General features: G+C 41.0%; 2 protein-coding genes, 2 long non-coding RNA genes and 1 pseudogene across 5 annotated transcripts; 1 reads left to right on the top strand and 4 right to left on the bottom strand.

Annotated features, from left to right (window-relative positions):
- Nucleotides 1-2391: 2391 nt before the first annotated feature.
- Nucleotides 2392-4872, bottom strand: LOC121474823. Its single transcript, XR_005983541.1, has 3 exons — nt 4478-4872; nt 3604-3756; nt 2392-2574 (listed from the first exon to the last, which is right to left on the bottom strand). It is a non-coding gene; the product is annotated as an uncharacterized LOC121474823 (long non-coding RNA).
- A 22650-nt stretch (nt 4873-27522) lies between these two features.
- Nucleotides 27523-46157, bottom strand: LOC121474744. 2 transcript variants are annotated; one of them, XR_005983502.1, is made up of 3 exons: nt 46053-46157; nt 40034-40243; nt 27523-27581 (listed from the first exon to the last, which is right to left on the bottom strand). It is a non-coding gene; the product is annotated as an uncharacterized LOC121474744 (long non-coding RNA). The 2 variants fall into 2 exon arrangements; XR_005983503.1 differs by having other exon boundaries at nt 45904-46085.
- Nucleotides 46048-81160, top strand: HERPUD2 (HERPUD family member 2). The gene is made up of 8 exons (XM_041727840.1): nt 46048-47316; nt 57480-57557; nt 60882-60995; nt 63115-63269; nt 75796-75918; nt 78470-78793; nt 79486-79603; nt 80295-81160. The coding sequence occupies exons 1-8, from the start codon at nt 47170-47172 to the stop codon at nt 80454-80456; spliced, it is 1221 nt and encodes a 406-aa protein (XP_041583774.1). The 5' UTR covers nt 46048-47169; the 3' UTR covers nt 80457-81160.
- On the bottom strand, nt 71321-72167 carry LOC121474743 (60S ribosomal protein L7-like). Its single transcript, XM_041727841.1, has one exon. The coding sequence runs from the start codon at nt 72150-72152 to the stop codon at nt 71415-71417; it is 738 nt and encodes a 245-aa protein (XP_041583775.1). The 5' UTR covers nt 72153-72167; the 3' UTR covers nt 71321-71414.
- A 10126-nt stretch (nt 81161-91286) lies between the features above and the next one.
- Nucleotides 91287-92384, bottom strand: LOC121475112 (annotated as a pseudogene).
- Between the last annotated feature and the right edge of the window lie 51795 nt (nt 92385-144179).

Here is a 144179-nt window from a genome sequence, read left to right as displayed (position 1 = left end):
TTTTACATTTAGATCTGTGAATTCTCTTGAATTAACTGTGTATAGTGTAAGATGGGAGCCAAAGTTCATTGTCTTTCTGTTTGGGTAACCATTTCCAGTATCTAAACTATTTTTCCTGTTTTTCATTTTATTTTGACTTAATTTAATTTCAGTATAGTTAACATATTTTTTTGTATTATGTACATCTTTGTAAGACCATCAAATATTTTTTGGAAAAAGCAATAAATAGATTCTGCCTAAAGATCAGAGAAGGCCCTCATGAGTCCCTTGCAGCACTGTGATGGGTAATGTTCTCCCAGTATAGTCATACTTAAATATGATCCTCTATCCTTCCAATAAAAGATGGCCTGTGCTCCCTCTAGTTCTGGCCTCGTTATTCACTTTCCTGTGTCTCTCAAAGTGGTAAAAGGGCTGCAGTACTCTCACTTGCCCATGATGGTTAGCTTGTTTCTCCCTGGTCTTTAGAGATGCACAGGATTGTCTGCTAGGTCTGAAGTGATCTCAGTGGGTTTTTATTGGCCTCTGGTGCTCACGTTCACCACTTTGGAAGGGCATTTGTGCTAGGGAACTTTTTGAAGGTGAAGATGTTCGAATGTGGCGAGATGTAGAGACAGAGCAAACCTGTGCTCTGGTCTTTTGGTAAAGTTGATTCTGGTTCCTCAGTTCTGAACAGGTGCCTATGGCCTAAAGGTACCTTTCCTTTCTTTCCTTCTAAATCATTTTCCCTGTCTTCCCTCCTTTGCTCAGCAAAGAGGATAGGCTTTGGAATCAGGTCTTGTATATAGTATATATTTATATATTTATTTAAAAAGTATTTTTTCTGGTTATAAAAGTAGCATAAGCTCATTGTCAAAAACTTTGATGATGCAAACAATGTATAAGAAAGTACAAATCAGCTCTAACCTAACACCTAGAGATAAACCATGATGACTTTTTTTTTTAAGATTTTATTTATTTATTCATGAGAGACACAAAGAAAGAGGCATGGGAGAAATAGGCAGGGGGAGAAGCAGGCTCCTCGAAGGGAGCTTGATGTGGGACTTGATCCCAGGACTCAGGGTCATGCCCTGAGCTGAAGGCAGACGCTCAACCGCTGAGCCACCCGGGCATCCCAATCATGGTGACATTTTTCGTCAACTCTGATTTGGAATCTCTTACCAGCTTGACACTTCTTTGAGTGTCATCTTCCATCTGGGAAATGGGGATAACAAACTTCCTTCCTGGACAAGCTATAAAACTGAAAGATGATGTACTTAAAATCTTCAGCAAATAATAGAGCCTCAATAAATCTAAGTTTGCTAAATGATACTATTGAAGGGTATAGGAAGTGAGTGGGTGGTAGGGGGAAAAATCAGTTCCTTTACTCCCCCATTTTAAGTCCTGTTACTAAATTCTTGTAAAGCAGGCAGAACTAGAGGGACAGAAGAATAGAACAGTGGCTGCCAGGCACTAAGGGTGAGGGAGGGATTGACTATAAAGGGGCAAGTGGGAATTTGGGGATGATGAAACTATTCTAGATCTTGACTGTGGTGGTAACTACACGGCCTTATGTGATGTTTAAAACTCCCAGAACTTTACACTAAGAAGGTAAATCTTACAGTATGTAAATTATACTTCAATAAACACGACTCATAAAAATATTGCTTTAAAACAAAGTCTTAAATTTCATCGATTTTAAATTGGTCCTTCCAGCTCTTCTCAGCCTTGTCCCTCCAGTTTATCTTTTTTTTTTTCTAGACTCTTGAGGCTTTTTACCTTCCTGATGGTACTCTGAATGCTGGTTTAGCGCTCCTTTCAATTGTCATACTGGATTCTTTGTTCCCTGTCCCCAACTTCGCTGCATATTTTATTTCCCTCCTTTGAATCGACACTCTGTTGAGCTAGGCTCAGCTGTGCTTCACAAACAAAATGTATGGCTGTTTCACTTGCTCTTTTTGTGCCAGTAAAGGTCTCATCGGGGCAGCTAATTAATTACACAGTGAGTGAGATAAGAGAAAAGCCGATCCTGAGTCCTTGTGTCAACAGTCAAACAGAAATCCTTTACATCTTCTAGACTGTTCCCTCTACTATGAACAAAGGACTTGGAGCAATTTTTATGCTGCAAAATAAATATAACACAAGCTCACAGTGGGACATGCTATAGCTCTTTTCAAACTGATTCAGCTGTTTGAAGTATATGCAGATCGTATATCCTGAATTTTCCAGGGCCATGTGGTGTCAAAAAATTCCTTGCTCAGTTCTCTCCAAGACATTCATATTCTGTGGAAGAGACGATGTGTCTTGATTTTGGTTCCTAAAATACAGTTGCCAGACTCTTAAGTTAAATTTTTTCTTTTCTTTTCTTTTTTTCTTTTTTTACCTACTTTTCTGTTCTAGAAGTATTTACTGCACATCTACTACTGAGTGCCAGGATCTCCAGCAGGCTCTGCAGAACCAGAAATAAATAACATCGTTGTCGAGAAGCTCATGTTGTTCAGTCTGGGGGATGTGCTGGCTAACAAATGAGTTTGGCTTTTCATTCGTTGTCACAGGTCAACCGCAAACAGGAAAAGGCCAGAGATAAGGCAAGTAAGTCTTGCAAAATATAAATTATTGAGAAAACTTTTAGACTTTATTGTATATGTGTATATACCTTAATTGCATAGATACAATAGACTTGCTTCCCAACACTGCTGTTTAGGAAGATTTCATTAGCCATCTATAAAAATGTACTATTTGCATAAATATAGAATATTGCCTACACTTATATATATTTTTAAGTGGAGAGATTGCACTCTGTTCCCAGTGCTTTTGCTAGTATTCCTTTCGGTTGGAAATCTTCCTCTGACTAGCTTGCCTCCATGGCAATCACTTCCAGTAGCAGCTGGCGTGTCCGCAGTTCTGGCAAATGCCAGGGGATCTGCACACACCCGGCCCATGGCTCATGAACCCCGTGCTGGAGGCATTGTCCTCCCCAGGTTACGGAGTGGGTGGAAAGTGGGTTGTAGAGAGGGCGTGTGACTGGCCGGAGCCACCAGTTGACTGGAGGCGGAGGGGAGATCTAATCTGGGCCTGCCTGACTTGAAGGCACTGTGCTCTTCTGCAAGCCACACAGCCCTTCATTGTCGGGTGCTTTGAACAGTGTCTGGCGTGCATTTATTTAAATTTCTGTGGCCACCGGAAAGGAAAGTGAGAAAGGGGGAAGCAATTAGGATGCAGCTACTGCCAAAGCAACCCTCGTAATCCAATACTCTCGCTGCAGCCAGGGCCACCCGTTTAATCCGTTTAATGCCAATGTCTCTCCACTCCTCAGAAACTTCTGGGGCTCCTGTTGGTTTTAGGCACGTCAGCCCATCCCTGTTTTTCCAGCTTCATGTATCCTGAGCCCCCCACCCCACCTGAGCTGCCCCAGCCATGCTGGCTTCTTTTTGTCTTTTTCTCCCCTCTGCATCTCCCCTCCACCCTCCCAGGGCTCTTTGTTCCTTTAGCTCCTCTTGCCTAGGATATTCCCACAAGCCCTGCCACCCACTCACTCATCTGTTAATTCGGCCTGCGGTTCTCAGCACACCGTGGCCCCTCCTGGAAGTCTGTCCTGCTGCACCAACCTTCTTCAAACATGCTCACCGGTACACCTGCCTCGCTCCTTCATGGAAGCCAACAAGTTGTCAGTATGGATGGATGCAGTCCGATCCTGTGAGAATGTTTTCTCCAGGAGATGGTTCTAGAAAGGCAGGGATGCTGCAGCTTTTTTGCTCACCCTTATCCTGGCTCTTAGCACTGTGTGGGCAAAGAGTAGGTGGCCCTCAGAATTATTGAAAGAATGCATCTTCTGGTCTTTCCTTTTAGAGCACTAGGTGAGGATCACTCGTCCACACTCTCAGTGGAACCCCTCTAGTCCTTGACTTGACTATTTGTCTCTGTCCCTTGAAGGCCCCTTATGATCAGAGTTGGTGGTTACTTTCTTCCCCATTGTGAGCTTAGCACAGGACCCGCATGGAGTAGGTCTTCAACACATTTTTGTTGAATAGACAAGTTTGGGTCCTCTTGACTTAAAGGGGAGTGACTCAGAAATCTGAGAGACACAGTGGCTCCTTTTCTACTAATTCAAGTTTGTATTAAGTTAATAAATCATCTAGTAGTGTTATTAGCAATCTCCAAGCGGAGTAAAACATTACTGCTGCAAACAATTCCCAAGGAAACTTCACACTGGCCCAAAGCCCCTTCCTATGGTGGAAAATCAGCTCTCTGGCCAGTGAGGGTAAATTGCCTCTGCACCAGGTAGAGGCAGATTTTCCTCGAGGAGCCAAAGCTTCCAGAGCCCTCACTCATAGCACATTCTCGAGGGCCCTTGTAGGGGTCCTAGCAACATGCATATGCACGGGGCTAGATGTTTTGTAAAATCAGCAAAAGGGAGATATGTCTAGTTGTGTCACGGCCAGTGGTCCCACCGTTAGAGTGACTTCTGGGAATACCCCTATCACCTACTGTTTGAATCTACCTGCTATTGTGGCCCTAAAGTGCTGGCTGGTATCAGTGAGGTTCCTTCCGAGAATCACCCCCTTTGGTGCTGAAGGCGTTGGGGTTATTCGTGGTGGTTTCCCAAAAGTCCCTTTACTTCTTGATTTCCTGAGAATGGCCTTTTGCTTTTTGCTCGCCTGGTCCAGCTGTGGTGGTGTCCGCTTCCAACTCCCTGCATGTGCAGCCTTTTAGGGATTGCCTGAAACACAGAGAGGGACTTCTCTTTTCACGGCTGACCTCGGACCAGGCCACAAAGTTCTGCCTGTGGCCTCAGATGCATGGTACAGCTCTCTCTCTGAGCATGATCTGTGCCTGTCACCCCCTCCATCCCTTCTGTCCCTGATGTGCCCTGTGGAACTGCCAGGCAAGAGGTGCCCTGCTCTCCCCCCAAGACGCAAAACCACTGCCCGAAACTGTGCCCTGGAGACCAGACCACCCATAAGAGAAAGTCAGGCAGAAAGCAGAGTGAGCAGGAAGCAGAGAGAGAAGACGAGGGGAAGAAGGTGACAAGCAGGGTGATTAGGGATGACGCAGGCAGTAGATGGATGGCTGAGGGAGAGGCAGAGAAGAGAACAAGGCTGAGGTCTTCTCTCTCCAGATACGACGCGTGTGTGGCGGCAGGCCAGTGGGCACTCTTACCCCGAGCTGGCTCAGGCCAGGTGCCAAGGGAAGGGCGCCCTGTGCTTCCTCTCTCACCTGGATCACTGTGGTGGCTTCCTAACCGGTTCAGGGACTGATCCTATTCAAATGCAAGTCGGAGCCTGCCACACCTCTGCTCTGGAAAGTTCTGACCTCATTTCCCTCCACACTGCTTGCACCCTCCGTAGGTTTCAGCCAGACTCACTCACTCTTCTCCAGACACACTAGACCTGCCTCTGCCTCCGGGCCTCTGCTCGGGCTGTTCCCTCGGCCTGGAAGGCTGGACTCCCACGTCCTCTCGCTGCTCGTAGCCCTTCTGGTCCTTCCAGCTAAAACTGCATCTCTCCCAAGGCTTCCTAGGCCCTTCCCTTTCTAACATGATATGGATTCGATTTATTTTTGCTGTCTATCTTCTTCCACAAGAATGTAAGCTCGAGGGCAGGCATTTTTGTGTGTTCACTGTTGTGTCTCCTTCTTTAAGAACGGTGCCTGGCACACAGTGGGAACATTCGAGGTGTGTGCGGAAAGAGTGACCTCCCGAGGCAGGTGCTCTGATTAAGTGCATTTGTAGAAGGTAAGACTTGGGCTCACCAGGGAAAAGCAACTTGCCCAGATCACATGGTGAAGTGAAGGAGCAAGTGTTAAACTCAGACATGTCTGCTTCAAAAGCCTGTGCCCTGGCGCCTGGGTGGCTCAGTGGCTGAGCGTCTGCCTTTGGCCCAGGTCATGATCCCAGGGTCCTGGGATCGAGTCCTGCATGGACTCCCCTTGTGGAACCTGCTCCTTCCTCTGCCTGTGTCTCTGCCCCTCTCTCTCTGTCCCTCTGTCTCTCTTTAAATAAATAAAATTTAAAAACAAAAAAACAACAAAAGCCTGTGCTCATAAACGCTTCACTGCGACACAGTCTTCTTCCCCTTCCTACAAGCTGCTGAGCTCGGTGTGAGGACATAGCTTCTCATATCAGCCTTTCTTTAGGCTTAACCAGACCACAAGGTCTTCAGGTGGCTTTCCTGAGTCCTGAGGTATTCTTTTTTTCATTCAAATCTAATATTCTTTTATTGACTATATATGCACTCTTGGACAAATATTTTCAGTCACTTTTATTTTTTATTTTTTTATTTTTTATAATAATAAATTTATTTTTTATTGGTGTTCAATTTGCCAACATACAGAATAACACCCCAGTGCTCGTCCCGTCAAGTGCCCCCCTCAGTGCCCATCACCCAGTCACGCCCACCCCCCACCCTCCTCCCCTTCCACCACCCCTAGTTTGTTTCCCACAGTTAGGAGTCTTCATGTTCTGTCTCCCTTTCTGATATTTCCTACCCATTTCTTCTCCCTTCCCTTCTATTCCCTTTCACTATTATTTATATTCCCCAAGTGAATGAGAACATACAATGTTAGTCCTGAGGTATTGAACAAAGGGCTAAAGAAGAAAACCCTCACGCGGGGCTCTGTGGGAACTGAAAGAACAGCTTTGCCTCCATTTGGTTAAGAATAGGAACGTGACCTTGCTGAGGTTGACCTTGCTGAGGTTGACCACGTCGGGGTGGACAGGGGCTGCCTCCTCCGGACAGGGGCTTGGGGCACCAGCAAAGCGGGGGCACAACGATAATGACAAGAGCATCATATGGGTAACGGTGGCTCTCTGATATTTTCAAGAATGTTCGAAGGGTGTTATGGTCGGAAAAGACAGACCGTTGCAGGACTTGCTTAGAGGCACGTGATGGGGATCCCTGGGTGGCTCAGTGGTGAAGCACCTGCCTTTGGCCCAGGGTGTGATCCCGGGGTCCCAGGATCGAGTCCCACATGGGGCTGCCTACATGGAGCCTGCTTCTCCCTCTGCCTGTGTCTCTGCCTCTCTTTGTCTCTCATGAATAAAAAAATAAAATCTTAAAAAAAAAAAAAGAAACATATGATGGATGGCAACATTGCGATAGTAAATGACACATGGGGATGCCTGGGTGGCTCAGCGGTTAAGCACCTGCCTTCAGCTCAGAGCCTGACCCTGAGGTCCCGGGATTGAGTCCCCCATCGGGCTCCCTGCGTGGAGCCTGCTTCTCCTTCTGCCTGTGTCTCTGCCTCTTTCCCTGTGTTTCTCATGAATAAATAAAATCTTAAAAAAAAACAACAAGTAAATGATACATGAAGAGCATCATTAACCTTTCGGTGCACGGTCTCTGAAGGTCAGCCTGGGCCTGCTGATCGCTGTGATGGGGCCAGTGGACTCATTTTATCTATCACTTACTTTCAAGAACGTTCCATGTACCATGCTTTCCATTACATAAGGAGAAGCGAAGGGAGCGAGAACGGTTGCTTGGTACATCCTCCAGGAAGAACAGTGGTGTTTCAGGGAAGTTTGGCTTAATGCTGTTATTTTGGAACTGAACTGGGAGGTCTGAAGAGCTCCTATCCTTCCTTCTTCACCCTCCGTCATGCAGCCCCGGGAGGCTTTCTCAGTCCACCTCCCCAGCACCTGCCACCAACCACCGCCCCCCACACCTGCCATTAGCCCCTCCCTCTCTGTGCCACGGACGTTGTTATATTTACCTGGTTGTATCATAGTCATTTGCTTCACTTCTCGCCCCCTTAGGACGCCTGCAGGTACAGGGCTACTGTATCTTGTGCATCTTTGCATCCAGCTCAGCTCCTGGAGCTTGCTGAAGGTTCTGAAATTTTGCCAAAAGCAATTAAAACCAGACTCTGGAGGCTAGAGGAGTTTCTAAGGCAAAGATCTTCTCCGGTGAATTCCTTCACAAGACATGCCAGGTGCCTCGCATTGTTTACGAAACAGGTCATATTGGAACCAGCGCTGTGGAGCCCCCCATTTCTCCTTAGACCTCTCTCCTTGGCTGCTCAGTAGTGACTCAGCAGGAGTCACAATGCCAGTGGGAAGATGAGGCATTGGTGCTAAGCTGTCCCCTGACATCTCCCCATCATGCCCTCCCCCAAACAAAAAATGACCAAAAAATAGGCTTGAGGTCCTTTGGCTGGGGAGGCCATCCCTTCACTTCTCTGGGTTTCAGTTCCTTCTTCTGTAAGAGCCATAAGTTAAAAAACAGACTTCTGTGCCCTTCTGGTTCTAAAATCTCTGAGGCTTTGAGCCTACTCATGGGTGATAGTCAGCACATAACCCTGCTCTCTTCCCACCTCTCTGCAGGGCAGGTGGGCCCGGTTACCTCAGGACAGACCTGGACCCATACCAGTCCTCTGACCTGCCACTTTGTGACAGGGCTTCCTTTTTGCTGGGAGTTCCTTTCTCCGGTAACACCTCTGCCTTCTGCGGCTCTCCTTTGAGCTCTACTGCTGTAACCTTGATTCTGTGGATCAAGCCTGCTCTCAGTGGCCACTTTAAGCAGATTTTATCCCTGCAAAAATGATAGGACAAATTTAGAACACTGCATATACCATGATGCTATTTATGTACTTTGTTTTAAACCACATATGCTGGTCTTTTGTCTGCTTGCTCTCAGATCTATTCTCTACCATCCTGTATCATGGGCTTAACATCCCTGGGAACTGCTTTCCCCAGGCTCCCTTACAGACCCAGCCACAGAGAGCCGGCGGTGGAGCTCTGGAGAATGAGAGGAAGCCAGGTTATTTGTTCCCTTCTCTCTGCTTCAGATGCTGTCTGGCAACATCCTGTCGATTCTCCAGGCCCTGCCGTACAACCCTTTCTCCATGGTTCTGGCCTTAGCCTGGAAGTGCTACAGTGGCTCCAGATCCTTCCAGGTGGCTCCAGCACTGAGATAACACTGCCTCCTCCCTGGTCCCTCTAACCCCAGGCTTGAGGGTGGCTCCCTGCTGTTCTCTGGTCCCTTAACTCTTCTCTCACCTGTGTTAAACAACTTTGTAAAAAATAAAAAATAAACAACTCTGTAGTTTCTAGCTAGCTTCTGCCTTTTGACTGGACTCCAAATATATGTATATACCACATATATGCACGAACATGTGAATATTTATATATGTGTATGAAGATACATATATGTATGAAAACATACCGAAGAAGATCTGGAAATTTGCATGTTAACAGTGGTTCTACGATGGGGGAAAGGAATAGGACTGGAATGGTGTGGAATTGTGAAGAACTGTAGCTTTTTTTATTTTTTTATTTTTTTATTTTTTTATTTAATGATAGTCACAGAGAGAGAGAGAGAGTCAGAGACACAGGCGGAGGGAGAAGCAGGCTCCATGCACCGGGAGCCCGATGTGGGATTCGATCCCGGGTCTCCAGGATCGCGCCCTGGGCCAAAGGCAGGCGCCAAACCGCTGCGCCACCCAGGGATCCCAAGAACTGTAGCTTTTAAAAATAGTTTTTTTGTGGCATAATTCATATATATAAGGTCATGATTTTCATATGTATATGTGTTCTTTGAATCTTTTTACAATGAGCATGTATCCAAGTATTGCTTATATAATATTAAAAAATAATTTTAAAATATTCATAGCAGGAGGCAAAACACCCAGTGCTTTAGCTGAAGCCTTACGCCATGTAGGGAGGGCTCTGCAGATGACACTAGCATTCACTCATGCAACAGATATATTTTATTTACTACGTGTCAGGCACTGAGGGTTCATCGGTGAACAATATGGGCCTGATCCTTGCCCGCATTGTCTGTTGTAATTCAACACACAATCATGCCAGTATTAGTTAATTATGAAGAAGTGAACAGGGTGATGTAAGGACTAACCTAGCCAAGAGAGGTTTCCCTGAGAAAATGACTTACCCACTGAAAGCTGAAGGATGAGTAGAGAAAGCTTCGTTGCTGGAGGGAAATGAACAGACAGAATGGGGTGGCAAGCTGGGCTACCACTGAGGGCTTCACTGCTTCCTGTTCTTACGGAAACTGCTCTATCAATAGAGTTTGCTAGAAGGTGTTTCTCACTAGAATTCACAGTGGGATGTCAGCCAACTGGAAGTGGACAAAGATTATGTAGGAGTGTCTCCTACTGCCGTGGCTAAGCCTCCCAAATGGGTATGGACCCATTGTCTTGCACCCCAGGTGGCTTTCATTGGGAGGAAAGGAAGCTAATGCCATGTGTCCTGTGGTAGTTGACAAGGCTGGTTTGGAAGTGGCTCAAAAGCTAAGGATACTCTGGGGTCAGCAGTGATACCAAAGGCACTCATCTCCATCGACACCCATCCTCTGATGAAAACACTGACGTTTTCTCAGTCTTAAGTAGAGTGGCATGCAATGTCCACAATAGCCAAAATACGGAAAGAGCCCAGTCATCCATCGACAGATATGGATAAAGAAGATATATATATATTATCAATCAATATATAATATATATATATAATGGAATATTACGTAGCCAACAAAAAGAATGAAATCTGGCCATTTGCAACGATGTGAGTGGAGCTAGAGGATATTTTGCTAAGTGAAATAAGTCAGTCAGAGAAAGACAAATACCATGTATTTTCACTCATCTGTGGAATTTGAGAAATAAAACAGATGAACATAGGGAAGGAAAAATAAAATAAGATAAAAACAGAGAGGGAAGCAAACCATAAGAGACTCTTAACTATAGGAAACAAACTGAGAGTTGCTGGAGGGGAGGTGGATGGGGGGATGGGGTAACTGGGTGATGGGCATTAAGGAGGGCACTTGATGTAATGAGCACTGGGCATTATAAACAACTGATAAATCATTAAATTCTACCCCTGAAACTAATAATATACTATATGTTAACTAAATTGAATTTAGATTTAAAAATTTTAAAAAAGAAAAATGTATCTAAAAAAAAAATGTAGAGTGACATGTCAATGCCAAGGCAGTCCTCCATCCATCTTCCATCCACATTTCCACTCCGAGGGTCTTCTTAAAAAGAAATGCTAGAACTCGTGGTAATAAGCTATCCTTGAAGCAAGTCTCATTCTTTCCAAGCTCTGTATTTCTCTCTTTTTGCAGAACTTAATTCACATTTTTTGCTTGTGTATTAATCTTTCCAATCCATAGACATTTTTGGCAATGGCTATAACCTCCTTATTTTATTGTAAGTCACCAATCTCATTTTATTGTAAGCCACCAATTATTCTGTGAAATTAGGTTACTTATAAAGTAGCCCATTAACTACAATTATAGTTTAGTTACAGCACGTCCAGTTCTCCCAGACGATGTAAAATCAGGCCGTGTTTCCTTTTGATGTCCAAATTACAAAGGTAACAACAGGATCTTAGCTTGACCTCCGTGTCCTCCAGCTATTTCAGGGCGTCCCCAACAGGATGTGTCATTCGTGCTTACACACCAGCTGCCGCAACCACGCAGACCCACCTGGTCCTTTCCCTCCTGCTCTGGCTCCTCCTGGTCTGCTTCCCGCAGGGTCACTTGGAAAGTGCCAGTGCTGTAACCACCCGTCATAAGAGCGATGCTGGTGAGAGCTGGTGCCAAGTCCACAGTCTCTCCTGGTGCTGCCAAGGCCACCAGCCCTTGGGTTGTCTGAGCAGAGCGACATTCCACAAACAAGCAGAGAATAGGGCTTCTTGCCTCTCAGCTCTGTGCTATACACCTTAACACCTGGGATCTGATGCAATGATCTTTGAGAATGAGAAAAGTAAAGGTTTCTTATGAATAGTTTCCCCACTTCCTGGCCCTCACCTCCAACCACTGATGCTTAAAACCAAGTCCAAAAAGCCAGGTGGGAAGCGAATCCATATCATCCCTCATAGATTTTTGGGTTCTGGTTATCCAAGCAGCTACACTTGAATCTACTCTCCAAGTCACAAAAGTTGCCAATCACATCAGTAGAGGCAGGCAGATGCTGCAGTGCTGTGAGGGCAGTGGTTGTGCTGATGAGTGTCTATGGTCATGGTCTAAAATTAGGCTCAGCTGACCAAAATATATTTTATGTAGTACTTAATAATTTTAATTCACTCCAACAGCTGAAATACCTAGTTTTAAATAGATTCTGAAGAGAGAGATACTCATATCATAATGCCATCGCTAAAAAAGACTGAACATATGTGCATTTATGTAAAAAGGCTCATAAGAACTGCAAAGGTGAGAACCTGTTTATCACAGGAATGAAGCAAGAGCTCCGCCCCAATCTCATGTGTGGCTGGGTGTGGAGTTGTGGTTTAAGAGCAAGACCTGTGGTCTAGCAATGCTCTTGCCTGTGTGGGGCCCTGTTTCACTTCAAGCCAGAGCTTCCCCTGTTTCCTGGTGAAACGAATACTCCTGAGAATGGGCCAGGGTGGGACATTGACCTCTCAAGACATTTATCGTTCTCACCATTTAACACTCACCATGTCTCTTCCTGTTGGGGATTTTTTTTTTTTTAAGATTTATTTATTCATGAGAGACACAGAGAGAGGCAGAGACATAGGCAGAAGGAGAAGCAGGTTCCCTGCGGGGAGCCTGATGTGGGACTCGATTCCAGGACCCAGGGATCATGACCCGAGCTGAAGGCAGACACTCAACCACTGAGCCACCCAGGTGCCCCTGTTGGGGATTTTTTTGGAAACATTTTTTAAGGTATAAAATATACTCTACAGAAACAATTTTAAAAGATTCAGTGTTTGAGGGCATTATACTAAGTGAAATAAGTCAGCTAGAGAAAGATTCTGTACATGCTCACTTACACGTGGGGTCTAAAAAAACTCTTAGAACAGATTGGTGGTTGCCAGGGATGGGACGTGAGAGGGGTGGGGGGAAAAATGGAGCAAAGTGTCATAATTGACATATAGCATTGTGTAAGTTTAAAGTATACTTTTTCGAGGCCCTTTCCAGTTCATTATCTTTCTTTTTTTTTCTTTTTAAAGATTTTATTTATTTATTCATGATACACATAGAGAGAAAGAGAGGCAAAGACACAGGCAGAGGGAGAAGCAGGCTCCATACTGGGAGCCTGACGCGGGACTCGATCCCGGGACTCCAGAATCACACCCTGGGCCAAAGGCAGGCGCTGAGCCGCTGAGCCACCCAGGGATCCCCTCATTATCTTTCTTAAGTTTTAAAACAGCTCTGATTAAGTGACTAAACCAAAGTATCACCTTTCCTGGGGAAGAGGAAGAAGAATTGGGAAAACAGGAGAGAAAGAGGGAATGACAAGAATAAATAGAGGAAGCAAAAGGGAGAAAAGAAATGTAGAAGGAAGAAAAAGGAGGAAAAAGAAAGAAAACAAAGGGAGAAATAAAGAGGGTTGTGAAAAATTTGGTTCTGTAGGTTTTGAGGGGCTGTCAAGGTCATTTGTAAAGTTCCCTCAGAGGGGGAGGAACAACAGTCTTCCCCATCCTTTCAACGTTTAGATGAGCTTACCATTCAGCTCACACAGCTTCCATTGCCCGGAACTTGGGCAGAACAGCCTTTGATAGGCCCCCCAGGTCCGCAGACATAGCAGGAGGTCTAACTCCAGTGCTAAGATTTAGACCTGTAAGTATTAGATCCCCACCCCCACTCCTTACTCAAGTGCATGGTTGGAGAAGGTCTTCCTGAACTGGGCAATTCCATCTTGCCCACCATTTCCTGCTCTAGGACTGGGCTTCTGCAGTGTATGTCCTGATAGAGGACCACAGATGACTGGAGAGCATGACTGGAACAGCTATCTTCAGCTCTCTTCCTTTCTTCTTGAGGCTATGGCCCACAAAGAATATACCCTTCTAGGCCTTTTATAGTTTGAAAGTACAGAAGGAAAATTCTGATTGATTAAATCAATATTTACATGTATTATGGGAGAGGCATTAGGCATACAGATAGGTACTGGGGAAGATGTCTGAGGCTCTGCCTCCTTGAGGTTGACATTGCAGTGGGGGAGTCAGTAAAATGGTGTCATTTGCCCCTATTTTGTACCCCTCCAACCTCACCAAATATGGTCATATCTTCAAATACGCACTCTGACTCCTTGTTCCCTCCCGGACTCTCCTGGCACTAGCTGAAGAGGCTTTCCTTGTCCCTGATTGGTCTTCATATCCCTCAAACCCTAACCCCAGTTCCAAGGAGTTTTATCTTACACAACAATTAAGCAAGGAGTCAATGACAAATACTGCATTGGGTGCCATGCTTGTAGGTCAGAAATATGGGGTAAATAGAAAGGAAATCTCTGAAGGCCAGGAAATCAATAATCTGAAAGGCAGCTGTTGCATGTCCTTACTTTTAAAATAGTTTTATTTAAAAAAATAACCTTTATACGTTATTTTACTTTAACTCAACTCTCACTCAAGCAAAACAAAACAAAGCAAAAAAAGATTGCTCACTTTTAAACCAGGACAGGCTCGTTAGCAACAAGGACAGCCCTGCCAACTCCTGGGAGGACATTCATTCTCTGGGTTTCTGCTATGGCAGCCTCTTTACCTTGCTCTCCTTCTAGTTCTGAGTTCCCCAGGTTTACATGGGAAGCAGGACTCATCATTCTCCTTGGTATGGGATCAGGAATTGGCTGTAAAATTCCAGTATTTCTGGGTGCTGGAAGGTGCCTGCTCCATCTTCATCACTTGAACCTGCCTCAAAATTTTCTAGGAGATTCAATAGCTGTACTATTGAAAAGTGCCTGGGATCTGCTAGGGTGGGTTGCCTATCCATTGCCCATCGACCCCTGGCTCTTACTGGTGGAGTGCTGATTTTTTTCAGATGTAATCATCTCCCACACAGGGACTCTATCTAAGGATAATGGTAAAACGACCCCAGTGATTCATGTAGGGAAGTGCTTGTGACTTGATCCCGGTCAATAAAAATAAGTGGGTGAAGCAAGTGGTAGAAAGATCCACAAATGTTTCCTTACTCTTACTTACAATGAAACTTAAGATAATTCTATAGTATGGTGTGATAGCAGTCAGTTGCTAATGAGGCTTAGGTAAGGACAGAATTAGCATGTTGTAGGTGGTAGGGTAGAAAGATGGAAAGAACGTGGGTCCTTGATTGATGATTGGAGCTATTGAATCCAAGTGATCATGGCACCACCCTACTCGAGACTTTTCATTACATAGCCTACCAGATTTTCCTTATTGCTTAAGTCAGTTGGGTCAGCATTATCTGTTACCTATACCTGAAGTCTTCCTGATTCACTTGTTTAGGTCCATTAATATGAACACCAAAGAATCTCAGCTGGTGGTCATAGGTAAGTTTTTGTTTGACCATTCTTTGATTTCAGAAGAAGGAAAGGACAGGATAAGGAATTCATGCCATGGACTTATTTATTTATTTAAGATAAAATTTTTTTGAGATAATGGTAGAGCCACATGCAGTTGGAAAAACTAATACAGAGAGGCCTGGTGTACCCTTCAGCCAGTTTTCCCCAGTTGCAACATCTTACAAAGCTATAATACAATATCACGACCAGAAAATTGACATTGATACAATCCACTGATCTTACTCAGATTTCACCAGTTTTGCATGTACTTGCTCATGGGTGAGCCTATTTTGTTCTATGCAATTTTACCCCGTGTGTAGGCTTGTGTACTCGCCATCATAGTCAAGCTGTAGAACAGCTGGGGTTTACTTTTTAAAGCAACTTCTAAACTCTTTAACACTTTTGGCGTTTCTCACAGTGCTTTTCAAACAGTGTTTGTTGGAGGCCTTGAAGTCCTACCCCCTCTACCTCACTTTAGTTGGAGCAGGTCCATGAACATGTATTTTATATTCTGAGCTTCATTATAAGCCTTCATCTGGCGAATAAGTTCTTAGCTCAAAAACAAACAACAACAAAAAATGGCACTGGTAATCTATAGTAAATATACCTTTGATATTCAAATAATCTTACTTAGAGCATTACACTTTTTCAAGGCCCTTTCCGGTTATCCTCTTTAAGTATTAAAACAGCTCTGATTTAAAAATAAATAAAAAATAAAAAATAATAAATAAATAAATAAATAAATAAATAAATAAATAAATAAAACAGCTCTGATTAAGTGACTGAACCAATGAACAGGGGATCCCTGGGTGGCTCAGCGGTTTGGCGCCTGCCTTTGGCCCAGGGCACGATCCTGGAGTCCCAGGATCGAGTTCCGCATCGGGCTCCAGGCATGGGGCCTGCTTCTCCCTCTGCCTGTGTCTCTGCCTCTCTCTCTCTATCATAAATAAATAAATATTAAAAAAAACAATGAATACATGAAACAAACATGGATGTGATCAATGTTTGTGGGAGTCTTAATGCAGGCAGGCTCCACAGGAGCTGAGCTGCTAGAGAAGGAACCCTGGGCTTCCATGGCCCCAACTCTTCACTCCTCTACTGAGAAGCTAGCGCTGACCCCCTGCAGTATATCCCAACTCCCTCCTTTGGCCAGATCCCACCAGAACTGAAAATTAAATCCTTTGTGTCAAAGGACAGGATTCATTCTGGAACAGGTGATTTCAGCACTGTGCTGCGTAGTTTTACAGAAGGTGAGAAGCATTGTTCTGTAAGAGGGATGCTTTCCTGCTCATCACCTGTCATGGAACAAGGTTCTGATGAATTTCTCGAAATCTCACAGGCTTTACTGGGGAAATTTATAAAGCAAGAATGAACAAGAAAACAGAAGAGATGGGCCACAATTCTCTGCTGGACGCACCCTGGGTGGACCTTCCAGGAAGGGAACTTGTTCCCTTGCTTCTCACTTTATAGGGCAAGAGTGAGAATGACCTAGACGATGAGGGGATAATCTAACTTCTTGGGTATCACCAAGTCTGAGGTTAGATACTCAGTTGTCTGGGAAAACCAGTTGCCCAGCACCTGAGGACCTTGGTTCTATGGAAGGGAGAAACTGGTTCTGTTGGAAGGTTGGATGCAATCAATCCCTTCTGTGGGAAGTGAGGAGCCCAGGTCCCAACAGGCTTGTCCAAGCAACCCAGAATGAGGACAGCTTTTGACAATCCTGCTTGTGGCACCGAAAGTCTTATCCATCTTTATTTCCCCAGCACTTAACTCAGAGCCTGGCAAATGATGGCTACATGAGCAAGGCCTGATGGGTTAATGAATAAATACACTTTTGTGCCAGTTGAAAACAACTAATTTTGTTCTTGCTGATGAAATGAGAGCAGGGCAAATAAGAAAGAAACATTTCTTGAATCTGTGAAAGTCCAAAAGCATGCTCTGCCTCTGCTTTGGTTAAAACCTCTTTGAAGAATCCCTAACTTTATGAGAAGGCCGCCTGGCTGCAGCAAGGTCTACTTCTACTGAATTTCTATCATTTCCTTGCAGTTCTGGCAAATAAGACCGTGGGATCTGGATCTGAGTGTCTGGGATCTGAGGCGCTCAGTAAAGGAAGTCTCCACAGGCGGCAGCAGCTCTGGAATTTCCCACAGCCACTCCTCCAACAAGCTTTGTAAATCTTCAGTACTTTGATTGAATCAGATGCACAGCACAATGGGAAGTAAGCCACTGTTTGTGAAATATTTTTGAAAACAATTTGAGCATTTACATCTCTAAGACAGTTTTCTGTAGGACAATGTATTCTAATCTCTTTCCCACTGAAAACCTCTTTTAATGTGCTTTCCCCCACAGAACCCCTGCCTTCAATAGAAGCAAACAAACACATTTGTTAAATAACAATGAATTTATCTTTCCAAAAGGAAATCAAGGAATCAAGTTTTTTTTTGTTTGTTTTTCTTCCTAACTAAAAGTCATCCTTGAGGCTTTGAGTAAACAATTACTTTCAAGCTTCCTGAAAAACTGAAAGTAGCTGCAGGAATTTTACCCAGGCCCCTCGGACTGCGGTTTTTACGTTCTGAAACTGCTAAGCTTCTAGGTTCCACACTAGCCTTCCAGGATGGCACCAAGCAGAGAGCACAGAATTAACACAAGCCTGTGGCTTGTAGGCCTTTGGCTATCAGCTTGTCCTCGAGACTGGGAATGAGGTCTCCACCATGGCAGTTATTCCTGCCCCAAGTTCTGTCTAGGTGTCCTGCTGGCGGTGGGGGGGGGGGGGGGGGGGGGGGGGGGCGGCGGGGAGGGTGTGAGATTTTTGTCTGCCAAGCAGGCAGAGGCCAGACTTTCGCCCAGGCTTTCTGTGAATGTGATACATCTAGAATGTTCAACCAGTAAACTGGAATAGCCAAATCCTTTTGCCTAAGGAGCTGTCCCTTTGAGATGTAGCATAAGTCACTTGTCTTCCTAGATGAACCTCTTCTGTGGTCTAAAGTTGTTACTTTAGGATGGGGGAAAAATTCTCAAGAGCGAGCATAATAAAGCAGTGAGCAACACAATTTGCTCAAAGAAAAAAAAATAGTTTTTATTACCTTCATAAATTGTCATAGTACTTTTTTTGGGTGGAGGGGGGAGATTGGAATAAATAGGGGCTTGGAAATCTGACCTTGGCTGGTGTTAGGATAGAGAGAATCTGGTGCTTCTTAATTTCCCATTTAGGTTCTCAGTGTTCCAGGAAGCAGTTTGCTCAAGTTTCTCTTCTCCATTTAGCTCCCCTGAATGCCCAGCTTCGGTGCCTGGGCATTGCTGCCAAGGATCCTGCTGGTGCATTCAGCTGCCATTCAAGGAAACAGCCCTCCACACCGCCTCGCACTTGCAAGTCTGTCTTACAGCATAAAACAGGTGGAAGGACATTCTGCCTTTAGAGTTCTCCTGGCATGTCTCGCTACTTCTATTGCCCAATGCCAAGAATGACAAAAATCTTTTGTGTATGTTTGGGGGTGGGAAAGACCAGATAGTACCGTGAATAGCAGTTAACTTGCTGTTTGGGCAAGATTCCCAGGGCAGCTGTTGTAACTCAGGCGGCAGTAACTCTAACACTTGGCTCCGTTGCTAGGATGGATTGATAGAAACTTTGGACAAATCGTTTAAAAAATTATGCCCCCTCTGCCAAAAAATAAAAAAATAAAAAATTATGCTCCTGTGATATGCCGAATACATCACCGATCAACTCAGAAGCTGGGTATTTGTTAGTATCATAATAAGGACATACAAGGACCATGTTGATCAAGCAGGATTGTGTTTATACTTCCATTTCTATTCTAAATATTTTCTGCCTTCAGTAAAGTCATTGGCATCTGTTGGTAAAAATTTGAACTGACCCAAGATTTGCAATCTGTAGCTACAGCTGAGACAGGATTACCTTTTCTTATATGCTGACGATCTTAATTATACTAACAAGTTAGCTAACTTCACAACGCAATTATAAGTTTTAGTTTGTGAATTTGCCAATCCTTTGTTCTTAGCCAAAGACTTTAACCTACATTTAATTTTTAGTCTTGATGCATACATGTACACGTGCATAAACATTCTTTTATTTTTTGTGTAGAGAAAAAGATTATGGTAGTATTCAAACGGTAGGGAGTTACACTAAATTATACTTTATTGTAAAATAAAAATGTGACTAATTGAAATAAATAATTTCTGAAAAATGAATTCTCAACATAAATCTATATGAATCTCAACATTGTCAAATTAAATCTCTTCAAGATTCCCTTGACCTCATTAATGAGCATCAGTTTTAAAAATAGTTGCATGGTGGCGTGCATGGGTGGCTCAGCCTGACTCTTGATTTTTGGCTTGGGTCAGGATCTCAGGGTCGTGAGATCGAGCTGGACCTCTGGCTCTGTGCAGGGCATGGAGCCTGCTTAAAATTTTCTCTCTGCCTCTCCCTCTGCCCCTCCCCCACCACTTGCAAATGTGTGTGCTCTCTCTCTAAAGATAAAAAAAAAAAGATAGTTGCATGGTTTTGCCTCCATTATTTCCTTTTTGTTGAACACATCCAGACCAATAATAAGGGATACAACTGCCCCCATTTCAGAATGGGTTTAGCAAGGGCATTATCGATACAGTTAATGATCCTGTATCTCCAGCAAAGCACAGAATTCAAATTGACCTTGGCCTAAACTGACTTAGATTTTAATTTGGTTATTTGATCACAGCTGGAAAATTGGACACATCAGAACAGCCATCCGGCCTGCCCTGTGTCTGTTCATTCCTGGCCACTCTATTAGGTCTCTTCTACTTTCTCAGACTTGCCTCAACCTCCCTGATCAGAGCCTCAGTTGTGGTACTGGCCCAGCTGGTTTGTCCTGCCCCGCAGCTGCCATTCACCTGTGCCAGGCTCTCTCTCATTCCTGGGGCCTGATCAGTCCAGCAGCCTCTGCCAGTTTTGCTGTCTGCTTCCTAAACCTGTGCCTCAGCAACTCCTGGGCTGGGATCCTCTGCCATCACATTTTCTCTGACGCTCTTGATTTCGGCTGGTGTTGGCAGCTCTCGGCTCAGCTGCTGGCACTTACATGCACCCATGTACTGTTAAAGCCAACGCGCACAAAGTAGACTTCTGGCTGTACCACGCCGACTTTGGTCCTTCCCCCAACTGCTGGACATGGCACTGGCACCGGATCTAATCTTGGCTACAGTAATGGTAACGCCTCCCACTTCATGTTGCCTTCTGTGAGTGGGCCAGCCCAGCATGTCCCCAGGCCTGGCCCAGATTCACCTGGATGCTCTTGCTACCACCTGCTTATCCACCCTCCACGATGGCAATGCTTCTTGGACGGGCTGATAGTGTTGCCTCTGTCCACCTGCCTTGGGTTTAAGACAAAATATGCCTACAGATCAAGGCAGATGCGACTAAATGTAGGTGGGAAAAGTGAAACTTACTGTGCGGAAGGAGTTATGGGGAAGGAGGTGGGATGCGAGAATCTAAGTGGAGTTATTAGTAGGAGTAAGAACGAATAGCAGTGAGATGAAACACTGTGGGAGTGAGGGGGGATGAGAAGGAGACTGTGAGTCTGAAGAGACCTATACTTGACCATGAAACCCTACTGATTCAGAGCCCTGGCAATTGACTAGTAGCATGCCCTACACACTTCATGGACACACTTCAGTAAACCAATCCTCTTTAATTAATAAATGTCCTAGAAGATTTAATGAGAGTAAAATTAAGAAATGAAAGTCCCTTATTCCTTAAATGTAATTTGTGAATTCTATGGCAGTAAGGCTGTTATTATGTAGAGCAGGAAAGGAAATATATATATATTTTAAAGATTTTGTTTATTTATTTATGAGAGACACACAGAGAGAGGCAGAGACACAGGCAGAGGGAGAAGCAGGCTCCATGCAGGGAGCCCAATGTGGGACTCGATCAATCCTGGGACCCCAGGACCATGCCCTGGGCCAAAGGCAGATGCTAAACTGCTGAGCCACCCAGGAATCCCCCAGGAAAGGAAATCTTAACAAGAGTTTTTAACATAAATTTATCATATTCCCAAGAGATGATATAATTGCTGTGTGAGGGCAAAAATCTTGGGGAAAAATGGACTGAAACATTACATGATGAGGATGGTTTTCCACAAAAGTAGGTGGTTTCTTTCTGAAACAAGGCCAAATAGGGCAATTCCCCGTAGCAATAAGTTTGGGGTGCTCCTAAGCTAAAAGGGAGTGTGAAACAGGCTGTTCAAAGGTGAATCATTATAATCCATTATTCATAAATATGAATATTTTTTATTATTTTTGTTTTTAAAAAAGATTTTGAGAAAGAGTGAGCATGTGCTAGAAAGCATGAGCAGGGGGAGGGGCAGAGGGAGAAGCCGACTCCCCATTGAGCAGGGGGCCCAACAAGGGCCTCTAATCCCAGGATTCTGGTATCATGACCTGTGCTGAAGGAGACGCTTAACCGACTGAGCCACCCAGGCACCATGAAAATCTATATTTTTTAAACAGAGTATTGGTGAACAAGTTATTAGATACTTGGCAATCATCAAGATTTATTTTCAGACTTTTAGCTCCTATGTTGTTTTTATTCCTGATCACACTTTTTAAATTGACTTCAAGGTATAAGGTGGTTTAAAAGGACTTTCTTTCTTTTTTAAAAAATATTTTATTTATTTATTCATGCGAAAGACACACAGAGAGAAAGAGAGAGAGAGAAAGAGAGAGAGAGAGGCAAAAACACAGGCAGAGGGAGAAGCAGGCTCCATGTAGGGAGCCCAATGTGGGACTCAATCCTGGGGCTCCAGGATCAGGCCCTGGGCTGAAGGCAGGCGCTAAACTGCTGAGCCACCCGGGCTGCCCCCCTCTTTTTTTTTTTTTTTTTAAAGATTTATTTATTTATTCATGAGAAACACAGACTGAGAGGGAGAGGCGGAGACACACGCAGAGGGGGAAGCAGGCTCCTCGCAGGGAGCCCGACAGGGGACTGGATCCTGGATCCTGGGATCATGCCCTGAGCTGAAGGCAGGTGCCCAACCTCTGAGCCACCCACGTGTCCCTAAAAGGATTTTCTAATGTCACTTTTGAAATTGTGGACAGGAGTTGGTAAGAGTGGGAGGATGAGGTAGAGGAATGGTATTTTTGTGTTACTATAAAGTTTTCAGTGTTATAAGAGACTATATTTTTTATTACACTCAGCTATTTTCCAGACTGATATTTATGTCTGCTATTAGAAATGCAAAAATCCTCTTAAATGACTTATTTTTTTTTCTGATAAAGGATTGAAGGAGGATTCTGCAGGTTTCGGCTTTAATAAAAGACCTTACTCTTGTATTTGAACGGTCCAGGAAGAGTAACTGAAACCGCCAAATAATCTGTAGTCCTTGCCTACACATATATAAGGAGTCCCTACCATGTGCTCTTGAACCTGCATGATCAGATCATGGAAGTGGATCTTATTCCCCCAAGAGCAGGGGCATAATTGCGGCGGGAGCCTAGTAACAAGGACTCGGAAGTACTAAATAGATTACAGATTAAACAACATGTGTCATGAAGTCCAAATTGTAACTATACACCTACATACTAATTTAAATAGTTAAATATACTCTGTCCTAAAAAATGGGTATTCATACATTATGCAGTTTCCTTATCAAAGTACTATAATAAAATTTTATTTCAGACAGAAGATGAAATTCTAAAGTATAGGACTTAAAATTTAAGCCTTTATGATTTTTATTTAATTATTTCACATATCACTGATATTAGCACCAACAGGATCTGGTCCAATTGATTCATTTTATAGGCCAGAAAAATGAGGCCCCAGGGGAGTTAGACAAAGCGCTGAAGACAGTAGTGTCAGGACAAGACTATAAGACCACTAACTCCTAGGAGCAGGACTCGGACTCCACTTTATCTTGCAGCCCAGCAGCTCAGTGATGCATTTATTGGTGTTCAAAACACATAGAAACACTTTTTGGGGTATTAATTACTTGAACAGCTCAGGTCATCTTTAGAAACTATTTGAAAAAGTCTGAAAACAGACCGTTTTTCTTCATCTACTTCTTTACGGTAAACAGATAAGATTAAAATCATGACGGTTTCAAAATTGTTTGCAATTCTTCATTCTCTCCACTAAATGGTAAACTTCTGTAAGGCCAAACTATTTAATGAATAAGCAAAGTCAGAGAGAACTGAGCTGCAGGTCTAAATTAAAACAAATGAAGATTTATGGTGAATGTAGTAAAAATGGATATATCATTTATCTATTTTTAATTCTAGCATAATTAACATACATTGAGTGTTATATTAGTTTCAAGTATACAATATAGTGATTTGACGCTTCTCCACATTACTCAGTGCTCATCACGGTAAGTCTTCCTTAATCCTCTTCATCTATTTTACCCATCTCCCCACCAAACTCCCCTATGGTAACCATCAGTTTATTTTTTTTGTAGTTAAGAGTTTGTTCTTTTGGTTTGTGTCTTTTTTAAAAATTTGCTTGTTTTGTTTCTTAAATTCCACATATGAATGAAATCATATGGCATATGTCTTCCTCTATTTCACTTAGCATTATCCACATCTCAATCCATCCAGGCTGCTGCAAATGGCAAGATTTCATTTTTTATGGCTGAGTAATATTTTTAAAATGGATAAATCTTAAAAATACAATGTGAAGTAAAAAAAGCAAATTGCAGAAGGCTATATACAATATGGTAATATTTTTATGAAAAGGTTAAAATGTTCATTTGTATTTATTTAGGAACACATACATATGTTGTCAAACTATAAAAACATGCATGGGATGATAAACACAAAATTCATGGTAGTGCTTACTTGAAGGGAAAGACGATGGGCAGTGGGGCTGGGAGAGACAGTAACCTGGGATTTCTTCTGTATCTAAAATATTTTAGTTGTTTTTTTAAATTTTATTCATTTATTAATGAGATACATAGAGAGAGAGAGAGGCAGAGACACAGGCAGAGGGAGAAGCAGGCTCCATGCAAGGAGCCCAACACAGGACTCTATCCTGGGTCTCCAGGATCATGCCCTGGACTGGAGGTGGCGCTAAACTGCTGAGCCACCAGGGCTGCCCATATTTTAGTTGTTTTAAAAAATTCTTAGGAAAATGCTCAGGCAAATAAGAAAGATGTTAAAATTTGTCTTGGCTGTATAATGGGCACTTGGAAGTTCATTCTATGATTCTTTATAATTTTCTGTATCCTGGAAACATCTCAGTATTAAAATAAAAAGAAAGAAGTAAAAATGGACTCAAGTTGCAGCAAGAGGAAACTAAGTATTTGCACAAATGCGTGAGACATCTAGGAATATTAACATACATTTTGATCTAAAAGTTTGTTGATACAAGTCTATTTACAGATAAAGAATGTTATAGATTTAGCCCCATTCAAGAGTTGTAATTCAGATATAAACTGGTGTCCCATGAGATCTAGCCACTGTAGAGTTTTATTCACAAAATATAGAAATCTAATCCCAGAAGACTTGGGAAATGCTGAAGCGTCTGGGGTAGATGTGGTTGCTGCCATTTGGCTCCCACACTATGGAAATATGCTTGTTTTTGACTGAGGAGGTAGTTTCATGGATTTGACCCACCCTTAGGATAAATGGCATGAATGGGCTTCTAGGGTTTTTTGTGCATTTACCTTCTATGGGTAGGATGATAGCTGTGATTCACTCTCTTTCCCTGATCAGCAGATTCCTTACTCTTTTCCCCTTCTGCAGAGAACTCTGAATTATGTGAGATTAAATCATTCCCAAACTTGGGGTCCAAGATCCTGCATTACTTCTTCTTCCTTGTCTATTTGCATATGTTTAAAATCGTGTATTCTCTAAGTCATGACTGTATTTTTTTCCTGCTAAGGTGAGCTTACTGTTTAATTTCTCCTTTCTCCCTTGGAGTTTTGTCATCTACACCAAGTTCTGTTTTTAGTTACTCTATTTATAGCGTGCAGAATAAAAAATATGTTCTCTTTCTAATTTCACTGCTGTTGGAATTCAAATGCTTTTATTTTAAATCTGATTCCATCATTCATTAGTTTCCCCAAGCAGATTAGTAAATCTGTTATACAGCTAATGTATTAAATGACTGATTATTAACTCAAGTATTCATGTAATTATGTTCATATTTAGGGGCATCTGAAACTGAGCCATTTATGTTAGATTTCTAGAATTCCTTTCCTCTGAAGGAATGATTCAGGGCTAAAGTAGAATTTTTAAAACAATGACTGTCATTCAAAAGTTATATGCTCAACCTAGCAAATGAAAAGGGACAGCAAAAAAAAAGAGAAAGATGGGGATAGGAGATTGAAAAGGAACCAAGAGCACAGAAGAAAGTGATAGGTTTGGGGTTGAAAAACATAGACTTAAAGAAAGCAGGAAGGAGAAGAAGCTTATCATAAATGCATGGAATGCAAATGTAATGGCATCTAGAAATAAAAATCGAGGTCAGGTTTCTAAATTCTGATTAGATCCAAGATGTAGATCTGTGATTCCAGGGAGATTCCAAAGAATCTTTAAGGATTCCTTATTCAGAGGCTAATGTTGCATCTCTGTGGTTTATTTCTGTCTCTATTCGTGAGTCTTTACCAGAACACAGTGACATCTCTTAGCAGGAGAAGCTACCTTGTTCCAAAAGACGTTGTTTTCTCCCTTTCCAAAAGAAGACCGAGTTCCTGTCTAGTGGTAACTTTTCTTGTTTTTACTGGAATTATTTTATTATAGGACTCTGAAAATAATAGCTATGAAAGCTAAGCTGTCACAAATGAAGAATTTTTGGTCCTGATTTAAAACATTGGAGTAGGAAATGATGAAACATGAAAAAGTAAAATAAAGCTTCCCCCCCTCCCTTCCTCGGCAAATCAAATGCCCATTTATCAAAGAACACAAGAAAATACTGCATACACGAGCAAAACTGTTTCTAAATAAAATGTCGAGAGTGTAAATGCTGCATCAGTTCCTAATTAAGCATTCTGTAAATAAAACCTTACTCTTCATCTTCGGTTTTATTGGAAACTTCCACCATTGGAGATAGTGAATGCAGTGAAACAGTAGAGCCACCCAGTGGCTAATGTGGTTAACCGCAGCAATAGTGCATTTCAAGGTTCATTCTGTTTCCTGTCCTACAAATGAATATATTTTCCTCATGAAAATATAACACTAAGTGACTCGAAGAAGAAATTTAATAACGTGATAGTAAATATGAAATCCATAACTTGAATATCACCCTCAAACTAGGTCTTCATATAAAAGACTGAAGAATTTGTAAGGAAGCAACTTTTTAAAATAAAAGTTACCTAGTTTCTTAAAAGAAGTAGTTTTTTAAACCACTAAAGTAGGTTTTTAGTACCTCTTTTGATTTTCGAGAATATTCAAAATTAAAAGTTAAAACATGAAATTAACTTAAAGCCTGAGAATGTCTGACTCCACCCAAATTGTCAATAAACGAAATACATTAATATTTTAAAATATAAGGGCTTATTGAAAAGAACTGTTTGTCCTTATAAAATGTATAATTTTATTTAAAAATAGGAAAGGCCAAAATTGAGAATAATGCCAACAAGTCTTGCTGCTGAATCTAAAAGATAAGTGAGCTTTCAAAAGTTATGCTAAAAAATAACTTTTTTTCTTATCAAAATAGTAAAACAAGTTTATTTAGAAAAATTAGAAAACATGAATAGGCATAAAGAAGTAATATCTTCACCACAATTTCACTATTAATATTTTGGTTAATGCATTTCCAGAAATTGGTCTTCATATATGGATTATATAATTTTTAAAATTTATTCAAGAGGGACACTCAGAGAGAGACAGAGACTTAGGCAAAGAGAGAAGCAGGCTCTCCTCAGGGAGCCTGATGTGGGACTCAATCCGAGGGCAGATGCTCAACCACTAAGCCACCCAGGTGTCCCTGGATTATATAATTTTTAAGTAAAAGAGATTTTACTGTTTTTGCAGTTTGTTTTTCACCTTATGCCACGGACCACTTCTATCTCAGTACATATTTACCTGTATGAAATTTTTAAAAAGCTGTCTAGGAAAAAAAAAAGCTGTATAGTATTCCAGCTATGGTTGTGCTATGCTTTAACCAAACCCTTAGTATGATCTAGAATCATTCTTACATCCTTTTTAAACTAAGAAAGAATTATTTAAAGTGAATAACCAAGTAGGTATATTTTACAACAGTTTTTATTTTTATTTATTTTTAAAAATATTTTATTTACTTATTCATGAGAGACACACACAGAGAGAGGCAGAGACACAGGCAGAAGGAGAAGCAGGCTCCATGCAGGGAGCCCGACGCAGGACTCAATTCCAGGACTCCAGGATCATGCCCTGGGCTGAAGGTGGTGCTAAACCACTGAGCCACCTGGGTTGCCCTGCAACAGTTTTTAAATTGTGAAATAGAACATAACAGAGAAAAGAATACATTCGACTTAAACATTTTAACAGTTATAAAGTAAACAACTGTGTATCTACCACCCAAGTAAAGAAATAGAACATTACTGGCCCTACCCCTTCCTGATTACAGCCCTCTTTTAAAATTTTGATATCCATTATTAAATTGCACCCCCAGAAATGTGGAATTCATTTACGCTCCTGCTAGCAGGACATCAGGTGTCCACCTGAGAGAACAGTCATGAAGTAACTGCAATTTGTTGGTCTATGAACCCAATAGTAAAAACTCAGATGGGAATGACATCACATGTCACATTGGCCATGATATTTTCCTGTTTAAAGTAAATTTAAAATAATAGCAAATTCTACATTCTCAGGAAGAAATACATGAAGTAAAGCATATCTCCATGTCTGTTTTTAGATTTCTCTCATCCTTTACTGTCCTAGTACATTCCTAATTCCTTAAACTTAGTGGCTTAAACACTGAATACCCGGCAGCTCCTAGGGATCCCTCCAGTAGATGGTGATAATTTTCAGTGCTTTGTTATGTTCAGCAGAAATCAAACTGACTTGTGTTTTAAAATTCAGGTTGTCTAATAGGGAGATTATGTGATCTTAAATGAGTTTTAGGTTTCTGTAACAATTAGCTGTGAACTCTTAATGTAGCTAATGTTTATAAAAATTTTATAGTCAAAATTATTTATTTTTATTTTTGTAGGGTGTGTCAAAACATGTAGTATTTGCTTTTTGAAATATGTTTGCCTAGAGTTGTAAAATATTCTGTGACTCAGAAATTGCAAAGTCCTTTTTGCATTGTAAAAATTAATACTACCAGCATGTCAAAAGAAAAATGGTTTGCATTTGTAATATAAAGTAAAATTGTATTTACTGTATATTATGGAATTTTAAATTTGCACTAAATAGAAGACTTTAAAGGTTAAAAAAAAAACACTGTATGTTTGATACCTATACAGTATTTGGAAATGTAACTCAGTTTTGAATTTCAGCTCTCTTCTACTGTGATATTTCATACACACATCTTGGGCCTTTACTGACCTATGAGGGAAGCCCCACCCACCTAAGTAGGAGTCTACTACAAGTGCAACATCGTTTGGATATAGGCATGGGCTGTAGTTCAAAATATTTTCTCATTTTACGTGTCCTTTCCCTTGGGTTGGTAACTTCTTGATGTCAGACTAATATAGCGCTGGATGCTGAAGAGGCTTTAAGATGAGAAGGGCTCATTAGAGGAAAACAGCACAGCCTACTTTTATTGGTATGGGGCCTGGATCTCCAAACTATATGTATGAATGTATGTAGATGTATGGGGTGTACGTGTGTATGTATACATACATATATACCCCATATGCTTAGAATTTACTTCCCTTTGGTCAATCCGGATATATCAATCAAATAGGAAGTTAATCTTTTCCTATATAAAAGAATAGTCTGATACCTGTTTGGGCTGGCTTTGGTAATTAAAGTATAATAACAAATAGTGCCATGAAATAAATGAGTGAAATCTTTTTATGAAAATGTATTTTAAACATATGGTAGTGACAAAATATTGAAGTTAACACATTTTTAATTTCCCTTTCTGAATCTGGTGGATTAAACAAGTTGTTTTCAAGAGAAAGAAAAATGGGTATAATTAATTATTGATGTCTTGGTATAGAGACTTGATGTCTTTGGTGATTACCCTGTAATTACGGTAAGTGAATGACTAACAACTGAGTAGCTAAAAGTGATGTAATAGTTTTATTTGGAAATAAAACTATAAAATGCCAGGAATGATCTCTTTCTGTAACTATTTAAACTCATGATTAAAAACTTAAGATGTCAATTTAAAAATTCATGAAGGGTTTTATAGTTAAAAAATGATTTTGGAGTGGTAAGAACAGAAATTTTTGAAGATTACTATTTTAAGGTCCTAAGGCTCACCTGTAGCCAAGTGAAAAGGTTTCTAGATAATTTGGCCTTTCAGGTCAGAAAATGATACCCTCTTCCTTCTCCTTCTTTCTCTTTCCTTCCTCTTTTCCCTTCCCTTCCCCTTTCTTCTTTTCCTTCTCCTCTTTTTCTTGTCTTTCTCCGCCTCCCTCTTCTCATCTTTCTTCTTCTTCTCCTCCTCTTCCTTCTTCATCATCATCAGCAGCAGCAGCAATTCTCATTGAGGGCTTAAAATGTGGCAGCAGTCTGCATGCCTTATCTCTTTTAACCCTCACAGCACTCATGAGGTAGAAATTACTATCCTTATTTTATATTCAAAGGTACTATTACTCCCAGAGGTTAACTCACTTGCCCAAGATCATACAGGTAATAAATGATAGAGCCACATTTGAGCACAGGTTGATCTAACTGCAGAGCTTAAGCTCTTCACTACTCCTACCTTGTTGCACAGAGTGTCAGAGGAATAGAGGGCACATATTGGCTAGCCTTGCCTTCTACATGTGTATTTTCTCTGGCGACTAGTTTAATGGACAGGATTCAAGGGTTTGAGATCCTGGGTCCCAGGTAGCTCTTACATCCTTTTCACCAAAGATAGACTAGTAATCTAAAGGGGGGAAAATGAATTCCTAGTAGAAGGAGAGTATTTGAAGGTGCTCCGATGTCCCCACTGTCCTGAAAATTCTGCCTTTCTTACTCCTTTCTGATTGTCCTCAATTGAAAACAAACCAACTTTAAGGAAGATAGGAATTTGAATCCCAGGTCTTAATTTGATTTTTGTTTTCAACTCCTGGTAACTGAAAGTAGGTTTTGATAGGAAACAGGTTAGAAAGGACATTAGGTCACTGGACAGTGGTGGGTAGGTCTGAGAGAAAGGAGAAAGAAGGATGCAGTAAAGGGGAGATATGAGAGAAAGTAAAACTTACTTCACAATCAAGTTTACATTTACATTTATAGATTGAAAGAAGTGTAAAGACGATATAGGTCATGCATATAATGGATGTATTGTTTTTGTCTACCAATAGCCCCTCTAAGAAAATCACCTCTCCAAATCCATAGGTACTAGGAGGGCTGTCATTTACAGTGTTTTGAGGTGTGCCACCCATGAACATGTGACCATGTTGGACCAATAAGAGTGCTACACCTTCATGGACATTATGATTCATCTAGGGTAGGTATCAGAGCCAAGCAAGGATATTCAGAATCTTTCAATGAGATTTGATATATGGAAGTTATTAAGTCTTAAAGATGTAGGCTTCAGATCTCCTGTGAGAGAAAGCCCAAGAAGGAATGATACCAATACATTATTGGGTAAGCAAAAAATGGAAGAGAGAACTGAGTCCAGACATGCCTTTTTGATAGTTAGTATCACTTGCAACAAAATAGACAAAGTGGCATATTTTCAGAAAATTTCAAAATGTTGATGACTACACCTTTTATATATACAGCTGAACTAAAGCAAGTTAAAAATAAAATAATGCCAAATTCTTATTTTCACTTCAAATTTTATTTCAAAAAAAAAAATCAAAAAAAAATTTTTTATTTCAATTGATTTTAAAATATAATGGCCAGTGAATATCAAGAGTGACAAAATGTTCAGTTCCTTTGACTTAGCAATCATTCTCTTAGGAATATGTTTCAAGAATAAGAGCTAAGCATACCAAGATATTTATAGGAGCATTATTTTTAATAATGAACTATTGTGAAATCACCTATCACTTGAAAGAAACAACTAAGTAAAATTATGGCATGTTAAAATATTATATTTTGAAACTCCAGCACTAATTAATACGATTTTGTAAAATAAAAAAGTAATCAAATAGAGCTAAAAAGAATCTACAAAAACACTTTTTAGTGAAAAAAGGCATTTCTAAAATGGTGTATTTATACTGTTATTTCAGCCTTATAAAACTATACATATGCACAAATTCATTATAAATATGTATATATACATAATGAAAATTGGAAGACATAAAAAATGATAGTTGCTAACATAGTGAGATTATAAAAAATCAGGCTAAAATTTCTTATAAAGTTAAAAAAATAAGTTTTAAATATGAGAAAATCATAGCTGAAGTTTTTTTCTGTATTTCTATGAAATAGCAATTTAGAAATGATTTCTGTTAATAATAAGTCAAAATGGAACCATGTATACAAATGGAAGTTTCTAAAGGAATTTTGGAAAAACTAGAGAACCAATATATGACTGGTGGGGAGCAAAGATCATGTCTCACATCAATCTGAGAAAAAGTACCAAATTATGCAGAATGCTCTTTTCCTTCTTTAAGCTTATTTATTTTCATTGGTTCCTTGGCTTCCTCATAAATGCGGGTGATTTATAGAGAGTGCTTCAAACTTTTCCCTTCCTGAAGTGTTACTCTATTATAAGCCTTACTTTGGGGTAAGAGTGAATTGAAGATGGTTGCGTTAACCAAAGAATGACTTTCGTAGACACAAAAGAAAAAGCCTACGAGTATATAATAATTATAGGAGATTCCAGTTACATATAAAATAACAAATAATAGATTAAAATATTGAGTTTGGCAGGGGAGTTAGCAGAAAAATGCTTGTGGTCTGGCCAATCATTAAATCACAGAGAGAAGAATTAGGTATAATGCTGAAATTTCTGTAGTTGTTTTCTCTGGGTAGACAGCAAGTTTATAGTTAATCAGGGATGCTGCTTTTAGTACCTCAGATTCTCAGCAGATGTATGAAGAGTCATGTCTGCCCATCACTTCGGAGCTTTGTGACAATTCTGTAGTCTTTTTGCTAATCTCATGGTAGATCTCTTTACTGGCCCAGATATCTATCCTTCTACCAGACACTCCACTGTCTATTATTTTTTTTAAAGATTTTATTTATTTATTCATGAGAGAGAGTGCACGAGAGAGGCAGAGACACAGGCAGAGGGAGAAGCAGGCTCCATGCAGGGAGCCCAACATGGGACTCGATCCCCGGTCTCCAGGATCACACCCTGGGCTGAAGGCAGCTCCAAACTGCTGGGCCACCCAGGCTGCCCTCCACTGTCTATTGTTGCACATATGAAAGAGCACTTGGATAGTTACACAAAAATCCTACAGAATCAGAATCTAGAAGTGGTATTAAATAGGAACAAACCCTGTCGCTCAGCGGTTTAGCGCTGCCTTCAGCCCAGGGCCTGATCCTGGAGTCCAAGGATCGAGTCCCACGTCGGGCTCCCAGCATGAGGCCTGCTTCTCCCTCTGCCTGTGTCTCTGCCTCTCTCTCTCTGTGTCTCTAATAAATAAATAAATAAATAAATAAAATCTTTAAAAAAATAAATAGGAACAAATAGTAAATGCCATAAAATTAATGGACTTTTGTAGCAACGGCTCTATCAATTACTAACTGGGTAACTTTGGGCAAATTACTCAGCTTCTCTACAGTGCTTCTCCCTTCTCTGTAAAATGAGTGTTATCATTTTAGTCGATAATATTTATTGTTATTACACAATAGGGACTGTGCTGAGCAACAGTGATAAAAAATGGTTATAGCATAGTATCTATCTAGCTTCAGGGAGCTCATAATCTAGGGAAAGAGACACACTTATCAAGAGATAACCATCACATGGTAAATGTGATAGTAGATGTCACATGAAGCACAGAGAAAGCATCTGAGAATGGGGCAAGTCTGAAAATGGGGGCCCAGGGTTTATCTTGAGGTGATTCAAAGAGATCACTATACAAAAGCCCCTACCACACTCCACATTCATAATACGCACTCTGCTAACGTTAAGTTGCTTTATTGTCATAAATGATTTTAGTTACAAACTCTTGCACCACAACTGAGCATTTTGAACTGGGCAACATCAAAGTTGTGAAACATAAATTCCTTCAGGGAGATAAAAATCCTGCACTCTGGATAGAGGGAACATTCCTCAACATCTTAAAAGCCATCTACGAAAAGCTCACAGCAAATATCATTCTCAATGGGGAAGCACTGGGAGCCTTTCCCTAAGATCAGGAACAAGACAGGGATGTCCACTCTCACCACTGCTGTTCAACATAGTACTGGAAGTCCTCGCCTCAGCAATCAGACAACAAGAAGAAATAAAAGGCATTCAAATTGGCAAAGAAGTCAAACTCTCCCTCTTCGCCGATGACATGATACTCTACATAGAAAACCCAAAAGCCTCCACCCCAAGATTGCTAGAACTCATACAGCAATTTGGCAGTGTGGCAGGATACAAAATCAATGCCCAGAAGTCAGTGGCATTTCTATACACTAACAATGAGACTGAAGAAAGAGAAATTAAGGAGTCAATCCCATTTATAATTGCACCCAAAAGCATGAGATACCTAGGAATCAACCTAACCAAAGAGGTAAAGGATCTATACCCTAAAAACTATAGAACACTTCTGAAAGAAATTGAGGAAGACACAAAGAGATGGAAAAATACTCCATGCTCATGGATTGGAGGAATTAATATTGTGAAAATGTCAATGTTACCCAGGGCAATTTACACATTTAATGCAATCCCTATCAAAATACCATGGACTTTCTTCAGAGAGTTGGAACAAATTATTTTAAGATTTGTGTGGAATCAGAAAAGACCCCGAATAGCCAGGGGAATTTTAAAAAAGAAAACCATATCTGGGGGCATCACAATGCCAGATTTCAGGTTGTACTACAAAGCTGTGGTCATCAAGACAGTGTGGTACTGGCATAAAAACAGACACATAGATCAATGGAACGGAATAGAGAACCCAGAAGTGGACCCTCAACTTTATGGTCAACTAATATTTGACAAAGGAGGAAAGACTATCCACTGGAAAAAAGTCTCTTCAATAAATGGTGCTGGGAAAATTGGACATGCACATGCAGAAGAATGAAACTAGACCACTCTCTTGCACCATACACAAAGATAAACTCAAAATGGATAAAAGATCTTAATGTGAGACAAGATTCCATCAAAATCCTAGAGGAGAACACAGGCAACACCCTTTTTGAACTTGGCCACAGTAACTTCTTGCAAGATTCATCCATGAAGGCAAGAGAAACAAAAGCAAAAATGAACTATTGGGACTTCATCAAGATAAGAAGCTTTTGCACAGCAAAGGATACAGTCAATAAAACTCAAAGACAACCTACAGAATGGGAGAAGATATTTGCAAATGACATATCAGATAAAGGGCTAGTTTCCAAGATCTATAAAGAACTTATTAAACTCAACAGCAAAGAAACAAACAATCCAATCATGAAATGGGCAAAAGACATGAACAGAAATCTCACAGAGGAAGACATAGACATGGCCAACACGCACATGAGGAAATGCTCTGCATCACTTGCCATCAGGGAAATACAAATCAAAACCACAATGAGATACCACCTCATACCAGTGAGAATGGGGAAAATTAGCAAAGCAGGAAACCATAAATGTTGGAGAGGATGTGGAGAAAGGGGAACCCTCCTGCACTGTTGGTGGGAATGTGAACTGGTGCAGCCACTCTGGAAAACTGTGTGGAGGTTCCTCAAAGAGTTAAAAATAGACCTGCCCTACGACCCAGCAATTGCACTGCTGGGGATTTACCCCAAAGATTCAGATGCAATGAAACGCCGGGACACCTGCACCCCGATGTTTATAGCAGCAATGTCCACAATAGCCAAACTGTGGAAGGGGCCTCGGTGTCCATCGAAAGATGAATGGATGAAGAAGATGTGGTTTATGTATACAATGGAATATTCCTCAGCCATTAGAAACGACAAATACCCACCATATGCTTCGACGTGGATGGAACTGGAGGGTATTATGCTGAGTGAAATAAGTCAATCGGAGAAGGACAAACATTCCTTCTCCGATCCAAACATATATGGTCTCATTCATTTGGGGAATATAAAAAGTAGTGAAAGGGAATAAAGGGGAAAGGAGAAAAAATGAGTGGGAAATATCAGAAAGGGAGACAGAACATGAAAGACCCCTAACTCTGGGAAACAAACTAGGGGTGGTGGAAGGGGAGGAGGGCGGGGGGTGGGGCTGACTGGGTGACGGGCACTGAGGGGGGCACTTGATTGGATGAGCACTGGGTGTTATTTTCTATGTTGGCAAATTGAACACCAATAAAAAATAAATTTATAAAAACAAATCCTGCACTCTAAGAATGAGTGTTACAAAGACTATACTCAAGAAGCTGTCCTATTACTCTCTAAAGCCTGGAATTTATTAAATTTTCTAGGTTAAAGCTGGCTTGCTCTTTCAAAGACTCCACCTAGTTGATGAACCGTAGGGAGTAATGAAGAGAAATACACAAAGAAACTAAAAAGGGTAAAAAATATGAACTCAGCCAAGATTTTTCTTAAAAACTATGGCCTTTCCCCGGCCACTGTTTTTTTTAGGATTTATTTGTTTATTTATTTATATTCATGAGACACACACACACACACACACACACACACAGGCAGAGACACAGGCAGAGGGAGAAGCAGTCTCCATGCAGGGAGCCTGACATGGGACTTGAACCCGGGTCTTCAGGATCACCCCCTGGGCTGAAGGCGGTGCTAAACTGCTGAGCCACCTGGGCTGCCCTATTTATTTATCTTAGAGAGAGAGAGAGAGAGAGAGAGAGACAGTGTGTGTGTATGTGAGCAGGGGAGAGAGAGGGATGAAGAGGGGTAAGGGGCAGAGGGAGAGGGAGATAAGTAGACTCCCTGCTGAGCCTAAGAGCAGAACCAGAACCAAAAATCACGAGTCAGATGCTTACTGACTGAGTCATCCAGGCACCCCTCCCCTGACCCCTTTCATAACTATTTAAAAACTATTATACATGTTTTTGGAATTTTCTTTTCTTTCTTTTCTTTTCTTTTCTTTTCTTTTCTTTTCTTTTCTTTTCTTTTCTTTTCTTTCTTTTCCTTTCTTTTCTTTTCTTTCTTTTTTCTTTCTTTCTTTCTTTATTTTTTTGGAACTACTTTTCAAGATAAGATTAAAAGTACAAAATCTTTGGAATGTGAAAACAATAGAATGAATGAATGAGTGAATGAGTGAGTAAATCAAATGGGTTTCTAGTGTACAGTGTTTGAAATACTTGACTTAAGTGCCATTCTGTCTTTTCTTTATTCTTGTCAGTCAAACCAATCAATTATTCTGCTGATACCACATCTGGCCTCAGAATCTTAATACAATTAACTAGGAAGCCACTACCAACAGAATGAAATTGCCGTATTTCCTGAAAGTAAAATGCGAGGGATGGTAGAGAGTGTGAAGAAAGAGGCTGAGGTTGTCCTTAGAATGGCACAGTGAAAAATAGGCACTAATAAGGGGTGTAGGCATGCACACCTGCTAGGGTGGGGTCCCTCTTCTTGGTTCCCTGGTGGCTAAACTGGGAGACTCTCAGTTGGGTCTGGGGAAAGGCCGTCGATGGGGTTTGGTGAGGGGGAAAATCTGGGGGAAATGTGAGGAAAAGTTGGAAAAGGTAGAGGAAAGGAAAGATCATGTCAAATTGCTGTTTGTCTTTTGCAAGTTGCTCCCAGCCCCACTTTGATATAACAGATTACATGCGTTCCCTCCCTTTCCTCTTCTTTTTGGCCGAGGCATGAACTGGGGTGCAGAAGGGCCTGAGGCTCTCCCCCTACCTATTGTGTCTTATAGTCACTTGTGTGCTTATTTTTTCCTACTAAACTGCAGACTCCTTGAAGGCAAATATACCTTGTTCTTCTTTGTGTCCTAACAGTGACTAGCACAATCATAATTACGTAATGGGTAGGCATTATTTTTGCGGTTGAGCTAAGAATCCACATGCCTCTCTGCAGATAATGGCCTCTGATTCAAAACATACTGTGTCCTAGAAAACACGCCCATCCTCTCAGGGTGCTGTGTCCCATCTGGCACTGTAACTAGGGAATTCGTCCCAGTGCATCCCTTTCAGCCATACTTGGTCTACAAATGAGAGCGACCACAGAGCTTTACAAGCATGTGGGTGCTCCCCTCACTAATGTGTTTCTCAATGTCTTAGTGTTTTCTGGGTCTGTTCATGGAATGTTAGAGGGGGTGAGAGGGTGTGTAGATAACACATGATACAGTTTAACATTCCTATCTCCCTAGGACCTTGGATTCCTTTATCTACATCATGCCAGGAAAGCTCTGGTATCTCAGTTTTATTAAATGTAGGTCATGGTTGAGTCTAGGTTTAAATCAATCAATCAATCGTGAGAGCCACCTTCAGTTTTATGAACTCACACATTTACTCTGGAATCTCTAGTAAGTACGCTCATACTGAATAATTTGTCCTGATTTAGTGCTATATTTCACCCTCCTCAGTCTGACACTCTTAGAATATATTGCCATGCATAGTCCCAATTTCTGCTGACACAGGTTACCAAAGGCTTGCCATTTTTTTGGTGTGTAAGCTATTTATTCCTGAGTCATAGTGTGTACCTGTCCCCATGAATCACGCTGAGATTTAACCCTAGTTGTAGGTCTAGCAGCAATAAGGGATGGTGATGGTGGGTCTTGAGGAGAATAAACATCGCCTTTTAAGGAATCTGACACTGATGAGATAATCACAGAGTTTTTAAGCAATAAGGCAAGTCTCCAGAGGATAGGTTACTTTCATTAACGGAGGAGACTTAGAGTGACTTGTAGTTTCAAGAACGTCAGTTTCATCTGGGTCTAAGCAGGTGTCCCCGTTTCAACTTCAGGATCCAAGTTTTTCCCATTCAGTATCCTAACTTTTAAGCGAAAATTTTGATGAGATTGTGAATTCAATTATTGCTATAATTTAATGACTCTTAAAATGTTGCATTTGATTTTCATCATTATCATCCTTGTTTCTGCAAGAACTAAAAGATTCTTCTATAGCTATCATGGAAACATTCTGGTCTTTTTTTTTTTTTTTTTAACATTCTGGTCTTATACTGTGACTAGAACTGGGAGTTCAAAGACATGAATTTGTCATTTTCTTTCTATAAGTGCTAAGGTACACTCAGAAGACTCTGTTCCACACCATTGTCCTGATGGAGATCTTAACTGTCCTAATGGTCAAGTGCAGCAACACTTGAGCAATCCCTTGCTACAGTTGGCATGTCATCATCATCCACCACAAATGATAGTTTAATTGTAATGCCCTTATTTCATTTCCCACTGAAGGGAGCTCAGCCAAAGGGCATGACCAAAGCGATTCTTAAATTCTTTGTATGTTTATCTCCTGCGACCACTATTGATGTCAATCCTGTATATCAGGGTCCAATCAAGAGAGAAATCAAACAATATTTTGAACAGGGAAGGTTAAATATAAAAAAATATTCCTTATAAAAGGGAACTGGAAGGATAAAAAGACGGTTAGTAGGAGCAAAGTGAATTCTAAAGAATATAGGAAAATCAGATAAGGGATCATCTAATGCTCTTAGGCCTGAGATTGACCCTTGTTAAAGAAGTCCAGTGACTATGGATCATTTGAATTCAGAGGGGCTTGCTGAAGGTGCAAGGCTGCCTAAGGGGTGTGAGGGGCAGCTGTTTCTGGAGGGTGTTGTATTGGTGGTGTTCCACTGTGAAGCCACTTGTGAAGCTGTTCATGAGGGATGGCTGCAAGGTCACCTGAGAGGGCTCCTGGAGAAGTTGCTCACAGAGGATGCTACATAGCACAAGCCTCCAGGCACTGTGGAAACCCAGAGCTGCAGAAGCCATGTATGCTGCATGAGCCTACCTAAAGAAGCATATGACACTACACAGGTAGATACCTCTTCTTTGTCCAGTGTCCCTGTAGTGCCCTCTACTGACAAAACTTAGTTTAATGACAGCTAGAGGAGAAATCTATATACAGGGTTTATCTGTATTACCACAAAGCAGGCAATGAAGAGTATTTTTGGGCTTGAGGTAAAATCTTGATAGTTGGCTCAATAACCCACTTTCTTTAACTGGAAAAACCTTACAGTGAGGATTGGATTTTATTGTAAGGGCATTACAATTAAACTATCAATAAAACTATTGGATTTTATTGGATTTCAGATGGCATTACAAATGGCCCCTTTGAGGAGCTGATAAAAACCATGGGCTCTCCCTCTGGATAAATGCACATGTGTACATTAAAAGTGCACAGTTTTGTAGATGATTCAAGGTATATCTCTGAACCCAGATTAAGAGATTAGACCACAGGTAAGGCCTAATGACTATTCTCCAGGTTCAATTTAATGATTATTCTTAACTTTAATTGAATGTAGAATAGCAAATGCAATATCCCCAAATTCGACTAGATTTGCTTTTTAGTAACAAATATAAACATTTATAAACATTTGAGAAATATAGCCAATAGTGTTAAGGATAGTTCTAATTTTAGGGGGAGAAAATTAGTGAAAGGTCTCTGGGGAAAGAAAGAATATCAGAGGAAAGGCGAGCAGTTGTGAAACAACTGCAAGACTATTACTGGGATTTGGGCTTGGGTGGCTGTATATAGAAGAAATGGGGGTGTCTATTACGACCTGCTATGCTTTGGTGAGGTACATTATGGTAGCTGGCTTCTAATATGAGACTGATGGTCCTTACCTCCTGGTATTCATGCTTGTATGTGCACTCCTCCCACATGGACTTAGGTCAGGGATAGTTTCTGTGACCAACAGAACACCATGGAAGTAACAGCGTGTAATTTCCAAGATAAAAGGTATTGCTGCTTCTGCCTTTGTCTTTTGGACCCCTCATTCTGGGGGAATCCTGCTGCCATGTTGTGAGGACACTCAAGCAGTCCTGTGGAGAGACCTATATGGGGGGAAGTGAGACTTCACACAAATAACCAGTCCAGCTTGTCAGCCTTACAAGTGAGCCACTTTGGAAGAAGGAATTTTAGTCAGTCCCAACATGGCCTTCAGGTAACTGAATGCCACCTGAAATCTTGGCTACAATTTCATGAGAGACTCAAACCAAACCCACCAAATAACCTGCTCTCAAAATTCTGTCCCACAGTTTTGGGTGTATATTGTTTTACAGCAATAGACCAATCCATACATTTAGGTAAAAATTCTCTAAATGGTAAAAAGTATAAGGTATTTGTCCCCCACCTCCCTCCCCTGCCTCGCTTCTCTGATCACCTAAAGAAATCATTGAGATGTCATTTGGCTACAATTTTCTCCAAGGACTGTCATAAGTAAGTCGCTAGATTGAATTATCAGAGAGAGACTTCAGTCTTAGGCAAATGGTCACTCTAAGTATTGACTGGATATATAGGTTATGAAAAGCAGAAATCCAACTGTAAACCAGTTTATGAAGATTTCTACTAATACACAAACTAACAGAAATACAGGTGTGTCCTTATGAAGACTACCCTAGGGAAATCATGTGTCTAAGTGCTTATTGCAGTCACCATAATTGATGAGGGTTATACAAACTACTGTGTCCAAAGGTGAGTTAGTATTCAGGGTGATCTGGTAACTGTTCTTAAGGATTGTTAAGGATCTGGGCCTATTTCATCTGGAGAAATCACAGAGAGCATTTAATAGTTATCAATTTGAAGAGCTGGGATGTGGTGTAAGAGTAAATGTATTTTAGATTTATCAAGAAGAGAAAAGTTGCCTCATGACAAATTATAGGAAGGCAGATTCTAATTCACTTATACTAACTATGGCTACTTAACAACAGGTTTTGCTGTAGTGAAAACAACAGTGTTCCTTCTCCTTAGAAGGGTTCAAGCCAAAGTTGGCTGACTGCCCTTCAGAGATGTGGTAATATTGGCAGTACTTGGAAAACTGATCTAGGTAACCTCTAAGATGTTGCTTTTTTAAAATTATTTATTTATTTATGATAGTCAACACACAGAGAGAGAGAGAGGCAGAGACATAGGCAGAGGGAGAAGCAGGCTCCATGCACCGGGAGCCCGACGTGGGACTCGATCCCGGGTCCCCAGGATCGTGCCCTGGGCCAAAGGCAGGCGCTAAACCGCTGCGCCACCCAGGGATCCCTAAGATGTTGCTTTTGAAAGCCTTCTCCTCCTGAATGTGTCTTGGTATGTATCTTTACCATGTAAGTATGAGAATATCTTTAAATAAGAAAGTTCAGTGGGAAAAGTCTGCATTATAGAGGAGTCAGAACTAGCTGAGTGACTTTGGGCAAGACACTTAGCATTTCTGAGCTTCACTGTTCTCACTACCTCTCAGGGTTGTTCTGAGAACTCATTAGATGACACATCCCTCAAATCACCCACTTGGCACTTAGTGCATGTGTGCTTTTCTTCCTTCCATTTTCTACAATATGGTTTATAATCAAACATCTGGGACCAATTAAGATTTTGAAAGTGTAGTGTTGAAACGAGCTAATTTTCCTAGGCTTCAAATGTAGGATTTCATTGTTTTTAAACAATGAACCTGATTAAGATTTGATTGGATACTTTGTGGCACAGTGTCTTAAAAAAAAAAAAAAGGCAAGTTTGGTATAAGTGGAAATAGAAGGAATCAGAAACCAGATGGCCAAAATCATTTTTGAAATTTGCAACTGCAAGATCATCACTTGACTAAAGTCTTTCCTCTCTAGATTTAAAAAAACCCCACAACAACAAAATACCCAAATATCACAAACTATATTATTCAACATCATAAAGAATTTTACCATCCTGGAAGATATTCCAAATTTCAGTTACGAAAAGTTCAGTAACAAGCACTTTATTTTCTTTAGGTTTTTAGAAGAAACTGGAATTTCACAGAATGAGTCAATATACCCTTTTCTAGCTATCCTCTTTCTCATCTCAAAGATGAAAAGAATTGGAAGTAAATAAATGTCCCACAAATACTGGAAATCAATTCATACTATTTACAAAGAATTTTCTTTAGATTTGTTTTATTTTGCTAACAAAACTACCTCATCACTCTGAACTACTGAATTAACTACTAGAATTATGTATACTGAATAGTTAATATTGTTCAAGTAGATTTAGTCCTAAGAACTACAAATCGTTTATTATCTATTAGCATCACACTTGTAAGTATTCTCATTGGAGGTTATCTTTAAGCAATAAGTGGTACAGATGTGCAGCTGTTCTTTTGCATTTCCATTTATCTGCAACATGTACGATAATCTTTTTTTAAATTTTTTATTTATTTATTTTTTTTTATGATAGTCACAGAGAGAGAGAGAGAGAGAGGCAGAGACACAGACAGAGGGAGAAGCAGGCTCCATGCACCGGGAGCCCGATGTGGGACTCGATCCCGGGGCTCCAGGATCGCGCCCTGGGCCAAAGGCAGGCGCCAAACCGCTGCGCCACCCAGGGATGTATGATCGCCCCATGTACGATAATCTAAAGGGGCAGCTCAATGCTCATAGCAGCCTTTAAGTAACTGCAACCTTGCATCACCTAAATGCTAACAATTTTTTCTACCCCACATTCCAAGGTAAACACAATCAATATTTTGAGGACCACTCCTTCATATGCTGTTCTACACACACATATACTTAACAAAAATGGGATCACATTTCAGCATCATTTATTATGGCCAAATTCAGCAGCAGCACAAGCATTTCTAGGCACTTAAATCAGGTGGCTGTGAAATTTAAAAAAAAATCATTTTTGTTTATATCATCTTTATACCCATATATTTCAATCTGTTCAATGTTCATTACCTTTTTAAATGCTTTTGTCCATATTAGTGAACTTCAGTTTTATTTTTTTTTTTTTAATTTTTTTTTTTTTTTTAATTTATTTATGATAGTTACAGAGAGAGAGAGAGGCAGAGACACAGGCGGAGGGAGAAGCAGGCTCCATGCACCGGGAGCCTGATGTGGGATTCGATCCTGGGTCTCCAGGATCGCGCCCTGGGCCAAAGGCAGGCGCCAAACCGCTGCGCCACCCAGGGATCCCTGAACTTCAGTTTTAAATAGTGAGATACGGGACGCCTGGGTGGCTCAGCGGTTGAGCACCTGCCTTTGGCTCAGGGCGTGATCCCGGGATCCCGGATCGAGTCCTGCATCGGGCTCCCTGCGAGGAGCCTGTTTCTCCCTCTGTCTGTGTCTCTGCCTCTCTCTCTGTCTGTGGCTCTCATGAATAAATAAATAAATCTTTCAAAAAATAAGGCAGCCCCGGTGGTGCAGCGGCTTAGCGCCGCCTGCAGCCCAGGGTGTGATCCTGGAGACCCTCGATTGAGTCCCACGTCAGGCTCTCTTCATAGTGCCTGCTTCTCCCTCTGCCTGTGTCTCTGCCCCCTCCCCCCCTCTCTCTGCATCTCTCTGAATAAATAAAATCTTTAAAAAAATAGTGAGATGCACATTCTGCCTTAATAATTATTAATAATTATCTCACTAAAAATGCATATTTCATAGTGCCAAGTGAGATGACCACATTACTCAGTCTGAGTCACAGGCATAAGTGACAAGAATTGCCTGGTTAGGTGGTGGTAGCTAACAGGAGGTTGTGAAACCTGCTGGCTCAAACAGGTAGTGGACAAAAAAGAAGTCTTTGGACGGACAGCTTGGGACTTACATGGTCCCACAATGATGCCATAAAGGATCTAGCCTCTTTCAATTGTTCTGCTCTGCCATCCCTGGAATGCAAGCCTCTGTTCTGCTTGTTGCTTCACGACTGAACTACGGCTGCTGCACCTCTGGCATCATATTCCTCAAGCAAGGACAGGCTGAGCTCCGGCCTGCAGACCATGCCCATCTAAGAGCCTTCATGAGGGGATCCCTGGGTGGCGCAGCGGTTTGGTGCCTGCCTTTGGCCCAGGGCGTGATCCTGGAGACCCGGGATCAAATCCCACATCTGGCTCCCAGTGCATGGAGCCTGCTTCTCCCTCTGCCTGTGTCTCTGCCCTCTCTCTCTCTGTGACTATCATAAATAATAAAAAAAAAAAATTAAAAAAAAAAAAGAGCTCTCGTGAGAGAGCCAGTGGCAACTTCATCTTTTGTCTCATTGGCTAGACCTGCGTCAAACGGCTACCCCTAGATATAAAGGGGTCTGAAAAAGTATTTTTAGCTAGAATTAAGTTAAAGTTCCACTAGGATGACCAAGTACGAGGTAGAAAGAGACCAGGGTCTGCTGCAGAAAACCTGAGTCATAGCACGCTGTCCTCAATAGGCGACAAAAAATGATGCTCTTATTGCCGAAGAGCGTTCAGAGGGTACGGCTAGGATGTGATGGGTACTCCAACGGAGGAAGTGAACGAAGTCAGGGTCAAAGGGGTCCTATCATACTGCTGCATTAGCTATAGAGAGGAAGAATTTCCCCTAGGTCACTAACTCTATGGTAGCTAACCTTCAGACTTCTGAAGTGCAGAGGGAAAAAGACCAGCTCTTTGTATTTTCCGCTTGCCTTCTCCTGTAGGTGCAAGCCCGTGAAAATGCAGGCCCGACTTTAACTGGCTCTATTGACCCGGGGACCCACGCAGCGTCGGGCCGTGGCCATAACCTTTGCGTTCTACGCCGAAAAGCCAGAGCCATCCCTCTTCATCTCGGGAAGTACGAAACACACAGTAGGGGCTCGGTAAACACGTGCCAACTTCTGGGAGGGCCGAGAGGGAAGAGATGGCAAGCAACATCCGAGGGGCTGTCACATGCCTCAACTGTACCCCACGGCTTGCATTCGGAGCTCATCGACACGCAGTTAGGCAGCCTTGGCCGCTCAGAGAACTAAACTGAGGCTCGGAAAGGGCAGCCAGGGCCACGCGGAAAGTAGCGGCCGACCTGAGGTCTCTCGGAGAGCCTCTGCCCCCTGCGCAGTGCACCCCGCGGCCTCTCCGCGGGAGCCGGGCCCCGTACCGTGCCTTGCCGGCAGTCGACGCAAGACCTCCGGAGCGGACGTCTGATCCCGCAGCTGGAAGGTCACTAACTCCTGCAGAGACGGCTCCTAGGGTGGAGGAACGCTTCTCTCATCTTCGGGGTGCGGGCGAGACAGGGTGTGCCAGCGCCAGCTCGGCTAGCGGGGAGGCCTGGGCGCGGCTGCGGGGCGGGACCGAGCGACGGGGTCAGGGCGTCAGGCCGGCGCGCTCCGGCACCGCAGGGCGGCTGCGAGGGGACTCGGACCTCGGCCCGCGGTGCCCTAACCCTGGCGGGTGGGCGGGGCGGGCGGTGCCCTACCCTGGGCAGGCGGGAGGGGCCAGCGGTGCCCTACTCTGGGCGGGTGGGCAGGACCCGCGGTGCCCTACCCCGGGCGGTGCACTAACCCGCGCAGGTGGGAGGGGCCGGCGGTGCCCTACCCTGGGCAGGTGGTGCCCTAACCCTGGCGGGCGGTGCCCTAACCCTGGCGGGTGGGGGGGGCGGGTGGTGCCCTACCCCGGGCGGTGCACTAACCCGGGCAGGTGGGAGAGGTCGGCGGTGCCCTACCCTGGGCAGGTGGTGCCCTAACCCTGGCGGGTGGGGGGGGCGGGCGGTGCCCTAACCCTGGCGGACGGGGCGGGCGGTGCACTAACCCGGGCAGGTGGGAGGGGCCAGCGGTGCATTACCTCGGGCGGACGGTGCTGTACCCTGGGCGGGTGGTGCCCTAACCCTGGCGGGCGGTGCCCTAACCCGGGCAGGTGGGAGGGGCCGGCGGTGCCCTACCCCGGGTGGGCGGTGCCCTAACCCTGGCGGGCGGGGCGGGCGGTGCACTAACCTGGGCAGGCGGGAGGGGCCGGCGGTGCCCTACCCTGGCAGGCGGTGCCCTAACTCTGGCGGGTGGTGCCCGCGGTGCCCTACGCCGGGCGGGCGGTGCCCTAACCCGGGCAGGTGGGAGGGGCCGGCGGTGCCCTACCCCGGGCGGGAGGTGCCCTAACCCGGGCAGGTGGGCGGTGCCCTACCCCGGGCGGTGCCCTACCCGGGGCGGGCGGCTCCCGCGGGACCGCGAGGACCCGGCGTCTGGGCGGGCCCCGCGTGACGCACTTCCGGCCCGCTCCTTCCGGCTTACGGGGGCCCCAGACCTTCGTCAAAACAACAACAGAGTCGGCGCGCTCGCGCGGGCGCCGGGGCCCCGAGTCCCCGCCCTCCTGCCACCTGCGGCCGCCGCCGCCGCCCTCCGCGCCGGGTCCTGCGCCGCGCCGCCCTGTCCTGGCCGAGGGGTCGGGCGGAGAGCGGGCCGCGCCCTTTGGCCAACTTCTCCGGCGGCCACCGCGCCGCCTCGCGAGACCGGGGCCGCCGCCGCCGCCGCCGCCGCCGCGCAGCAGGAAGGGAGCGGCCCCGCGGAGGACGCCCGGCGGGACTGTGCGGCCGGCGGCCCAGGCGGGCGCGGAGGGCGGCGGCGGCGGGCCCCGCGGCCTCGGCCCAGGTACCGCTGCCCCGCGGGGCGCCCCGAGCGGCGCGGCCCCCTCGCTGGCCGCCCGGCAGCGCCGTCGCGTAGGGGCCTTGTTGCGTTTCAGCCGGGGGTCGCGGCAGGGGCGGGGCGGTGGCTCCCTCCCTCCTCATTGCTCGCTCTCTCGCGCTCTCTCTCTCTCTTCCTCCCTCCCGGCCTCTCTCCGCAGCCCGGAGCCCGGCGGAGCCCGGAGCCCGGCGGAGCCCGGACCTGGCGGGGACAGCTGCACCCACGGCCGGGCGCCCCGCCCCCGCCCCCGCCGCCGCCCCCGCCCGTCATCCTTGGTACCGGCGATGGCCTTTGTATCGCCCGATGCGCCTGTGACCGCCTGGAACACGGACTGTTAACACCCGCTTGCTGCCGTCCCCGACCGGTCGAGCCGCCAGTTACCACCTCGGCCCCTTTGGGCTCCTCCTCAGGACTCCGTTCCGCTCTGGGGGGCACCATGGACCAAAATGGGATGGAGATTCCCGTGACCCTCATCATTAAGGCGCCGAATCAGAAATACAGTGACCAGACTATTAGCTGCTTCTTGAACTGGACCGTGGGGAAACTAAAAACGCATCTGTCCAACGTGTACCCGAGCAAACCAGTAAGTGTCTAACAGCTGGGCACAGCTGCTCGGGCCAGCAACCTCTTGGTGCCATGCGCTCCCGTCGCTCTGCCCCTCCCCTCCCCTCCCCTCTGGAGTCAGGCCCCCAGCTAGACTGCGGAGTATTGTGAGTTCCGAGGTGTGTGTGTGTGTGTGTGTGTGTCCCCTAACCATCGTTAACATCTTCCTCATGAGGTTCAGTTAATTAGTAAGAGTTCTTGTACAGAAATATCAAGGGACGTAGGAATTGACAGGCATGAAAAAGGGCCGTTTTCTTTGGATTTAAGGCATTGGCCTAATATAGGAGTGACAGATGGATCCTTAAAAAAAAAAAAAAAGATAAACACTGCAACCTGTATTAAAGCTTTTATTGCTTTAGTTAGGCGTTGAGACTTTTAGAAGAACTACAGAAATAGGGCAAAAACAGGTTTAGAAAAACAACTCTTACTTGCCCTTATTTGTTAGCACTTTTGATACAAGTGTTTTTATTTTAATTTTTTAAAAAGATTTTATTTACTTATTCATGAGACACACACACACACACACACACACACACACACAGAGGTAGAGACACAGGCAGAGGGAGAAGCAGGCTCCATGCAGGGAGCCCGATGTGGGACTCGATCCAGGGTCTCCAGGATCACGCCCTGGGCCAAGGGCAGGTGCTCAACCGCTGAGCCACCCAGGCGTCCCTACAAGTATTTTTAGTAGGGGAAATAAAAACCCTGAGGTATTTAAGTACTTAGAACAAAGTAGACGGAATCCTCATTTTTTTCAGATCTTTTGTTTGAGAGTTAAGACTTACACAGGGGGTAACACATTTGTTTTAATATTTTCTGCTTTATGGAAGATTCCCTATTACATATTTGTTTTACACATTTTCAAAGGGGAAAATTGCTTTTCAGAATAGTCAGTCTTGAAAGTCATAGATTTCCATGGTACTGCTAATAACATAGCCAGATTACCATTCCTAAATATAGAAGTATATACTTACATATATAAGTGTAATTATGTGTATATATGCACACCAAGGTATATGCTCAAGCATGTGCTTATGTGAGGTCTTTATATTGTATGATTAAATCAAAAGGGACTTGGTTTACACTACGATAGATCCAAGAGTTATCACTTTTCTAAAACTTTCTCTTTTTCAAAAAGTGTCTAAGAGAAGAGTGTGAAACCCATTTGACTTCTCTGCACACAGGAGAAGCCAGCTTTTGGCAGGAGTTCTGTCCTTGTTCTAATCTCTAGTGCCCATGTGGATCATTTGCCTGCTGGAGGATAGATGAATTGCAAAATTTTCTGCATCCTTCTCCCCTAACCCACCTGCTGCTTATACACACACTTTCAGGTTTAACTGTAGCAAACCTGCTTGTTTCTTCTCTTCCAGCAAGTCCTCTCTAAGTGAATTGTAATACTGAAGTTCATTTCCAGGTTAATGAGAGTGGGTGGACCCTGGGGGTGAGGACTATGTGTTTGTTGTCTTAGAACTTCACTGAGGACTTCCAGTGGTTACTAGATTTGACAGGCTTGCATTCAAATTTATTTATCAGAACTGATTTGAAGTGTCTTAGTCGTCGAACACATCAACTGTTGAATGATACCCCACAGGTAGTCCTCAGCCTAGAAATTGGAGTACTAAAAGTTCACTTTGTAAGATGGTTATTTAGAACAGAGAACGTTTTATAATACAGGCAATATTATAATAATATATTATGAGGGAAGTGTGGGTTCTTATGACCAGCCATAAAGACTGCTTAACACTGATTCTGTGTTTAGGTGTCTCAAGGGCTATTTGATGTTTAACAGAAAATATTTCTTATTCTTGATTCTTTGCACATCTGCCGGCTGAAAGTGAGTGATTTGGAAGCAGAGTACGGTTCCAGTGCCTTGTAGAAGCAGGTGTTCCTCAGTAAGGAGTAGAAAGTTGATGGTCTGGTTAGTACTGCTCCCATTAGGTCTTATGGGCCAAAGGTGGATAGAGGGCCTTGGTCCCTGTGGGCAGTGGCTTCTAGAAAAGTAAACAGGAACTGCTGGAGGGAGCAGAATGGAGGTTTGAAGTTGTCCTTTTAGGATCTCTAAAAGAGTAGGTCAAAAGTGTGCTGCCGTTGACAGAATTCTAGCTAAACTCTGCAAGAGTGTGTAAAATCTGGTCAGATACAGACTTAATCCCAGATAATCTCCACATGGATATTTAAAATTCAGTTCTCCATTTGTCAGTAAACCCACAGCAAATATGCCTTTTCTCACCAGAACATACTCTCTTGGACTTCATTTACTGAATTAGGATTTTATTGACTTGGCATTTGGGTGTCTATATGCTAAGCATGAAGGTGATGATGATTTCCTTTGCTCTTATGAAGCTCACGTCTAGTGGGGGATACAGACATGTAAGTTAAAAGCTGTAATATGTGACTGGTGTTACACAAGAGGGATGTACTGAATGCTATAGGAGCAGAGGGAGGAAATGGTCAACTCTGAAGTGGAGATAAGGGAATGTGTAGCTGTTCTAAGAAATGGTTCACAGGGACATTTTTCTTAAAGAGCTGATAACAGTTTTAAGCAGACAAGATGATAGCTGTTTTTTTTTTTTTAAACATATTATTTAAGAGTTAATTTTGCTCTGATGATTCTAAATTAATATTGCACTGTGTAAAAATGTTATAGATCCATAATGGGCTGTGAAGGGGAGAGTGTTTTCCAGTTTCCAGTATTTCCTAGGAAATAGGGCAGTTGCCACATTTATGAAAAACTTTACAGTGCCATCAATAAAAACAGCAGATGTGGATTTGAACTCTATTGGAGTTTTAACTTTTTTAAAAAATATTTTATTTATTTATTTATTTATTTTTTCAAGAGAGAGAGGCAGAGACATATACAGAGGGAGAAGCAAGCTTCATGCAGGAAGCCTGATGTGGGACTCGATCCCAGGTCTCCAGGATCATGCCCTGGGCTGAAGGTGGCGCTAAAACTCTGAGACACCCGAGCTGCCCCGGAGTTTTAACTTTGAATGGTGTTGATAATTGGTGTAGGACTTGGTGTAAGAACTGGAAAGTGCATCAGTTCATGTTGATAGTGTATATAGGTAATTGTGAATCATGTTCTAATATGACATTTGTCATCACTTTATGGCTTTAGAGTTTCAGATCCTGAAATTGGCCTGTAGTGTGAAATAATTATTCTCTAATTTGGGGCATGAAGATATCTGTCAAGAACGCCACTTTTACTAGAGTAGTTTCAGACTGATCTAGTTTAGGCTTATTTGCTAGAGATATAAATATCAAAATAGTTGAACTTAATGTTATTCAGTAGAATGGACTATCCTACAGAAAACTTGAAATGTAAGGATCTCTTAAGTCTGAGTAGGCATCTTTCTCATTATCTCTTCTTTTTCACTCTTGTTCTCATACACAAACAATAACCAAGATGGACCCAACTCACCCTGAATTCAGTTTTGAGAGCAAACCTTTCTGGGGATTTTATGCCTTGGTTCTCCATTTTTCAGTCTTGAGGTCAAAATGCCTCGGTTCTGGGTAGGTTTCCTTTGTCTTGGTGCTTTAAGTTGTTAAACTAAAGCAGTCAATTTCATTACTTATATCTGCTCGCTCTCCTGGTCAGCTAGGGAGGTTGGTTCTGCTTTTTCAGATTGTTCCTCTGCACCGTGATCTGTTAGAATTAAATAAATAGGAATAGAACCAGTTGTGTAGGTTGTATTCTGAGCATATAACATCTCATAACCAAATTGCCCACAGTTCAAATGGAAGTTTTAATTTCATTAGCAGTGGAAATAGCTTGTAATAATAATATAACTTAAGATTTATATCTGCCTCGCTTTTGTAATTCCCTATTACCTTACTCAGGCAGGTCATTTTTAATACTTACTCATTTAACTGTCTCAGAACTGTTGACCTAAAGGAGCTTATAATCCATACACATAAATAATTTTTGTTTTATAAGACTTGTCTTTAAAATTTTAGTGCTCGTGTTTAAGAGAGTTTCATGGTCCCTAGCAATATCATTCATATTTTTAAAACTCTTTGAATAAAGGATATTATTAAATTGAATGTGAAGATTGTTGAAAAGTTAAGTTTTGAATGAGTGCTGACTAAATTTATTTAACTCCTTTGTAGCCTCTTCCTAATGTATTCTTTGGGAAAATAACAGTACTATATTTTGTTTAATCATGCATCCGTCTTTTTAAAATCAGATTTTTCTAGAACTTTAAGTTTCTCACGTCTACATAACAAACTGATTTCATGATCTCACTTGCTTTTATTTAACTGTCATATTTGGTGCTCAGATTTTAAACTTCCATTTACTAAGTGACTGCCATGTATATTCGGCATCCTACTAAGAACTTTATGTGTTTTATCACGTTTATTCCCTACAGACACCTTATGATGTAAGTTTTATTTATTAGTTGTATTTTATGGATAAGGAAACTGAGGCTTGGTGATAGAACTCCTTAAGTAGTAGAATTGGAACTTGAACCCACGTTGGTCTGACTTTCAAGCCTCAGTGCTTAACCATTATAATTCACATTGTATATGATGGTTATATGTAATAAGATGAAAAAAAAAAAAAAGGCATTTAGGGACCTGGCCATCTTAGCTAGATATTTGCAAACTGAGAAGAGGTGAACTATAAAAGGAGGGGTATGTGTTCAGATGGTTTATCATATAAAGGTTGTAGATGAATGGATAACTTAGCCTTAATAGTGTTTTAATGTATGTTATCTTAGTGTGTGCTATTTCTGTTTATTTTGATAAATTTTAGGGAAGATACGGGAACCTAATATCTTGAGACCTCAGAGCACATTGCTTTGCTTTATCTTCACATCCTCACTTGTTTGTATAAACTATAGCAGTCATGTATTTTGGCATTCTCTGTTGTATGTATACCTGATTTGTAAATGGTCTATGAGTAGAAACTGCTACACAGGGAATGTCTCTTTGGAGTTATAGAGAAAATTATATTTTTAAAGCTCCTGTATGCTGGTTTTGTTTACTATTGTTCCAAGGAGATAAGGGGTAGAGGCAGTTTGGGTAAACCATGCTTCTGTTTACAGTGCTTCTGAATTCTCTGGGGCTTTAAATGGAGTGAATTTAGGGGAGTGAGAAGAAGATATGTTACAGTACAAATTGAGAAAAAGATATGTTACAGTACAAATTCATAGAATTCATTTTCCACAGAAATATATTGTGCACCTTCTGGGAACCACCTCTTTAAAGCTATTAGACACTTGTGACTGAACTATATGTAGGTACTGAAATACCAGTAATTACCGCTTTGAAAGGATTTGGGTTCTAGTTCTTTGAACAAACATATAAGTTGAAGATTTTTTACTAAGCTATTTGATTATGTTGATGTCATATACTAAGGACATGATTTTTTTAAAGCCATGCATAATGAAAGACTTGTTTAGTTCTTCATATACAAAATTTCACCTTTTAATACCAACGAGGTGACTTTCTAGAAATATGAAAATGTTGTTGGCTTTGTAAACTCATCTATCAGACACCTGTGAATGTTTTAAATGCATTAGGGATCCATAGTGTTTAATCTGTTTTTGATATCTGATTAAACATTAAAAAGTCAGATACTGGGCAGCCCGGGTGGCCCAGTGGTTTAGCACCGCCTTCAGCCCAGGGCCTGATCCTGGAGTCTCAGGATCGAGTTCCACGTCGGGCTCCCTTCATGGAGCCTGCTTCTCCCTCTGCCTGTGTCTCTGCCTCTCTGTGTCTCTCATGAATAAATAAAATCTTAAAAAAAAAAAAAGTCAGATACTTTAGAAAGTATATGTAAATCTTTTAGAAAGAAAAAGATCTCCCCAGTTAATAATCTATTTTTGCATGTTATACTTGGTAGTGAGCTTTCCTCACCTTAGTTTTTAGCAATGTCTGTTACGTGGGTGGCAAAAATTTTTGGGCCAGCTAGTTAAGCAGGTATTTATTTGGAGTGGCATAGTTCTGTCTCTGGGCTCCTCAGTACCATTAGGATGTTTCTAACTTGGTAATTTAGCTGTCTCTGCTCTACCATAAAATGCCAGGTACCAGCGGTGGAGGCAGTGAAAGTAGCTTTTATCTGGTAGGATTTGCTGACTCTTGGATGTAGGGTGTGAGCAACAGGAAGAATGGTGGTGGTGTTAACATAGATAGTCAAGTATATATGTATCTGTGTAGCCAGAATCTTAGCAGTAGACTTTTAATTGACAACTTAGTATTTTGTTTTAGATTTACCAATCCCGAATTCTGGATTTTTATATTGAAAGAGAGAAAAATGAACTTTTATTGTGTTAAGCTACTGAGATTATGGAGTTTGTCATAGCAGGTAGCACTACTTTTCCTTAACTAATACAGAAATGGATTTTCAGTTAAGGTAGACGATGCTTTTATTAGCAGGCCTGGATAAATAAAATTGTGTCACTTTTTATAAGTGAAATTGAATTTGAATTGAGATCTCAAAATCTGTATTTTTCCTAATACTGTAGTTTATAATCCCAAAAGGCTAATCTCCCTCTGCCTGGGAGTCAGTTGATTACTGAATTGTTTGTTATTATGCCTAACACTGGTTTTCCAGATATTTAAATTAATTCATTGATATATAAAGTGAAGAGGCAGTTTCTTTAGTGACCGAAAAATTTTCAATCTTCTCACCTAAGTTAGGCACTGTGTTTTTCAATCACAGTAAAATTAAAGGATTCTTTTCTTCTTTCAAAATTTCTTATTTATTTATTTATAAAGATTTTATTTATTTATTCATGAGAGAGAGAGAGAGAGGCAGAGAGATAGGGCGAGGGAGCAGCAGGCTCTCCCTGGGGAGCATGTTGTGGGACTCGATCCCAGGACCTGGGAATCACGCCCTGAGCCAAAAGCAGATGCTCAGCCACTGAGCCACCCAGGTGCCTCACTTCTTTCAAAATTTCTGATCACTTGAAGGCATTTGGATATTTTAAGAAACAATTTTTTAATTGAGATATAATTCACATTCTGTAAAACTTGCTCTTTAACATATACAACTCAGTGGATTTTAGTAATCCACTGCAGAAAGTTGTGCAGTTATTTTGAGTGTCTAATTTCAGAACATTTTTGTTACCTCAAAAAAGAAAACTTATACTCACTAGTCACTCTCCTTTGTTGGTAACTACTGATCTACCTTTTGTCTGTATAGTTGCCTATTCTGGAAATTTCATATAAATGAAATCATAGCATATGTGGTCTTTTTTTTGTGTGGCTCCTTTCACTTAGCATAATGTTTACAAGGTTCATTCATATTTAGCATGTATCAGTTCATTACTTTTTATGTCCAACTAGTATTTATTACATGTCATAAATACAACATATTTAAAGAGTTTATATTTAATAGAGTTTATTCGTTCGTTAATTGATGGACATTTGGGTTGTTTCTACTTTTTGGCTATTATGACTAATGTTAGGGACATTCTTATGCAAGTTATTTTATGGATATGTTTTCAATTCTCTTTGGTATATACCTGGGAATGGAATTGTATACCCTGAGTCATCAGGTAACTTTTTTTCTTTTTTAATTTTTAAAGATGTATTTTAAAGAGAGCATATGAGCCAGGGGGAAGGGCAGAGGGGGAAGGAGAGAGAATCTCAGGCAGATTCTGTGCTGAGTGTGGATCCCCTCTAGGGGCTCTATCTCAGGACTCTGAGATCGCGACCTGAGCCAAAACCAAGAGTCTGCTGCTTAACTGACTCAGCCATCTAGGCGCCCTTCATTGGGTAATAATTCTTTTTTAACCGAGGAAATGTCAAAATTTTTCACAAGGGCTGTTCCATTTTACATTCCTATCAGCAGTGTGTGAGGGTTCCAGTTTCTCCACATCCCCATCCATACTTGTTTTTGCTTCCTGTACTTTGTGGGACGTGCCATGTAATTTTGTTATATTTTGTTATTGTATTCTGCTTTTTTGAAAATTGATGTTCTTGAGCCGCCCAGGTGGCTCAGCGGTTGAGCATCTCCTTTTGGCTCAGAGGGTGATCCTGGGTCCAGGGATTGAGTCCCACGTTGGGCTCCCCTGCAGGGAGCCTGCTTCTCCCTCTGCCTGTGTCTCTGCCTCTCTTTCTGTGTCTCTCATAAATAAATAAAATCTTTAAAATAAAAAAAGAAAATTGATGTTCTCTTGTTGTGGGAAGATACAAATTTATTTGAAGTTGACCCAATTGACTATTTTGTTGACTGTGGCAATGTTCAGTTATTTGAAAAAAAAAAAAAAAACCCAGAACCTGTTCCAGACACATACTGTTTTTATGGTGAAAATAGATGGTGTGTGATATTTGTTTTAAAACTCTCTTTCCCCTCAAAAAGGCAGTGGGGGATAGATGAAACAAGAATAGTACAATATTGATAATTGTTGGAGTTGAATATTTGGGAGTTCTTGAAGATGGTACCTCGGAGTTCATTTTCTCTCTACCTTGTGTATGTTTGAGAATTTTCATAGTAAAGTAAAAAAAAAAATCATAAGACTGATGTCCTTTATGTGGAATGTTGATATGACATAGAAGTATCTATTAAATGCTTGTACTGATGGAAAAATGATAGTTTATGATGTAGTATTTATCAAAATTTTTTTAGCTTCCAACTGAATTAATAATAAGTATGTTATGGAAGCTTATAAAGCATTATAGAATTCATTTTGTCGAAGGATTAAATCAATTATTATCTACTTGGCTTTTAACTTATGTTATATAGTTAACTATTCATCACACACTCAATATTTACATGTATTGTTTGAAGTTTCAAGATTTGTGAGATATATTTTTAAAAAATCACCTCCTGTGTTGACTTGGTTATTATATATGGGAATTTGAACTTATGCATTTTAGGAATTCCACACTCAAAAATACTTCCAGGAGAATCTAGATTATGCCTAACAGCTAAGTATCTTGGAAAGACAGCTATACCTTTCCTTTCGTCTTTGGTTACTTAAGATTCTCTGAACCAGATCTTATTCAGTATGACAGTTTCTAGTATGATTATTTTTAATATAAGACCCTTTTTAGCCTTTGGCCCAGGGCGCGATCCTGGAGACCCGGGATCGAATCCCACATCAGGCTCCCGGTGCATGGAGCCTGCTTCTCCCTCTGCCTATGTCTCTGCCTCTCTCTCTCTCTCTCTCTCTCTCTCTCTCTCTGTGACTATCATAAATAAAAATTAAAAAAAAAAAAAAGACCCTTTTTAGTAGCCACACTGAATACATATATTCTGTTTGAAAATTGTTACAGTTGTTGCTTGGATTTGGCATATTTAGCAGTTTGTTGATACAGCTAATATTTGTTTTTTTTAAAAAAATATTTAATTGTTTTAATAGAATTCATGGAACATCTGCCTGTTTTCCAGTTATGAAATAGGAGGTCTTATGGGGACCATACATAAATGCTTTGATTTTAAATACTTTACTGCTTAGCAGTGTGAGCACTTAGCAGATTTATCATGTACAAAATAGGGCAGAAGTAACCAGAATGTATTTCCTATTCTTGATTGCATATAGAGATGGCAGCTGAATCTCCGTGCACTTGAGTTGATTTTTCTTAATCTTGTGTTTTTGAAAAATGTATGGAGGTATTTGTGAGAGTGGCAGGAATAATAAAAACTAGAACAGTTATGTAAAACTATAACTAAATCCAAATGGATCTTGAACCAAAACCATTAAGTTATTCTGCATGATGTTAGTAAAGAAGAAAATAAATCTTGTGTATTTTCTTAGATTAAAAATACTGGCAAAACAATTCAAAATAACTATGGTGACTTTGAAATTTTATCCCATTGTTGACTATTACTACTAGAAGGCCAGTGACCTTCTCATTTATATAGTCTTGAAGGTTTTTAATGATAGTCATACATGGATTGCAATATGGTTGAGAAGGCAAACTTCCAGTTTACCATTTTTCTTTGTTGTTGTTTTTTTTTTAAATGGTAATTGTCTGTGTTTTATTATATCCTCAATAGATAGACTACCATATGCTGAGCTCTTAATGTTTTAAGTAGAATTTGGAAAAAAAATTCTTAAATTATGTCAGTTTTCTGCTCATCTGTGCCTAAAGGGAGTTTTACTTTACTTATATTTAGGCATGTTATTCCCAACTTCGAATTTGTGTAATCAGAAAAAGTTGAATTCTTTTCTTTGTCCCATTTCTTAGTTGACGAAGGATCAGAGATTGGTGTATTCGGGCAGACTGCTTCCCGATCATCTGCAGCTGAAAGACATTCTCAGAAAAGTAAGCTTTTCTACCACTATTTGATATCAGATACATTCAGAGTGTGAGAGGAGATATGTTCTGAAGTGTTATTGATATCCAGGTGGTTCAGTTTTTAGATACTTAAAATCAACCCTTTTGGGTAGCATAACAGGGTAAACATGAACTAGAAAATAACATAATAATAGATTCTAATTAGTTTAGGTAATAGTTTTGTATAGCTATCTGATGGCTAAATATGAAATAGGATTATGTGTACTGGTATTTGACATCTTGTATCAGAAAGCAGTATTGATTGATCAGTAGAGCAGGAGTAGGGCGTTCAAGTAGTAGTGAAGGATTTACACTAATAATCTTCTCTCTCTTAAATCCCCTTTTGACCAAACTACATGATGTTTTAATACAAGTTGCTTGAGTTAGGAGTTTAATTTCAGGACAGGAAATGAATGGAAGTCCAATTGGTTGATCAGTTGGCGACCTTTGAATGTTGGTGCTTAGAGCTAAAATATATTTCTTTTTTTAAAAAATATACTTCAATGTAGTTTTTTGAGAATCAGCTGGAATGTTAGTTATTTTAAGGGCAGCTTTTAGCTCATGTTCATTTGTGGAATTATACTCCTAGAGCTTCCCTGCATTTGAGATGTTACTTTTTGTTTGTGAATGTAGCAGAATCAAATACATAGCTTTTATGTTTCACCTTAACTCTTTGACTTAACTCTTAATGTTCTTTTGGATATCTCTAATCTGATTTAGAAGATCTATATCCTCTCCTCTATGTTTATGATCACCTGTGGGAAACTTTAAAAAAAATCTTATACTGGTATATTTCTTCTGTTTAGATAGTTGAAATTTTAGCTTTGCCAGTGTGACTTCTTGTTATTATTTTCATTTTAATCAGGTAGTTTTAGGTTGCCAAAGTGGTATAACAGCCTCTTTTCCCTAGCCCCCTCAAAAATAGTGGTATTGCAGCAGATTTCCCCTCCCCCCCCTTTTAGACAGACTTGATTTTTTTTAAGGAAGCCCTTAAGCCCAATATGGGGCTTGAATTCATGACCCCAAGATCCAGAGTCATATGCTTTACCTACTGAGCCAGCCAGGTGCCCTGATAGACTGGAATTTTTGGAGCAGTTTTAGGTTCATAGCACAATTGAACAGAAGGTATAGAGATTTCCCATATATTTTCCATATACCTCCTGCCTCTACACATGCCTAGGCTACCCCACTAACAAAATTCCACATCAGAGTGTATACTTGTTACAGTCGGCATCGTACGCAGAATACTACACTAATGCAGCATTATCATCAAAAGTCCACAGTTTACATTAGGGTTCACTCTTGGTGTGGTACAATTTATGGGTTTTTGCAAATGTGTAATGACATGTATCCAGCCTTATAATATCCTGAAGAATAGTTTCACTACCCTAGAAATCCTTTGGGTTCCACCTGTTCACCTTTCCCCGTGTTTATACTTGAAAACATTTCTGCTCTATGCTCTTTGAAATATACATTTATTTATTATTTTAATCCAAGGATGGCTAGACTATGCATGTGAATACTTTTTATTTTTATTATTATTTTTTTTATAATACATTTATTTTTTATTGGTGTTCAATTTACCAACATACAGAATAACACCCAGTGCTCATCCCGTCAAGTGCCCCCCTCAGTGCCCGTCACCCATTCACCCCCACCCCCCGCCCTCCTCCCCTTCCACCACCCCTAGTTCGTTTCCCAGAGTTAGGAGTCTTTATGTTCTGTCTCCCTTTCTGATATTTCCCACACATTTCTTCTCCCTTCCCTTATATTCCTTTAAAAGACTTTAGCTTTCAGAAATGATTTCTGACAAGAACAGTTAAAATAAAAGTGCTTCAGTTAAAGGACTGTTGTGTCCCTTATTTAAAACATTTTGAACAATATGTTTATATTTTGAATAGACCTTTAAAGCATTTTTGTTAAAGTCAGTGTACCCTTTTACTTTTTTTCAGGTAGATGCTGCCATTAGCTTTACCTTTTTAGTTAGTTATAAATTGTTTTGTAGAAACATTCCCAAAGGTGAATGAGAACTAGTTAATTATGATTAATATGACCTTTGAAACTAGGTTTCTAAGGATACACATCTTATCCTTGGATGCTTTTTAGTATTCTGTATTCTGAAGCTAAGAGGATATTAAATCAGATGTGCTTTCTACCTCCCTTGATAGACATAGTTCATGTCATGCTGTCTCTGGGAATGCCTTTCCCCTAGCATTCTAATGCGATTAACTCCTTTCTCCAAATTTCTCAAGCAATTGTAATTTTTGCTTCTCTGTTTTGTGCAAAAGACTTTATCTATTCTCTAATTGTGTTTAAATGTGCTATTCTGAACTTTTAATAAATGAGCCTCTTTAGGCGAGGGGCTGACTCTGACCCTTTTTTTGGATTTACCTCAGAGTTAAGCACAATTCTGGGTTTATGGGAGGCAGTTGATAAATTCTTAGTTTCTGGTAGCTTTATTTCTTTCTCACAACTGGGCATCTTTGTTTTCTTACTGTCCCCTTTTCTTTATCATTCTGTTTTCTTTCCTTACTTTCTTTAAAAGTTGCTGAGGCATCCTTTATTCTACTCTGCCCTCTTTTATTTTCTCTCCTTTCTCCATCTTCCATACTAGCTTTATGCCTGACTATAAATAAACTCATGAAATCGCTAAGCTTAAATGCCAATCTTAATCCTTACTGGAATATTTTTCTTCAGTCTTTGTTGTAGGTTTATGGAAACACATGGAATATGTACTGAATGTAGTCAAACATACACTTTAATTGTACGTGTATAATTGTTATAGGTAAAACTAGTTTTTGAATTAAAAAAAAACTATACATCACCTTGTTAAAGGCAAATGAGAGTAGTTGCAGTTGAGTTTATTATGGCTGTAGTCTCAAGTAATGGAAATATTTTCACTACTTGAAGTTTGTAGGCCTAAACTTCAATGTGACTATTAGTTTTGATATTAAGATGCTAGATGTCTTTATGTTGAAGTAATAGATTGCATTGATACAACTACACAGCCCTGCTTGCTTCAAGACTCTTTGATATACAAAGTAATTATTTTTTCATATAGTAGGTACTGAGTATTTAGACGATTTTCTAAGCATGGGGAATATGTTGAATTCAGAAGGGCCCCAAATACTAAAAAGGTAAATGTACCTTCACATGGCAAGAATTTATTGTATAAAATGGCTATGCTAGAAAGGAACTTAAAATTTGAGCTAAATATTTAGCTGAAATATTTACCAACTTACCAACTTACCAACTTTTTGAACTATACATTTTCCAGTACTACCCTTTAAATGTAATCTTCTTTAATTTTAGCAAGATGAGTATCATATGGTTCATCTAGTATGTACTTCTCGGACTCCTCCCAGTTCTCCAAAATCCAGCACCACTAGAGAAAGTCTTGAAGCACTGGCGTCCAGCAGCAATTCTGTGAGTTGTTTTGGGAGGAGTAAATGTTAAAGTTTTCTGATTATCCTATTAAGTGAAAACAATTGGAGCTTGTGGGTTGTGAGATTGTGTTTTGAACAACTTGAGTTAGGCTGTTTAAACTTTGTTTTTAGAGAACCAGTGCATAGTGTTGTCCCTGGAAGCTTGTTCCCCATGAGTTTTTTGCTGTAAGGATGGAAGATCCAATATTCAGTAGTTTAATTACTAAAATACCCAGGAAACAGACTGATGATAGGGTTACATAATTTAAAATCCAGGGACAGTAAAGTTTCAAAAATATTAAAAGTACTCGATATACTGTGTTTTATTCAAGGTGATTTAAATTATTTAAATTTGGAGTATGCTAGATCTTCCTGAAGTAGATTACTTGGTCAAGAAGTTTGTTTTTTCAAATGACCAGATTTGGGCATACATTTCAACTTCAGGAGGAAAAATTACTTAACCTACTCAGTTCTTTCAAACTTGAGTATTCATTTTTTCCTTCTTATTTTTCCATCAATACATACCTAAAATTGTTTTGGGAATATTTTAAATAGTTGAACTTTTCAACTTAGATATACTCTGTAAGTTTTAAAGACAAATTCTTTATGTTAAATTGTTTTTGATTTCTCATTAAGGTTTTATATGACACCTTTGGTGGTGAGAGAAAAGGATTGGATGAGTGGAAGGTTGCTTTAAACCTCTTGGGCAAGGAACTTACTTAAATACTGCCAAATATACTTTCCTTCTTGTGAAGAATCTAGCGAAAACTTTAGGGAGGAGATGGATGGCAGAGGTGATAACTAATTGAAGGATCTTTCAAGTAGTTACTAGTTAACTGCTTCTTTAAGAATTAGATCCTTTAGTTACTATGTTTAATTAGTACGGCCTTAGTGGTATGTTCTAGCAGTAGCTATGGGAATTTAGCTTTTGTTAAACTGAAGTATAGTTTGTCAGTAAACCCAAGGGTCTTTCTATGTTTCCTTACCTTTCATAAGAAGGGAGAAAATATTGGCATTGGCACAGAGTTCAGGAGATGGTCTTTGGACACAGTTGTGTTGCTTCAGTTTTTGTTAAGAAAGACCTCTTCTGACTTGTCTCATGGTTTCTCAGCCATGATTTCATGTCGTTAGTATATATATATTCAGTTTTTTCAAGCTGTGTTAATGAAAATATGAAAAATATCAAGGGAAAATTAAGTTGAATTCCCCTTCATTTTTTATGGCAGAGAAATTTCAGTGGGATTTGAGACTGTCTTAAAAATCTAGTCATGCAAGAGTTATCTAACATTAAGGTCAAAAGAAATTAGTTCTAGCAAAATTAGACTGTGCTGCCAAATGGCTATGCCTTTCTTCTGTTAATTTTCTTTTTAAATGAATACCATTTTATGCCGGTCAACTTAATGAGATCTTGACAAAAAAGAGGCCTTTACCAGTTTGTGTCCCTAAGGATTAGATTTCTCAGTCTGATTAGGTAGACACCTACTTGGTGTCTACTTTATGCAGACTAATCTTTAAAGAAAGCTTTGTTAGTTTTGCAAAAAGACCAGTGTCCTTGGGACCTTTTATATGGCAGGATTTAGGAAGATAGACATACAAAAAGACATCCAGTCAATAGGAAGGCAGTACAGGTAAAATCTGAATCTAAAGAAGTTGGAAGGATGTTAAAATTATATTGTGTCCAGCTATTTAAAGTGGGATAACTGTAATTTATATCAAATGTAATTATGATTTAAATTTACGTAAAACATGTGATGAACTATTTTCATACAGCAACGAATTGGGGTGATCTTCAAGGGGTTATATTACTTAAAGTTATTGAATCTGTGAGTTAATGACATCATCGGAACATGAGAATTTTTTTTTTTTTTTGGAACATGAGAATTTTAAGATCTTGATTGGTATCTTGTTCATACCCGCATTTGTTGGTTTTCTGAGCTCTTAATCTCATCAGAATTAAAATATCAGCCTATTACACTGGGCACAAGATCCAGATCAGTATATTTCTAAGATTCACTTTTCGCAGAGGGATCTCATAAATGCATTTTAAACAATGTGTCTCTAATCTCATGATTGCGATGAATTAAGTCTCCTAGAAGAAATAATTACATTTTTGTTTGTAGAGTTCAGATCAGTCAGGATCAACAACTCCATCATCCAGTCAAGAAACTTTGTCTTTAGCTGCCAGTTCTTCCTCAGAGGGATTGAGGCAACGTACCCTTCCACAAGCACAAACCGACCCAGCACAGAGTCATCAGTTCCCATATGTAATGCAAGGGTGAGTGAAACCATAGTTTTGGGCATCTTAAAAATCTGTTACTCTTGACTTTCATGGGGGCCCTCCACAGTAATCAAAGTACATTAGAAATTTATTCATATTCTTCCTTATACATTTTAAGGGTTAGGGGATTAATCTTTTGAAAGCTGGCCGTACATCAGAATCGACTAGGGCAGTGCTTTTTGGTGTTTAATGCTTGTGCTAATCACCTGGGGATCTTGTTAAGCTGCAAGTCTGATTTAGCAGGTCTGATGGGCCTGAAGTTCTGCATTTCCCACAAGCTCCCAGTTGATGCTGATGCTTCTGATGCTTTGACCGTGCATTGAATAGCAAGGATCTAGGTGACTAAAAAAATTCTTTTTTACTCAGTTTCACTATCAATCTACTCAAATTAGCCTTTGGGAAGAAGAGTGAGTGAATGTGTTCTTGGAAGACTGTAAGACCGAGTGATCTGTTTTTAAAAAGTTCCACAGGTGTTTCTGATCAGCCAGGCTTGGTGACAGCGGAGGTAGGGTAAAACTGTGATATATTATAAAGATATGGTAACCATTGCATGTTATCTAGAGTCTTTGTTAGGGGACTTTACTCAAGAAACTTGCTATGGCTACGTTATATTTAGCAATTATAGCAGGCCTCTTGGATTAGGCAGTTCTAGGGGGAAATGCAGCCAACAGCCACAGCATTCTTCAGACACCTCAAAGAGTAGGATCCTGGAGAAACGGTTTGGACCTGCCTTATGTAAACCAGGGTATTTAACTGGGGTCCTATTTTTGTTACTTTTGAAGTAAAGGAAACATGAGTAACAGGTAGTGAGATCGTTTTGTATTGCATATCATGTTATGGTCTTGCAGGGTGTGTGGCAGTGCTCCAAGTCTATGTTGTGCTAGAAATAAGGAAATGGCTAGGACCTCAGAATGGTAGTGTAAGTGACATAATCAAGGAGTAGCTGTTGACTGCCATGTTACACAGGGTAGAATAAACATTCAGGTTCTTTTTACTCAGAACTTTAGACATAATTCAATTCTTTTTCTTTTATATTGAATTATATTGATATATTTGATATAAAATATTTGATATAAAAATATCAGAAATATTTGATATAAAACGTTATGTAAACTTAAGGTGTACACTAAAACTCAATTCTTAATGCTGAAAAACAAAACTGAGTATATAGCAAAATAGAAGAAGACTCGTTGTCTCCTATTTCTTGAATGTGAAGCTTTTTCTCTAAAAGTAAATTTTTAGGTAAGATTGCTGGTAGGTTTTTATGAAGCACCTATGAAACTGTTTTGGTTTTTAGAAAACGATTACTCTAAGCCAAAACATAGGTATTTGTAAAAAGTAACGTTCACAGGATTTATGTTATGGAATGGTAGCTTAAGATATATATATATTTTTTAAAGTATTTTTTTTTATTTTTTATTTATTTATGATAGAGAGAGAGAGAGAGAGAGAGGCAGAGACACAGGCAGAGGGAGAAGCAGGCTCCACGCACCGGGAGCCCGATGTGGGATTCGATCCCGGGTCTCCAGGATCGCGCCCCGGGCCAAAGGCAGGCGCTAAACCGCTGCGCCACCCAGGGATCCCCAGTATTTTTTATCTTATGACAGTAATTCATTTCCTCTCGCTTTTTGCAGAGTAAGACATTTTTAGTTCCTCTCAATTTATATAGTGATTTTACTTATTTGGTAGTAGTGCTGAAAAAATGGGAGTATTATGCCTATAATAAATCTGGAAGAATTTATAATGATAAGTTAATAATGACAATAAGATTTTTAACTCCTCATACTTATAGTGAATATATTTTATAATAAAACAAAGCTTATAAGTTGCAGGTCTTCAGAATAAGACCATAGATATCTTGGGAAAAGGTAAATAATTTTTCTAATAATTTCCATTGAGGAAGTCAACAGAAGATGAAAGCATTCAGCTCTTAGGAATGTATTAAACAAACAGATCAGAAAAATTTGAATTAGTGTCTATTTTGTCAAATGCTAAGTATTAAAATGAAGAACAATAAAATCTTTAAAGAAATGATAGCTTTACTTAGGGAATCTATTACTAGATGAATAATGTTTGTTTTTAAGTCAGGGAGGCAGTATATCTTGGGGGTGTACAGACTCTGGAGCTAGCTTACCTTGCTTTGGGTCTATCTACTGACTAGCTTGGGCAAGTCTTTTCCCCACTTTGCTTCAGTTTGCTCATTATCTGGAGAGAACAGTACTTATCATACAGGATTCTAGTACTTATCATACAGGATTCTAGTGTGGATTAAAAGAGTACATGTATGTAAGGTGTGTATGTTAGCAATTACTTGCAAATTCATTCATACTTAATAAGTGAATGTTGGACATTCATTCAGCAGACAGATTTGAATATATGAATGCCAGTACTAGGTGCTGGAAAATAAGTATATTTGGGAAGAGCACTTTGTGATATACAAAGCAATTTACTGAGAGTTAATATTCAGTTCAATAAGGAATATAATTTAACTTAATCTTATAGTTATAATTTTTTACTAATGAAGACTTTAAATTCATCTTTAAGTAGATTTTGTTTAACATAGGCTTTAGCCTTAAATATGCAAGAGCAATAATTTAGTAAGCTTGATGAACTCACCAACAGAATTCCTTTTTCAAAATTCAGTATAGCTTACATTTAACTAGTCACATATTTTTTACCACGTAGGTGAGTCTTCTCAGTCTTTAGTGAGCTTATTAAAATTGCCAAATCCTGGTCCCTTCTCCCTGGAATTTTTTTTTTAATAAATCATTTAAAAAATTTTTTTTAAATTTTTATTTATTTATGATAGTCACACAGATAGAGAGAAAGGCAGAGACATAGGCAGAGGGAGAAGCAGGCTCCATGCACTGGGAGCCCGACGTGGGATTCGATCCCGGGTCTCCAGAATCGCGCCCTGGGCCAAAGGCAGGCGCCAAACCGCTGTGCCACCCAGGGATCTCCTCCCTGGAATTTTGAATCACCAAGTTTGGGGTTGTGCTCAGGAATTTGCCAACTTAATACTCTGGGAATGTCACTTTGAGAAATCGTAATACAAGTGATTATTGCCATATCTAAGTCTTGAGGAAATATGAGAAGACCAATAAGCAGAACATGTACATCACCACGTTGGCTGTGCATTTATAATGTCATTTATAAATCCTGACTGACTGTTTTGGACTCAAGTCTATTGTGCTGTCACATTTATTTAGTTTAACTCCAAAAATCGCTGGTTTATAGAATAGAATACCCACTGTTTTGTGTACCAGCTTTTCCCCCTGAAATATTAACAGCTTTGTTTTATAATTAACAAAACCGAAAACTTACTCATTGTACCCTTCCATATTGTTTGAGTTTTTTTAAAAGTAAAAATGGCTGGGGCATCTCTGTGGCTCAGTTGGTTAAGCATCTGACTCTTGATTTTGGCTCAGGTCATGATCTCAGGGTTGTGAGATCAAGCTCTGCATTGGACTCTGTGCTGGGCCTGGAGCCTGCTTAAGATTCTTTCTCTCCCTCTGCCTGCCCCCTCCCAAAAAAGTAAAAATTGCTTATAGCTCACCATCTAGAGATAACTATTGCTAATGTTTTTGTAATATCCTTTCACTTTTCTAAGTAAACTTTTTAAATAAAAAATCATACTATTATATTTCATAAGCCTTTCTTAAAAACATAGTTTAGCCAGGACATATTTCCAATTCAAATATAAATCTACCACATTTAAAGTCTTGAGACAGGGCAGCCTGGATGGTTCAGTGGTTTAGTGCTGCCTTCGGCCCAGGGTGTGACCCTGGAGACCCAGGATCAAGTCCCACGTCGGGCTCCCTGCATGGAGCCTGCTTCTCCCTCTGCCTGTGTCTCTGCCTCTCTCTCTCTCTCTCTGTGTCTCTCATGAATAAATAAGTAAAAATCTTAAAAAAAAAAGTTTTGAGACATGTAGCACTCTGCGTGAATTCTTATATTCACACCAATATCTTTTAGACTTTTGTTCAACATTTATTTAAGGTGATTTAGCTCTGGAGTAGAGTTGGGGGTGGGGATAAAGAATGGGGATAGAGATCATTAGAGGCAGTTCCCAAAAAGCCAAATAAAAGCCCTTCAGCTAGCCAGGAAACTCAGAGATTGAGTAGTAGTATTTGAACATGAACATGCTTACAAGGTCCTTAATCCCTCTCCTACCACCTCAAACAGCTGATGGAAATACTCCTTCCACAGGAGGAGAAGAGATACAAAGAGTACAAGTTTCTCCAGTTGTTCATGTTCCAGGAATGCCTTAGTTGAACATCCTACTTGGCTACCCCTTAGTCATCTTCTGTACCCACTTCTTGTTTGAAACAGCCTTTGCTCAGCACTTTGCTAATCATATTCTTATTCTTATTAGGCACCGCCCAATTCAAAGACTGTTCTTTCCAGGGAGACTACTTTGCACCCAGAACATCTTATCTTCCCAGGTTTATCTCTGTCTGTCTCAGCATCTGGTGTCCGTTTCTTTAAAAAAGTCTATGATATTTCATTATGTGGATGTCAATTTGCTCTACTGATGAAGAATGTCTTTTGTTGGTTTTACTGCATAATGACCTCAAAATCCCAGTGGCTTACCACAATATACTTCTTTTTTCTTGTTCATGAGTCTTGGTAGTCACTCGGGACAGCTCTGCTCTAGGCTGTAGGTTGAGTTCTGGTCTGTTTCATGTTTCTCATTCTCTGGACTAGACACCTTCTCCTTATGACAAATGACAGGAATACAAGAGGGGATGCTAACCCCTGAGCACATTTAAAACCTCTGCATGTATCACATTCACTAACATTCCATTAGCTAAAACAAATCCCTTGGCCATGGTCAGTAGCACTGAGGTATTGCCAAGTTACCAGTGGTGTGCTGGTAAATGCTTTACCAACTGGCTTTTCCAGGGGGGCAGGAATAAAGCTTATTTGTAGCATTTGCTGATTTCAAGATACCTAGGGTTGGCTCACAAAATTCCTGAACGTGAGCAGCTAGCTTTGTGAGTCAATATCAGCTGGAATAAGTGAATTTGCCACTGTATGCCAGACAGTATGCATGTATAATCCTGTTATAGAACAGTGAAGAGCTGGGGCAATATTCTATCATAAATGTTTGAGTTGTTTAGTTTCTTCCCACTAAACCTCACTGCAATAAATATTCTTAAATACTTACATATTAGCAGTTATTCTTTTAGGATAAGTTGTAAGAGGAGAATTCTTGGGTCAAAGTGTATCTTAACACTTTTCACACTCTTAAGACTATTGCAAAATTGCAGTAAAGTTGTACTAGTTTGTTCTTCCAATAATAGTTGTTAGAGTCTGATACCCCATGTGCTTGCCAGTGCGATAAATTAGAATGTTCCTATTTTAATTTGAGTCCTGATAAAGAGACATTCTTTTTGTTTTATGAAATCCTTGTTTTTTAGTGTGTTGCTATTTTCCAAAATTCTTATGTGACAGCTCTTTAAAAGAATATTAATAATACTTCTAAAGCACTAAGCAAAAGTTAGGCATTGTGTTAAGCACTTATATATGCTATGTAATTCAGTGCTATACATTGACTTTTATATCCACTCTAGTCCAGGTACTATTTTCTCCCATTTTATAGATAAGAAGGAGGCGTAAAGGCCATGTAGCTTGCCTAAGTTCACAGAAGTGGTCAGCAGCAGAACTAGAATTAAAATCCATATCTGACTTAAAAGTCTGTGTTCTTAATGGTCTTGGGGAAGTGACTCCCTATTTTGTCTATTATTTGTTTTAGTAGGTTGTTTTAGTAGGTTGCTGTTTGTATTTTGACTTCATTTATAATGGTTTTTGTCTCCCTTCCAGCCTCCCATTTAAAACTGTTTTCTAAAACAAACAAACAAACAAACAAAAAAAACTGTTTTCTAGTCAGATCTGCTGGTCAGATTTTAAGTATTGGCAAACTGAGTAAGCAGATCTGTTTCTATGAGGACCTTGTGACTTTCTTCAGTAAAAATTTACCTTACAGTTTGCTATATGCTGGGCATTGAAGACAGGAAAATGAATTATGCACTTGCCCTCAAGGGAAGTAGGTCAGATAGCACATCAGCAGATGGTTATCTGTTTGTCTATCAGAGTCTTGAAAAAAGTTCTGCAGGAACCTGGAGAGGGAAGTGACTGACTGTCTCTGCTTGGAGGGATGGGGAGGGCTTCGTACATGGTAATGTTTGAGCTGATTTTAAGGGAAGTTCAGCAGGTAGAACAAAGCCTTCTTGAGAGTGGAGAAGCTTGAGAAGGCATATTCTGGGAGCGAGGTGGGGATTCCATGCAGTTGCTGCATCTTATGGAGTGGTAAAGGAAGGGGGCTGACTTCACAGGGTTTATTTTAAAGAATCTGTTCCTGATTTTTGAAGTTTCCAGTTCCTTTTATCTTCTCTCCTTTGTACTTCTTAACTTTAGAAAGCGTACTAATGAGTATCTTTTGGTATAGCTTTCAAGTATATGTTTGTGAATGGTAGTCTTTCAGGTTCTTGGTTTTTGTCATGGTCTCTGTTGTACTCAACCATTTCCATGTCCTATGAATCTCCTTCACCCCCTTTTTCCATTGTTTAGCGTTTATTGAATAGTATTAACTGGTATAGTCTGTGTCAGGGGAAAAAAAAAGCTGTCAGAACCTGTGCCATCATATGATTTCCTGCCACCGGTATGTAACAGCTGACTTTCCCAAGGCCAGAGGGAGAGACCAGGTTATCCTCTTACTTTGCTTTCCTTGCATAAAGAATATGACATTTTATTTGGAGACAAACATATTTCACATTCTAAATAGTTATATTTTCCCCATGTTTCTGCTACTTTATTTGGCTCTTTGTAAAAAAAAAGGACTACTTAATTATTTTGAATTATAAAAGTAATATATGTATACTAAGAGTTTTTTGGGAAAAAGAACAGTAAAGGAAGGGGGAAAAGTACTCCCCTGTCTAATCATCTGAAGACAACTATTTGTTAACATGTAGTGTTTCCTTTTTTTTGCAAATGGTTTTCTTTAATATAGTTGTAATTTTTACTGTGTTAACATTACACTTCATTTAATGTTGAAAATTAAATGAAACTTACAAGTTTCTAGATAAAATAGTTGCTTATAATCAGCTCTTTATTTCAGAGTTTTCTTGCTATGCATATGTAGTTGTTCAACAGATATTTATTGTGCTAAGCCCTGGAGATACAATAACAGGGTTTAGCACAATGAAACCTATTTCCTTTTCTTAGGAGCACAGAATCTGATCAGAGAGGTAGGAAAGTGAACAGATCATTTCTTTTTTTAGTTATTTTCTAAGAGGTGATACATGCAAATGGAACCATTTTAAAAGTGACCAAAGTATGCAGCAGTTTCATTCTTGTGTGTCCTAGTTATCCATGACAAATACTGTGTGTGTGTGTGTGTGTGTGTGTGTGCATGCGCATATGTGGGTACATGGACGTGTGTATTTAACACAAATAGTAGTGTACATCCTATACACACTGACCTACATTTTGTTATTTCACTAAATGTAGTAACATCGTCCCCTGTTAATACACAAGACCCTGTCTTGTTCTTTATTAAGTGCATAATATTCCATTATATAGATTACTATAATTTTTTTTAAGGATTTATTTATTTATTTATTCATGAAAGACACAGAGAGGCAGAGTCACAGGCAGAGGGAAAAGCAGGCTCCATGCAGGGAGCCTGATGTGGGATTTGATCCTGGGTCTCCAGGATCACGCCCTGGGCTAAAAGGCAGGTGCTAAACTGCTGAGCCACCCAGGCATCCCAGATTACTATAGTTTAATGAATCATTCCCTGCTGACATGTGTATGTGTGTAGGGTAAACAATATTTTTATTGTTATATTATAACAATTATAGTATATTATTATGTTAAAAATATTGTAAGTCAATATTTTTATTCACTGTTTTTAATTTTTAAAAATTTGATTATACTTTTTAAACATTCACCAAGTACAGAAAATATTATAAAGAACTCCCTTTTACCTAACACCCACTTCCTCAATTGTTAAACATGCTTCATCTATTCCCTCTTGTTCCTCTTTTTTTTCTTGGGCTGGAATTTTTTTTTTTTTTTCCATTTGAAAGTAGTCATTTATTAACTGACCAGATTACAAAAATAATCATGGTAGATACCTTAGTTCATCCTTCTAATAAGCCTATTGATCTGGTCTTCCCTGTTGCCAGCATCTCCACCTTCTACAAAATGGGTGGTCTTTTTCTTCATTCCGCCACGTGGAGAAGATAATTTGAAGGGCCATAAAAAGTTGTTGGCTTCTTTGAAACGTTTTCCAACGGTATAGATCTCGTGAATCAGATCCTCCATGCAGATGATGCCATATTTACCAAGAGACTGAGCAATCAATGTGTTATCTGTCAGGGCAATTCGCTTCTTGTTGATCTTGCCATAACCACGCTTGTAGATCAATTCATTCGCTGACTTCAGGTTTGGGTACCCCCATGGTTCCACAATCCTTAGCATGTTAACTGAAGCCTTGTTGAGCTTAACAAAGGTGCCATTGAAGATCTGGCGAAGGCGAAGAAGCTGCAACACCTTTCGAACCTTTGGGCTCACACCATTGATACCTCTGATCCTGATGACAAATGCCAACTTGGGTTCTGCAGGCACGTAGAAGTTGCCGGCTTTTCTCGCCATCCTTGCCATGCGAATCTCAGTTCTGTACATCTGCCTGTATTCCTTGTGGTAGTGCTTAGCCTTTTCATAGATAAGCTTCCTCCTTGCCTTTCGAAGCATCTTTTGGGCAAACTTTTTTCTCAGATGCTTGATCTTCAACTCTGCGAAGTTCCTTCGCTTTTTCTTAAGGGTTTCCAGCACAGCAGGAACCTTCTTCTTCTTCTCTTCTGCACCCTCCATGGTTCCAGCTGGAAAAAGAGGCGGGCTGGAATATTTTAAAGCAAAACCCCTAGATACTCTGTAATTCCATCTGTAAGTACTGGCTGTGTGTAACAGATATGACAGATACGGACTATAAGAAAATCAAAATACTAGTAGAATACTCAAAAATTCTTTTTTTTTTTTTTTAATTTATTTATGATAGTCACACACAGAGAGAGAGAGAAGTAGAGACACAGGCAGAGGGAGAAGCAGGCTCCATGCACCGGGAGCCCGACGTGGGATTCGATCCCAGGTCTCCAAGATCGCGCCCTGGGCCAAAGGCAGGCGCCAAACCGCTGCGCCACCCAGGGATCCCCTCAAAAATTCTTTAATAACATCAAACACTCAATTCATGTTTAGTTTTTCCTGATTATCTCAAATGTCTTTTTATAGTTGTTTTGATTGAGTCCATATTCAGAGAGGTTGACAGATTATGCTTCATAAAGCTCTTCTAATCTCTTACTCCCTCCACCCTTCTTTTTTTTTTTTTTAACAGATTTTAAAAATTTTTAAAATTTTGTAGCTAGGAACAGCTATGTTTTTAACAATGTTACTAATATAAAATATTATTTGGGACGGAGATATGAAATTTTTTTCCATATTTTGTATTTCTTAATTCTCAGAAGTAGAATTATTTGGGCAGTTGGGTAAAAGTGAACATTTTTAAAGTAATTTAATTTGTAAAATTGTTTTTTAAAGCTGTATTCCATTTCATCCTGTTAGTAGTGAAAGAGTTGGGTTTCACTTGTATCCCCTGAGGGCCAATACTGGATATTGGCAGACAAAAAAGAAAATATAGTTTAGTTTGCATTTATTTGGTGTCCTAATGATTATTTCCCTTTCTTTGAATTCTTTATGTAGAAAATATATGAACTATTATTTATTGAAAACATTTTTTCCCAAGCTCTGTCTCTTAATTTTATGTCATCAAATATATGGATTCCTTTTTTTAATGCTTTCTTCTATTGCTTATAAGTTAGGAAAATCTCCTTCCCTCCAAAGGTTTGATAAATAATCAGTTGCAGTTTCTTCTAAGTTTTTTGTGGTTTAACTTTTAATACTTTCATTTTAGTCCATTTAATACTTATTTAAATATTTGGAATGAGATGAAGCTTTATTTATTTATTTTTTTAAGATTTTATTTATTCATGAGAGACACAGAGAGAGAGGCAGAGACAAAGGCAGAGGGAGAAGCAGGCTCCATGTAGGAAGCCCCATGTGGGACTTGATCCCGGGACTCCAGGATCATGCCCTGGGCCGAAGGCACTAAACCACTGAGCCACCCAGGGATCCCCATGAGATGAAGCTTTAAACTCCTTTCTCTTTACCATTAGTTTAGTAATCACTTTTCCCAGTACCAAATAATTCTCTGTTGTGTTGTTTAATGATGCATTCTCTGAAATACATGAAATTCTTATGTAATATGTAATATTGTAATGTAATACATAATATGTAATATGTTTTATATATATTAATAATAACTTAGTAGTTCAGTAACAAATAAATCCTTTATTTCTTGTTTTCTGTAGAGTACCAAGTACATAACATCTTTTCAGCCCAACTGAAAGTTGTAGTATACCAGCTTGGGCCTGGAGTGTATCTTAGCAATTGTATAGTCCAGTAGTTTTTAACTTATTGGAGACTAAGGGAGGAAGCATGTTGGAATCATCTAGGGGAATCATTTTGGAATCATCTAGTTTATTAGGTTTTTTTTTTTTGTAACATTTTTGATAATCAAAAATGTTCTGTGGTTATGGTCTTAACCATAGTAGGGTGAGGTACAAACCTATAGTAGTTTTTTTCTAAATGACTATTGGTGGCTCTTTCTTCCCTTAATTTTTAAAAACAGTGACAAAGCCTGGCTTTCCTATTTCACAATTAAGTCATGGACTTGTGTGAGGTATATTTCTTCCTAGTGGTAGAGATTGGTAGAGCTCTACTTTCAGGGGGTTGGTTTTTTTTGTCTTAGTTGGGAATACTAAGAATATTTAAAGTATATATCTAAATACAGACTTGCATTGTTGCTTATACTTGATTTAGGTGGGTTTCAGATTTCTTATTAGATGGATCAGCTCACTGTTGGAGATGCCAAAATCTTTATACAAGTATTTTATAATAATACTTCTTCGCTCCAGGGGTATGGCTTTTTTTTTTTTTTTTTCCAGATTTGATCACTAATTGATACCTTTTAAAAGGAATAGCTGAGTTAAGTTTCTTTTCCTTTTCTTATATGAGACTTGTTTATCAAGAGTTGGGAGGAACTCTCATGGAGGCTTTTCTGCTTTTTCTGTTCTGCTTTTCTCTTATTTCAGTTTGTTGGAAAGCTTGGGAAGTAGGGGAGGAGGGCTGTATTCAGGAGGTACAAGGACTTTCTGAGGATGCGAGTGCAGTATGGCTCCCAGTAGTCTTCTAAAGATGAGGAAGTTAAGGTAATATGAAGGGGAGTTGGCACCTAACCTTGTCTAAAGAATAGTCTGTTGATAAGTTTTAGCCTCCCAAGCTCTTCCAAGAAATTAGGTTTCTTTTTTAAAAAAATATTTTATTTATTTATTCATGAGAGACACAGAGTGGCAGAGACATAGGGAGAGGGAGAAGCAGGCTCCCCCAGGGGGAGCCTGATGCAGGACTTGATCCCAGGACCCTGGGATCACAACCTGAGCCAAAGGCAGATTCTCAACCACTGAGCCACCTAGGTGCCCGAAATTAGGTTTCTATAATCAGTTATTGCCAATTGTACACTAACAGTCTTTTGCATATCATATTAAAAGTTCATGAATTTGTTAACGATTCTTGTCTCATCTGGTTAGCTTATACCAGCTAAAGATAAAATTCAAGTAATACGAAGAAAAGGAAAGTTAGCACACAGATTCTGCAAATACACACTTTCAAGTTGTATTCAGATTTAGGAATAGGGGACAGTAAAAATAAAAATAGCCAACATTTATTGAGTACAAACTAACAATCCTATGAGGGAGATTCTATTATTAGCCCCATTTTAGAGGTAAGGAAACTGAGGCATAGAGCCCTTAAATATGACCTTACACAAATTTTATTGAGTTAGTAGGCATTTAGCCTGCTTTAAAAATGCACATATAAATATGTTCTGCCAGTCTTGTTTTTTTAACTAAAGAAATATTTTACAGATTTTTATAATGTTTTCTATTTTATAGCTAATATCTGCCATGTTGTTAATATAAATATTACTAACATAAAATATCATTTTGGTAGGTTCCCCATTCCTGAAAACATTTTGTTGTAAAGTTTGTTTTAGGGCTTTTGGTTCTTAAGGAGAATGTACTTAAAATAGAATTAAGAGTATTTTTGGCCTTTCCTGCTGAAATGAGAAGATAGCAAATATTCAGGTTTGCCACACATTTTGTTGGTGTTTGCTTTCTTACTAAGATTGGGCTGAAATGTTAGTTGTTTGATACACCTGGGGACTGAGTCATCTTATATAAGCCATAATATCTTATTTGAAGAATGTTGAAAATAAGTATTTTTCTTTTCAGTATGGTTTAATATATTTTGTCTATGGATGGCTTATACTTAAGAAATGAAAATTCTGAGAAATGCTTTCAACTTCTAGAGCATGGAAAGACATTTCTTTATCTCTTTATTGCAGAAATGTGGACAACCAGCTTCCTGGGCAAGCTATTCCAGCTGGATTCCCAGTGTATCCCGCTTTCAGCCCCCTGCAGATGCTGTGGTGGCAACAGATGTATGCTCATCAGTATTACATGCAATAGTAAGTTATTTGAGTTCATTATTTTTGCTTAGTGTGCTACTTGCTTTCTTTTTCATCCTAGGTAAGTTGACTTGGGACTTCATGTACTGATTCATTTTACTGGTTTTTAAAAATTATGAGAATGAGTTTGCCAGCATTTCAGCAGATACTTTCTTTTAAATTATTTGGCTAAAGAGAAGAGGTTCACATCCAGTTCACATCAGCTAAACTTCTCTCCTTCTCCCTCTTTCCCCTAATTACATTTATCAGTAGTGAGATGCTTTCTTTAATACAACATTTTATCTATGTAAGAAGAGAAAACTTAGGGGAGTTTCACTGGAAGGCCGCAAATCTACATGAAGAGAGAGGATGATGAATGAAAAAGGGAGTCCTATGCCAGGGAGGTTCATGTTGGCACAGGGCTAATATGCTTTCTGGACTGTCAGTATTTTAGTAAGTCTTTCTTCTAGTCAGCATGGATCTTAGCACTGAGCACAATTTCTCAGCCTTCATTCTTCTATGCATTCATTTAACATTTCCAGCTTCTTCTTAATGTTCTCTTATTTCTGTGATTTTGTTATCCTCTTCATTTTCTGTTTTTCTCTTTACTTATTTTGTGTCCTTGATGACCTGTTTTCCCTTTCTTCTAAATGGTAACATTGCATGTTCAGTTAGATGGATATTTGTGTACTTGCCATGTACCTTATGACAGTCTGGTAAGGAAGAGAGGATCCAGTCCTGGCCAGTTCTCTTGGATTTCTTTTTTCTGCAGCCTTAGTTGTTAATTCTCTGTGGGTGACCCCTATTCTTTATCTCCTGTGTTTCATCCGGATTGCTGGAAGATTTCCATAGGGACATTTGCCTTACCTCTAAATTCAGGACATCTGAGTTGACATCACCATCCTCTTAAATGTGTTCTCCTTCTTGACTTCGTCAGTGACACAGTCTCTTTTTATTTATCCTCTAGGCCCTTAACCTAAATCAGCTTTGACTCTGCCTTCAGTTGTCCCTGAACCCAACAATTTACCAAGATGAGTTAATATGTTGTTTCACTTTTGTTCTTCCCCCGTATCTTACTTTATCTATATTTTGCCCAGATCTTTTCTCATTTTGGACCTATTTTACTGCAATTGTTCTTTCTCCTTTTAGACTCTTTACTGTACTTCATTCTACTGCTGCCAGGTTAGTGTGCCTAACACTGAATTGAGCCAGTATCTGATATATCCCTCCGAAGTATCTGATGATTCCCTTATCTATGGTGTGAAGTTTGTATCCTTATCCTTACTCCAGACCTTACCCCATAAAGCTGATGTGCTTTATGAACCTCATATCCTAATGTTCTTTCCCATGATCCCTTGACTGCAGACAGGCTATTTGTACCTTACCTGTTGCTGTGATAATAGTTATTATTCCAGTGACTGCTTTGTGCTTAGTACTGTACTGTAGATGCTTTATACCCCTTATCTCATTTATATAACCTCCTGAGAATTTGTGTAAGATGAGTGAAGCTTATTGTAGCTTGCTACTAAATCATGCAGTTTTATGTATTTATTTAATTCCTGAGCCTCAAGTTCCTTCCTTTAATGAAATAACTCACCAAGAATCAGAATATCTGTTAGGTAGGAAGTATTTTTGGTAACTAAAAAACCCTCTACAGATACAAGGTATTAGCATACTGACTTAAATAGGTTTTTGTAAAATTTCTGGCTTTATATTTTGCTATCTTGATTTTTAAACATTTTATTGTAGAAAAATTTTAGCACGTGAAGAGATAGAATAGTGAAATGAATCCTTGTGTACTCACCACCCAGCTTCAACATTTATCAAATCATGGCATTCTTGTTCTAGAACTTTCCCCTCCTTTGCTGGATAATTTAAAGCAAATCCCAGATACATTATCATCTTATTGGGAGCCTCTGGAAAATTTATTCTTTCAAGCAATCAAATTATAGGCAATCTTCAGGATCACAATTCCTCATAGGTTTACAAGTACCTATTCAAGTAGTTCCTAGATGGAGTTCCCAAAAGTCGGGATTGGGGTTGAGGGGTTGTTATCTGGGATCTAGTTAATATCTTAAAATACAAATACAAATCATTTATCACTGATAGTGGATACATAGGGTAATGATTAATGTACATTTTTAGACATATTTTTCAAAACATGGCTCTAAGGGAAAGGTGGTGGGTGCGGTAGTAGTCATCCCATGAAGAAAAACAAAAGGGGCCACTAGTGAAAAGATTTGGTAAAGGATTTGGTTATTACTTTATAAGGTACTTTAATGAAAGAGAGAAAAGATAGTAATTACCATGGCTTTCTTATCTCTTCCACCTCTCCCCTACCGTCTTAGACTGTGAAGCTGAGGTATTAGCATCCTTTCTTGAGCTACTCACTCCTATCATCAATCTTGGCTCCACTTTCCATTATGATTTGTACTTACCTAAGAAATGTGGTATAGGAGTTGTGATATTCCATGTTAGGTTTATGAAAATACATACAGCTCCCCAAGGAAGTTTTGCAAAATACAGTATGATAAAGTTTTTTTTTTAATATTAATTTTGGTGAATATTTCAGTCAAGCTGCAGTTTCAGCTCAGGCCACATCAAATGCCAACCCAGCGCAGCCTGCTGCTTCACAGCCTCTAAATCTGGCACATGTTCCTGGAGAAGAACCCCCACCAGCTCCAAACCTAGTGGCCCAAGAAAATCGACCCATGAATGAGAATGTTCAAATGAATGCACAGGGAGGTCCAGTGCTAAATGAAGAAGACTTCAATCGAGACTGGCTAGACTGGATGTACACGTTCTCACGAGCTGCAATTCTCCTTAGCATTGTATACTTCTATTCTTCTTTTAGTCGGTTTATCATGGTAATGGGAGCCATGCTACTGGTTTATTTGTGAGTGATGCTCATTAACTTTTTGTGATTTCTTTTAATTACTTTCTAAAACTGTTGAGCACAGAATTTGGCATATGGTAATCTGTCGCGACTGTTGAGTGAAGGGATAGGAGTTTTGGACTCCAGATATCTAGCACCCAAAGTAAAGTAGGTTATATTGAGTAGGAATGTTTATCAGAACTGTCTACAGATTTTTCTTTTACCATCTTTCATAAAAATTAGACCTGGCATATCAATTATTTAGAACTTGAAGTGTCTGATGTACTTTTTAGTAATAGTTATCAATATCAATAGTAAGACCTATGGGAATAGGTCAGGCTTTTTTTTCCTAAGTAGGCTTTTTCTTGCCCCCCTTTTCCCTAAGAGGCAAAGAAATACGTAGTTGAATTTCATTTTGAAAAATACTGGAAAAGATGTTATGACTCTCAATGTGTTAGGCCATTAAGATAGCTAAATTAGATATTAAGATATCTAGCATAGAGCCATTAAAGTCCATGATAAATTTTTAGAGTTAAGCTGATTCCTATATTGCTGTCATTGCTTTGAGGGGGCGTAGTTCTTCGCTTGAAGTAGGAGATTTGGTCTTTTTATTTATTATAGTTGAAATAATTTTTCTATTGTAGGACACTAATGTTTTAGTGTTACAAATAAAAACAATTGCGACTTCTTTTTTTCTTTATTTTACTGAACAGACACCAAGCTGGATGGTTTCCTTTTAGGCAAGAAGGAGGTCAGCAACAGGCTCCCAACAATAATGCCGAAGTTAACAATGATGGGCAAAATGCAAACAACCTAGAACTTGAAGAAATGGTATGCTAATGAGGGTTTTGTATACTTCAAATATAGATGTTCCTCAGCACTTGTAAGAAAGCAACATGATAAAAGAATCTTGAGGTGTTCCACAAGTTTTTGTGGAATGGCACATGAAGAAATATTAACATATAAATTGTGTGATTTTATCTGGGAGAACTTAGATTATAATACTGAGTCAGTCATATATTAGAATTAAGCAGGGGTGCCTCAGTGGCTCAGTTGGTTAAGTATCCGACTGTGGATTTTGGCTCAGGGCATGATCTCAGTGTCATGACATCCATTCTTGTCTTGGGCTCTGCACTCAGCAGGGAGCTTGCTTACTATTCTCTCTCTCTCTCCCTCACCATCCGCTTTTTCCCTCTTCTTTCTCTCTCAAAAAGAACCCAAACAAAAAACCCCCAAGAAGACTTAAGAACTAACATTATTCTTCCTGAAAACAGCCTAGAAAGTAAATTATGCACACATTGAGAATTTATTGTATTAAATTGGCAGTTATCCACTTGAACATGAACACTGAGGAATTTATCAATTTTGGATTTAATAAAGCTTTACAATGACCAGATATGTACCATTTCCTTATTACATGCTCATATTCCTTTTCCGTAGGGAAGAATTTAATTCTTTCTTTCATGAGTTAATGCTAGCTGTTCAAATCCCCGAGGATTATGTTTCTTGTTTTGTTTGAAAGGAGCGTCTTATGGATGATGGTCTTGAAGAGGAGAGTGGAGAAGATGCAGGTGAAGACGCCAGTGCAGTTCAAAGGCCTGGATTAATGGCGTCAGCTTGGTCTTTTATCACCACCTTCTTTACTTCACTGATACCAGAAGGGCCTCCCCAGGTTGCCAATTAGACCTGAAAAACTGTGCCAGCTACAAAGGAGGGTCTGACTTTAGGAAAGTGTTTTAAATAACAGTGCAATTTCAAAAAAATTTATTACTTTCTTTTCATCATCATGTACAGAGGTGTTTTTTCTTTAAGCTTCTCATGCATATGAATATTTTAAGCACAAATGGACTACTAAATGTGTGATTTCTTTTTTAAGATCCTAACAGAACATAGTATAACAATATTGGTCTTCCAGGTTTTGTTAATTTCAGTTATGTATATTATATCAAGGCAGACCTATTTTGTGTGTCTTATCTCTTTAAAGAGCTGCTTCACATATAAATGTCTATAGCCAATAGCCCAGCCCTTCAGTGTATAATTTGAATAAATATATCTATTTTCTGTGAATTATCCTGAAAGTTTTAAACAGAAGGACCTCATAGTTTTTAATAAAGAATATTATTTACATAAGATGTGCTAGCAGCATCTTGCCCAGCCATAAAGCAATAAACTTCTCAATAATGTTAATTTTGACATTTGGATAAATAATGGAAACTTTCTATTTTAAGGGCATGTATCCCATCAATTGGAATTAGTACCTTAAAAAAAAAGGCAGCTCTTCAATGGAATTAATAGTGATATAAATGTTTGATACAGGCAGTACTTTTATAAAATATGCTGGAAATTGCTCCCTGTAATTTTTTTAAATAAAAAGTCAATTATGGTAAACTGTCTTATGGGGTATTTGTTCAGACCCTTCAGTAATGTACTCATTACATGTAAGAATCTATGTAAATTTCAATAGTTGTTGGGAAAGGTTGCAAGTCTTCGAGGTCATTTTCACCTCTTTGTGCTCCAGATGGATATCTTTGTTCTCAGTTTGAAACCTTGATAATCTACTTAAAAATTCCTGTGTGGAAGCCAAGTCAGTATTTTATAAGAAAGGAGTAGTTAGTTGAAACTGAACAAATGGGGTTGTTCATGCAAGAACTTTATCTCACGTGAAATGTGTTATAAAGTTATAGTAGTACTGGTCTGGTAATACATGATTAGATAATAGAACAAAATAGAAGATTAAGAAAACATTCATACGTGATTTTCTAAGTTATCTACTTATAATGGTAAATTATTATAAGTGACACTTCAAGGGATAGCTGGTTAACTTTTTGAAAAGTAAAATTAGTTTTCTATTTAGAGATATGAATCAAGATATTCAGTATGAGCAGCTGAACATAACAGACACAAACAGAAAATACAGATGAATACTTACATACTGTCGGGGTGACAAAATATCTTTGGGGCAGAATCCCTAAAAGAAAATGTTGCTATGTCTGTCATATTTCGATATACATAATTAAAGGCAAATAATTAGGGGAAAAATTAAAAAGACAGTAGTAAGTCTTAAATTTAGTTAAGACAATATCCCAGTAGGAAATGGGCAAGGATACTCTCGAGTTATCTTGGGCTGGGTGGCTTACACAACGAACATTTATTTATTTGTCACAGCCTCACAAGTCCTATGAGGCTGAGATGTCTAAGACCAAGGTGCAGGCGGACTGTGGGTCTGCTGAAGGCCCTCTTCCTGCTTGTAGATGGCCAGCTTGCTGCATTCTCACACAGCAGAGAACAGCAGAAGCAAGCTCTCTCTCCTGTCTTTTCTTACAGGGGCACCGATCCTGTTCAGGAGAGCTCTGCCCTCCTGCTTAATTACCTCCCAAAGGCATACATCACATTGGGGGGTGCAACTTCAACATGAATTGTAGGGGGCACAAACATTATGTCTCTAATAGATAAAAACACGGGCAATAAATATGAGAACAGATGTAATGAGTCCAAAGTTCAAACTATCAAATTGTTAAGATCATAATAGTGTGGGTTAAAAAAAAAAAAAGCTAGGTGAAGCTATAGGGGAATATAAAATGGTACCTAGCCTTTCCAGCAAGTATGAGATTTTCAAAATGCACAGAATCATTGTCATCCTGTCGTTCCTGGAATGAAGATAATATTCTTAACATGTTTATAAAGTTCTGAAATGTTGGGTCCTTGCACCCTCTCAATCTGTGCTCACCATTAATGCCTGTTTTAGCTAGGCTGGTCTTCCAATACCAGTATTCTCTCTTTCCAGCCCCAAGAATTTTAAATTTGTTTTTTTTTGCTTGGAACACAGTCTCTTCCTGTTTATTTCTGTTTGTTTTTGCCTTGTTCACACTTACTTAATCATTCATGAGATCTTTGCTAATGGCCAGTTCTGTGGAGAAGCTTTTCCCTGGTAGCTCTGTTCTTTCAAATGACACCATTGCAGTTCACATTTATTTATTTGTCTTTCCCACAAGATAGGAGGGCTATGACTCTGGGAATATATTTATGCTCATTATTGTATCTCCAGTCCTAGAAGATTGCCCAGAAGTTAGTTCGATACTGAATGAGTGATTGAAAATTTGCATACCCTTTGAATCAGCAAAAGTTTGAGAGTATGGTGCATATGTGAGATTTAGCTTTTTAAGATATTCTTTGCATTGTTTTAACAGGAAAGAATTAGAACTGATAGATGTTCAACAGGGTGAGCTATGGTACATTTGTATACTGTTTGGATCACATTCAGGGATGGCTTTTTTCAGGGCTTATGGAGTCAGTGCATCCAGAGGGAAGGTCTTGATTTTAACCTAGGAGCTAAATAAATAAATAGTTAAAGCTGCAAGAAATGCTTCATTGGTCACATCAAACCAGAATGGGTAGGTAAGGTATGAATGCAGAGATAATTATGAGACAGATTAGTCTTTTTATCTTCTGTTGGGAGCCAGAGGTGTGAGAACTGGAGCCATAGAATTCATAGAGGGGAACAGGGTTATAGGTGACACCCCCATGTGGAGGAAATGAGCAGGTTTTTGTGTCTAGCCGCAGAATGGGGCCTGAGGAGAAAACTGCCAGTCATAGACTTGCCCTCAGAAGGCACATGGCTAAGAATCCTAAGAACACTGGAATGTGTTGTTAGAACTTAGTTATTTTCCCTACATTATTAATTCCCTTATGTTAGGCTCACTTTTGGTAAGTCTTTGTGAAAAACTACAGCCCACTGTCAGCTGTGTTTTAGACAATTAAGAGAGGAGTTGTGTCTATACTGGGCCAGATGGTGCCTAAGGGGCAATGGTAGCTTAGAGATGGTTTCCAGGTGGCAAGACAGCAGCATAGAAGCCCAGACACTGGTCTCTAGGTCAAATGCTGACTAGCAACAGCCAGGATGGATTTGTGGGATATAAGCACTTCCTAGAACTTCTGTTCCTTACACATCACAATAAAGACTAGACTTTGTACAGCCAAGCAATATGGGTGAGGTGGGTCTGATTACGTTAGGTGGGTAAAAGGAAAGGGTGATCCTCAGGGCTGGAAAGCTGGAGACATTCTTGCCATAGTTTGGTGGCACTGTTCAGTGCCACCATCCACCATTATTCTAACTGGTTTCTCTGGCTCCAACATCACTACTGAAATTTGGATTTTCAAATGAGGGGAGGAAAGGCTGTGTTTGGATCTTCATTTGTATAGTCTCAGCAACTGTTTTTGCTTCACTGTGGAAAGACTAAGGTGTGCCGATTTATAGATCAGCTTTCTGTAAGTCTGGTGTAAATCAGACCGTCAGGCCTGTCGTATCTGGAGTGGTGTTGCTGGGTCTGCAAAACTGCACCGGGTTCCGGAATGCGGTGCTCCCCACAACGGAGTCTTTACTGGGAGTCCTGGTGTGGCTGAACTCACTCCCGACCTGGATCGAGTGCTCTAACTGTAACCTGGGAAAGTGAAATAAACTGACCGCATGGTGAGTACAAAGCATGCTTCTGGTATTTTATATCTGACATAAATAGTTTGGATGTTTCAATACATCAACGATTAAAAGTACTTCAAACAGTTTTTTGAAATTTTTTCTATGGTAGGAACATTGAACCTGAGATCCACTCTCTTGACAGGTTTTTTTTTTTTTTCTTAACAGGTTTTTAAGTGTATAATACAGTAGCATTTTAAAAATTTCAGACATTTAAAAGACAAATTATGCTTCCTGAATTTAAGTGTTGTGAAGCAATGTAAGCCTTTTATTAAAATACGATGGAATCTTTGAAATAAAGGTTTTTTCTTATAAAGAGAACCCAGGATAACTAGTTAGGGTTCTTGTTCCTTAGCACCTGGAGCTTCTGTGTGTCCAGGAGTCATAGTAGGTAAAAAGCTTTTCCCAGAACAATGAGGGCTCAGCCCTTAATACAGTGAGGACAGCAAAAGATCTGTCTCCCTTTTCCAGAGCAAACCATGGTGATTACTGTCTCATTACACTTGGTTACACCCTCGGGGCCACAGTCTAGGGGGGCTAATTTCATGAGTCTTCTAGCCAAAGCCTGCTTCCTTGATCCTGCTGCTAAATTCTCACACCAATGGATCTACTATTTCCCGCGGTGCAGTGAGCCAGCCTATCCAAGGGTTCCAAAGCCACAGTTTGAAAAGTTGGAAAAACTAAGATCAGTGTCAGGGTCTTTTCCAGTTACCACTTCTCACAGAGGGTGTGCAAGAGAGAAGCTGCTGTTTTGTATTAATTTATATAATTAATAATAACAATTATTACAGTATCTGAAAACTATTATTACCAAGATTTTGAATAACATTTGAATATCTGCTACATTCCTGGCTCTGACCTGCATCTGAAAAAGATCCTCGAAACGACTCCTGGTAGGTGCCACGGTTACTTCCGTTGTGCCAGATGCGGCCACCAGGACTCCAGGAGGTTACAGAGCTCACCTGACGTCACAGGGCTAAGTGGCAGCGTCCAGATCTGTAGTCTGTTGTGCCTCAGAACGTGAGCCCTGCGAAATGAATTATTCACGTGAGGCACGTGGAGCGTTCAGCCTCCAGCAATGGGCGATTAGCCTGTTTAGCAGCAGCCCTTCTGCTGAGAAAACTAGAAAAGCCAGAACGTGTCTATTAAGAGATCCGAGCGGTCAGGAAGGCCGCGGCCAGCCTTCCAGACAGAGGCGACCTACATTTGGTGCCACCTCTTGCTCCTCAAAGCTACCGGGATCGCAAAGGGCCACGCACCCCTGGAGTACGGCCGTGTGCTCCCAGGGGCTGCAGCCCAGCCTCGTCGCCTCAGCCCCCGAGGAGGCCATGTGCAGCACACCTGGTAACAGCCAGAAGCAATGAACTCCCGTGGAAGGAAGAGAACAGGCATTTTTCTCAAATTTCCCTCCAGTTTTTTTTTTTTTTTTTTTTTTTTTTTTGTGGAAGTCTGTTCATTGAACGGTAACTCGGAATACAGAAACACAGGATCTGACTGCGCTGACAAAGCGAAGAGATCGAGACCCTCAGAAAATTCGGATATTTAGCATGACCCGGCGGGCCTTCCAGGGGCTGCTGGACGGAAATGCTCCGGGGCTCTAGGGCTCGGGCCGGAACGCAGGAGGCACCGCGCCCGCCCCGCGCCCACTCACACCTGCCGACGGGCCGCGTCCTCCTGAGGAAGAGCCGGGAGCTCGACGGAAGCCGACGGCGCAGAGACCCACAGCAGTAAGCGGCACCCACCGGGAGCAGGCCCCTCCGCCGAACGCGACTGAGCATGCGCAAGCCAGGCCGGGCGGGGCGGGGCTGCTGGGCCCCCGGAGACTGAGCATGCGCAAGCCAGGCGGGGCGGGGCGGGGCTGCTGGGCTCCCGGTGACTGAGCATGCGCAAGCCGGCGGGGTTGGTGCTGCCGCTGGAGACACAGACCAGGGCGCGCGCAGGGCCCCCCACGCCGCCAGCCTCCTCCGTGAGCTGGGGCCCAGCCGTACCCCCGGGGGCCCCAGGGCGCTGCACGCTGAGACACCCCTCACTCGTGCTCACTCAGGCCTCGGCCTTCCTGCCAAGGTGACGGAGGCCCCAGGCGCCCCGCCGCCCTCCAGCCCCGCAGCCCTTTGGCCTCGGATGACTTGCTAGAGCCACCCCTGCGCAGAGCGCTCAGGAACCTCCGGCTGACGTCGCCTTCACATCTAGCTGCCCTGCCAGGGTGCCCCCTGCACTCCGTGCTTGGGAACCCCCAGCCCTTGTAGAACCCCGACATCACTTCTAGCCACCTTGCCCGGGTGCCCCCTGTGCGGAGCGTCCCGGAACACCCCCCGCCCCCGCACTGGCTTTGGCTCCAGGGGTCAGGCCAGGCACGCCCTGAGCTGAGCACCCTGGGACTCCCTGGCTTGCACCCACTTCAGCTTTAGCTGTTTTCCCTGTTCCCACTGCACAGAAAGCCCCAGGACCTCCTGACCTGTACCTTGCATCAGTTCCAGCCAGCCTGCCACGGCACCCTCCGCATAGAGAGCCCCAGGACACTCCAGAGAACACCCACTCAGCTTCAGCTATCGTGCCAAGGTGCTCTCTGTGTCTAGAGCCCAGAACACTCCCCTCGCACTCACTTTAGCCTCAGCTGCCCTATCAGGGCACCTGCTACGTGGAGAACCCTGGGGCCACTAGCCCATGCCAGTTATAGCTCCATCCAGCCAGTAAACGTCACCAAGCACACACAGTCTGCATAGGGGATGACCGCACATAAGACCATTCCTTCAGGTATAGGAGAAATACTCTTCTGCATAATCCATAGGAAAAAGAACAAAAAAAACAACAACAACAACAAAAAAAAAAGAAAAAGAAAAAGAACAGAAAGTCAAGCAAAATGGGGGAGACGTAGAATATGTTCTAAAAGAAAGAACAAGACACAACATCAGAAAAAGAACTAAATGAAATGGAGATAAGCAATATACCTGATAAAAAAAATTCGAAGTAATGATTGTAAAGATGCTCACTGGGCTGGAGAGAAGAGGGGAAGAACTCCGTTAGATTTTCAGGAAAGGGGGCAAAATATAAAAAAAAAAAACAGAATTAAAGACTAACAAAACTGAAATAAAAAATACATTAGAGGGAATCAACAGCAGATTAGCAGATATAGAGGAATGTACCAGCCACTTGGAAGACAGGGTAATGAAAAGCACCCAGGCTAAACAACAAAAAGAGAAAAGAATAAAGAAAAACCATGAGATTAGGTTAAGGGATTTTTAGACACCGTCAAGTGAACAAACGTTCACATTATAGGGATCCCAGAAAGAGAAGAAAGAGAGAAAAGGGCAGAAGACTTATCTGAGGAATAATGGCTGAAAATTTCCTTAACCTAGGTACAGAAACCATCAATAAAACAAAAGACTTGGGCAGCCCTGGGGGCTCAGCGGTTTAGCGCCCTCTTCAGCCCAGGGCGTGATCCTGGAGACCTGGGATCGAGTACCACCGAGTGGGGCTCCCTGCTTGGAGCCTGCTTCTCCCTCTGCCTGTGTCTCTGCCTCTCTCTTCTCTCTGTGTGTCTCTCATGAATAAATAAATAAAATCTGTAAAAAAAAAAAAGACAATCTATTAAATGGGAGAAGATATTTGCAAATGATATCTCTGATAAGGGGCTAATATCCTAATTATATAAAGAGCTTATACAACTCAACACTAAAATACAATCCAGTTAAAACATGGATGGAGGCGTTAAATACACATATTTCCAAAGAAGACATCCAAATGGCCAACAGACACATGAAAAGTTGCTCAACATCACTCGTCATCAGGGAAATGCAAATCAAATGCAACGCAAATCAAAATCACATTGAGCTGTCATCTCCTACCTGTCAGGATGGCTAAAACAAGAAACACAAGAAACAACAATTGTTGGTGAGGATGTGGAGAAAAAGGAACCCTGGTACACTGTTGATGGGGAATGTAAATTGGTGCAGCAACTGTGGAAGACAGTATGGAGCCTCCTCAAAAAACTAAAAATAGGAATACTAAATATTCCAGTAATTCCACTATTATTTCTCCAAAGAGAATGGAAACACTAATTCGAAAATATTATGTGCACTACTGTATTTATTGCAACATTATTTATAATAGCCAAGATATGGAAGCAACCTAAGTGTCCATGATAGACAAAGGATATGGAAGATACATACACACAGAGGAATATTATGCAGCTATAAAAAGGATGAGATCTTACCATTTGTGATAATGTGGATGTACCTAGAAGGTATTATGCTAAGTGAAATAAGTCAGACTAAGAAGTATGACTTCACTTTTTAAAAAAATATTTTATTTATTCATGAGAGACACAGAGACAGAGAGGTAGAGACATAGGCAGAGAGAAAGCAGGCTCCATGCAGGGAGCCTGATGTGGGACTCAATCCCGGGACTCCAGGAGATCATGCCCTGAGCTGAAGGCAGGCACTCAACCGCTGAGCCACCCAGGCGTCCCTATGACTTCACTTTTATGTGGAATCTAAAAAGAACATGAATAAGCAAACAAAAAACAGAATCAGAACTATAAATACAGAGAACAAACCTATGGTTACTAAAGTGGAGTTGGGTAGAGGCATGGGCAAAATGAGTGAGGAGGAGATACAGGCTTCCAGTTATAGAATGAGTATTCAGCATAGGGAATACAGTAAATGATACTGTAATAATGTATGGTGACAATGGTAGCTATACTGTGGTGAGCAGAGCAGGATGTATAGCAGAGACATGGAATCACTGTGTTGTATACCTGACACTAATGTAACATTGTGTATCAACTATACTCAAATAAAAACATTTAAAAATAAGTAAAATAAAAAAAAAGTTCAAGGAATTAAATGAGAAGGAGAAATTTCAGCAGAGACCTGGAAATCATATAAAAAGGAAATTCTAGAATTGAAAAATAACATAGCTAAAATTTAAAAGATCAGTAGATGGTTTTGATGGTCACAGTTTAAGAGAGAATTGGTGAGCTGAAAGGTCAACAAATATCCAGACTGATGGAGAGAGAACAGGGGGGAGAATAAAGCAGACACAATATTTGAAGAGACAATGGCTAAGAATTTTCCAAAGCTGATTAAAGACATTGAACCACACACAGAAAAAAAAAAAAATAAATAAATAAAGACATTGAACCACAGATATAAGAAATGCTTTTGACCTTCAAGCAAGATAAATACAAAGAAAGTCACATCATTTGCTTCCTAGTAAAACTGCTGGAAAAAAGACAAATTATAAAAGTAACCAGAGGAGAACTTTGAATGAAGTAACAGTAGGTAAGCATAATAGTGATATTTTCAAAGAGCTTAAAGAAAACAGCCAACCTGGGAGACTATAGGCAACAAAAATATCCTTCAAAAGACATTTTCAAGCAAATGAAAATAGATTTTGTCACCATTTGAAAGTACCAAAAGTAAAATACTAATGGCTGTTTGAACATAAGGAGAATGATCACAGATCACTTGGAGGTGCAGAAAGGAATTGAAAAGGCATGGAAAGGTAAATATGTGTATAAATCTAAAATGTAAAATCCATAAAGTAGTAATCTGATTTTTATGGTGACTTCCATGTATAATGAACTAAAAATTATGACAAAGGTAGCCTAGATGTCTGATGAGAGGTAAATAGAATTGAATATCCTGAGGTCCTTAGATTGTCTTGGCAATGGAAATGTTGAAGGCACTAATTTATATTAGGAATTAATAAAGCACGGTGTGTGTTTCAATTTCTCTGGTATTTACTAAAAAAATTAAAATGTAAAGCAAACAGATAATGTAAGGGGAATATGAAATTTTAAAAATTCAAAAGAAGGCAAGAAAGGAGAGAAAGGAGCATAGTATAGATGGGAACCAATGGAGCAAACAGCAAGAAGGTAGATTTAAGCCTGAATGCATCAATACTTACATCATGCAGAAGTGGACTAAATATTACAATCTAAAGACAATATTGCTGGCCTGGATAAATAACAAAATCTGATTTTTAAGAGCCTTAAAAACAACAAAGGTTGGGGCACCTGGATGGCTCAGGTGGTTGGGTATCTGCCTTCAGCTCAGGTCATGGTCTCGGGGTCCTGGGATTGAGCCCCACTTCTCCCTCTCCTTCTGCCTGCTGCTCCCCCTGCTTGTGTTCTCTCTCTGTCAAATGAATAAATGAACGAATGTTTGAATAAATAAATAAATAAACAAACAAACAAACAAATAAACAAATAAAATCAATCTTTAAAAACAAAACCAAACCTTCAGTATAAGGATATGGGAGGGCTGAAAGTAGAAGAGTGGAAAAAACCTTCCCATGTGATTATGAACCAACAGGAAGCTGATGTTTTTAGTTTCCAAAGCGGACTTTAAGGTAAGAAGCAACTGGAGATTTCACAGTAATAGAAGATTCTCTTTACAAGGCATATGCAGCTCTCTGAGGGGCCCGGCTATGAAGCCCGGCTAGGCTGCCCAGGCCGTGCTGCTTCTTGGTCTGGCCTAGGAAGCTAACAGTTAAGAGGCATCAGACTCAAAGTTACTATTTGAAGGTAGATTGTGTGTGTGTGTGTGTGTGTGTGTGTGTGTGTGTGTGTGTATTTAGGGGAAAACACAAGGGATGGGATAGAAGTATTAAAAAAGACAAGAAATGTAATATGTAACATTTTCTTTTTATAAATCAAATAAATGCTGGCTGGGAGCCTTCTCACTCCTAGCCCTGCATTTTTGGGTTGGCAACATTCAGAAATATTATTAATAATTGATCACATTCATCAAATGTTGACTCTACTAAGTGCTTTGCAGATATTCATTTATGTAACTTTCTTTTTTTTTATATTTGAGTTTATTCTTCATTTAACTTTTAAAACACTACTATAGTTGAATATTAAAAACAATAGCAAGTAGTGAGCTATGATTATAGTCCTTCACTCATTCACTACTGCATATAAGATGCCAGCAGCAGTGTTATTCACTGGCCCCATTATGAGGTCTGACACTGAACACCACCCCTAGGGTGATGTTCATCATCCTCATATGCTTCCCCATAATAATGGCACCATCTTTCCTAATTGGGATCAAAGTCCACCAGGTCCACTTGGTCCATTTCGTCAGTCTCTTCTACTTCCTTCCACTCAGGTAGGAGTTTTTCCAGCAAAGAAAGTTTATCAGGAGAGAGAAAGCCATTCTCGGGGAAGTTTACCTTAAATTTGATGATTAGGTGACCCTTCTCATATGGTCTACGATAAATTGGCATGCTTCCGTTTAGCACACACTTGATATCCCCATGCTTGACAGTCTGACCTGGAGGAGAGGTGATGACGATGGTTGGGTTGTTAAGAGTAGATATTGGCTTTTGAAAGCCACACAGGGCTTCAACCAGCTGTATATCCATGAAAAGATCTTCTCCTCGTGGGGTAAAAACAGCATGATCCTTCTGATCTAAAACAATGATAATATCTCCTGGTTCCAGTCCTGGTTCTTGGTCTCCCTCACCATGGAATGTCATCTTTTGGCCATCTTTCATGCCTTTGTCAATATGCACTTCTAGAATCTTCTCTCCAACTATCTTCCTTCTGTTGCAGCTTTTACATCTATCTTTAGGACTGATCCGTTCCCCATGGCCCTGGCACTCCCTGCACACGGACTGAATTTGCTGAACCATTCCAGGTCCTATCTGATGAATTCTTATTTGCATTCCAGTACCTCGGCAATTGGGACAGCATTCAACTCCTTTCTTACCACCTTGGCCTTCACATTTATCGCAAATCACATTCTTTTGCAGAGGTAGTTTTCTTGTTGCACCATTATATAAACCTTCCAAGGTTACTGAGAGCTGATGTACAACATTTTTACCTCTCCTTTCTCTCTGCATCCTTCCTCCTCCTCCAAAAAAACAAATCAAAGATCTCAGCGGGGGAGCCAAAACCACCACCAGCTCCACCTCCTTTAATTGCCTGTTGTCCTCCTTTGTCATATAATTCCCTTTTCTTTGCATCAGAGAGCACTTCCTAAGCTTGAGAAATCTGTTTAAACTTCTCTCCTTCATTTGGATTCTTATCAGGGTGGCACTTCAAGGCCAGTTTCCTGTAAGCCTTTTTCAATTCCCCCTGGGTGGCATTGGGTTTGACCCCAAAACATCTTAGTAAGTGGTTTCTTTCACCATTTTCTACAGCCAGTGAAAGGGCTCAGGCCGGTGAGGGGAGCAGGAAGGAGCGTGTTGCTGGGTGCAGCAAGGGCAGCTGCCACTCCTCTGCGTCTCACCGAGCATTCTGGAAAGTTCCCTCATTTATCTAATTTTCACAACAATCCTAGGATGTAGATATGTTTATTACCATTTCTATTTTGCAGATGGAAAAACCAGCAACTGGCAGAGCTGGTATTGAAAACAAGGTGGTCGCCTGTCACAGTGTCTGCTCAGAGCACTATGGCTTCTGGATTTTACAGCATGTCTGACTCTTTGGATAAATGTCATCACACCTCTCATGGACTATCTCGTCCATTTCTATGGCTCAAGGTTGTTACGGTAATTGTGCACAAAGGGATGGAGAGACATGTGAGATGGAATACATTTATTGGGGGGCTATTATGAATCCAGTGCTCATCGAGGTATGTTATAACAACCATTTAAAAAAAGATTTTATTTATTTATTCATAAGAGCCAGAGAGACAGCCAGAGACATGGCAGAGGGGGAAGCAGGCTCCTTGTGGGGAGCCTGATGTGGGACTCGATCCCAGGACCCTGGGATCACGACCTGAGCCAAAGGCAGACGCTCAACCCTGAGCCACCCAGGTGCTTCTATAACAACCCTAAATGTAACTATTATTAGCTTCATTGTAAATATGAGGAAAATAAAGGCCAGAGACATTCAGAGACTGAACAAGCCACACTGAATACAGAGAAGGGATCCTCTCTCAGTCCACCCGACCCCAAAGTCTTTCTTCCCAATAAACCATATTGGCTTTTCAGAGTATGATATTAGTAAACTGAGTAAATCTTGGCATGTTGCTTCTAGATTGTCAACCTCTGCTCAGTAACTAGTTTAGGTCCCCAAGACCAGGGAAGCATTGTTGCACTTTCTTATTTCAGCCCTAGATGGCGGTGTATCACCACTTATCTCTACTGCTGCGAGCCCTAGGGGAAGGTTACCTGAGCTCAGGGGCCCTGCGGGGCAGGATGCTATTTCACAGTAGCCTGAGAAAGCAGGCAGGAGAGGAATCCCCTCTCTTGGCCCTGACAGTCTGGTCTTTTTTTTTTTTTTTTTTTTTAATTAATTAATTAATTAATTTTTTTTTCAGTCTGGTCTTTTATGCTAAACTCTGGGAAGGCTGGAGACCGAGGCCCCCAGTCTGCTGCAGGGCGCACAGTACTGACAGCTTGGTCCTCTCTCAGACAGTTTTGGATTGAACTCCCCCACCAAGCCCTGGTGAATGGACTTGGGCAGATATTTACTCATAGTGCCCCCCACCCCCAACCTCAGAAATTCCAGCAAAGGAGGTGAGGTTTCTGGGTATCTAGGAGCGTGGCACTGTGGTAGAGGCTCAGGAGACCTTAGTTTAAAAGCTTGGTTTGTCTGTAATTTTGATGCAGGACAAGTCCTGCCCCTGCTCAGCCACTTCCTTATCCTCTTCTTGCTCCTTCTGGGGGTTTGCTTGAGGTGATAGAGACATCTCAGATAAGAACCCATATCACGGCTCTTCCCTGATGTGCTGGCAATGATCTGAAGAGCTGTCTTCAATAAGACTGTTTTGGGGAGATTGCCATAAACTCCATGAATTTAACTGCTTTACTCTGATGGTTCAAAAGTGTTAAGGATGTGAAAGAAAAGGCAGAGGAACTGCCCCAGACTGGAGACATGGCAACTAAATGCAATGTGTGATCCTGGACCAGAAAAAGGATATTAGTGGGACAGTTGGTGGCATTTGAAGATAGTTAGTAGATTAATTAAGAGTATTTCTTCAAAGTTAATTTCTTGGTTTTAATCATTGTACATGTGAAATGTTATCATATGGGGAAGTTGGGTGAAGGATGAGCTATTTTTGCAAGTTGTCTGCAAGTATTTCAAAATTGAAGTTTCAATAGGAAAAAAATCTATTTTCCTATTGATATTAAATCTATTTTCCTATTGATATTAAATCTATTTTCCTATTGATAAAAAATCTATTTTCCTATTGATATTAGTGGGACAGTTGGTGGCATTTGAAGATAGTAGATTAATTAATAGTATTTCTTCAAAGTTAATTTCTTGGTTTTAATCATTGTACATGTGAAATGTTATCATATGGGGAAGTTGGGTGAAGGGTGAGCTATTTTTGCAAGTTGTCTGCAAGTATTTCAAAATTGAAGTTTCAATAGGAAAAAAATCTAGAAAAACATGAGTTTAATATTATTATGGAATATATACATACAGAAACAGAATAATAACCACTTGTGCAGGTGACTGAAGGGTGCTGTGGAGGGCGCCAGAGAGGCAAGTGCTTCTGGAAGGAGCAAAGCCTGGCAGTCTCACTATCTTCCTGTCCAGAGCTGGCTGCTGAACCATTATTTTTCAGGAGAGGGTCATTTAAATTTTTGACAGCATCCATTTTGGACAAATGCACAGAAAACTCGCCCACAAGACCACAGCTTTTGATAATGAGATGACCCCTCCGCCTCATGCCTTACATCATAGTTCCCTCAGGAGACACCTTTCTTCAGGCCTCATCTCTTATTACTCAGGTTTAATTATTACTGTCTAAAACTCGAGCATACAGATAAAAGTGGCCAGAGTTGCTTGATATTTCTTTTGATCTTTTCCTTTAGCTTCTTCTTTTTTTAAAAGATTTATTCATTTATTATTTATTTATTTATTTATTTGAGTCACACAGAGAGAGAGAGAAGCAGACACAGGCAGAGGGAGAAGCAGGCTCCATGCGGGGAGCCCGATGTGGGACTCGATCCCAGGACCCCGGGATCATGCCTTGAGCTAAAGGCAGATGCTCAACTGCTTAGCCACCCAGGGATCCCGAGCCTTGCTGGTGCAAGTATGTACATTTATTGCAATTAATACACCAATAATGTTATGTTGTTATTCACTGATATACATGCTTTATTCAGATTTCCTTAATATTTACCTAATGTCCCTTTTCTATTCCAGAATCCCCTCTAGGATATCACATGAAATCCTACTTAATGTCTTAATGTAGGATCTGACAGTTTCTAAGACTTCGCTTTTTTTGATGACCTTGACAATCAGAGGAGTACTGGCATGTTGTAGGATCTTTTAGTTGGCCCCTGTGTGCCTATGACATACTTCCATTACTGGGATTTTTTTTTGAACATTCCTTTACTTCTTGCTATAACAAGGTGCTTCAGGCTCATCTTATATATGTCCTGCCCCAGCCCTAGAATCAGCTGTTTCTCCCAGGAGCTCTTGGGAGATATTTGCTTTCTTGATTACAGTTAGAATTTTCTCATGAGGGAAGTTTGCTGATGCACTGTTGTAGCCAAGTACTATGTGACAGCATGAAAATTAATTGCATCTTTCCTTCTAGATTTTGCATATAGAAGGCAGTGATTTAAAAAAAATGATGAAAGAAGGAATGCATCTGAGAATTCAATCAACAATAGATTGTTTATCTAGAATGAATATGATTTTGTGTACTTCTCTCACACAGTTAGGTTTATGCTTCCTAGATAATTTTTTTTAACTAAAGAAAAGCAAGGGAGTGATTAACACAAAAGTCAGGAAGGGACTGCTTTTTTGGGGAAGGGTGTTGTCCAGGAGGCTAGATGCAATGGGCAGCTCCATTTGTGTATATAGGGAGGCTGCATCTGCCAACCTCCTTTACAGTAAAGTTGAGGCCATGGGGCAGTTCTCACAAAGAAAGCAAAGATGTGTCACTTTTTGAGAAAGGCAGTTCAAAGCAGAGTTCTCTATGCTGCTGCTCTTATTTGTCATACTTGACTAGAGGCAAAATATGTTAAGCTAATGATATTATGAAATCTGTATGTGAATGCCACAGTATATAAAGGGGGCTTCTATTTCTAGAGCATTCTATATCTTAAATTGGAGGATGGGTACAAGAGTGTTAATTTTATTATTATTCATTAGATTGCATATATGTTATGTATTTTTCTGTATGTAAGATACCTTTCACAATAAACATTTAAAGTCACCCTCTTCTGTACATTGTTGACCATCCTTGAATTGAAAATTAATTGATCCTGTTAATTTGAATAGTATATGTAGCAGTATAAGTTGGAGTAGTGTTTTGGGAAAGTTTTTCACGATATATCTCAACAACCTGGATATTATCCTTTAATTCAGTAGTTACACTTCTGAGAATCGAACCTATGGAAATAATACTAAATGTTGGAAACGTTTTATGAAGAAAGATGTTGCTCATTCCAGTATTATTAAGGATAATGAAAAATGGGAAGAAAAGAGCATGGTTTGTTAAAGTAGAGTGTGTCCACCCAATGGAGTGTTAATCAGCTTTTCTAAAGGTGGTTGTAAGCCTTTGTGTAACCTCAAAAATGCTTATGTTATGCTAGATGAAAAAGGACGGGATACAAAATCTTGTCAGTTGGATGAATATAGTTATATTAAAAAACTATGAAACAAAAGCTCTAGTGCCTAATATCTACCAAGTCCGTTTTATGCCTAAGCGTTTAGGCCATTACTGTGAACAACAATGATAATTTAGGCATCATCCAGTATGTATAACTTATGATTGGGAAGAAGATAGAAATGTGTTTCTGTCTTTTAGATGTGTTTGAAGTTGGAGATGAGATCCTTTTCTTCTTCTAGAGTAGTTAGAGAAATTCAAATGCAGATTTAATAAATCTGATTCAATTCAGCAACAGGGCTTGAACACATTTGTGTGTGAGGCTTGAGAAGGGAAGAGCAGAAAGGCAGGACTGTGAATGGGATGGGACAGGGTTCATTATGGTCCAGTGGCTAGAACTGTAACAGATGGCAGCATTTCAGCTCTTTGTCAAAGTAGAAGATGTAGAAGTAGAGTAGAAGATGACCTCTGAAGTTTCTCCTATTGTGTCTATGACCTTGCATTCCATCATCTGAAAAGAAATTACAAGATTTTATTATGTTTCTTTTTTCCCAAGGTTTTTTGGTCATCAAGATTTTCTCATGAAGGCAGAAGACTCATTGATGAAAAAGTCAGTTTCTAAGAATATGGCTAAACATTCCTACCTTACTCCCCCCTCCCCTTTTTCCCACTGAAAGAGCAAACTACCCTTCCTTACCATGGCAAGTTCAGTCCTTCACTATCTGTTGTTTACTCTCTCATTTAAGCCACTATGTTTAAAACAGTAAGACATTTGACCACTTCTTAAAGGTCTGTAAATGCCTTCCCACTCTTCCTCTTTGGAAGGCTGTCAGAGTGGTGAATTCTCAGATCACAGACACAGATAAGATGGACAAAGAAAGAAAGATACAAGAAGGAAGTAAAAATGTCCATAATGAACTCACGCATCTTGAGGAAACCTCTAATCTAATGAGAATGGATTTTGTTGAGAAGATTGTACACGAACAATTAATTATTCATGGCAGAGACGTCATTAGGATTTCATTTTGTTTAAAGGCCTCTAAGTGACTTATGCAATTGGGTTAAGCTGGAGAAAAATTTCAAGAACGAGACAAGGGAAAGCTTTTCATTATATTGACTTTTCATAATATTTTCAAGGTAGTTATTATGACTTGGCACATAAATTACACTCCAACTAGAAACGTCCGATGGTTTGCCTGGGCAAGAGTCTCCACATGAGTGGATCGTGGACCAGTATGATGAGATGGAAGCAGACTGGCAGAGATCTCTGAAAGGATTAGAAGATTTATTCCAGAAGTCCATATTAATTCCATTTGGCTTTCTGGTTACTTTGGGAGTGTGAGGAGTCTCCTTGAAGTGACAGTGAGATTTGTACAATCTGTGATATTTACACTCAATGATTCTTTCCCCAAGGCCCTATGGGAGGTGAGCACCTGTTCATTTACAGTAAGTGCGAAGTAAGATACTTTAACAAAAACCCTAGAGATCTGGAGTATAACGGCCTTCTTGTCTGCTTGTCTTAAAGGCAAATGTCAGAAATTAGTGTCCAGTTGAGATTTTAATGTGGGATTGATCGTAAGCACAGATTTAGACATATAGAGTAAATTTATAGAGAGGCATTGCATACAGGATCAACATCAATGGTATTTAAGAAATATTAGTTGAATTAATTCAAGAGTTTTTGCCTATTTTATCTGTTTGTATCCCAAGCACCCAGGACAGTAACTTGCACAGTAAGTGCTCATAAGTATTAGTTGTTGAAAAATTTTGAAGTTGAAGTAGTAAATCAGGGCATGTCTGTGTGAGGAACATCATGCCAACCTGGGATCTTGGTTGCACTGAAGGGTTGATAAAAGGGATAGCCTTCTCCGTGTCTGGGGACTAAGTAGCCCTGTATTGCCTTTAGGATAATGAAGTGTTAGGGTTAGCACCCTAGGCTTGCAGGGTGGAGTGGTAAAAAGAAAGACATTCAGGTGTGGTGTAGGAAGCCCTGGGCTTGAGATTTTAGCTGGGTCCTGACCAAAAACCACAGCAGTGGCAGCAGCCACCATAGGCAAAGATCTGTGTGTTACAATAGAGGGAAAGAATGAATAAACAGTAAGTGCAACAAATGAGTGAATTATATATTAGAAGGTAGTAAGTGCTACAGAAAAAAATGTTGAACAGTGGTATGCCTAGATGACCTCACTTACAAAAATCTACTTTCCACATTTTCAGAAACCCGTCAAATGGGAGAACAAGGTATTCCGTTATCTTTATACATTTCTGGCAACAAATTAATAATTCCTGCTTAACTGATGATGACATTAAGCCAGAATGTCTATGGCTTTTATATAATGGTGGCTCTAATTTTTCAGCAGCAGAGAAGTTGTCCGAGTGGCTCCCTTATTTTAATATCACAATGAACAATGTTATGTATGTGTTTATCTATCTCAGGCTCTCTGTACCTCTGTGTAACACAGAGTGGCAAGATGGCATGTTGCCTTCTTAGCTTGACACATACCACAGCCAGAATTCCATGGCACGGTTTACACATTTTGCAGTTAAATGTTTAGGCCTTGAGAACAGGCCTTCCTCTCTTGAAATCAAATACTTTGCTTTCAACACTGCTTCCTTCATGCAGGCTAAAGAGAAGTCTCACCCCTGAGGTTGATCCCAGGGCTCCGGCCCTGAGTGAATCATAAGTACTGGACAAAGCAGGGGCTGAGGTCGAAGGAAATGTTTCTTCTGTGAGCTCAGTTTGTAGCCAAATGGAGAGAATTTGTTTTCCTCCAACCAGTCACATCAGAGGGTATGAGAAAGGAGACTAGTGTTTGTGATGGGGTCTCAAGACTGTTCTACACTGACCTGGTTTCCTTCAACTTATTAGTAATGCCTCAGAAGTCCTAAGAATTTTAGGATTCTGGCACCCAGTAGTTTATGGTAAAGATTTGACCTTTTGTTTTCTTGATGTTTTCTTGGGAAAAATAGAATTAGTTGAGCTGCCTTTCTTTCTTTATCTCTATCCCATACAATCCTTCCCACCTTCCATGTTTTAGAGTGAAGTTAGCTATAGTCTTTTTTTTTTTCCTCCCTTAACTCAATCAAATCAAGGAAGCATATTAGTCAGAAGCCTGAACACTAAAGCTCTTTTCTCTGAACCACAGCAGGATGAACTAGAGGTTTTGTGCATCGTTTCCTTTACCAATGGTATTCCATTATTGCAGGAAAGAAAACGTATGATGATAAGCCTGGACGGACGGGGGATTGGTACAATATGGATTCTTTGGAAAAGTGTGAGTGGTGTGCATTAGATGCTAGTTTCCATCTCATGTCCCTTCTGCTTGTATGCACTACAAGTGAGTCACCTGCAGAGGTGCTGCGGGGGGAGACCCGAGCCAGTGGCTCCAAATGCTACCTCCACATTCAGATTACTATTAGGCATAGGGCCAAGGTTTCATCTTCTAACTACTGAGATTCTTCAATCTGTGGAAGAAAAGGGAAAATAAATCAAAACAATGGTATGGTTTTAGTTTCTCCTCTGAGAAAAATGATGTCAGTCAAACTTATGCCTTTAAGCCAGGCTGACAGGTCCAAACACCATGAGAGCAGCTGGCAAATAGCTTCATGGTGGATGTGTTAGCTGAATGGGCTCACTTTTTGGATGCTTAATTCCAGGTTCATCCCAGTTATACTTGGCTTCTGCTACTGGCTTTGTCTCACAGCGTCAACTCTACTTTTGCTGCATGGATTTTTGTTTTTGAACTTTGTTTCCTCAATTTTGACTCTTAGATGGCCTAAGAACTCGAGTTCTGGCCTTCTTCCCCTCCTGATTGCTTTAAGTAGACTGAACCTAGGGCTTGAGGATCAAATACCCACTAGGGCTAGTCAGTGGGTCAGACCACCTTATTTGCCTTAATATTTGGATTTCAAGCAAAAAAAAGAGCAATACTGATTCCCAACCACCATGACTATGGTCATCATGAAGGTATTCGGAGTTTGCTGAGAAGTCTTGTTCATTATCTGCAGTCTGAGGCCACAGACTCCAGCCTTCTTTTGAAGTTTCAAAACGAACCTGTAGGTCGGAAGTGTCATCATTTTCTTAGAAAAATTTTCTTACCCTCTGTGGTAGGCAGAATAGTGGCTCTCCAAAAATGTCCACAGCTGAATTTCCAGAACCTCTGGCTTTGTGCACATTATGTTACATAGCAAGGGAGAATTAAGGTTACAGGAAGAATTAAGTTGCCAATCAGCTGACCTTAAAATTGGGACATTATTCTGGGTTATGGAAGGGAGCTTGATGCAATTATAAGAGTCCTTTAAAGTGGAAGAGGGAGGCAGAAGAGGAGGCCAAAATCACAGGAGATTTGAAAATGATGATGTACAGGCTTTGAAGATGGGAGAAGAGGCCACGAGTCAAGAAACGTAGAAATGTAGGCATCCTACATGTAGGAGGCCTATAAAAGCTAGAAAAGGCAAGAAATGGATTTCCTCTTAGGGTCTCCAGACAGAACACAGTCCTGCTGATATCTTGACTTTAGTTCAGTGAGATCCAATTCTGACTTCCATCCTCCATTTATTTAAAGTAATAAATTTTACTGTTTTAAACCAAGTTTGTGGTAAACAGTTATGGCAGCAACAGGGATTGAATACACTGCTCAACAACAGAAATGTGTCTTTTTATTTCATGATGAATTTTTATAACCTAAAAAAAATCCATTCTTGAACATATAAGATTAAACAGCCAGTTAAAATGCCTGTGGACTATTATCGGGGTGCCTGGGTGGTGCAGTTGGTTAAGCGACCAACTCTGGATTTGGTCATGATCTCATGGGCTATGAGATAGAGCCCTGCATAGGGGTCCACGCTCATTGTGGAATCTGCTTAAGATTCTTTTCCTCTGCCCCTCCCTCTTCTTGCGTGCTCTCTCTCTCTCTCCCTTTCTCTCAAATAAACAAATATATCTTAAAAAAAAAGAAAGTTCCTGGATTATTGAATATACATACAGGCTTTGTGCAAATTCTAATTATATCCTTAGAGCAAAAGTTTAAATATGAAAATGCTTTCTCAAAGTGTATGGACATTTCAGGCTTTTGAGACAAATGTTCTCATAATATGCACAATCTCTCTAGAAGTGCATGGAGCGCTGTTTCTTTGAGCCCTTGCCAATACTATGAATTTCTATTTTTAAATCTTTGCCAATTGCTAGATGAAAAATTATTCTTTGTGTATACAATAAATACTCACTGAGTAGTCACTTTGTGCCAAGCACTACGCTTAGCAACATGTTCCTTTAATTCAAAAACATTGAGTTGCTTGTTGACATTGAGCACTTTTTTTGTAAACTCAATGTTACACGTACATATATATTTCTTCTTTGTTAAGTGCCCTCTGGCTATGGTGAGACAAATGGACCATGGTAGGGAGCTGGGGGCCACAACCGAGGTCCAGAGACTGTGGCAGTGGGGCAGATGGGGGCTGAGTATGACTGGGCCGGGTGAGTGCAGTGGAAGTGATGAGGAGAGGGCAGGTTTGGGACCTGCTGTGAGGTGGAGCTAAGGAGGCCTCCTGATAGATTGCTCTGAGGCTGTGAGGGAAGGAAAAAAAAATCATGGGGTTGGTGTGTGGGATAAAGGCAACCATGTAAAAATTCCTTCTGGCACACATCTAGTAAGTGAAAAATGCCAATTTCTATTTCCTATTTCTTCTGTTTTCCCTTCATTGGGTTATTTTTTTTGGTCAAATGACTGAGAGTAGCTCTTGGTGTTAACAGTGTCCGGAGCCAGAGTTCCCTCAGAACATATCTGTAGTGGGACAGTTTTGTCTGTGTCACCTGCTACAACAAAGCAGACCACACCAGGAAGCAACTCAGGATTGGAGCCCGTGTTAGGTGATTTTGTGGAGTGTTCAAAGAAACAGAGCACTCTTTGGGATTGGATACTGTAAGGAAGGGAAATTAAATCTATGCCTGGATAACTTAATACTTTTTATCTAGGAGGTGGGAGAAATGGAGTGGAGTGAAAGATCAAATTGACCAAGAGGCAGTGGTCACTCCTGTTAGCTGAAAGGGGAGACATTTGATTATTCCTTTTTTTTTTTTTTAAGATTTTATTTATTTATTCATGAGAGACACACACAGAGAGAGAAGCAGGCCCCGTGCAGGGAGCCCGATGCGGGACTCGATCCGGGGACTCCAGGATCATGCCCTGAACCAAAGGCAGACGCTTAACCACCGAGCCACCAGGGCGTCCCTTGATTATTTTCATGTTTTCCCCCGGTATCCTTGTTCTTGTCTGCTGTCCGAAATCATTGCAAAGGAGCCTCACTTTTATCTCAGTGACATGATCCCATAGTGATCGCATCTGATGTTGCCATTCAGTGAAGTTCTTTCTCTTCAGGAGAACCTCATGGTCTCACTTGTTAGTGCCGGCTGTTGGCTTCCAGAGACCATTTTTTTCTCATTCACATTCTGGTCAAGGGCAGATAAAATTAGGCCACGGGACATTAATTCACAATACTGAGATTTTCACCATTACTGAGGTTCTCTGTATCAGGAGGTCGTCCAGAAAAACAGTATTTGTACTTGGGTAAAGTAGTGCTTCTTGCTCCTTTTATTGCAGGATGCATTGTTGAATGATCTGATCTGACAGTGTTTGTGCATTTTTGACCGTACAGAATGCACCAGTCAAGTGGAATACAGGCAATTATGAAAGACGACATTAGTTTTTGTAATAAGCTGTAAAGTCAGGGCCAGACGACTAATCCCAGACCAAGAAAACATGCCCTAAAGTCCAGGTGGGTCGGCTCCAGAGATCCAGGTCTTGCTTTTTTTAAAAGTCTAATCATAGACTGTTCTATTTCTTTAATTGTATTGATGCTGGCAAGGTAAGAGGTATTTACCTTAGCATAAATTCCCCCTTAGCTAGTAAACTTAACTCGTTTTCTTGGGTTTTCAGAGTAGAGATAATGTGTACATAAAAGTAATATTGTAAGGGGCACAGACTTTATTGAATAACAAAACCCCTACTTCTAGTTTTACCCATTTTGTAAATTATTCATGTAATAATTTGCAGTGAAGGATTTATTGATAACCTTTTGTGACTGTATTTAGATATATAGAGATACACAAATATAAAAATCAGTGATGAATATAAATATTTAACTATAACTTTAAAATATAATTAACCTATGGTGTATTTTCAAACAATGTATATATATTATATTGGGTTTATCTTAAACATTTTTCCTATCATACATATGTATTTAAATGATTATTTCATCAGTGAATGAAATAGCATGAAACTTGGTCCTTAAATGATAATACATCTGCTTCTGACACTTAATCAAATTAGAAAACTTATTTCTTGCATGGTTGAGAGTAAGCCAGAAGTCATTATAATTTTGGATTTATCACCGAATACACTCGTTTTAATCAGCAGACTATTAAATCATATCCACTGAGGAGGCATCACAGGCTCCAAGTAAGGCAGGAAAGGATCCTAAATTAGGGTCCAGGAAGTAGTGGCATGACATAGAGAGGTGATGAAGCTTAACGTGAGCATGGAAGGGGGCAGCACCATGCATCCCACCCTTAGAGGGGCTCTGGTTGGAAATGTAAACAGAAGAGGGAATAAACAAAGGAAACGGTTTGGTTTGGTAAAAGTATGTAAATCCAAGTGTAATTACAGAGGGAGCTTCTGGGCCAATGAGTCCTGTCTCCTGCTGATGCTACTCACCTCATTGTAGGTGGGAAGTCATGTAGCTCTCATTCTGTCTTTCTGCCATCACTGCAAGGAGGAGACCGTGAATCAGAAACAGGCTTACTCTCTAGTGCCCTTGGTGAGCTGACCTTGGACAGTTGCTACACTGAGGTCATTAATTCTCACAACTGTGAAGTCCTAGATACTGTTGTGATCTTGATATTTCATAGGAGAAACCCGAAGTTAGTATCTTGCCCACATTCACAAACTTCATGAGTTAGCTACCCAGCAGTGAACCCAGGTCACCATACTCATAACCCCCATGCTATTCCCTCCCATTTTGGGTCTTTCCCCTAAATCTTTTTTTTTTTTTTGCAAAGGGTCCCCTCTTAGAGGGGAATCAAGGATGTTTCCAAGGTTTTCATGCTCAACAACTGAGGGGATGGTGGTGTCTTTTCCTAGGGTGAAGAAGACAAGGGTGGAGCAGGTCTGCGGTAGGAGATGATGAATCAAGATTTCTGTTACATTTAAGGTGCTTATGAAATGGCCAGTGGAGAACTCAGTCAGTAGTTAGATTTACAAAACTGGGAAGATTAAGGACAGAGTTTTGCAAAATTTATTGTTTCCGCAATACACACATGCACACACTCACATAGATTGAGAGAGCGAGAGAGAAGAGAGGAGAATGGCAAAATGGCAAAACGGTAACGTTATTGAATATAAGAAATAGGTACATGGGTGTTTACTGTATTCTTTTGCTTTGGTGATATTTGAAATTTTTTTCTAACAAACATTGCATGTGAACTCTTTTTTTTTTTTAATGTGAACTCTTTCTTGACCTAAACTTTACGTCTCTCCACACATCGGCATGCTTTTGCAAATTATGACATTCTCTTCTCTAGCTGTATGCCACTGTGGTGACTTGTTATGCCCATTTTGCAGAAGCACAGAGAGAGAAGGGATGTTGTCCAAGTTACATGGGAAGTGGTGGGTCTGGAGTTTGTATTAGATCTCTCTGGCTCAAAAATCTATGCTCTTTCTACTCTACTCATACTTGCCAAACTGTAGAATGTGTATGTCTGATGGTAGTTAAGTGGACTTGATGTGGCATGTGGATACAATACTAAATTTCAGTTTCACAGAAGGTTATTCACTTTTCAATTATTTTTATTAATACATCACTGAAGAGGGCTCAGGTTAGTTCCATATTTAACGCCATTCACCTTTTTTTTTTACCATGCACTTTTTAATTTTAATTAATTATTTTATGTTTTAAGTTTTTATTTAAATTCTAGTTACTTAACATATAGTCTCTATGATGTTCTTATTTCACTTCTTAAGAAAGAAAGATCAGGCCTCAGGCTCAGAGCCTTCAGATAACAGTATCTCCAGTATATACATATGTATTACCCAAGGCTGGGGAGCTTTGAAGGATATGTGTGTGTGTGTGTGTGTGTGTGTGTGTTTGTGTATGTATATATATGTGTGTGTGTGCACAAACATGTATTTCACTTAAATGTGCGCAGTTCCTTAAAAAAAATGTGTACAGTTCCTTTTAAAACAAATTTACTTAAGTAGAAAAGGGAAAGAATAATTTTCCCGAAGTAAAACAACCAGTACACTAGTTGTATGCTCATACAGGCAAAGATTTTAGCCCTAATTGTGAATTTAGTATGTGATTTACTAAAGTTTCAGAATGCTTTTCTCAGCCGTGGTGCTTTTCACTAGACAAATCACTCCCCTTAAGAAAACATGTTTTATCCATAGCTTCAGTGAATGAGGTTCACTAAAATAGTAATTATCTGAGCATTCTTAAGCATAACTGAATCAGCTTCAATTTGCTTAGATAGATAGACATTTTAGTGGTTCACAGCAAAATGTAATAAACTGAATAACTGTAGGCTTTAATGTAATCTCACACAATCCTATTACATCCCAATTACTTTTTTGACCTTTTTAGGGTAGTCCTTGCCTTAAAAACACACACAATCTGTAGTTTTGAATATCTCCCCCCATGCTATGCCAAGCAAATCAATAGATCAGAAAGAGTGAATATCTTGCCATTTTTTCTAATGCTGTCCCAGGAAAGCCATAACGCATGCCTCCCAGGCATTAGAAATGTAACATTATAAATACTTACTTATTGTTTGTTAAAAGCTCCTCATTTTTCATTCCCATAAGCGTCAGGACCGTAATAACATCTTTTATTTTCCTTAAACAAACAAATTTAGGATCAATCTTTTTGCTGCATCAGAAGAGGTAGGAGACTGGATGAGTTAGACATAGATTTGATGCTGGAAAGAAACTCCTCTTTGAAAGTAAGCTTGCAATGCATGCAGAAGTGAATGACAGTGCAATTATACAATCTAGATAGACTACCAGTCTCTACATGAAACAATCCACAGGAAGTCCATTAGTCTCCAATCACTTCCGGTCCATAAAGAATGAGTTTGCCAAATGACAATGATATTAATAAATTAATACACTCATTCAAAATTAAATAACTAAACTGCTATTTGTTTATTATTTATTTATTTATTTATTTTTAAAAGATTTTATTTATTTATTCATGAGAGACACAGAGAGAGAGGAAGAGACACAGGCAGAGGGAGAAGCAGGCTCCATGCAGAAAGCCCGACGTGGGACTCGATCCCAGGTCTCCAGGATCATGCCTTGGGCCGAAGGCAGCGCTAAACTGCTGAGCCACCCGGGCTGCCCCATAACTGCCATTTATTGATGCTATTACTAATTTATTGGCATCTATGTATATTGGATTCAAAGCTATATGTCAAGTAAGCAAAGCAGTGTAAGATATGCTGGCTGTTCTCTGGAGACTTGTGGTTTGGTAAGGAGAAAAGCTGGACCAAGTAAATCCTAATACAATAAGATGGGGCAAAGACAGAGAAGAGTGCCAGGCGATGGCATGGAGGAGACTGTGATCAGCTCTACTTAGGAGAGTCTGAGACCACTTCTACAGGTGAAGGGAGATGAACAGGGTCTTGAATGCTGAGGAGGAGTCATAGAAGCTCTAAACAAGGTGAAGGAAGACATCTCAAAGTGGAAATTGATTCCAACGAGGAGGATTAATTCTAACATGTACTGAAGCATGTTCTAAAATCATTTCTATTTGGGAAAGAGAATTTTTAAGGTTTATTATGGCTGCATTCATTTGCAGTGCATAGAAAGCTCACTTAGTAGTGCTTTAATTGGTCAAGCGTTTATTTGTTTCAAGCAACAAGAGTGTGATGTAGACAAGTTAGGTCTGGGATGATAGTCTGGGGATGCATTTGCAAATTGAGTTCTTTTCATATTATGTAGCATTAGCTTGTGGCCTTAAGGACAAAAGGATGAAGGGATATTATAGGTGAGACTGTTCTTTTTAAAAAGCTATTCTGGAATTTCCTCTTAGAGACTTCAGTTGACATCACTGGCCAGAACGTGCTTACATGGCCTTCCCATTTAAGTGCAAGGGAGTTTGGGAATCAAGAATGTTAGCTTCCAGCCTATGATTGAGGAAGGCAAGAGAAAAGGGGGTGTGATTAGATAGCATGTGAATAGCCAATGCACAAAGTTTAGCATAAAGGGCTTGCAGGTGAGATGATTCTAAGATCAAATTGCATAGTTTTAGCACTAAAGGAGGTTTAAACATCTAAAGGAGGAGAAAACATCTCTTCTAAGCTCTTTATTTTGTAGATGAGACAACTCAGGTCCAGAGAGGCCAAGGACTTGCTCTGGATCACAAAGTAGCATGACAGAGCTAACCTGGAACTCAGATCCCTTGGTTTCCAGCCTTTTCTCATGGACAACTGAACCAACGTGCTGAATGTGGAGTATAGTTTACACTGATGTTAAATCAAACTGTAATTATAAAATATCGCAAATTTATATAATTTTTATAATCAGGACAGAGAAACAACAGCTACAAGCAAGAAAAAGTCTAGAAGAAACTGAAAGCTTAGGATACACGGGCAAATATTGATAAAACAGCCCAATGAGTACTTAGTATCTTACCTTTCTCTGGAAGGGAGATAAAGGCTGGAAGACCATGATTATACTGAGCAAGAATAAAACCTTTCCATCTTTTTGAGAACGGAGTTCTAAAGCAAAGTTGACTCTTCCAGGCAGAACTCAGCTAGCTTAGATAGTGATGATCGAATGTTCCTCCAACCCTTCATCAGATCTCTCAACACACTGTGATGATATTCCTCCATAAGCTATTTTTCGGTGTTGCAGAGCCCATTTCTGATTACACCACTCCTGCTTATCACACTATGTCTAAGGATTTGGCAAATGTTAGTTTTCAGAGAGGAGAATAATGGATGGGAAACACATTCTGCAAAGACAGTGTTGTCCAATTATTGCCTCTTACCTAAAGGAAGGCCACTGAGCATCAACACTGCAATTTAAACCATGGAGGACACAGGTTATTTTCTTGTAAGTCATGTGAATGTTGATTTGGGAAGGAAAAGGGATGCCCGGGTGGCTCAGCGGTTGAGCACTTGCCTTTGGCCCAGGGCGTGATCCTGAACTCCCAGGATCGAGTCCCACATCGGGCTCCCTGTTTGGAGCCTGCTTCTCCCTCTGCCTGTGTCTCTGCCTCTCTCTCATGAATAATTAAATAAAATCTTAAAAAAAAAAAAAGAAAAGGAAAGTGTATGAAAATGTTGTCATGACTTGATAAGGAAGCAAGTATGCCAAATATTACCTTCCACTTCTAAACATTTTGAGAATGAAACATAATTGACACATACACACATTATACATGTCTATAAATTCTATCCGTCAATACATATTCATGCAAGTGGTTACCCAGAAAACCTCATCTGAAGTCTGTTGTTTCGATGTGAGTCAGGTATGTTAGTGGCTTATGCAATTTTGTCTTTAATGGTTTCTCTCTCTTTTTTAAAAGATTTTATTTATTTATTCATGAAAGACACAGAGAGGCACTAAACCACTGAGCCACCCAGGGATCTCCCTTTAATGGTTTCTCACATTTTGTGACATTCTGTGTTTTCAGTATTTGGTTTTGTTTTATTTTATTTTATTTTATTTATGAAATGAAATTATTTTAATGTAACTTGAAAAAAATTCCTAGGAATCAAACATAAGTTTTTTAAAAATGACATTTTTCTAAAATTGTATATTCTGAAATAATTGACTAATACTTTGTTACAGAAAGTAATTCAAATTACTTTGGTATTTCAATATATCCCTAAAGAAATGGTTAAAAAAAAGTATTCATACACCAAAATTGGAAGTGTTTATAATTCTGTTCATGGCTATGAAATGATAATCAAATTCTACTTAAACCACCAATGATGGAATATACTTCAAAAAAATAAACATTTGGTCTTACAATCTTTAATATTGGTTAAAAAAACAGACTGATGTTTGCTGCTCATGGAAGTTATTTTAATCCAATGTGCAAAAAAAAGTGCAGCTGTCTACTTTTACTTGAAATACATAAGACCAACACTTCTACACTATTTACACACTTAAAAAAGATTTTCCATTTATTAATTTAAGTAACGATATTACATCTCCTTTATGGATAAATCACGTGCTGCAGAGAGCCCAAAAACTTGATGACTTTCTCTTAAGTGACACAAGTGTATCTGAAGAAGCATACCTATTCTTGTCCTAATTTTGATCCTAAATAATAATCCAATTTCAAAATCAATTAAGAATTATTTTGATCTAGAAAATCTTGGAATTGTTGCAAATGTTGTTTTCAGTATTTTAAAATTTGTTCAAATTACCTTAATGTCTGCTCTGAATCCCACCATTTTGTACCCACATAACAATTAGTGGCCTCCTTGGACTTACCACTAATTCAGGTAGGACTTTATTATAATTCCATAGTATAAACAATCATATTTAATTTTCTTGTGCTTAGCATATGTTAGGCACACAAATACTGATTAGTGGAATCATTTTACATGTGTCTTCTCAGCATTCAAATTGTGTGTGCATTGTAGTGAAATATGATGCTTCATTTTACTGAACCACTATATAGAATTTCCCAGTTATTGAGTGTAGCCATATTCCCCTGATTTCAGTTAGTTCGAAGCATAAATGGATTGTGTATACTATTTGGATGACAGCAAGAATGAATGACCCCATTCATCACAATCAGCATCATAGGGATGCAGGTGTTGTGGACAATTATAGGCTAATAGTGAGTTATAAAATGCCTGAATATGACAGAGATGTGAGTTTTAGTCCTGCAAATAACTAATATGCATCTGAAATTAATTTAGGATATTAATCATTGTCATATATTTTTCTGTTTGATTTTTCAAGGCTCCACCACTCTGTACACACACACACACATATTGAAATAAGTTTCACTTAATTGAACTTACCCTTAAAATGTGGGAAGCATGTTGCTTTCTGCTATTCTTTTCTAGTCTCTTCTGTTTTATACCGTGTCATTAACAAAAAGGTGGTCAGACCACTAAGCTGATTTTATTACTGATTGTAAACTGCAAATTGAATAACAGCTATAGGGAACACAAAACGTTGATGGGATAATATATCTCTAGACACATAGCACATGCTTAATAAGTATTAGTTGATAATATATGATCTCTTCTCTTTCAATCCATGTAAGGCACACATTGAAAATAAAAATCCTGAGCAAGAATTAGTGTTATAAATCGGTTAAATAAATGTAGTTGCAAGGTACCAGTATATGATTAAGAAATAAAAGAGTTGTATGGATGATAAGTTTTGTGAGTTAAACTAATACATGGTTATTCCTTATAAAGGAAATATAAGGAATTTATTTTTATGATTAAAAACCTGATTCTTGATGTCAATTTTAATTTGGTCTTTGGTTGTGAGACATTTATTACACAACTAGACAAGTCAGTAAGCTATAGCAAAGGGAGAAAAAAGAAAGCACTGATAAACTACATTTTTGCTTAGCTTCCAAATACAAAGGGTAATACTCTATTGAAATAATATGTTTTGCTTTCATTTTAAATCTTGGTAAGTGAAAAAACATGTATTTCTCAAGTTCTTAACTTTGTGACAGTCTAGTTCAGTTATGAACTGGTATATGCAAATATTTTCCATCCGAGTAGGTGTTTTTCCCTTGAAATAGTTTGACAATGTGGAAAATTTATTATGTTCCATACATATTTAGCGCTAAAATTTTAAGGCAATAGTTTTCAAATTTTGTTGCATATAGGAGCCACCCAGAAAATTTTTATTAATTTTACAAATTTTACAAATGCCTGACTTCCACTCCCAGTGATTCTGATTTAAATATCTGGGGTGCAACTGGTCATGAGGACTTTTAAAAAGTCATTTTAATGAGAAATAAAGCCTAGGAACTGTGATAAGGGAACTGTAGCCTTCCCTCTGTCGCGAGAAACCTTCAGTATCTTGTGGTGATGGTCCTTGCTTTGCTTTGCTTTGATTAAGGTGTAAAGGCAAAAATGTCTCAGTTAACAATATGTCCCTCTTAGGATAGATGTGATAATTGAAATAAATTTTTCAGATTATTTAGATTATCTAATCTCCCTCTTTGTTTTTTAGATTATGTAAATAATCTCTCATTATTAATTTAGGAGAGTAAGAGCTGACTATGTAGTATGGGAAAGGTATTTACTAAAAATGATTGTTAAATTCCAGATCAGTAGAATTTTACATTGGCTACAAGGTGGTATCCTATGTTTATGAAATTGGGATGAATTACAGAGGGAAGTGAATATTGTGTGAAAGAAGGAGGGTTTTGGAGGTGCTTATGAAAAATGTGTGTTAGGGTGGCTTTTGGGTGGCTCAGTGGTTGAGCATCTGACTTTGGCTCAGGTCATAATCCTGGGGTCCTGGGATCGAGTCCCACATCAGGCTCCTGGCAGGGAGCCTGCTTCTCCCTCTGCCTATGTCTCTGCCTCTCTCTCTGTCTCTCATGAATAAATAAATAAGATATTAAAAAGAAAAAATGTGTGTTAAAGCCACATGCATGTGCAAAGTAATTTGATCTTTTTGAATCAGAGGGGTTGGTCTCTTTAATAAAGATGGGAAAAACTACAAGAGGAAGGCAATCTTTTTTTTTTTTTTTTTAAGATTTTATTTATTTTCTCATGAGAGACACAGAGAGAGGCTGAGACACAGGCAGAGGGAGAAGCAGGCTCCATGCAGGGAGCCCAATGTGGGACTCAATCCCGGGTCTCCAAGATCAGGTCTTGGACTGAAGGTGGCACTAAACTGCTGGGCCACCCGGGCTGCCCAAGAGGAAGGCAATCTAAAGTCAAAATGAGACTGACATTTTGAAAAAAAGTAGCAAATTTTGAATATTGCTTGGGGATTAATCACTCTCTAAATTCTATTACTATGATCATTTAACCAGTGACAAGGTGGCATGCTTTAATGCATGCATAGCTGGATTACTTATTTGACCATGAAAACGGAGTGCTACGTCAATTGTTCTGATGTAGCTGAACGTTAGAATCATGTGAGGAGCTCTGAAAAGGCCCCAGGCTTTAGGCTGCATCCCAGATCAAGGATATCAGAATCCCTGGGGTGGGAGTCTATCCCTAGTACTGGTGACTCCAGTGTACTCCCAAGAGTGAGGGCCCCTGTACCAAGTAAAGAAAATCGTGGGTGTTACAGCCCCACCCTTCTGTTATTAGAGGATAAATGACATCCCTGGAGTGTGGAGTACACAGTTATAGTGGAGTTCTAAAATTGGAGGGTCTTCTAAAAGATAGGACAAATGAGGCTTTCTAAACCCTTTTCCTTCCTAGAGAAGAAAGGAAAAGGCTTTGTGAGAGGGGTTTGTTACAGAGAGTTTAAGAGGTGATCCATAGATTAGGGAATTAAGATAGCCCAAACCTACCATACCTGTGAGGCTTTTCTACACGGGGATGGCATAGGCAGTGATGGAATACATTTCTACTTGTGTCCCAATTCCAGATGACTTGTGGTGATTTCCTCAAGCACAGCGAGAGAGATCATGAGGCCAAGTCCAGCTTCAGTAGAATGAGTACTAGGTTGCTTATGATGTCCACTACAGGTGTGGCGGTGAACTGTAGAAATATTTATGCCACGTTTTTCCTTCTGTGAGCATCAGAGACAGAGCTGGAGATGTAAAGTTAGAAAGAGTTAAATGAGAATTCCAGTTCTGCTTCTGGGGTTATTTTAAAATACGTTGTAAATTGTTTGACATGCTTGTCCTAAAAAAGTAGAGTCTGTTTCCCCCTCTACTCAGTGTGGGCTGGTCTGAGTGATTTGCTCCTAATGAATAGAATGTGGTCGAAGTGATGCTATGGAGAGCCAAATGGATAACTTCCACTTGCTGTCTGAGTTTTGGATCACTCACTCTGATGAAAACTGTCCACCATGTCGTAAAATCACTCGAGCTGCCTGTTGAGGGGGTCAGCGTGGGGAAGAACTGTGACTCTCCAGCCACAATCAGCACCAGCCCCCCAGCCATGTCCCAGTCAAGCATTTCAGACTGTGGTCCCAGTGACAGTGTGGCCGAAATCCTAAGGCAGAAGCACTCATCCCAACTATCTCCCAGCTCCTGACCCACAGAGACTGTGTGAGATAGTACATGTTTTATTGTTTTAAGCTAAGTTCTGGGGTAATTTATATTATGCAGCAACAAATAGAACTTTTTAGTAGCTTTATTCTCCCAGCTTTGGTTTCTTTGCCTATACAGTGGAGATGACAAATATTTCATAATGCTATTTTGAAGTGACTTAATAGTAAAACCCACCATTAGTTGAATGCATTTGATACTATTACATAATTTTGCACTGTACTAGCCTGTGAATTATTTCCAGGTGCTGACCCATGCAAGCAACCCCTAAGCATCTTGAAAGGGAGGCATTTTCAGTGACATATGTGCTCTTCTTTCATTATATGAGGTCTCCTTCTCTTTCTACTAGTCTTTCTTATTATCAGAAGTGGAAAGAAGTCAGACCTGGGCATTAGATTTGAGAGTTATTTTCCACATATACCGGGTCCTTGCACTGTGAGAGTTCAGAGTGGGTAATCAAGCATTTGGGGAAGGCTGATCACTCATTACTATGAAAATAAGGAGCCACTACATGATGACTGTGTTTCTGGGGGACAAGGGGAGGTCACAGGGTTTCAAACTTCCTCTCTGAGAGATGATCCCAAATTTCTTGTACTGATGCAGAGAAACTTCTTCCCAGGGAGGGGAAGGCTATGTTGTTCATAGCCTGGGGTTCTTGATGGTTAACAAGGAGGTAGAGGTATCATTGTGAGATGCCAACTGGCCAGTCAGGTGGGTCTCTTCTCAGATGGGGTCAGAGTTTGTAAATCTGGAAACTTCACTCTCTGGGTACGTTAAAAAATTTATTATTGATTCATATATTTCAACAAATATTTATTGAGAGCTTATGGCAGGCCTAGCACGGAAAGCTGGATAGAAGCCAGAATGGCTAATTAGTGAAACATGATGAAAAATATGATCTTCAATATGCTAGAGTGTGTCAGGGATGGGTTCCTTTATATAATTCTGGTTTATTCATCCACTGTGCACTTGGAACGGGTAAAATATATGTCAGAAGGAGCAGACTTATTTTCAGCTTGTTAATCTGAGATTAACTCCAGCCAGCTCTTCATTTTCCTATTTCCTTGCTTCTTTTCCTTCTTTTGACTCTAGACTGGGGTTCTGGGGCTTCTTTGACCTCAAGCATGGACTTGGTTTTGACCTTAGACCCTTCCCCAGGAAACATTTTGTTGTTCATCCTCCAAAGCATGCAACCCTGGTCAAGGTCTATTTGGCCTTGAGGGTTGGTTGCAGCTTCTATTGACAATATATGATTCAAGGTTGTTATGCTTCAATAAAAACTGCAAAAAAACATTAAAAAGTATAAGGAACTAGACTTAGCAGTACAGCTTTAGATATAACTATCCCATGTGGCATGGGACTGGAATCAGAACAGGACTGTCTATAGAATAGGAAAATAAGTTTAAGATTAAGGCACATATCTCAATAATCTAATAAAACTCATTTATTTTTTTTGCCATAGTGACATGATTATTCTATTTTTTAAAAGATTTTTATTTATTTATTTTATTTATTTATTCATGAGAGACCACAGAGAGAGGCAGAGACATAGGCAGAAGGAGAAGCAGGCTCCCTGCAGGGAGCCTGAGGCAAGACTTGATCCCATGACCCCGGAGATCACGACCTGAGCCAAAGGTAGATGCTCAACCACTGAGCCACTCAAGTGCCCCATGACATGATTATTTTAGAAGCAAAGGAATTTTATTCCTCTCTTTATCCTGGAAGAATTATTGGTGCACTCATCAGCTCTGACTCAAATTAGTGCAATGGTCACCATATGACCATATATATGAGCTGTAGTTTCCTCATCTGTTAAATGGCACTATTCACACCTACTTCGCTGTTGACAGAGTGGGTGTGAGGAAAGATGCTGGGGTGCCTGTAACATGCCAGGCATAGTGCTAGAACATGCACGCCCATAATAGTTTCTTTTTCTTCCCCTCCTTCCCCTGCCCTATTCTTCCTCCTCCCTTCCCTCCTCTTCCTCCTTGTCTCCATTCCTGTTTTCTCCCTAAATGCATCAGTGGGAATGTAGTATATGGGTGTGCTGGAAGGAGCACCCCATTCCAGATAATGTGGATAGAGTGCCAGACCAGTGCCTACTGTATAGTTGATGTCCAATGATAAAACAAAGATGATCTCTCCTTGGATTTTCTGCAACAAAAGCAATGCACCCCAAAACAAAGAGTTGACTGTGTTTCCACCGTAGCCCCCCTCTCTAGGCAAAGTGACCATTCTCCTTCCCTCCCTCTTCCCATCCTCCCTCCTCTTTTCTTTCTCTCTCTCTTTCTCTCTCCCTTTCCCCATCTCTTTCTTTCTCTCTTTGATTTTTGAACTCTTTAACAATGCTCAATGCTTTCTTCCAGAACGTTTTCAGATCTCCCATTCCATTTCAAGTCTAAACCGTACCCAGAACTTTAGAGCTGGGTTACAATACAAGTCACAGCAAGGAAGATTGGGAGGGGGTGTCAGTAAGCAGGAGTGGTGTGACCATGAGCAGGAGGGAACTCTGTTACTTCTGGGGTTACAGGAACAGGGCTTGTTGGTGGAGGAGCCTGGCTTCCTCCCAGGAGCTGTGGCCTTCACTGGGGCTGGACCCTGTCTCAGGTGCACCACCTCTGGTACCTGGCTGACTTGCTCTGATATCTCCACCCTCCACCTTTTGGCAGCATTACATGTGCAGATCAAATCTAGCAAAGGAGTGCTAAATGAAATCACAGCAAGCAGGCCACGTCTGTCAACCTCTAAAGGTATTGCCCAGTATTATTCTAGGGTAAGATAAAAAAAAAAGTCAACAGCACCAGTTTATTTGTCCTAAAGAGCAACTTTTCTAATCTGCCAAGGGAAAAAGAGTTATGGTTTTGAGCAGATGAAGAGGTGCTGGTGCATCTGTTCTTTGGTCATCGGGCAATGAAGGGGGATCAGAAATAAGGCAGCCAAGCAGACTGTGCTGGAAACAGCATGGGTGTTGTAGCCGGCAAGGTGGGTTGAGACCCCAGTTTGATTACTTGCCACCTGTGTCCGTGGTAGAGCACTTAGCCTCTCCTCCTTCATCTGTAATAAAATAAGGGTGACACTCCTTCTTTCCTGGGCTGCTATGAAGAGCAAGGAGAGGACTGTGTACATGCCCAGCACTGTGTCTGATATATAGTTGGGACCCAAATGTGAGTTCCTGTTCCCTAGACCTAATCTGAATCTATATTTCTTCTATCCAGACTGTATATCAGCATGTATTTAGAAAACAAAATCACTTTCTTGATCCTCCAAGAAATATTTACTCTTTCTAAACTCTGTCAGACTGACCAAGGGAGAGTGTTTAGCTAAGTGGGAATTAAGTGTGCGATCCTCATTCCTGTTCTGAGGGGCTCTGGAACTGCTCTTTTCTGTGGATAACTTCTGGGTAAAATCAAAACATAGCGGTTCCCCACTAAGAAGGCCTTGCTATTTCTGGAATGAAAGAAATGGAAAGCAGGAACAATTCTGCTTCTGCAGGGCCAAATCTCCCTTCCCCTCATTGTGTGGTCATGCTCTGGAAGTCTTGTCAGCCAAGGCCTGTCCACTCACCACGGCTGGGCCCTTGGGTGTCTTGCTGGGCCTCTCCAGGCTGCGATGGGGGGCAGTGGTAAGACTATCAGGTCATTTACTCATTTGTATTTTGTCTTTTTTAGGACCGTAATGATGGCGGTAACGTGAATTACAATCCCTTACATTTTATGCTGTTTCCTAATTTCCAGAATATCTCAGCCTGCACCGTCTCACATCATCATCATCTTACTACATCCTCACAATTTTCAAAAATAAGAAAGTATTCACCCCATTTTACAAGTAAGGAAACAGAAGTTAAGAGATATGCCTTAAATAAGGTTTAATAGCTGGTGATTTTCCTGGTGCTCTTGGCACATCCTCATCTGAGTTCAGTGGGTAAAAGCAGAGCTGGATGTCTGACCGAACCCTTTAGAACCATGTTCCACCCCAGCCCCACTCTTGTTGGTTGTGTGACCTTGCTGGATTAACATTGCTGAGCCCAAGCTCTGGGGAAGGAGCATTGGGGTGAAGTAATGATGGTGCCTGCTATTTTTGGATGCCTCTGAGGAAGACAAGACATTATCTTTATTCCCCTGGGACCTCTCTGAGTAAGGAGGCATCTCGAAGCTTTATAATCTTGGAATGTCTTTGAGGAGGGAGATATCCTCTATCTTTATCATATATGCTCACTCTTTCCAGCTTCCAAGGTGTGTTTGCTGTTCAATCATTTCTGAGCAAAGGCTGTTCAATGCCTTTGCTCAGAGAAACCAAACTGTGTAGAAATGACAGGAAATGGGGGGAAAATTGTTTCTAAACATCAGCAAAACCTGACCTGCGCTGATAAAAGATTATTTGGAATCAGTATTTATGCTGTTTGAGAATCAGTCACAAATGTTGCTGTAGAAATGCTCATGTGTCTGATTGGTGTCGCCCTAGCTCCTGTGAGGGTGTGTGATGTAATGCCCAGTGTGTGCACATTTGCCTCTGTGGTGCCCAGAAGAAAATGCAAAACACATCTGGTCCCAAAGATTTCGACTAAGAGATCATGGCCCTATATGAGAAGAAATTTCAGTATTTTCTTTCTGTGCCTTAATGTGTCTTCTCTCACGTGACCCATTTTGGAGACCGTTGCCCTAGAGAGGTAAGACTCTGAGGATGGCACACCAGCTCGTGGCCCGAGATAGAGTCACTTTGGACCAGCATGTAAATCAAGTCTGTCCCTATATCAGCTCACTGGTTTCCAACCAGACTTAATAAAAGAATCAGCGGATTGCTTTTCATTCCGGTGAGCGCTCCTTATCTCACCAAAGGCTGCACTTTGAGAAGCACTGCTGTAGCGCAGGAGCCCCTCAAGGATTGGAGCCTGATCCTAACCAGCTTTGGGTCGGAGTTCTTTCACGGGGCCTGGGACATGGTGAATGCTGGACACTCTTCTTTACCCTTGCCTTGTGGTGCTGTCTCTAGCTTTTACCTGCCTCTGAGCCCCACCCCCTGTCTCCCACCCCATCTCCACTGCTCTCTCTTCACTTACAGTGTAAACACCCCCCTCTGCCAAGAGCCATCCCTATGTAGCAGAAATTACTCCATCCTCTGGACCTCTCTAGCGACACGTCCAGAGGTCACTTCTTACAGTCATATCACTTCCTTTTCAGTTACTGCAGTTCATGACTGCTGTCCTCTGTCAGCTGTAATTCCTGCAGGCAGAGACCTTGTTCTACCCAATGTGTGTGCTTGGCACCCAGCCCGCTCCCTTTCTCACCCTGGGAGCTTCAGAAATAGTTTTCCATGAACAGATATAATGTAATACAATCATTGCTGAGTTCTCAGTGATCATCTACTGCCAGGACACACGTCTCTGAGGTGAGATTTTCAGAAATGACAACTGCTTACATTTACATCAACATGAAAGAAACTTCCATGTCCATAGAAACCCGTTCTTCAAAATGCTGCTCGAGTTGGCACGACTTTGATGTACACTAAGCTCTACAATTTGGAGCAAGTTAAGCACTGAATCCAATGCTTGCCACAGAGGAAGGGCTCAATAAATATCATTTTTGTTGTTCTCATTTTTGTTGATGTTAATATTACCAGACGTATACTTTTGGGTGTATTCTCTGGGATTGAGAAATGTCATTCTTTGTTGAGTGAGTCTGTAATGGTCTTAGGCCCTAGAATAGCTAGTCCCCTGGCAGGGATTTGCTCATCTATCAGCCTGGCTGTTTTCTAAAATATCTTTAGGCTAGGGGTGCCTGGATGGCTCAATTGGTTAAGTGTCCAACTCTTGATTTTGGCTCAGGTCATGATCTCAGGGTTGTGAGATTGAGCCCCGAGTTGGGCTCTGTGCTGAGAATCTCTGCTTTTCTCTCCCTGTGCCCCTCCCCTTGCTTGCACTCAAATACATACATACATATACATACATAGTCTTAGGCTGAATCATATTGCATAGTGCTAGTCCTTTCCAGGACTTTTGGCTGGTGGCTAGCTGCTGATGGGCAGTCCTGACATGGCTGGTGTGCCTACATGCATGACTGTATATTGTGTTGTTGGCCTCACATGTTGTCATGAGGAAATCTTTCTGTAACTCTATGGAGCAAGTGCAGAAAAGACTGAATCAAACTCCAGGCATGAGCACTGAGGTATTTGGTCTTTGGCAAATCATTATAATTTCACTGGGTTTTCACCCCAGGAGCTGCTGGGCTTTGGGGTCTTTGGCAAAAATCATAATCTTATGTGGAAGTAGAAGGAGTTTGTCTTTTCCTCCCATTTGTCCTTTCTTTGGATCTGCCTCTCTTTCTCTGCAGCGAACCTCCCACCAGCCACTCAGTAAGCCTTCCAACATGCCATCTGGAAAGTATGCACCATCAGGAATTTATACTTCTGTGAAATGTTGATTATGAGCGGGTCCTTCCTAAAATGCAGTGGATTCTTGCATTATTTGCAGCAGTTATGTCCTATAAAGTTGCCACAAATACTGAATTAGCAAATATGGAGCCATTATCCTAAAGGAAATAAATACAGGGTGGGGTTGGCATTTGCCTCTGGTCACAGATCAATCCAGAACCTTATTTTATGTGTGTTTCTGTTTAAAGACACTTTATTTAATATATATTTTTATGCATAATTAATTAGATAGGTTTTCTAATAAAACTATATTTTATTTTTAAAAAGATTTTATTTATTTATTCAGAGAGACATACACAGAGAGAGAGGCAGAGACACAGGCAGAGGGAGAAGCAGGCTCCATGCAGGGGGCCTGATGTGGGGACTCGATCCCGGGTCTCCAGGATCACGCCTTGGGTTGAAGGCAGGCGCTAAACTGCTGAGCCACTCAGGGATCCCTGAAGTTTCTTAATCAAGTTAAAAGAAACCTTTTAGAGGAGAGATCTGAACTGGCAGACAAGTTATATGTCAGGGCGGGCCATCTTGGGCCTTATCTGGGCACTGAACGACGAGGCATTTGCACAGTTAGTGCCTTCACATGGACTAGTCATATTTACTTGACTCATCATTTACAAAATGGTACCCAGTCAGGGATTAGCTGTTGGGGTCTTCAAGAAGACGTCTTGTGTTGAGTGGTTCTTGGGTCTATTTCTTCCAACAATACAACTATCTTGATTCTCATCAGGAACATTGTGATTTTCTAAAATTTAAATGGGTAGAGGAGGATAGCAATTTAAGGCCTCCCTTGAAACTCTCAATTAACTTATGCTGCATGTTTGGAAAACCCAGTTATAGCTAATAAATGTATCAGGCTACTGCTTTAGGGTTACATATTTCCTGTCTATTTTTTTTTTTTGACGTATTCAGATAAAAGGCTGCATGGCGGAGAGATTTATGGGTTTGCACTGACTTCCTTATCTCTCGTTACTGAATTGGAACTAACAGTTGGCCGGCCAACCACCGCAGCTCCCACTGTGGAAAGAGCTTGACCTTTTCAGCATTCTGATACTGTGGGTTTTTTTTTCCCACATTAGGCTTAAACTGAGCTGCATATTTTCTAGCAACCAAACCAGTGTCTTTGAGGGTCTTTATCCTGTGATGGCAGGAACTCATTTCCTTCCAGCTGTTTAATTACCATTATGTTACCTCAATTTCTTTAAGATGGTTGTTCCTGGGGAGACCAAAGACCTAGCAGTTTGGAGAAACCTCAGATTGAAGTAAGTGCCCAATGGGCAGGTAAAGCATAAGCATGAAAGCCAGAGCGCAGTATCAAGTTTATGGCAGGGGCTCAACAGTTTCTAGTGTTCTTACTCTCCCTCCTGCCCTTTGACACCCTTCTCACACTGAACTGCTTCTGATATGTCCTTCAGAGCTTTGATCTGAACTCACAGAACCATCATGCTTTTGGTCACGTATCTGTATCCATACAACTTGGAAACAGTAGTCACCCAAAGCATCTTACTGATTGGTAGTTTTCCTCAGGATTCTAGGTTCCTGGTCAGCCTCTATAGTCCCTGTTGCCAGAACTCCATGATAGGGACAATACTGTCCTATCAGGAGGGAGCAGGCTGAACTATATTAAACAATATCTACCAGCTGGCAGAAAAGTTCTCCTCTACCTCAGACAAGATATTTTTCTGGAAAACTATATAAAATCCAATCTTAAAGTTAAATTATTCTAGAGACACCTGGATGGCTCAGTCAGTTGAGCATCCAACTCTTGGTTTTGGCTCAAGCCAGGACCTCAGGGTGGTGGGATCAAGCTCCATGTCAGGCTCTCCACTCTGTACGGAGTCTGCTTATCAGTCTCCTTACCCCTCTCCCTTTTGCCTTTCCCCACTCATGCATACACGCTTTCTCTAAAATAAATATGTTAGTTAAAAAAATCTTAAGAAAATTTAAATTATTTAAAAAATGTGCTTTAATTGTGCCTGTGCATATATTATTTCTTATTGCAAGCCTTCTATCATCTGAGAAAAATAACTCTTCTTTCTCTTACCTCTAACAAGTGTTATTCTATTCCTAAGAATTGTTTTACACGCGCACACGCACACACACACACACACACACACACACACTTAATTGGGAAAGGGCAAGAACTGTAAATGATTGTTTTCAATGACTTGAAAAGCAATTTGTGTACTTATCTCTTTTTCTTCCTTCTTTGTTGTATCCACCACCTGGAATTGTTTCTCCTTATTGTAGTTGGCTTCCCATATTGCTAAAGAGAATCTTCTATCCCTGATAACTTGAGAGACTGCATGCTATTGCTCATCACAATGTCAGGGTGGCCTAAGGGGAAGAGCAAATTCAACTGCAAATCTGGATCCTCAGAACACCTGCCCTTGGGACTTTTGATCTAAGCCTCACATTTGAGCTTTGTTTGTTTTCTACACCAAGGCACCCAACCCCCAGAGACCCCTTGCTAAATGTCAGTTCAAGTTGACTGTTCCTTTTGTTGTTGTTGAATAAGAATGGTGAGTTGGGCATCCTTGTCTTGTTTCTAATTTTAGAGGAAAAGCTCTTCAGCTTTTCACCACTGTGTATGATGCTAGCTGTGAGTTTGTCATATGTGACCTCTATTATGTTGAGGTATGTTCATTTTATATCCATTTTATTGAAAGATTTTATCATGAAATGATATCACATTTTATCAAATGCTTTCTTTGCATCAACTGAGAAGATCGTATGACTTTTATCCTTTATGCTATTGATGTGGTGTATCATATTTATTGATTTGCATATGTTTGAAACATCTTTGCATCCTGAGGATGAGTCCCACTTGATCAGAGTATATGATTCTTTTAATGTGTTGTTCAATTTGGTTTGCTAGAACTTTGTTGAGAAGTTTTATATACATATTCATCAGGGATATTGTCAGGATGAAGCATATGGTCTGACATTCCTCTGGGCCTCTGTTTCTTACTCTGTTAAGTGGGGTAATAGTCTTTAGCTTAATAAGGAGGTTGCTGAAAATATTAAAAGAGCTAATGTGTGTCAAGTGTTTGGTAAATAGTGTGTATTCAAAAGATACTATTGTTATTATAAAAACCTTATTATATATTTATGAATATCTTCAGCAAATTACTTAATCTTTGAAATATTCAGTTTTCTGACTCATAAAATGGTCATTATAGGGGCAGCCTGGGTGGCTCAGTGGTTTAGCACCGCCTTCAGCCCAGGGTGTGATCCTGGGGACCCGGGATTGAGTCCCGCGTCGGGCTCCCTGCATGGAGCCTGCTTCTCTCTCTGCCTATGTCTCTGCCTCTCTCTGTGTTTCTCATGAATAAATAAATAAAATCTTTATATAAAAAAATAAAATGGTCATGATAATAAATTGTTAACAGTTGATTATACATATCAGTTATTTTCACTATGTTAAGTTTAGAGATGGTAAAAATACTTTCTCTGTTATTTATTTTGATGCTCTCTGTCCATTGAAAATGGTGTCTGACAAATAGCATACATAATAATAAAGATATGTTTTTATGGTTAATTTTATTTCCATTATCCCTCTTGTGATATTCTCTTCCTCATTCATTAATATTGAGTAGCTACTATATGTCAGAAACTGTTAGAAGCCCAGTGTGCGCAATTTGTCATGTTCTCTGCAGCTCCTAATGTGTGCATATCTTACCCCCCTTTTAGAGATCAAAAATTTTTGGTTTAGCTAAAAACAGAGCACCTTACACTATATTCAGAAATAAAGGATACCATCCTAATCCTCACAGAGCTCACTGTCTTGTTGAAAATAACCCAAGATGTTCTTGTTTGAACCCAAAGTGGTGGCATTTGGGGCACCAAATGGCACTGTTCTCTTGATACAGACACTCTGAGGCTCATCCCTCACGCAGCGTGAGCCACGCCTGCTCTCAGTGGTTAAGAGCTTCTTGTGCTACCCCAAGGCTGTCCTTTAGGGCAAGATAAGCCCTGCAATGAAAGTAATGGAGTTAGCTAATTTACGGCAGTCTTCTTGGCTAAAATAAGCTATTTAATTTCCTGCTCTTGGAACTAGATCTACTTAAGGGAGATAATGACTCTGCACAGCCTATCAGGGTATACTCAGAGTTATCTGAATGCCCCAAATGAGGCTGTAGCAAATTTTCAACCAGACACTGGCTAGCTAGCAAGGCCTTGAGAAATTCAGTCTTGGTAGAACTTGGCATTCTTCCTGCCTGAGATATTCTTCTTTTTATTCCTTTTCTTTTCTTTTTTATTTTTAAGACATTCTTATTTTTAATAATTTGGCTTGTAGGATAAAACCCTTACCCAATTCATGAGTATGTAAGATATGTCTAGCTCAAAAATATCGATAATCTACCCTTTCCAAATATAATCACAAATGGAAAGAGAAACTAAAATTTTCTTAGAGGAAAATTTCATTCCAGAAGGCCCCATTTTTCTAGAAGTGGTGGTTGATACCCCTAAATTATCATCTGGCAGGTGCAACTTCTCTAAGGACCTGATACACTTTTTTTTTTTAAGCTGAAAACCGCATGCTGTGGAGCTTGGACTGCTCAGTGAACTGGCAGCCCAGGCCCATCACAGGTGCGACAGGGCCCAACATTCATTCTGTGTGTTCACTGTCTTCCCAGCACCCTCTTATCTTAAGGCAAATGCTGGTTTGCTTATTCAGTTCATTGGCTGCTTTAGGGCCAGAAGAGGCAAAACTGGTGACTTGGGTCTGACAAGGCCCAGGTATACTTACCAAAGAGAAGAAGGAATAGATATTGAAGGAAAGGGAGGGTGGAAATCCAGAGTAGGGCCATGGGGGCCCACATTTGGTGTTGAGTTTTCAGCAGGCGATTGAGAGTGAGGTGTGAAGAGAGAAGCTGTGAAGCAGCCACTGGCTGGGAGACATAACTGGTGTGATGAAATGGCAAGGAGGATTTGTGGTGTGGCAGCGGCTGTAAAGTTGTATTTGCTTTCACTTTCTTCACAAAATGTCAGTAAAGCTTGGATTGATTTTTTTTGAATAAGGAACTGATTATTATTTTTATCACTTTTTAAAAGTAATCTTTGCACTCAACATGAGGCTCAAACTCATGACCTAGAGCTCACGAGTAGGATGCCCTACCAACTGAACCAGCCAGGTGCCTCAAACTTGGGATTGATTTTAATTATTCAGAGCTTCTGGACTATGTTTGCTCAAATGAAAAATTGTGCGAGTGTAGATTCCCTGGTGTTTTAGCTATCTATTGCTGTGTGACAAATTACTCTAAAACTTAGCCTAAAATAACACAGATTTACCATTACTTACATTTCTGTAATTCAGGAATCTAGGCATGGCTTACCTGGGTCTTTCAGCTCAGAGTCTCCAATGGGGTTGCAATCAAGGTGTCTCCACCGTGGCTGACAGCCACTCTCAATTTCTCCCACAGGGGCCTCCCCATAGGGCAGAACAACATGGCAGCTGGTTTTACCTAAATAGGGGGTGGAGAGTGGAGCACAGTTGAGCAGACCAGCAAGAAATGACATTGTATTACTTTAGCTGTATTCTATTTGTTATAAGTGAGTATTAAGTTTAGTCTACACTTGAGGGGAGAGAATTACACAAGGGTATGAACACTGGGAGACAGGGATCATTGGGGATCATCCATTGGGGTGGTTTACTACGCTTGGCACTTCCATTCAGGTTTGGGTTCTATAGATTTTTTCCTGAGTCATTGATGAGGAACTGATTCTCACCAGGATGTGAGCCTCCATGAAAAAAGCCTGGCTTTAGTTCTTCTGAGCAGATTTGAATGGTTAGTGTCATCTTGTAACTACTGGTTTCGAGATACAGTCCCTGTCATCGTGATTGGTTCCTATAATTGTGTCACATGGAGAAAGGGAACTAACATCTATGAGGGCAGACTATAATAGATAGCATATAGGTGTGCTCTAGTTTGTGGGTGTACTGTAGCTTATAGGTGCACTGCAGTGTGCAGGTGTACTGCAACGCACAGGTGTACTACAATGCGCAGATGCACTGCAGCGAGCAGGTGTACGATAGCACGCAGGTATACTTTTAGCACTTATGACAGTTCTCTGACGCAACTACCATCAGCCTCATTTTCCAGATGAGGAGACTGAGACTCATAGGTTAAAGGATCTCACTTACTGTCACTCAGTTAAGAAGTGGCAGAGCTAGGATTCGAACTTGGGCCTATCTTCCTCAAAGCCTATGCTCCTGCCACCTCCCTTGCAGCAACAGCTAAGTCCCGTACCAGATCCTAGGAATTTTCTGAAGCCCAAGTACAAACTCACACACTTCTGCTCTGCTATGCCTAGACGATGGGCTTTCTGCTCTGGCATAGGGCTGAAACTATAAGCAAAGAGGAGATGAGGAAAACACATTGCTTGCCCTTGGCTGTGCACAAGTGGACAGACCAGAAGCTTTGGAATTAGGCCTGAGGCCTCCAAATGCTGGCTTTGCCTCTTTTCACGTGTGATCTCAGGCAAGTTGCCCAGTCTCTCTCATGCTGTTTCCCTAACTGTCCAAGGAAAGTATCATGCAGATGAGACGGTTACAACATACATAAAATGCAGGGCTCAGCACACAGGAAGGCCTGAATACATATTTTCTTTCTCTCTTTCAGTGTCCCTATTCTCATTCCATTACTGTGTGTGTGTTTGCTGTTTTAGTCTCTTCTGGGCAAAACCAGTGTCCTAGCCACATCAGTGTATTTGCCAGGAGAAGCTAGTTCTTGGTGCATGTCATGACTTACATCATGTTGCAGATTTATTTTGAGTGAAGTGGAGCCCTTCCAGCTGTTCCACTGACATTGCCACCCAGTACAATCTGTTTCTCTACATGTTTCTGCAGGGAACCCACAAAAGCAGCAATACCTTTCGTTGGTGGGGATTTCTACAGGCTCTTGGGGGTACAGGTGCAGCTTCAGACAAATGTCTGCTTCCAATTATACAGTCTTATGGTTCACTTCTATTCCGCAACGGGATGGAGTGGCCAAGAGAGTCAGCTGTGTCCCTTATGTGGAAACAAGAAGCTAGAGGGCAGGAGGTTACCCTCCCAGCCCAATACCAGGGGGTTTGCTATCCTTGAACTTCCTCATTCTTAACCCCCTCTATTCTCTCACCATGCTCTTCAGCAGTCATGCATGGGAAAGTGAATGATGGCTCCGAGAGGAAGGGTGAGGTGCTTTCAGATCTTGATCATGTGTCAAGAACCCAGAGTCAAACATCTAGTTAAAATGTCCCCACTGATACACTGGGATGAGTAAGATTCTTCCCCCATCGTGCTTGTGTCGTCTTCTGGTCCACCACATGGAGACAGTGTGTGATTCTTTGTCTTAGAATATTCCTATTTTACCCTCTCCCCAGACGACATGTAGGATCTACGTGATTTTAACCTCCTCTGTTCTTTTGCTGCTGGACACAGAGAAAGGACCCAAGCATCAGGATACTCAGCATGTAGCAGATGCTCAGGGCTGACGGAGGGAAGGCAGACATGGCAAGACAGGTGAAGGTCACTATGGCTGGCAGATAATCTTCCATTTCGCCCTATAGAGTATTCCTTACCCCCCTCCATAGGGTGTGGGTTGTTCAGTGTTGGGAAGGAGCTGAGAATCGGGAGTGGGTCATGATAAATTGTTATGGGAGAAGAGTATTTTCTTTTGAAAAAATTAAAAAAAAACAAGCCTTGTTCAACAAGTCTGGGAGCTGGGGCTTTACAAAACACTTTTCCTCAGCTTCCCTGGGATCCACCCAGAAATCATGATACGGTGAATGTTCTGTGATTTGGTGAGTCTTGTCAAATGCTAAGTTACTCGAGGAAGCCCAAAGGACCATGTCTACTCAATAATGCTAATGACTGCTTCATCTTTGGTTGCTGGCATCTTGTGATCTGTATGGCCTTTGGACATGGGCTCCATTACCCTTTATGAAATTTGACACCTCTCCCATTGCTCCTGCCTCAGATTTCACAGGAGCCCCCCCACTCCCACCCCCATGATTCTCCAGCTTATCCCCACAAACTGTTCTTTGTGTTTGTAATTTGCTCACTGTCCTGGAGTTTTACTACTTTTCTGTTCTTTCTCTGTCACCTTCATTAGTTCTTCTTGTTCTGCCTAAGGATTTAACATTTTTGTTTCTAAGTAAACAATGACAATCTCTTTGTCTTTTCATTCACTTTCTGCCTGGGCCAAACACTCATTTACTATCACAGTTTTCACCCTTGTCATGTGATGAAGTCATGTTACACATCTGTGTCCCCGAGTAGAATTTTCTCTGGAGCTCCAGAATCTCATGTCCATCAAAATCTTTCCTCGAATGTACAAAGACTTTTCAAACTCAACCTGCCTAAAGATAAATTAATTCCCTACCCCACCCTAACCAAGCATTTCTTTTATTTTTCCCAGGTACTTGGAGACATCACCATTCCCTAGCTTCCAAAGCCATATCTTCCCGCATTCATTCTTGATTCTTCCCCCATTCATCCCCACATCCACTCAGTTGATATATTTGAAGGTTTTACCTCCTAAGGATCTCTTTCATTTGTTCCATCCCATCTCACCTTTCAGTTACAGCCCTAGCATAGACCCTTACCTCTTTTTACCTGGCCATTCAAAGTTTGTTGATGTCAACTTAATGTTTGTGCCTTCTTATGTTTTCCTATGGGACCTTTCCCATAGAAAATAATACATTTTGAAATTTTTCCTCTTATTAAATCTTTATAAAGTATTCCTCTTATGAAAAGAACAAAGAATATTTATAACAGTGACTCATTGCATTATTTGAAATAAAAACATTTGAGTAGATCTTTGGAGAGGCGAGTTTCCAAGAAAATTCCCCAAAGGGCAAGAATGGTAAAATTTGCTGTCATGTATCAGGTTGCATGGACTCTAGTTATCAGTGATGTATCTGTTCCAAGACTTCAGATTGAGGTTTGGATCAAGCCCTGGAGGGAAGCCCAGAGCCTCGAGTCCTGTCTGGCACATTTTGGACTCTTGGCAAATCCTTGCTGAATGAATGAACTTCTCTGGGTCTTAGCTTCCTTCAGAGGGAAGGAAAGGATGAGACCAGATTGTATCTGAGCCTCCTTTCTGCTCCCATGGCTTATGATTCTGATTTAATTATCAGAGACACAGAGAAACTCAGAAGGAATGGTATAATTGCTTGTCACTGGAGAGATGGCTTTTTCCATGAATGGCCATTCTCTAATGGGGTCTCTCTCTTAAAAAAAAAATCTTTAATGTTATTATTTTTGTTTACAAAACTAATGCACGCTCATTAGATACCCTTAATTTGGTGTATAACCTTTCAGATGATTTCCTGTGCATATACTTATACAATTAATATCTGGTATTTTCTTGCTATAGCCGATTCCTTTTTAAAAATTTATCAGTATATCATGGACATCTTGCAGAGGCAATTTTCTTTATGGAAAAACGCGGTGAAATTCTTTGGTGGTTGATGTCAGTGGCTTCCACTAAAAACAGAAATAATACTCCTCTCTTTCTATCACACTCTTGACCAGAAAAGTGTTCTAGTCTTCTGAAGGAGGAGGAATCTCTAACACGGACTTTTGTTGAAAATACAGGTGCCCATCTCATATACTCCATATGATTCCTGGTCATCCCTTAGGGGTTCTGTTCACTTTTAGGACCTGGAATGCCTTCACTGGCATGTTTTGATGGCTGCCATTGAACAAACTGGGCTTTTGGCACCCATTAGCAATGCCCTGAGTGGATGCCAAGGAGCCCATGTCCCTAAGACTGGCAAGTGTTCCCACCCCTCCCCCCACCCAAGGGGCTGGAGCTCTTCCAGCTAAGTTGCCTGAATCCCTCCTCCTCTCTGCACCCCAAGTCTCACTTTGGGGGCTGCTTGATATGCAGCCAGCATCTACTCAACATAATGTGCCTTTACCTGCCAATGTGCTTTGAGGGATATTGTTAGCATTAAATTTGCCATTTACATTTTCATGTCTGACATAATTGAGGAATGAATGCTCTTATGAAAATTAAACTTGTGGTTCTCCTGGGCTGCTGTAACCCTGTTAAAATGTAATGTGATTTTTGATGCTTCTTCTTGAGGTTTTTATTAAATAGAATATCAGGATGACTAATTCCCTGGGCCTAAATGCAGGCTGGGAAGCAGCATTATTGATAGGGCTGTGTCCAAATGGTCCTCCGTGCTCAGCCTCTAATGGCCTAATAATGCATTATACTTGAATCAGAAATACTTTGAGTTGTAGTGCTTATTGCCATTATTGAAAACACCTGGATGCTCCATTCATCAAGGTTACATCCAAAGGGGCCCATTTGTTTATTAGGCTGTCAGTAAACATCTTTATTTGGTCTGAGTTCAGCCACATTTGGCCACACTGGAAAGAGCTCAAATCCAGCTGGGGCTTTCTTGTGGTTTTTCCTGATTAGTTTTCTTGTTAAGAAAAAAAGCAAGCTAATGAAAAGTTGGGAGTGGCTTTATAAAAACACATTTTGTTTCACATAATCTGCTGCGATGGTAGCAGAGATCAGGGAGGCGGGCTCCTGGGGAGGCCCCAGCGGCTCCTTCTTCAGCAGCTGCCAGCATGGCCCGCTCTGCCTCTCCCAGTGCCAACACTCACCAGCTTGGACTCCCCGAGGGGTGCCCTCAGGCCCCTCCTCCAGGCTGTCTGCAGCTCTGCATCCCTCTGGGCTGGAGGCACAGGTTCCTGCGCCCTAGAAGGGGTAAATCTCCCATCTGCCACTTCCCACAGAAGGAAATCAAATTCCTCTCTCTTTCAGTGCTTAGAGAGTGACATTTCCCTTCACAGACGTTTCCTGACTCATGCACGGCATCACTTTCAGGAGGCCTTGGCAGCAATATTGTGATTAAACTGGAAATGCCCAGGATGCCTTTTCTTTAAAGCCATGTTTCAAAAAAAATATGAAATATGACAAACATTCCACTGCACAAAACATAAATATACAGCTGAGTGAACTTCTGTGAAGTAAAAGGACACTGGTGTAACCCCACTCAGGGCACCATCTAAAACTCTGGCTGGACCCAGGAATCCCCACCGCGTGCCCCACCCAGATCCCTTCTGCTGCTGTGGTATTGGTAGTAACCTCCTCTCCACCATGAGATTTGAGCCTGGAGTCCTCCAAGACTAGCCACCAGATCCACTCAGCTTTCCCCTCCCACAGATGTTCGAGAGCGGGCTCTCCAGTCCTGATTAGAATGTGCTAAGGAGTGAATGAGGGAGGGGGTCTGATGATGCCAATAGCACAGTGGTCTCAGAAGAATCTATCCCCCACCAAAAGCCTGAGACTGAAACCCAACGCTTCTGCCTATGATTGCCCTGCCCTCCTGGGGGGACTGGTCTCCTGGCATCCATTTGAGCACTGGGTTGGTTTGTGATTCTGATCATAATGCACAGGCTTCCACACCCCTAAAATTGTATTATGCATCTCCTAGAAAGAAGCAGGGAAGGATGAATTTGCCTTAGTTGAAAATTATATCCTCAAGCGTATTCCATAACTGCCACCCCAAAAGTGGAACAAAATCTATCAAAGATGGGTTGTGTGTTGGTCCCCAAAAAGCACGTGCCTCTTAGGTTTCACTCCCACTTTCCGTCCCAGGGTGGCTTTGTGATCTTTCTGGGCTTCCCTGGCAGTGGGAGGCCAAGGTGGACTGGGCTGGGAACCCCAGAGGCCGGGGAGGTGAGATAGGTGGGGTTCGGGGTTGCCCAGTCAGTAAGCCTACTGGAGAGAAAGGGCATTCTGCCCAGAAGGAGAGTCAGGTGGCTTATGTTGCGCACTGAGCAGGTGATCTCTGCTAGCAGTATTTGTTGTTCAAGTCTCTGGGGCCAGGAGGGGAGTTGGATAGGATAGATCCTCTTTAGCAGGCAGGGATTACTTGAGCATTGTTCTCCCTTCCAAAGCCTTCCAAAAGTCTTCTGTTTCACAGTCCCACTCCTGGGAAGTGCATGGGTCAGAGTGACGCAAAGACCAACGTGCCTGCACCTGCTGCTTTGAACCCTCTTCATGCTTTGCAGGCTACAAGTGCACCTTCAGCCCTGCCCTCCAGGAGCCCCCAGGCTTCACCATTCTTGTGTGCCACAAAGACCTGATCTCACTCAAAATAATATCTGGCCCTTTTCTGTCCTTTTTCTATTCCTTTGCTTAAAGAATCCAGCTTGGTTTCTGGGGCATCTGCTTTTAAGTTTTTTTAGGCAGACGTGAGTGGGTAGGATGAAGGTAGGAAGTGGTCTAAGGAAGTTCCTCATACCCCAGGGCCTCTGATCCTGGCCTTTCCTGGTTTTATGACATACAGCAACTTGCACAGACTCCCTGGACCTCGGTTTCCTCATCTGTACAATGGAGTGGGGTGGTAAATAGTACCTGTCCTTCAGGCTTCTGAGGAATAAACGAGACAATGTGTGTAGTGTGCTTCACAAGGAATCTGCTATACAGTAGGTGGTCTACCCATGCCAGCTCCCTCTCTGGTTTAGACTATTCAAAATGAGATATTTACTTAAAAAATGTTTTCTGAAAAAAAAAAAAAGAAAAAAAATGTTTTCTGGAACCACATTGCCTTAGTAGAGACAGTGTTTCTAAAAGGAGGAATTTAGGGGTGTCCCCCCAAATCAGAGAGAATCTGGGGGTCGTTCAAGGCTGTCCAGCTGATGGCCTCTTTAGCAGACCAAATGCCCTTGGGTCTTTCTCCCTTCCTCAAAAGGCTTCCGATTCTTAGTAGAAAGAGCTCCTAGCCTGCAGGTCTGGATTCCTTTGCCCTGCTTCCCTGGTGAGGAAAGGAGGGGAGCCCCCGCTGGGGGGGAGACATTGCCTGATCCTAGACTTCCAATCCCCAGGGCCTAATAGGCTGGGACCTGATGCAGATCGCCCAGTGAGTTTGTGGAAAGGAAGGCAGGGAGTAGGGGCATCAACCACAACTGTGTGGACCACAGTTGGTCCTCCTGACGCTCAGCTGCATGAGCTCAGCCCTTCCATTTCCTTCCCTCTGGCAGCTAGAGCTTGGGAGCCCCTGGTTTCTCTTTCCTTGATCTGGATTGTGCTCTTGTTTCATTCTCTTTTCGCTCCTGTGGCCCACGTGATCAGGCCCTGCATACTGACCCCAGCTCAGAGCCTGCTCAGAGCAATGGTTACCAAAGAGAAGTATGACAACACTGTAGGGCTATTGGAAAACCACACAGGCAGCAGAAGAAACACATTAAAGGTGATGTGTACAGCATCATGATTAAGAGCTCAGGCTCTCAGAAGAATCTGGATTCAATTATGGTGCTGCCACTCCCAGCTGTTCACCCCTGGGCAAGTTATTTAACTTCTCTGAATCTCAGTTACCTAACTCATAGGCCTGTGTGAGGATTAAATGAACTTGTTTTGTTTTGCACAGTGCCTGGGCCATGAAAAGTGCTCAACAAGTGCAGGCTCTTATCACCATTGACCAGGGAATTTTGTCTTGTTCTCTACGCTGATTTCCTAGGCTCTGCAGAGCATCTGGTACTCAGGAAGCATGAATTGAATGGATGGAAGCGTCTTTTCAGGGGAAAAGGGTTGCTTGCTGTGTAGCAGAGAGCAGGAAGAGGTTTGTTGTGAGATCTTTTCCCTGAACAAATTCAACTGCTGTTGACCACCCCACCTACCCTCCATTCAGCCAAGATTGATTGTTTTAATGAACCGGAGGATCTGCAGTTGGGGATCTTCCTGTTGGCAGGCCTGCCCTAGGAGCTAGGATACTCTGGAGCTGGAGGCTGGGAGAGGTTCAGGGGGTGCCTTGGCTTTGGCTGCAGATGGGTGTGGTTTGAGACCCAGCTCTGATCCTCATCAGCTGAGACCTTGGCAGTGGCTTGACTACCTAGGCCTCCATTTTCCATCTTAAAATGAAGTCAAGCCTTATCGGAGTGTTGTAAATTCTCAAAGTCCAGCCCAAGTGGGTGCTCAATAGACGCCCTTGCCTTCCCCTGCACGTATGATTAAACTGAAGCCTGAAAATCTAAGGGAGGTGCTTAAAAACACAGACCATTTCCTGCAAAGTGTGGGCTTTTAGGGTTTTAAGCAAAATAATTGAAAGCAGTCGTATTGTGCATCTGAATGACCTGAAGTCTTGTTAAAATATAGATTGCCGCCCCACCCTCAAGAGTTTCTGATTCAGTAGATTGGGGTGAAGCCCAAGAATTTGCATTTTTAACCTGCTCCCTGCTGTTGTTGCTGCTGCGGCTGGTGGTCCTGGGACATACTTTGAAAACATTAATATAAAGGCAGAAGATGCCCAGGAAATGGGCACCCCAAAAGCCAGAAGGAAAACAACAAAATAAAACAGACATTCTTTATGCCTGTAGGATGCAGATATCTCAAGCCACATCCAAAAAACAGAATTTAGCAAATACTCTGTAAAAGAAAATATACATTTATGATATGGAGAGCTGACAGGATTGAATGGCAATACATCCATCCTTCCAAAAATGTGTTTTTTAAAAAAGATTTTATTTATTTATTCATGAGAGACAGAGAGAGAGAAAGAGGCAGAGACACAGGCAGAGGGAGAAGCAGACTCCCAGCAAGGAGCCCCATGTGGGACTCGATCTTGGATCCTGGGATCACGCCCTGAGCTGAAGGCAGACGCTCAACCGCTGAGCCACCCAAGTGTCCCCAAAAATGCGCTTCTTTAGGAAATAAATGAAAGGGAGATCCTATGAAATGGTTTGATTGTAGAACTATAATCATTCATCCCATTTCTGGCTTTCCACGGTGAGTGTGGGGATTCCGGGGAGAGGAATGGCCTTATTGGCCTTGGCTCCAGTGAAGATGGGGAAGATGCGGTTGCCTCCCTCCTTCCTCATCCTGGCCTTGTCAGGACCTTAGCTTCTTGAGGTCAGAGCTGCCAAGGACAGCTTTTCTTCAAGAAACCTGCAGCCTGTGGGTGTGTGTCTTCCAGGGGGGACCTCTCTGACCATAGCTGGTAGCTGGGCAGTGGGACGGGGAGGGGATCCCCAGCTGGGCACAGCAAGTCACACCCCCCACCCCCGACCCTGCCTGCATTCTAGATGCACCATTCTAGACTGACAAATGTGCAGATGCCTGAGCTCTCTCTGCACTCAGAGCCTCTGAGGGTGGAGGTGGTTTATTTGCTTTTGGTTTTAAGTTCTGTAGGAGCTTTCCGCAAGTGTCAGGATTTAGAATCCCTGCCGGGGGCCCTGGTTATAACATCTTCCTGGATTCGTCCTCCTGCTCCCTAGCCTACTACTCTGTTTTTCAGCATTTCTCTCTGATACTTCTTCAGAGTCTGGCACAGGGGTTCAGCTGGTGGTTTGTTGACAAAGTCTCTCCTTGACCAAACTTTAGCCGGCCTCCTCTGAGCCCTCTTCCCAACTCGGACTTGACTTTTGGGTTTCTGTATCCATCTTGCATCTCCCAGGTTTAGCAAGAATCCTGCTAAGTCGGTTGAGCCCGAGTCCTCACCTTTGGTATCTGGTCTGGTGCCTTATCCTCCACCATCTCCCAGATGTCTGATCACCCTGGCCTGCCTTCAGCAAGAATCCTGTCAGGTTGGTTTAGCCAGATTCCCCCCGGACCTTCTTAACAATTTTCTATCGACTCACCCCAACTCAGCTCCTTGGCCATATGTTCTCACTCTGGAGTTTGGACCCAGTCTCTCTCCTGTACTGTAGAACCTCATTGCAGTGGCCCCTATCCCCAATCTCAGTGGTCTCCAATACAGTCTGCTTCACTGTTCTAGTAAGTGTCACAACTAGTGTTTTCTTTGACATTGCTTAGCTAGTGAGGCCTCTCTGGCCTGACAATTTACCCTTTTGATGCAGCATTTTCCACTCTGTGGTCCCTACACAGGTGTCCCCTGAGATGTTAAGAGAAGTTCTCTGAATGAGAGAGATGAAGAAAGAGAGGGGGTAAGAGCAGGAGGGGAAAGAGAGATGGAGAGAGAGCTCTGAGGTCAACTATTTTTGGAGAACATCAGGAAAAAGAAATTCAAAAGTCCCTTTCCTGCAGGATTCTTTATCAGAGTCTTTATCACACAAATACAAATCCCCACTTTATTTTTCAGGGAACACCATTAACATCTTGGGGAATAGATTTATGTCCTGGCTTTGGAATCATTGGCATCTGTCTTCCTGGCCTAGTTTTGCCAATGCCCAGGTGCCTGGGGAAAGTCCCACTCTGTTCCTTCAAGTGTAAAGAGGGGGCAATGATAATCCCACTTTATGGCATTGTTGGGAGGATCACTTAAGCTGGTGCATGCTAAGTGCTTAGCGTAGTGATTCTGGAAATAGGAGGTGCTTGGTGTAAATGATCACCTAGCAGAAGTGTCAGCAGTGTCTGTAAAGAATTAGAGCAGAAAGGGGATGAAGTTTAGAAATGGCAGAGGAATCGACCAGGCTTGCTCCTGGGCACAAGTGAGAACTGGGTGGAAACAAGACCACAGGCACAAGTTTTGCAGTTAGATTTATCATCTACCCAAGAACTACATGGAGAAGAAATGAGGAGACATTTAAGGATGGGGACAACCACCCCTTAGGTTTTTAATCAAAATAATCCTGTAATATAAAATCAACCATTTTTAAGTATACACTTCCATGGCATTCAGTATATTTCCAGGGTTGTGCAACCATCACCACTAGAAAGTTCTGAAACTTCATCACTGCAAAGAGAAACCCCACACCTATGAAGCAATCACTCCCCATTCACCCATGTACCTCATCTCTTGTCGCCACCAATTTATCTTTCTGGATTTTCCTATTCTATTTCTTACACATGGAATCATCAAAGATGTGTCATTTTGTGCCTCCTTTCACTTAGTGTTTTCAAAGTTCATCTGTGTTGTAGCATGTATGAGCACCTCATGCCTTTCCATGGCTGAATAATATTCCCCTGCACGGCCATGCCACATTTTATTTATCCATTCATCTGTTGATGTACATTTGGGTTATTTCTACCTTTTGGTGATTGTGAATAGCGCTGAATGAACTTCTAAGTGCAAATTTTTGTTTGAATATCTGCAGTTCTTCTGGATAAATACCTAGGAGTAGAGTTGCACATATGGTGATTTTATGTTTAGCTTTTTGAGGACCTGCCAAACTGTTTTCCACAGTGGCTGCATCATTTCCCATCCCCACCTGTAATGTTCAAGCTTCCCAATTTCTCCACATCCTCACCAACACCTGTTACTGTCCATATATTTGCTTATGACCATCCTAGTGGGTGTGAAGTGATATCTCATTGTGGTTTTTATTTGTATTTCCCTAATGACCAGTGATGTTGAGCACACTCATCAGTCCTTAACATGTCAACCCGCGGGGGATTTTCTTCCTTCCAGGAACTGCTTTGGAATCCACAGGAAAGCGGGGGGCCTTGTAAAGGCCATTCTGTTTGAAAAGGAATTTAAATATAGCTTTTAAAGAACACTGTCAGCTACCATAGAAACGGCAAAATAGATATGGTAAAAGAGACTCAGGTATACATGTAAAAGAAAGAAAGTCACAAAATTCACTTAGAAGGACAAAGAGGATGATGATATGGAGAGTCTCTTTTGAGTTTTGATTTGTAACTTTTAGGACACCTGACACAAGCTCCATTGGTTCTGGACTTGTTGACCTCTTCAGAATTTCCTGAAGACCCTTGGAAATCCTTTGCGGGCGAGGGGCTGCTCTGAAGAGGTTGGGTCCTGCTTTGGCAAGCGATGACAAGACTTTCAAGCTCCTTACATGCTGGACCTGAAACCAGAAATTGCCTGGGGATTTTGTAAGACTTGTAGTCTCAGCATATTTTCTTTTTAAGCCACTTCCTAGGATAGTATTAAAAATGTTGTCCAAGTGGATGGTTGAGGCTTGCCTATTCGGGCAATCAGACTGGGATGGGCTCCGCTGCCCAGGGGTAGTGTTTCTAATCCAATGACCTGTGTGCCACGTAGAAGAGAGTGGCACAATTTCTGCCAAATACCCAGAGGCAAGTTTGTCACCGATGATTGGGGGTAAGGGATGGAATAGGTTTGGGGGGAACAGATTGGTAGCTCCCTGGATTGAAGGCAAGTGGCATCCATTCAAACCTTCTTTCCCTTCTCCCTCTCTTTCTTTCTATTGCCACATTCAGAAAAGTTCTGAGGAATGGATTTTTGGGGGGTAAATATGCAACTGTTAGGAAGGAGGCAAATCTAATCTGCTCTCACAGCTTTTAAACCGGATATCATAAACTAGGAGGGCAGACTCTAAGAGTAGAAGGCTTTTTGTAGAATATGATTCAGAGATGTTTGGAAAGGACCTAAAAAAGCAGGTAATTAAAATATTACTTTTACTTTTTTGTGGAGGTAACATTCATATGGTGCAAATCTTAAAAGCTGTAAGTAAAACACTGAGATGTCTCCCTCTTTCCCTGCTTGTCGCCTCTTCCGAGCAAGTTACCACTGCTGTTTGTGTCTGGTTTATCCTCCCAGTGTTGTTTTTCCATACATGTACAAGCTGGTACAGATCGGATTTCCCTCCGTTCTTGCCATGGTTGATAATTATTACTCTCTGTTCTGCACTTCACTTTTTCACACAATAATATAATTTCTTCAAGAAGCTGGGACTTGGTTTCTGTTTTATCCTTGTTGTTAAAACATCACCTCCACCTCAAGATGCTCTGGCTCTTTCTGGCTGACTTCTTGTCAGATCGGATTAGATTGTCATTACTTTTATCTAATAATGTGACTGAGGACTTGCTCTCACGGGGAGCAGAAGTGTCACGGCGAGCTTTCTCTTGCCATTTGCTGTGCTTGCAATATTATCATTATCGTCTGCAATCGGCCATTTCTTGGCAGGACTCTTTTAAAGCTACTTGTCTATTTCCTGAGGGCTGGTTTAGTTAAATCTGAATACCAGAGTCATAAATCAGATGTCACTGGGCACGTGTCAACTGCGGCCCAGCATGAGGCACCGAAGGCAAGTGAGGAAGTTAGGTGAGGCCTCTGCCGTGGGACCCCGCCTCCTTGGGAACCCTCAGGTCACATGTGACTCATGCCTGGCTCACCTGTGGACCCAATAAAGGCCAGTGTCAGCTAGGCCATTAAATGTTACTAACACTTAACCTCTTTCTTATTTTTTAGTGAAACATAAAATATAAATGGAAACTCTCATATTTTCTCCCCACATTTCAATGGATCATCTTCTGTGCACCCTGGCATGCACATAAGCTACTTTGGAGACCAGAGTCTCCGTATGTGTGTGTGCATGTGTGTGTGTGTATAAAACCTGTATATATGCAACCTAAGACATTGCAGTATTAGTACATATTCGTTAAACAAAAAGATGGAGTATGTAAAATTGGTCCTTTTTCTGTAATCTAATGGTAACTACAGTTTAGTTTTTGGTTTTTATTCTCCTAGACTTAGTCTTAAAGACGTGTATGTATGTATGTATACTTTATAGACATATATTTCTTTCTTTTCTTTTTTTTTTTAACAAAAACTGGAGTCATATAGGTACTTTATTTGTAGCTTATGGTACATCCCCATTTATTTCCTCAGGATAGACTTTTTTTACTTATTTGTTTTATTTATTTATTTATTTATTTATTTATTTATTTATTTATTTATTTATTTCAGGATAGACTCCTTGAAGTGAAGTTGCTAAACAAAGGGCATGCACTCAGTAAGGATATTTGGTGCACATTTCCAGCTGCTGTACAGAAGAGCTGCACCGCCGTTCACCAGCAGAAAATGGGAGTGCCTTTCCCCATGGATCCTCAGGAATACTGCCACCTTTAAAAAACAAAATAAAACAAATCCACATGTTGCAAATGTAATGGCCCAGTGTATTTCATTGTTATTGGTAGCTCGGTGATTCCTAAAGAATTCAGCAGTCTTTTTATGTTTATGGCCATTGGTGTTTATTTTTTTGTGGATTGCCTTTTCAGGTTCCCTGTTTATTTTTCTGTTGCAGTGTTCTCCTTTAAAGAATTTGGATTGATCCATTTGATTATCAATTAATTTGAGTCCATTAATTGGTTGATCTGTTTCCTGGTTAGCTCAGGCTGGGCAGATGGAGGTGATGTCCTTTCCTCCCATTCTGGCTGCAAGAACCTACCTGTGTGTGCGGAGAGCAGAGCTACCCTGTGCTCCTTTGGCCAGTCTGCTTGTACTTGGTTTGTTCTCAAGGTCCCTGAGATAAACCATAATGTACCGTAATGAGATAAACCAGAATGAAAGCTGCCTAGGATGGTAGGAATCAGGAATGGGGAAATGCAAAGCATGTGTTAAGAAATCGTTGGTAAAAAACCAGATTTCTCAAACCAAGGCTTCTTTCCTTAAATCCTTTAATGCCCATTCTAAAAAAGAGACCTGCTTACTAAATGCTATTATTTCCTTATAATGGATGCTCCAATTATAACTGTCCACTTTCTGCCTTATGTCAGCACTGCCTTGGAGTTGCACAGCCTTTTGTTGGTGTGGCTCTGGGCTGGGTCAGGGCTGCAGTTCCAGTTCTGCCAGTTACCAAATGTGGGACCTGAAATAAGTTACCCCATCTCTACAAGCCTGATTCTTTCTCTGGAAGACCGAGACAGCTGTCATAGGACTCACAGAAGTATTGCAGGGCTTGAGTGAGAAAATGAGTACTAAGTGCTTAGTAAAGTGCCGGGCACATAATAAACACTCAATTAGTATTTCTATTATCTATTATTATTATGATTATTATTATGATTATCAGCAGCAATCACCTGAGATTTCCTCCAGAAAGTACATCCTGAGCTAGCTCCAAACAATCGATTCGCAAACCCTCTTCGGAAATACAGTCTATTTCTTGGCCAGATGTTCTCTTTATTCCCCAAGTTGTATACTGAATTCTTTCAAAGCTCTCAAAAGCCAGGTATGGGAAACAATCAACTCACCAGCACCTTGCACGTAGAGTTCTTAAAATTATCTATTGAAAGAGAGAAAGGTAGGATGTGAACGTTAGCAATGTAAAAATAGTCATCCCCTAGCAAAATGTATGTTGAATGAATGGATGGTGCTGTCAGAGTTCTGGTCTTCAGTTCTTCCCTCAGAAGTTCAAGGTCAGTTAACCAGTAGATGGGCTTCTTTCCACCATGGTCATTGGGCAGATCTGTTCACTATTTCCTAAAAGTGAGGTTTTATCTTAGTATTTCCTCCCCCATGCTTCATCTAAGCAGACTCCTTTGTTCTCATTACTTTCCACTGAGGTGTCGATGGCCATGATACCTGGAAAAGGAAGCCCATGGGGACTTTTGCACTTAATGGGGATCATATGTAAACCAAGAAAGTTGAGAGCCACTGCCAAGAAGGGAAGCAACAGAAGCCGTTGCCTTGTGAGTTTCTGGCTGAAGTATACCAGACTTTAAAGCTGGCAAGAACTGGTAGATAGAGTCCCGGTAGCTAAGCATTCTGGAATACTCAAGTATTTATTAGATTTGTCACTGCCAAGTACAAGGGGTCAGTGCAGCACCGAAGATGTCAGAGCCATCTTGACTTCACTGACAAAGAGGAGAGTGGTACCATGGGTGAGGTGACACTCGAAGCATTTCCATGGAACTCTAGCTGGTGTGGCGCTCCCTGAAGAGAAAGTTCTGGCACCAGAGTTGTTTAAGGAAAAGGTGCCTACCCCGATCCCTTGTGGGGATTGTCAGTACACATCAGCTTGTAAAAGACTAAGAAATTTTACTACCAGGGATCCCATGGAAGTCTGTTCAATGCATGCCTTGCCAACTTTGATGACAGAACCCAAGTTTTGTGCTTACTGACATCCTAAGGGAGTGCTGTTTGCCGAAATGCCCCTGGCAAATAATGTTTTCGGTCATTCAGTCCCCTCATCTAATACCTGCTTATGAGGAGGATGCCTGGGATAGGGGATCTGACTGATGCTGACTGAATGTGTCCCTTAAATGATTTTCGATGGCAATCCTACGCTTGACTGTGCCTATGTAGAAGGAATGTCGGTATCAGATTACTAGGCCTGGTTTCAACAAGTGGGCAGGTACCGAATCCCTGCTCTGGGGCAGCCGTGAGTTACACAGAGTGGGTGGGGATGGAACAAAGAGGGTGAAGAGATGGCGAAATATGATGTATTGGAGGGGAGCTGTAAGATAGTCGGGTGGCTAGAGTAGTGGTCGAATATGGGTTTTACAACTAGAAGTCCGTGGATTCCAATCCCCGCTCCTCTACTTAACAACTGTGAGGCACCTTGCTTACCCTCCCCAAGCCTCACTATCTTCACCTGTGTAGAGGGCAGTAGGGCTCATGGAGTTGCTCCAAGATGAAGAGGTGAAACGTTTCCACAGTGCCCGGCTCGAGTAGGCGCCTAATAAATGCCAGTGGTCGTCATCATCATTATTATGGAATGCCATAGCACCTGTGGGGTATGAGATGAACAAAACCCAACACAGAGCTTGCCCTCTTGCCAGCAAGAGAGACATTAGTCGAATTAGAACATGTTCCACAAAGGTACCCCCCAAAAAAACCTCTGACAGGGAGACCTGGCCGGTCAAGGAGGTCAGAGAGGGCTTCGTCAAGGAGAAAGCAAGAGCCTGCCAGGCAGAGGGTATGGAATGTGCAGTGACCCTGGAGAGGCAAGAACCAGGGCCTGAGAAGGCAGAGGGTGGGCGAAGGGTGGGCGAAGCTGGAGAGCAGAGAGCAAGGGTTGGGGGGTGGAGGGTGGGGGGGTTGGTATGCCAGAGAGCTGGCAGGTGGGCAGGGCCCAGACCAGGCAGGGCCTTATTAATGACTTCGCTTTCTTTCTTTCTTTTTTTTTTTAATTTTTTTTAATTTTTATTTATTTATGATAGTCACAGAGAGAGAGAGAGAGAGAGAGAGAGAGAGAGAGAGAGGCAGAGACACAGGCAGAGGGAGAAGCAGGCTCCATGCACCGGGAGCCTGATGTGGGATTCGATCCCGGGTCTCCAGGATCGCACCCTGGGCCAAAGGCAAGCGCCAAACCGCTGCGCCACCCAGGGATCCCATGACTTCGCTTTCTATCCCAAGAGCAGCGCAAAGCCACACAATGGTTTAAACGGCAGGTTCTGTTTCGACTGAACGTTATTACATGATGCTGTGGGCGAACAGGAGCCCTGGTGAGACGTGAGCCAGGAAGCGGGTGGGCACCCCAGGAGGCCCACCCGGGGAGAGAGCGCCCCGGTCTCTCCAGCCCCAGCAGTGGATCGTGGTGGCAAAGCCTGTGTCTTTGCCTGGGTTCAGGCTGTCTCTCCCCACAGAAGGAGTGATGTGCCCACCAAGTGGGAACCACATTTCACCTTCCTGAGAAAGGAAACGTCGGACCACCGCTTCTAACACAAGTCCCCAGAGCCTGGTTTTCGAAACTGCTTGTTAGAGGAGAGAGCCGCGGCCTCCACCGCTAGGCCTCACCCTCAGCCATGAGCTGGGCCACTGCAGTCCGTCCTTGGTGCTGGGAGACCAAAGCTGATGGAGGACTTACTTGCTTCAGAAACGGGCACATGTGAATAATAACCGCACCTTACACACTGGTTTCCGCTCATCTCTCCAGAGTGAGAGATAAAGGGGGTGGGATTAGGACTTCCAGGAACTGTGCAGGGTTTGCAGGCCTTTGGATTTTCTGAGTCCACAGGCCCCATCTTATCGCTGAAGCGTGAAGTCCTGCCAATTGCCCTGGGGGTTTGTCAGCGGGGGGCTGCAGGGAGTTTTATTTTCTTTTACATTCCATTTTCCTTTGAACGTTTCAAGTCCTTCTCTTCGAGGTCTTCAAGTACGTGGATGCATATTTGGTGGGGGCCAAGGAGAGGGGGAGCTGGTG

This window comes from Vulpes lagopus, chromosome 13 (assembly GCF_018345385.1).
Source record: "Vulpes lagopus strain Blue_001 chromosome 13, ASM1834538v1, whole genome shotgun sequence".
In the NCBI taxonomy this organism is placed as follows: domain Eukaryota; kingdom Metazoa; phylum Chordata; class Mammalia; order Carnivora; family Canidae; genus Vulpes; species Vulpes lagopus.
The sequence above is the reverse complement of the archived record's forward strand: the minus strand, read 5'-3'. Positions and strand labels throughout refer to the sequence as shown.

Excerpts from the sequence above, each read along its gene's own strand:
- HERPUD2 (XM_041727840.1), top strand. The coding sequence starts at position 47,170 with ATGGACCAAAATGGGATGGAGATTCCCGTGACCCTCATCATTAAGGCG. Across the intron at positions 63,270-75,795 it reads TTCCCATATGTAATGCAAGG|AAATGTGGACAACCAGCTTC; the intron begins GTGAGTGAAACC and ends TCTTTATTGCAG. Across the intron at positions 75,919-78,469 it reads CATCAGTATTACATGCAATA|TCAAGCTGCAGTTTCAGCTC; the intron begins GTAAGTTATTTG and ends TGAATATTTCAG.
- LOC121474743 (XM_041727841.1), bottom strand. The coding sequence starts at position 72,152 with ATGGAGGGTGCAGAAGAGAAGAAGAAGAAGGTTCCTGCTGTGCTGGAA.